The sequence below is a fragment of the Liolophura sinensis genome, chromosome 2, assembly GCF_032854445.1.
Source record: "Liolophura sinensis isolate JHLJ2023 chromosome 2, CUHK_Ljap_v2, whole genome shotgun sequence".
NCBI lineage: Eukaryota > Metazoa > Mollusca > Polyplacophora > Chitonida > Chitonidae > Liolophura > Liolophura sinensis.
This window is the reverse complement of record NC_088296.1, coordinates 8,447,429-8,571,085: the sequence shown is the minus strand read 5'-3', so window position 1 is coordinate 8,571,085 and position 123,657 is coordinate 8,447,429. Positions and strand designations below refer to the sequence as shown.

At 40.1% G+C, this 123,657-nt stretch overlaps 3 protein-coding genes across 8 annotated transcripts; 2 read left to right on the top strand and 1 right to left on the bottom strand.

Annotated features, from left to right (window-relative positions):
* Positions 1 to 2,446: 2,446 nt before the first annotated feature.
* On the bottom strand, positions 2,447 to 11,348 carry LOC135462447 (uncharacterized). The gene is made up of 3 exons (XM_064739675.1): positions 11,312 to 11,348; positions 4,636 to 4,720; positions 2,447 to 3,686 (listed from the first exon to the last, which is right to left on the bottom strand). Exons 1-3 carry the CDS (start codon positions 11,346 to 11,348, stop codon positions 2,936 to 2,938), a joined length of 873 nt encoding a protein of 290 aa, XP_064595745.1. The 3' UTR covers positions 2,447 to 2,935.
* A 5,500-nt stretch (positions 11,349 to 16,848) lies between these two features.
* LOC135462446 (uncharacterized) lies at positions 16,849 to 17,904 on the top strand. Its single transcript, XM_064739674.1, has 2 exons — positions 16,849 to 16,879; positions 17,225 to 17,904. The coding sequence occupies exons 1-2, from the start codon at positions 16,849 to 16,851 to the stop codon at positions 17,902 to 17,904; spliced, it is 711 nt and encodes a 236-aa protein (XP_064595744.1).
* A 6,327-nt stretch (positions 17,905 to 24,231) lies between these two features.
* On the top strand, positions 24,232 to 59,906 carry LOC135462920 (uncharacterized). Of its 6 annotated transcripts, XM_064740228.1 has the most exons (13): positions 24,232 to 24,341; positions 27,199 to 27,305; positions 39,606 to 39,759; positions 40,238 to 40,425; positions 43,472 to 43,622; positions 44,545 to 44,721; positions 45,467 to 45,617; positions 45,987 to 46,154; positions 53,280 to 53,357; positions 55,895 to 55,972; positions 57,431 to 57,499; positions 58,451 to 58,544; positions 59,009 to 59,906. In XM_064740228.1, the coding sequence occupies exons 8-13, from the start codon at positions 46,001 to 46,003 to the stop codon at positions 59,199 to 59,201; spliced, it is 666 nt and encodes a 221-aa protein (XP_064596298.1). In that variant the 5' UTR covers positions 24,232 to 24,341; positions 27,199 to 27,305; positions 39,606 to 39,759; positions 40,238 to 40,425; positions 43,472 to 43,622; positions 44,545 to 44,721; positions 45,467 to 45,617; positions 45,987 to 46,000; the 3' UTR covers positions 59,202 to 59,906. The 6 variants fall into 6 exon arrangements, 4 of the variants coding, with proteins under 4 accessions (XP_064596298.1, XP_064596300.1, XP_064596299.1 ...); XM_064740230.1 differs by lacking the exon at positions 53,280 to 53,357; XM_064740229.1 differs by lacking the exon at positions 27,199 to 27,305 and having other exon boundaries at positions 24,326 to 24,341.
* The last annotated feature ends 63,751 nt before the right edge of the window (positions 59,907 to 123,657 follow it).

Below are 123,657 nucleotides of genomic sequence, written 5' to 3'. Positions count from 1 at the left end.
AAGTGACTATGTATATTTATATATACATATATAGGGGCCTCCGTGGCTCAGTCGGTTAGCGCGCTAGCGCAGTGTAATGACCCAGGAGCCTCTCACCAATGCGGTCGCTGTGAGTTCAAGTCCAACTCATGCTGGCTTCCTCTCCGGGAAGGTGGGATGGTCTGGCAGCAACCTGCGGATGGTCGTGGGTTTCCCCAAGGCTGTGCTCGGATTCCACCCACTATAATTCTGGCCGCCGTCGTATAAGGGAAATATTCTTGAGTACGGCGTAAAACACCAATCAAATAAATAAATAAATATATACATATATAGATACATTTGCATAATTTGATATACAAGTACAACATCTTCTGTTTTGTCAATAACCTAAAGTTTCGTTCATGAGCTAGTCATTTGTGTTTAATTCTAGGAATTCTATTGATCAGGGAAAGTTTGCTTGGAAACTTACTATCCTATTTATAGCCTATTTGAAAAAAAGTTTCAATTTTAAAATAATAGTTTATGTCTTTTTTTTTTTGCCTTTAAGTGTACTTTTTGAGCGATGTTTGTTGCACATACATGTATTGATTCAATGCAAGTGACAAGGACATTTCTTCCGTTTTTCCCAAAGCACTGGAAACTACTGACTGCTTCTCTATACGTTTCTCCGTCGAAATTGGTTTACTTTATAGACCTTTTTGGTTTATTGTGTTAAACGTTGTTTGGAAAATGATCTTGTAATTCTTCAACCAGAACGTCCAATATGGTTACGGTTGAAGTTTCAATGTCTGTTCTGATGCTTCTTTGGTGTCATGTATGTAAAGGATGGAAAGAGATGTTACCCAAGCCAGCGACATCACAGGTGCATGTAGGCAACAGTATACGTCTCTACATATGAAGAGTGTCAGTAGAGTAAAGTTTTATATGTTTCGGTGGGCGTATTATGAGGATAAGGAAACTGTATTGGACTTAGTCTTATCTTACAAAAAGATTATTGATGTGACCCACTTTAAGGGTATATGTTTTATTACTAAGAGGTGTTTTATTACTAATTGATGTGCTGATATGACTTAATTTTTCATTCCGCATTAAAAATGGTTAATCGTGCTGAAGCAAAGCTGTCATGCAAATGGCTGTTTTAAATATAGTTGGCAATCGTAATTCATCTTTCTGAGTAAGTTTTCATGACAATGTTATCACATTTCACAGCCTAAATGATGTCGGCATTAACCAAGCATCATGGTTTTGGATAACGATATTATTCAGGTGTCCTTATGCTTGATAATGATATTATTCAGGTGTCCTTACGTTTTTTAACGATATTATTCAGGTGTCCTTATATTTGATAACGATATTATTCAGCTGTCCTTATGCTCAATAACGGTAGTAGTGTCCATTCCAAAACATGACTTACCGAATTGCGTATACACCTTATGTTACCCAATACAGCTTCTAAATGCAATTAAAAAACAGTTTTACCTTCTCGAAGAGGGGCTTGTCAGCATTTATATTCCTTGCTCTACAGTATTATTTGTTTTTTTTTACATATCCAAATATTGCTTAATCCTTTGTCCGATTGTTTACATGAACATTTAAGCAACACTTCATTATGCACTTTTATAGGCAAATATAACCGAATACTTTGTCATTTCAAGAAGGAAATACATGTATCAAATTCAGTTGTTGAACAGTCTCATGCATACATGTATCTAAGTCTAGCGGGCCCCAATGGTTCAGCTGATAAATCGTCCGCTTCAGGGGTGGTAGATACAGGATCAATGTTGTGTCGTGTCTTATCTAAGACCTCTGAAGAGGAAGTTGTAGCTTCCTCGCTTGGCGTTTAGCGTTAAGGGGATAGTGAAACGACTGGTTGACCCGTATCAGTATAATCACTTGGGCGGAGAGGCTTGCTTGCCTCCGGGAAGTCGTATCAGAGAAGCAGCACTAGGTAAAAGAGCGGTGGAAATCCGCTCTGCAACAAGGAGGTACATTACATGCACTCTAAGGACTCCTTCGTCGCCATATGACTGAAACATTGTTAAACTTCTAACACTCACTCACTCATTCACTGTAACTGTCAAAATTATGTTCAGAAGCACATTATCTTTCAACTCAGCAACAGGAAACAAGAAAAAAGCATCAAACTGACTGGAAATAACATTGGGGCATTTTCAGCTGAATAAAGCATTTAAAAATATCCAAATACTGATGTTTTACTGCAAACATATGTGGTACAAATGTATCACTATCAGAGAAGAAAAACCAACCCAGATCCATATCAAACACTTACTCCTTATAACCTCAAGCCGGAAGAAAACATTTACAATGAATATGTGAGTGTTTTTTTTGTAATTTTGCACAACTCTTTTACATCTCTTATGCACATGTTACATTAATGAACTTTGACAGTTACATTAACTTCAGACCAAAAAATGTGTAATTTCACACGAGCGTTTCAGTTAATTGGTAATACAATAGTACAGGTGCTGCTTGGGATGTTTTTAGATAGGTGTCATTCTATCATTTCACATACTGGTATTTTAAATCTACTTTCAATCCATGGTTAAATATCAAAATACAATATGAGATTGCTAATATTTATTTACATTTTCAAGACTTTCTCAGAGACGAGTAGGTCAGGTATTTACAGGTTCAGTTTTCAAGTGCTACTCTTTCTCCTTTATTATATCAACAGGACTGCTGTGCCATTCTACAAAGGTAAAAGAAAACAGAACGTATTATAGACATAGTCACACCAGTATAAACTAATATAGGTGATACAAACTCAAAGCAACATATCTGTTCGGCTGAGCACCGTTAAGTTGAACAAATATCATATAGTATCGTCGGGAAACAAACACATGATGGTAGAAGCAGATTTTCACCAACATCAAAAATTTCTAGCCAGAAAGACACATATGCCAAGATGTTCGTCTGGGCTGTAGTTTAAGTTGATTTAAAATGTCCCAAGTTTTAGGGTGTCATATTCACAACCACTTTGCTGTTGTTTTGCAATACATCGAAGCTCTGTAATCACACCGATGCTTCCTTCTTGCTTTGTATCGCTCTGGATTGTGCTGTACGTGCCATAGACATAACCGTTATCATCATGATTTCCATTTCCGGTCATCCCGTGCTGAATAACGGATTTGCTTTCATTGGTGGGTTTCCAGTTTACCGCGTACAGCGTATTGTAATCGTCTTGATAATCGTGTGCAGCAGGACAAGGGTTCATATTAGGCTTCGACAGAACATTGTACACGGCTTCATTCTGCGCAGTTTGATCTGTGCTGATTTTCTCACCAGCGGATTGTTTCCCTTTGTTTTCTGCTATCTTGTGGTTCGAATACAACTTGCAGTCTTTAAATTCCTCCGAGGTTTTAGGGTGTTCAAACTTTCCCGCCAAATTATACTGGCCATTTACATCAATGCTAGGTCCAGTAAGGGGAGGTAAGTCAACTTCCTCGTAGGCGTCATGGATTTTCTGTGTATGAGCGGTTATGCAGGGCCGAAGCAGTGGATCCGGTAGTCCCGTTGACACTAGACCGGTTGAATTGTCTTCTTCATGCCGATGGTGTTGTGCAGAAATGCCACTGACGTTCACATAAAGGTCACCATTGCCACTGCCAGAGAGACAGGCACTTCTTTCTGGAGATTGTAATTCCGTGGAGTCACCGTTACCACCGGACTTATGGAGTTTTCTTCTCCTGTGGGAAGAAATGAGTATGTATTATTTTATACCGAAATGCCTTTGTATATTGTCTCAGCACATGAGTTGTAAGTCACCTTCTTTACAGTCCGTAAATCAAAAACTACCCCGATAATAAACCATGTACTGGGATGGCTTAGGCAATCTGTTATATCTTCTATATTTATTTATTTATTTATTAATTTATGTATTTATTTATTTCATTCCATTTGCGATAAAAGTAGTACACAGGGATTTAGATGATTTACAGGGTGGAGATACGTATTATTGTTGGAGGAAACGTTGAGAAGCATGGCTTTTTATTCTTAGCACCAAACCCTCTCTCATATGTTACGGTTTTCTGGCAATGTTTCTCACATGTGATGACGACACAATATTTTGAGTAATGATAATAATAGACCAGTGACGCAAAATAAATTATATTTAATATCACTGCAATTATATCTATAATAATAATTTGGCCATAGTTCTATAGTTTTCAAGTTGCTACTGTTTTTTGGCTATAATATCAGCCGTTAGAGTATAACTCTAAGGAGAGGCTGGATTTCATCGGTTACATGTTTGTAAGACTATTTGCCAACCATCACATTTGCATCGATGCTGTTTTAAATTTATCACGTTTAAGGGTTAAGGAATGCCCCGGATAGTGTTAGTTCTGACAGATAGATAAATTTATTCTGACAGACAAATGTATTTATTAAAATGTGGGACAGACTCATTTAAATCATTATAGCAAAAAAGTAAAATTCGACAAATATATTAAAGACCGCACTAACAGCCAACGTTTCACACTTATTCTTCTGAATTTCATGTCACTCTTATGTTTTCTTTACATTTCAATACAAATACGCGGAGGCAAGTTATCATTTCTTACATCACTACAAATTGTATTTCCAGAGACAAATCTGCATATAATAAGATTCGGGAAGGTTCTGAAGTGTACTTGCCTTACAACAACAACAGCAGAAATGACGACTAAGGCCAGAAGTATCACTCCACCCAATCCTGCCGCCAGACCAATCGTCAATGGGTCTAAAAATGATATTATTACGATTCATTGGTGACAGTGCTTTACGGTAGTGCCCGTCAACAGATGTTGTCGTGTTTGTCTTTGATAGTACCAGTTTTCACGTTACATGGTGTCAGAAATTGTGCTTGATATTGTTCTGCAAACCATTCCCGCCTATCCTGCCATAGTCAATAATCGCTCACCAAACGAAAACGACGTATACCGTCTATCGGTGTAGTGATATAAGCTTACAACAACAACACTATGTTGACTCGCCGCAGTTGGGAAAATGCCACAACACTGACCTTGCCGTAGATCTGTTTGTGAAAGACTGTCTTACTCTGAAAATCACACGTTGTGTTTCCAGAAACTGCACGCTAAAATCTCCATTGACCCGAAATAGTGTTGTTTAGCCATGGCAGAGTCACCCTGTAGCAAGCCCAGTATGAACGGGCAGGCCGACGATATTAGATAAGGAGTTGAAACGCTTCATGCAGCAATGGGGGCTCACATTTATTGAAGAGAAAGACAGAGAAGTGTGTCACGCTTTCACATGGACTCATGCAGCGGCGAGAATCACACTCTGGATGGAGTGTGTAATAAATACGGTGAGTAGGCAGTACCATGCAAAACGTAATGAAATCCGAGAAGCCGTAGACTTTGTAAAACGTCGCCAACAACCCGGAGAAAAGTGAGACAACTTCGTCACTGATCTGAGATTGCTTGTGAAAGACTGTGGCTATAATGATTTGGCGTATGTCACGTGACGCCACCATTACTGGCACATGTAATACTACAATGCGTGAGGGATGTCTGAAAAAAGGTGATGACTTGACATTTAACCTTGCTGTCATCATACTCCTGAGCTATGAAACCGTTCAACTTTACAGAAGAAATACACGGAGGCTCACAAACACCGACCATGCAGATAGATACAGGTGCTGTTCAGTCACCCATACCATACAGTATTGCCACAGACTGGTCAGAAGAAATACACGTAGATTCACAAACACTGACCATGCAGATAGATACAGGTGCTGTTCAGTCACCCATACCATACAGTATTACCACAGACTGGTCAGAAGAAATACACGTAGGCTCACAAACACTGACCATGCAGATAGATACAGGTGCTGTTCAGTCACCCATGCCATACAGTATTACCACAGACTGGTCAGAAGAAATACACGTAGACTCACAAACACTGACCATGCAGATAGATACAGGTGCTGTTCAGTCACTCAGACCATACGGTATTACCACAAACTGGACGGAAGAAATACACGTAGGCTCACAAACGCTGACCATGCAGATAGATACAGGTGCTGTTCAGTCACCCATACCATACAGTATTACCACAAACTGGTCGGAAGAAATACATGTAGGCTCACAAACACTGACCATGCAGATAGATACAGGTGCTGCTCAATCACTCATGCATAGAGTATTACCACAAACTGGTCAGAAGAAATACACGCAGACTCGCAAACACTGACCATGCAGATAGATACAGTTGCTGCTCAGTCACTCGTGCATACAATATTACCACAAACTGGTCAGAAGAAATACATGTAGGCTCACAAACGCGGACCATGCAGATAGATACAGGTGCTGCTCAATCACTCATGCATACAGTATTACCACAAACTGATCAGAAGAAATACATGTAGGCTCACAAACACTGACCATGCAGATAGATACAGGTGCTGCTCAATCACTCATGCATACAGTATTACCACAAACTGGTCAGAAGAAATACATGTAGGCTCATAAACACTGACCACGCAGATAGATACAGGTGCTGATCAATCACTCCTACCATATAGTATTACCACAGACTGGGCAGAAGAAATACTCCCTCCCAACGAGTGCATGGTCTCAGGCGTCAGCCTAAAGCACTGACTGGTTAGAAAATTGAAAAATTGAAAAGCTGAAAGAGGTGGAGAGTTCAGGACATATGAGTCAGGTTGTAGAACCCACAGACTGGGTACGCTCGATGGTACCTTGTTGTCAAAAATGACCAATTCCGGATTTGCATCTATCCGAAGGACCTGAACAAGGCGACACGATGTAAACACTATGCAATTCGAATCGTAGAAGAGATAGTTTCGTCATTTCCAACGCAAATATTTTCTCTTTATCAGATACCAATTCTGGCTTCTCACATATCAAGTTGGCAACTTTTGTTGACAACAATGAATACCCCATAGGCAGATATAGGTGGCTACGACTGCCGTTTGGTATTAAATCGGTTTCATAACTTTTCCAACTTATTATGGATAACATGCCTGAAGGCATCTCGAGTGCAAGAGCACTGATAGTTGACATCCAGGTCGGACGAGTTGTGGTGAACGACAAACCAGCCTTGAAAAACTGAGGAATTTGTGTAGCAGTGCACCAGTTTCGGCCAATTATGACACAAAAAAAAAGACGTCATCATACAGTGTAATATCAGTAGTTATGCAGTAGGTGGAGTCCTGCTTGAAGATGGCCACCCCACCGCATACACATTTGGTGCACTGACATCCACAGAGAGGAAATATACACCGATAGAAAAAGAGACTCTAGCTATTGTCCACTCATGCAAGAAGTTCCGTTATTGCCTATTTGGAAAGCCAGTGATAGTTGATAGTGACCACAGTCGATCTTCTCCAGACCACTCCAGTCTGCTCCGATGAGACTTCAGACAATGATGTTGCGTCTGCAACCGTGCGATTTAACAGTCTGGTACAAGCACGGGGAGGACATTGCCGTTGGCGATGCGTTAAGCTGTAGAAATCTCCCAGATACTGAGCTAGACATTCCACCAGTGTTGATCAATATGTTCCACTACATAGCTGCGACACCATCTAGATACACTCAGTCTCAGAAATGAACTGTAAATGAACTGCATTTTTTGATCTTTAAACGTTGGCCAGACACCGAACCAGAAACCCCACACTCTATTCGACAGTATTAGAACATTAGCAACGAGTTTTCAGTCATCGACGGCATCCTGTTTAATGGCCTTAAACCGTGGTACCTTCCAATACGAGGGCTAATATGATCCTCCCAAAACACGAGCGTAACATGGGTACCACTAAATGTCACCTACGTGTCAAAGAAGTACTTAATTGGCCTGGAAAGGCGCAACAGGTAAAAAAGAATGTTAGTGACAGTCCTGAGTGTAAGAATGTCCAAAACAAACAGCTAAAGGAAACACTCGGTCCGACAACAGCTCTAGATTTCCCCTGGTGTGAAGTTACGTCTGACATTTTCCACTGGGAAGACAACAACTACGTGTTACAGTAGATTTTTTTCCGAATTTATTAGGTTTGACAAACTGACCGATCTCAGTACACCTGCCACTGTGAACGCTGTTAAGTCACAGATGTGCCGTCACGGAATTTCCCAAACTCTAAGGACAGATAATGGTCCCCAATTTTCATCAAAAGTATTTACATTCTTTTGTGTTGAGTACAGTATTCACACAATTTCAACACCAAACTACCCGCAGTCAAATGGTGAGGCTGAGCGAGCTGTACAGTCAAACGCTTATGCTGTATGTGCAAAGACAAGCAACATACCCTGCTTGACCATCGAACAACCCCGCTAGAATGTCGTGGACTTTCCTTGCACAGCTTTCCATCGGCTGTAGGCAGAAAAATAAATTGATGAGAGCAAAGGAATTGTTGTATCCTTTGTAATACGATCTCACTGAAGTCACTGTTTCTGTATAGTTTTGTAGTTCACAAAATCTGCACTATGATGGCACTGACTGGTGTGTTTTTAACACATTTGGAGGAAAGATGTGTAGCCGCGGATATACTTAGCGATCATTTGCATATTACATACTACAAGCGGTGGCTACCTTGCTTAACGTATGTCCGGAAAAACGGGATGTACTCACGCTTAGATGGCTTTTCGGTAGTTGAAAATGTTTTCAGTGATGTAGGTTGACTTGCAGTGGCTGCAGATTGACTCAAAGTGTTTGCAGTTTGACTTAAAGTGGATGCAGGTTGACTTAAAGTGGATGCAGGTTGACTTAAAGTAGATGCATACGTTTCAGCTGAAAATAGAACGTTGATCAGTTGATCTAAACGAGAACGTCAGAAAGAAATGAATAGCAGACATAGATGTGACATGGCATGCCGGTATATCTGGCAAGCACAGTGCCAGAAACATGTAGCTTCAATGAGCCCGTGTAATTAATGTCAAGTTCTCTGTTTCAGAACTCGAGGGGTTTATTTAAGTACACATCCAGAGTTTGAAAACAATAGGTAAGCCCATTACACACTGTACACGAGATTGTCCAAGAGGGAGTGTTTGTTACCTACAGCTGTGTTGACTAAAATTTGTCAAGCAAAATTAGGCGAACTCACGTTTCAAGGGCTTGTCTGTTGATGAAACTATTTCCATTGATGTATGTTGGCTTGAAATACTTGTATACGTCTCTGCTGAAAGTATAAGGTTGGCCATTGCAAGTAAAAGTGGGGAAGAAATTGGCCGAATGAGGATTTATTTTTTATTACGCGTCACGTCACGTTTGAAATGTGTGTTTGAACTTTTCCATCAGAGACATTTTTCTTCCTTACAAATTTGCCTGAGAAGGCATAAACTAAATGTACTGAGGATATAGCAGACACCCTGTGCTTCGTTATACAAATCAGATGTCAGAGATTGGATTTCATCTTGTAAGCCACACTGTACCCACATGTTGTCTTAAACACAACATTATTCGTCGCCTTAAAGATACGTGTGATAAGAAGCGTGGCGGTGATATACTATGTTGGCCAGTGTGTGTATCAAACATAAATATGAGTTACAATCACTGTGCCTGTCATAAATGTAATATACATTATGTCTGGCGAACATGGTGCTCTCAAAAAGAAAGTGCTTACGAATACTACACCATGTTCTGGCAACAGCGCACATCCACCTAATTTGCGTACCAGCAGTATATAAATAATGTAATATTTTATGTTAAAATGTACACAAATTATCACTCTGTAGATGTACCAGTGAACCATGTGCGTAGAATCACTGGGCTTGTCGGGGTGATGGATGTCACATGTAATGCTTTGGAGCTCAAGGAGTCCATTAAAGAGAATAACTACAGCAAAGAGTTTATTCATGGAAATAACTGAAATATACAGCGACCTTGACTAACGTGTGGCGAACACAAGCAGATGTGCTCACGTTTAAATGGCTCGTCGCCAGTTAAAGTTGTTTTCAGTGATGTAGGTTGGCTTGAAGTAGTTGTAAACGTTTCTGTTGTTAGTCGGAAAGAAAACCCCATTTGATTAAAAGAGTAGCGTTATATCTATCGATGTCTCGTTGCTATCAAAAGCGTGTTTGTCATACAAATTTACCTGACAAGGCATAAACTAAGCATGTGTTTGTTTTTGCAACAGCAGAAGCGCTTAGTTGTACAACAGCAGATGTGTTTAGTTTTGCAACACCCGATGTGTTTAGTTTTGCAACATCAGATGTGTTTTGTTTTGCAACAGCACATGTCAAAGACTAAAATGTACCTAATACATAATTACATATTACATAATTTTCACCTCGCAGTGGTTAGATACAATCTTAAGACATGTCGGAATGTCTAACAAGCATGAGTATGGGATGCAAAAACACAAGGCATGCCAGCATGTCAATCAAGGAAAAAAGCTAGATGCAATAACAGGGAATGTCAGCATGTCTATTAAGGAAAAAAGCGTGATTCAATAACAGGGAATGTCAACATTTCTATCAAGGAAAAAAGCGAGATACAATAACAAGGAATGGCAGCATGTCTATCAAGGGAAAAAGCGAGATACAATAACAAAGAATGACAGCATGTCTATCAAGGAAAAAAGCGAGATACAATAACAAGGAATGGCAGCATGTCTACCAAGGAAAACAGCCAGATACAATAGCAGGGATTGTCAGCATGTCTATCAAGGAAAAAAGCGAGATACAGTAACAAGGCATCCCAAGCATAAGAATTTTCCGTTATGTCTAAGGAGCACGAATGTGAGATATAATCACAAGACTTGCCTGTATGTTTTACATTAGACACAATCAAGAGGCTTGTCATTGCGTCTAAGACGAAAACATGTGAAATACAACCAAAAGACATGGCTCCATATCCGACAAGCAAGGTGCATGTAGAGTTATAGGGTTTGTGGGTGAGTACTTATGGTGGGACTTTACAGTGTTACAGTCATATGACGACGAAAGGTCCCTTAGAGTGTGTGTAATGTGTTTGTTGCCGGACGAATTTTAACAGCTCTTTTATTAAGTGCTGCTTCAGTGAGACCATTTACCGAAGGCAAGTAAGCCGCGCCACCCGAGCCATTATACCGATACGGGTCAACCAGTCGTTGCACTATGCCCTTCATGCTGAACGCCAAGCTAGGAAGCTACAACTTCCTCTTTTCAGACCCTACACTTGGATGCGGCCCGACCCAGGATTGACTGTGAATCTACAGCCCCCGAAGCGGACGCTCTACCAAACTGAGCAATTGGGCGGGTCAGAGCGGTTGTCCGTGTGAATTACACACCGTATACGAGATGATCTGTATGGAAATGACCAACACATATACAGCTATGTTGACTAACGTTTGCCACACCAAACCAGCTGTACTCACGTTTGAATGGATCGCCGGTGGTTGAAGCTGTTTTCATTGATGTGTGTTGACCTGAAGTAGTTGTATACGTATCAGCTGAAAGTAAAGCGTTGGTCACCAATTTAGTACAAACAGAGATCAAACCATGTTGAAGAAAGAGATCCATTTGATGTCTTTGGTGTTTATGACCATTTCTCAACGGATTAACAATTTTTTTCATGAACAAATTTGCTTAACCTGATATCAATCTCACGGCCGGGGCTTTGAAGATATATTCTTCAATTTACTTTTATGTGAATGGTATCTCGGTGCTATTTTATGTCAACGCGGAAAGATTTCATTTGAAGCACCAAATCTTCGCTCAACTTTAAACAGAAGGGCTGCCTGTGTAAGTGGGTTGCGGAATGCAGGCAGCGCTGATAGTTGCATTTAATTGTTTCATCTTAATTAGTGTTTTCACGTCGTACTCAAGAATATTTAACTTATACTACAAAGGCCAGCATTATAGTAGGAGGAAACAGGGCAGAGCACGGGGGGAATCCACGACAATCCGCAGGTTGTTAACAGACCTTTCCATATATTCAGCGACCTCATTGGTGAGAGGCTTCTGGGTCATTGTGATTCGTTGGCACGCGAACCGCCTCCACAAACGAGGCCTCGTGTTAGCTTTGTGGTTAACATCTAGGCTGGTTCTTTTGTATTGTTTTCATGTGAAAGCCTATTAAATGGGACGACAACACAACTTTTTTTGTTCTTTTTTAAAGGTGTCGTCTAATAAAATGAGCTTAACATCACTGCGCATTTTTTACCTAAAATTGATTTAACCATCTTGCTAGGGATTGTCTTAGTTGCCACTTTGTTATGATTATATTGAAACAAAAGTATTTACCTAAACATTGTCCTGAGGACAATGATCGCTTGAATCCAGGAGAACAGAAACATCTGCCAGTGTAAAAAAAAGATGAAATCGTTTGCGATGAACACGTGGTGTTGACAGCGCATACAGTGTCTAGATATCCGCATTTCTCTGTAAGATAAAACATTCAGAATATAATATGAAAGAAATAAACTTCGTAGAGTAATTTTAAGGCATTTTGAAGCTTCAAAAATGTACACCACGACTAGGAACAAGAACGACATCATCTACACAATAGATAAAAATGGCGTACTCCCACAATACCAATTACTGAGGTATTTACATGTGTTTCATATCAGTTTATAATACCTTTATTACGATACCTCCGTACTTAGCAGTCTATTTGTGTGACAAGTGAAAGCGTACAAAGCATTTCTCATACATACTAATGTCTAGGTGTTTCGTGAAAACATTTTTAAAAAGAACGTGACTGTTTTATGGTCACTCATACACAAGGAAGTAAAGAATGGTCATTCTCATGCTTGGTCGTTTTTGTGTTTCTTTTTCTTTTTTGTAACATTTGCTTCATACATATGTTCCTTTAACAGTCGACACGTTCCGGAACGTCAACGTGAACTGTATCGTAACGCAGTATAAAGTTATAGATCCTCCACAGAGCAGCTTTAACGGATATCCCTGCCAACGTCACAACACGCCTAACTGCATGCTATTTATGTGGTTGTGTGTTTGATTGGTGTTTAACGTCTAGCTTCAGACTGTTTTACTTGTAAAACGGCGAGTAGATTTACTGGGGAAGGGAAGCGGAGTGTTCAGAGTAAAACCTGCGAAATCCACAATGCATCTGGCATACCTCTTGACTTTAAGTCGGAGCTATAACAGTAAAAATAAGATTGGTACAAATAACCTCCGTGGTCAAAGCTGAACAAATGAAACCAAATTTTAATCACTTTAGACCACCAGGATAATTAATTCCGTTATTGCCTGTTTGGGCCGTAGGAAGAATGCAGATCAATCAACTCTAATTCCCGAAAGAAAATGACTGTAGATACGTGTTAGTACATGCTAGGCTACATATTAAAGGGAAGCAAAATTGACGATAACTGACTGACAGCGGACGTAAGGTTTCCAAAGATTTCGGTTTTATTAACCCTTTAATCATGATTGCCATCGTCAAAGTGGAAATAATAATAATAATTATAATTAGTATATATAATAATATATTATAATAATAATAATGTTATTATTATTATTATTATAATAAATAAATAAACAAATAAATAAATAAATTATAGTTTGTAACTTACGCAAGCAGTAATACAGAGTGTGGTCGGATCCAAGCGTTCGTTGTTCCTCGCCGTCATCCCTCTGACAAAAGCAGTTGTATTCCCAGGAAATGCAATATTCACACAGGCGACATGATGTCCCATACCCGCAAAGTCTCGTCCCACATTTAGTAGCCGGAGAAGCTGCAATGGTAATGCCCCCCCTCCCCCCCACACACAACGGGCAGGGGAATTGAAACAAAAACATGACTATGTCAAAGGGGAAAAGAAGTGAAATAAGGCTAGACCATTTGAAAAATATAGACTAGCCCACAGACACGCACCCTCACAGCTTACAGAACAGTCGGCACAGAATTTGAAAACTACAGACTAGCCAACAGACTGGCATCCTTACAGCGTGCATAGCAGTCGGCACAGAATTTGAAAAATATAAAGTGAAGGAGCGAACAGACGTAAAAAAAATGATTATAAAACACAAAGAAAATCAAGCACGGGATGACAGAGTATCGGTGGTATCTTCAGTAATTGAACATGTTCATCTATATGCACCTATAGCTAACCTGTCATGAGATAAAGATAAATCAAAATAGTGCAGGTAGTGAATTAATTTATCAATTATAAGGGTAGCTATCATAATGCAGGCGCATTTAAAAGTGTATTTTAGCTTAAATTCGTGTTATCGTTTTAACCCTGAGCCCATACCGGATTGATGTGTTTTCATTAACCCGTACTTTGAACGCATATATATCTGCATGGAGCTTACCTAGCTACTTAAAGCTGAGTAAGATGTTGCATGTGATATTGACACAATCCGTGAGTGTTTCATGACTGCTGTTTATTGCCAGAAAAATTCGTGATGTTTTTGGATACATTTACTTAGAATATATTGCTCCCATCACTGAAACCTGAAACTGACAGCTTCTTCTCACATGTTGACAAACATTCATTTACAATTTGCATAATTATTTCTTTGGCGTTTATTTTTGGAAAGTGCATTTCTTGGTTATATACTCCAGTGTATATACTTTTACATTGTTTCCCTATACACACCACGATTCTGCCGCTAGCCTTTAATCACCCCCACTGTCTGATTCGTTCGTATACATATTATGTGAATAATAGTTGTGGTGACATGGCATCGTTATGAGTAATTCTATATAAATGACGTCTATGCATTGCAATGGATATCGTTGCGTTTTACCTAGTCCTAGTATGTATGTATGTTTGTATGCTTGAGGTTATCGCCATACTGTGTCAGTCATACGACGACGAGGTGTCATTAGATGTGTGTACATATATTATGTCTTGTGGCAGTGCGAGCCTATGCAGCCGAAGTGCTGCTGCACCGAAATATAATGCAGGAAGACATCAGACACTACAACCCCAATGAAATAACGTCTATAATAGGTCATGCATGAACAGCAACCGTGTTCGTAAGCTTTTGTCATGAACTTACTACGTTTTGTATGCACAACGGAAGTCAGGTGACATAGCAGCCGAATAGTGCATGAATGCATCTGAGAAAAATTGCGCTCGCACACAACGGATCTAACTTTCAGTTTCTGCATAACCGGAAATTAATTATTTTTATTATTTTAATTTGTATTGTATTATTTTAATCTATTCGGAGATAACGTTAATGTCTTGGCTCTAGTTAAGTACAAAAAACAGGTGGGCTGAACTCTTAAGCTGAATAATATGGACTTCACTCAATATCTCTCGACATTTCGGCGACTCTCAACAGCGTGATATCATGTTTTATTTGGCATTGCGTTGGAAAGAAAATATTTGTGGATGTGACAAGGGATGTATCCTAATTCACGATAGAGCTATTAGTCTATCAGCAGTAAGTATCAAACATTAACTGAGAAAAAGTGACGAGAGGCCGTGATTCACCGGCTATGTGTGACCATTGGTCAGCTTTTATACCGTCTGTGCTGTTTAATTACATTCTGTAGGTTGCATTGTTCTACATTGCCATTGTCGACTTGGAATAGACGAGTGAGACTAAGACTGCGAGTAGGATACGAATATCGCCATTAATGCTCTTTTAATAAAACACTTTCAAATATCTTCAAAGTCAATCAAAGCGAAGCTGTCGGATTACAGGTATTACGGATTACTTATATGTACTATTTATTTATGCTTTGATTCATTTATTCGTTTTGATGTTTTACGCCGTGCTCAAGAATGTTTCATTTATACGACAGTGACCAGCATTATATTGGGAGGAAACTGGGCAGAGACCAGGGAAATATACCAGTATGTTCTTAGCAGTGTGACTTAAGTAAAGCAGGTGAACATAAAATGCAGGAATGTGATTTGCAATTTTTAGAGATAGCTCGTTTAGAATTATTCTAAATTATGTGTTGTCATTACATGGAACACCACCTCATGAATTCAACGCTAGGTCAAACGAAAGCCACAGATATTAAACTACGGCTTTAACACAATTATTTCCTCTGGTATCTTTTTTCACACATGCGCCGCACAGAACTCATGAAAACGAATCTAGAGCAATACTGAGCACTAAAATAACTCCCATACAATAGGCCAGGAATTAGAAAACGGAAATAATAAATGCAAAAATCTTTGATTTCCATCACACAATAGTTAATCAGTGTTATGAACATTTTGCTACGCCTCTTAATATCTTGGCTGTTTGACTGCTAGATGGTAATATACAAAAAAAATTAGATTGGACTGAATGAGAACTATGTAAGAATACTTACCCTTGGACAATGTGGCCATAGAAATCATTACAAACGTCAGCATCTGTATCCAGCAACAACAGCGAGTAGACCGATTCATGTTTGACCTTTATTCGTTTCATCTAATTTAGCCAACATCTGTATATACTGTCCGTCTGAATGAAGCTATGGCGGGCATATGCCTGTGTTAGTATGGGGGAAAACAAGCTCTGTGAACTGAGATTTGTCGTACTTCCTCGTTTCAACGGTTAGGTAACTTACATCCTGTTTTCGTACATTGTCAACTGGTCTAGAAAGTTTGTGGTACTTCTGTGTTTACACGGAACTTGTCAAAGATCTTGTTTATTCCGTTTTATATGCACAACGGAAATCGGGTGACATAGCAGCCGACTAATGCACGAGTGCATTTGTCCCTGCCATTATTCAGCCGGAATGTTAAGTTGGTTGACAGCAGGTGTACAAACGTCTGCCTCGAATCTCAGTTAGGCTTGACCTAGCCATTATTGAGTCAGAATGTTTAGCATGGTTGCCAGCTGGTGTACGAACGTCTGTCTTGAAACTTGTCTCAGTTAAGATTTCCCTAGCCATTATTGAGTGAGAATGTTCACTATGGTTGACAGCTGGTGTACGAACGTTTGTCTTGAATGTTGTCTCCGTTAGGATTGGCCTAGCCATTATTGGGACGGAATGTTCAGTTTGTTTAAGCTGGTGTACGGACGTTTGTCTTGAATCTTGTCTCAGGTAATAATGTCTTAGCCATTTTTGAGCTAGAATGTTTAGTTTGGTTGACGGCTGACTTATGAACGTCTGTCTCGAATCTTGTCTCAGTTAGGATTGGTCTAGCCATTATTGAGTCAGAATATTCACTTTGATTGACGGGTGGTATATAAACGTCTGTCTCAAATCTTGTCTCCGTTAGGATTGGCCTTGCCATTATTGAGTCAGAATGCTTACTTTGGTTGACAGCTGGTATGCAAACGTGTATCTCGAATCTTGTCTCAGTTGGGATTGGCCTAGCCATTACTGAATCGGAATGTTCAGTTTGGTTGACGGCTGGTTATAGGAACGTCCACCTCCCCACCCCTTCCCTGGACAGTCATCCTCTCCACCCCTTTTCCTGAACAGTCCACATCTCCACCTCTATTCTCTGGACAGTCCACCTCCCCACCCTTTCCCTGGACAGTCCGTCTCTCCACCCCTATTCCCTGTACGGTCCACCTCACCACGCCTATTCCTGGACATTCCATCTCTCCACCGCTTCCCTGGACAGTCCACCTCCCCACCGCTTCCCTGGACAGTCCGTCTCTCCACCCCTATTCCCTGGACGGTCCACCTCACCACGCCTATTCCTGGACATTCCGTCTCTCTACCGCTTCCCTGGACAGTCCACCTCCCCACCCGTTCCCTGGACAGTCCATCTCCCCACACCTTCCCTGGACAGTCCACCTCCCTGGACAGTCCATCTCCCCACCCCTTCCCTGGACAATCCACCTCCTCACCCCTTCCCTGGACAGTCCACTTCCCCACCGCCTCCCTGGACAGTCCACCTCTCAAACCCTATTCCCTGGACAGAAAACCACTCTACTCATATTCCTTGACAATCCACCTCCCCACCCCTTCCCTGGACAGACCGCCTCTCCACCCCTTTTCCTGGACAGTCCACCTCTCCACCCCTATTCCCTGGACAGTCCACCTACCCACCCTTTCCCTGGACAGTCCGTCTCTCCAACCCTATTTCCTTGACGGTCCACCTCCCCATCCCTATTCCTGGACATTCCTTCTCTCCACCACTTCCCTGGACAGTCCACCTCCCCACCGCTTCCCTGGACAGTCCACCTCCCCACACTTCCCTGGACAATCCACCTCCCCACCGCTTCCCTGGACAGTCTACCTCTCCAACCTTATTCCCTGGACAGACAACCTCTCTACTCCTATTTCATGACAGTCCACCTCCCCACAACTTCCTTGGACAGTCCACCTCTTAGACCCTATTCCCTGGACAGACAACCTCTCTACTCCTGTTCCTTGACAGTCCACCTCCCCAGCTCTTCCCTGGACAGTCCGTCTCTCAACCCCTAATCCTGGACAGACAACCTCTCTACTACTATTCCTGGACATTTCATCTCTGCAGCCCTCTTCCCGGACAGTCCACGTCTCCACCTCTATACACATAACAGTTAAACTTTTATAGCTTTTTCAGCATATATTGATGTAGCTCTCATACTGACGATTTTTTTTTACCAAGGTGCCTTGACTACTTTCATGATTTTCACCAGGCACAGCGTGAAATCCATGCAAAGTGAAATTACACTTCACAGTGAGATCTGCAAGATATCAGATCTGCTCAAAGAAATTTCACGGGAAATTTCAAAGTTGACGGGAAGTCACATTACATGAACTATATCTGCTTTATACATACAGGCAATCAATATATGTCATCTAGCTCACACGAACTCATAAGTTTGAAATCAACGACAAATTGCAACCGTTCATATTGAGTCTGTTAGTTTGGAATTAAACTTAATTAATAATGTCCCTTGCATCCGGATTTAAGCGACAGGAGACATGGTAATACAAGTTCACAATTTATAGGTTAGCTATCCCGGAGCACATACATACGGCAAAATTTCTGATGACATATCACAGCTCATTTCTAAACAGGATAATGCAAATCTAGGGTTTTATTATAGCCTATGCATCAGCCTGTATGTACAAGGGTGATATAAGAGTTATCTACCTTCAAGCCAGGGGTGTGGGACCAGCTCGATTTTGCTATAGCTCTTACTCCGTGACAATCCGTCCATGAGCTTATCCCTGGGATAGCCACAGTACTGTAATGAATTAGCCTAGAAACGTAGTGATGGAGAAGTGAAAGGGTTAATGTCTGTAATCACCCATGCGTAGAACTCCCTTTTGTTAAGGCTCTTATTTTAAGAAGAAGTCTTTTGTTTGGACTGAACATAGCACAACGACGAATGGTTCGTTGGGGATATACGCAGCATACCGTACATAAGATGATTGTCAATTAAGATTGATTTAATTGACGGCTGAGACACTGACACGATCTAAACGAGCCGATCGTTTTCTATTTCTCATATACCAGTACATACATGTACATACATAATCACGTGCAATCAATTACATATGTCCATAAAGGTCATCCACAACATACCTTTGAGAGTGTCACAGTTTATGCCACTGAACCGCTAAATACATGCAACTGACACAAACAATAAATACTGAATGGCTGATTTGACCCTGAATATATTGAGAAAATACCAGAGATGTCCTAGAGAGATATAAAAGGCTTGTCTTGTGTCTTAGTTTGGTTGGTTATGCGGGAAGTGAGAAAAAAAAAGCTCTGCATATTTCAGCCCATATCCAGACCGTTGTTTTTACATCATAGTAAGATTTAACGAGAAGGAGTTAAGAAGTGTACACTCTTGATACGTTCTCATATTCTTGGTATTCTGAGGGTTATTTTGAAGGGTTAGTTGTTGTGCTGTGTAAAGCTGGTGAGTTGATTAAGGATTTTCCACGGCTGCATGAACCTTCCGTGGGATCAGGGCACACTGGATTCCCACATGAACACCTTTCTGGTTATGCACAGGCGCAGGTAGCAATACATGTATCTCACTGCTAGGTCTATAAATGCCTTGGACTTTGACTTATTTATTTAATTACTTGATTGGTGTTTTACGCCGTACTTAAGGATATTTCTCTCACGACGACAGGGCCAGTGGGAACCGACTAATAATCTGCAGGTTGTCATTCCCATGTTCGGCCAGAGAGGAAGACAGTACGGCGGCTGGCCATTCCCATGTTCGGCCAGAGAGGAAGACAATACGGCGGCTGGCCATTCCCATGTTCGGCCAGAGAGGAAGACAGTACAGCGACCGCATTGGTGAGAGGCTCCAGGATCATTTAGCCGCGCTGAATTGCTGACCCCTTCGGTAAGGAGGCCCGCTTGGGCCCAAAATAAAACTTCATACACATGATGACAAGAGATTGCATAGTGGTGAAATTACAGGTACTGAAAGTAGCAGGAGTTATCAGTCCATTACAACCAGTGGTCTATGCTGACAATCTACAGCTTTTCACTGACAATCTGCGTGATGTCCATCCCACATGTAAGAACCATAACACTTCCAACATCTGGGTTTTCTCGGGGAGTGAAATACCAGTATTAATCATGATAAACTTTTTGATAAGAAACTTTTAGTGTTACCTTCACAATTTAAAAATCTAATTTTTGATTCTGAATACCTTGGTACAGAGTATGATAGTTTAAGTATCTTATTCCAGCCCACTTTTGTACTCAAAGTTCTGCCGTTATACTGTGTCAAATTTTACAGTTTTGTATGATTTTGTAGTGTATGGCCACTTACGGTATTTGAATGACATTTTAAAGTACTTACAATTTCTTACAACTTTGTCGTAATAATGCACGTGCTACAAATCGGATGCAATGAGGCTGATTGATTAGTAATGATAATGCTGTTCATTTTATGAGCACATTCGTTAATCCCTGGGCATTGTTGTTTGCGGCTGTTCAAATCATAAGTTAACTTACAACGAGCATATCTATACATTGAATAGTGTCTGTCAAGGCATTTTTAGTAATCACCTTTAAACTAGTAAACTGTTCTGCCATATGTAACGTCATACACTGAACACAGCATATAGCGTTATACTGGGGGTTATACTGGTCTCAAATATGTAATTTACATGGGGAAATACTATTGTTTTTCGTTGTTGAATTTTGATCACCGCCAAAAAAAATCTTACGAATACTAGTAGTCTTCTTTTGATTTTGTATTGGAATTTTTCGCCATACTCAAGAATATTCAAGCGACCACAATGATGCTTCATTGCGCCGCGCTAGCACGCTAACCAGCTCGGCAATGGATGCCCGCCTTTTCTGTACTGGTGGAGAAAATATGCTTAAACTTTGAATATGTCACACCAAATAACATTGTTAAGAGTGTTAGAGGAAGTAAGGCAGGTACATCTGCTGGACCAAACTGACTGTCTTGGGAGCATTTTAGGTATACATGTACCGAGTTTAAACCCGCTGTGTTGCTCTCGATGCTGACCAATGCTATGCTTGTACTTGGTTATCTGCCGAGTTGTGAAGTGAGAAAAGCTAAATGTCTGTTACACAACTTTGTGAGCTTACATTCAGTGTGGGTTTAAGAAACAGCTCTCCAGTAATATATGTCTCTTTGCCTTCAAATAGATCATCTTTTACAAGAAGGCACATCACATTCCTCTGGTTAATGGTTGTGGAATATACCTTCGTTTATTATAAATGATAACGGATATGATCAGCAACATTACCGTGTACAGTACTGTGGTGTACTATCATTGTTTTATTTTGGTTCTTCCAGTGGTGTTGGTCAGGGAGAAGTTATCTTTCTTGTTTTATTTATTGATTTATTTGATTGGTGTTTTACGCCGCGCTTGAGAATATTACACGTATACGAAGGCAGCTAGAATTATGGTGAGAGGGATCCGGACAGAGTCCGGGGGAAACCCACGACCTTTCGCAGGTTGCGGCCAGACCTTCCTTGTTTGTTTTAATGTGTATGTGAAGATTTTGTCAAGAGTATTATTGCTGACTATTAGTGTGAATTAAATGCACGAGGCTAATATTTCCATGTAACGCTCCAAAAACAGCCTGTTTCTCAGGAATATGCGCATGGAAGAGCGAAATGTTTGTTCTATGTTTTATGGACAATATTCATCCTATGCATGTACCTAATAAAATTTGCGAACTCAGCATATTTTCTCCTCAATACATGTACCCTAGCTGACAATGCCGACATTATGAGACAACACAGAACCCTGTGTATTCGAATTTATATGATGATTTGTAAAGGAGGAAGGTGGGAGGGAGGGGGGGGGGGGGCTCCCTGGCCGAGGTGATTAACCTGCAAATGCGACATAATGAAACAGGAGCCTTTCACCAATGGGGTCAGTGAGCTTAAACTGACACATAGATCCTGCGGATGGCGATGCATTTCCCTTCTGGGGTATTTTTTTCATTATAGTGCTTGTCACCATCGTATAAGTGAAATATTCTTGAATACGGCATATAACACTAGTCTAATAAATAAATAAGTCGGTATAGTGAATCTGGTAATTTTGTAAACAATAGTTTCATTTCATTTTTGGATGATTTGCGCGCAAGTCGACGTTCAGTTTGAAATATAGACTCATGTCGAGGAGAAATAGAGTTGTTAAATTTATACCGATTCTGACCTTGATGTTTCGACTTCAAGACATCTACATCGAAAAATAGTGTTACTTTAATGATGATCTACGGCATTCGGGTCCTACACCAAAAAGTAGTGCAAACTTCTACACCAAAATGTGGTGTTACTTAATGCCCTACACAATTCGGGCCCTACACCAAATAAGGAGTGCGGACATATACACAGAAAAGTAATGTTATATTAATAATGGCCTACGCCATGCGGGTCCTACACCAATAAAGAGTGTACACATCTACACCGGAAAGTAGTGTTACTTAATGACCTACACCATTTCGGCTCTACACCAAAAATGATTGTAGAATTCTGCACCAAAGCGTAGTGTTACCTAATGGCCTCCGCTATTCCGGCTCTGCACCAAAGTGTAATGTAGATTTCTACACCAGAAAGCCGTGTTACTAAGTGGCCTACACCATTCGGGTCCTACACCAAAAGGTAGCGCCGACGTCTACACCGAAAAGTAGTGTTACCTAATGGAATACGCCATTCCGGCTCTAAACCGAAATGTAGTATAGATCTCTACTCCGTTTAGTGCGCCTTAATGGCCTACATCTTTTCGGCTCTAAACCGAAATGTAGTGTAGATCTCAACACCGAAAAGTAGTGCTACTCAATGGCCTTTGCCTGTCCTGCTCTACACCAAATGTAGTGAAGATCTCTGCTTCGAATATTAGCGTTACTGAATGACCTACACCATTCCGACCCTACATCAAAAAGTAGTTGAGAAAAGTAGGTTAGAACAATAGGTACCACATGTTTAGAGTTAGATTACTAATGCAGTAAAAGATTGAGCCACACTTAAAACTTAACTTCGGTTTAGGTTCGAAGCATGGTAAACATGGGTAAATGTTCGAGTTCATATATATACATGTCTTGTCAAATTTAACAAGCTACACGTATGCTCACGTCTACCCTAATCAAGGGTCTACGTGCGAAAACTGCAAGGGGCAGCCAGGCAGTTGTTTATTCTTCAGAATTTCTGGTATTTTTTTACCTGAGTGGGGAAAGGCTACTAAATGTGCATGAGAGTGGAAGAATTACTTCGCCACGCTGAGCATATAAGTAACGTTCTGTTTGTTAAGAAAAAAATGTAAGGGTCACAGACAGGTATACCATCGTGAGACGAAACATTTGAGCAATTATACTGTACGTGTATTATAAGTCAGTGTTTTTGTATCAACAGGGAACGTCGGTGTAAATGTCTACACTGCTGTTTGGTGTAGGACCCTCATGACGTAGGTCATTATTAAAGTAATACTACATTTTGGTGTAGAGATTTGACCGTGCGTCAAGATCGCGTGATCAAATCTTCTAGGCTGTTCCAAGCCTACGAATTCAGTCGACAGCGATAATACTGAGAACCATCGTATAATCCGCCGATCAAACCATGCTAGATATATGCTTACCAGACACATGCGCTAGAATATTACATAATTATAATGTATTACAAATATTTTCCGCCCTGCAATAACCATCTACCTTGTATATATTGTGCGGTTCGTCATGCATAAGTGAACCATGGGGTGATATTACTCAGCGTTCTCGACTACAAGTGTAATGCACTGGGTGCTGTTTTGTACGAGACCTCCAATGTTTAAAAAATTGAGTGCTTTAAAAACATGACTTTGTCAATAAATACGTAAGGATGTAGGTCTATGATTTCTAGAGAGGATTTCTTAGAGACAAAGCTACGTGGATACTCTACCCCCCCCCCCCCCCCATGCCCCCCCCCCCCCCCCCCCACACACACACACACACACCACCACCACCACACACACACACCTTCCTAGTAACGCGGGCTATGTATTTGTGTGTCAGCTTTTTTGTTTGTCCGGACGAGGTCCTGAGAAGTCCCTGGCGCGGAGTTGGGCGTACTCCCTGCGTGCAACCCTCATTAACGCACAAGGTAAGTTATCATTAAAACATTTAGACTAATGCAATGATTTCATATTTTCATTTCATTGTATACGTAGGTCATTTGCTTAATGGATATTGTAAGACTCCTACCAAAATCTACCACATAGAGAATAAAAGCCGCCAATGCATATATCACAGCGCATATGCAGCAATGTTTTTTAAGAGACCGAATCCTGCTGTTAGAGATTAAAATTGGGGCGTGTAGTCTGCCCGTATAAAATTAAATATGACGTTTCAGACATAAACCCATGTAATCTAGCTGTATTTTTGATTTATTTGATTGATGTTGTACGTTGTGTTAGATAATATTTCCCTTACACGACGGTAGTTAATATTATGGTTGCAGGAAACCGGACCGAGCACGGGAAATGAATCTTGCTATGGAGTATCCTGTTAAAATTGAGGGTGTCTTACTTTACTTTACATGCCCCGGAAGACCTACATATGGCAACTATGATGTCTAAACAATTACAATTAAAGGGCAATTTTCTTCAAAATGTTGACGATCACGTCAAATATCTTCATATGGCAAAATACATTCCTAAGAAAACTTTTCTTTCAACACTTACAAAATTCCATGGCTCTGTTATTCCTTCCTGAGTTGTACACCTAGTGTCCGAATGTAACATAACTATGACACGCATGAGTCAACGCTTTAGCTATATCCAGTCTATGGTTGACGCCGATCTGTTTCTTGTTACATCTCTATGCATATCCAAAGTCTATATACATGTACCCTGATAACTGTAGTAAAAACGTTAATTATTGAGGTCATTAATTTTTCATTTTGCGTGCCATTATTTTGAAATTTTTTTTTCATTTTGATTACCATTGAGAAGCATATTATACGCCCTTTCAACGATTGTGTTGCTTACCCCAGAAAACTAATCTGTTAAATGTTAAGACGCGGCATTGCGAAACTTTGGTCCATTGCCGAATCGGCGTGTACAGGATAGAGCACGATCGATATGCCAGTAATAACTGTCAGTTATGATTAAACCGCAAATCGGAAACTGGGCCATCGCCGTATTACTCTGACAGAAAGTCACTAAGTATTGTTTGTTTGTGCTAGTTAAGTATATACAGTGTATCCCGTCCTTCATGCCGACCTGTTGAACCCAGATTATACGTGTTAACGCTGACTGTACGTCGCATGGAGTTATTCACTACTTGTATAACACAGTTTTAAAAGTTTTTTTTTTTTTATTTTGTGGAGATTGTGCAGCTCAGAAAAAGAAAAACATTAATATACACAGAAATGACAATCCGGGAACATAAACAATGGATTCACGAAAAACAAATCGTGAACAAGTGATCATCGCCGCACTATTACCAAGAAACGTCAAGTTGGCATTTTGAATAATTCTAGACCAATGGCATCTATTAGGCCTCAGTTAACATCACTGCATTCCTTCACCCGTCCTTAGCTATGTTAAAGCCATGGTGCTATAGACGGCTTGCAATTTGATACTGTTTAAGTATTTACATGAATAAATGCTCTAAGCGCCGAATAAAGCCCCAATTGAGGTAAACTGACAAAATACCATATTTCACCGGTGCAGTGTTGCCATTTGCCAGCTATCACATTGTCATCGCTGCTCTGGATTTACTCTCCTTGATGTAGGCGTATCCCCTTACGTATCACGGCACAACTGATGTTTTCCAAACAACAAGACCAATTTATTTTTGACCCTGAAGGACATCATGCCAAAGTACAAAAAGCTCTTTAGCACACAGTTTATAATCACTAAGATGCCTGCCTTGTGCAAATTATGTTCCTGGGGCACACCACTCTGCATGTCTAATCTTTCAAAGGGTCCGGAACAGGATCAAATTTACCAAAACGAACACTCGGGCATGTTCATTTGGTCGTAACATATATACAGCTGCTAAAACTGCTACTTGATAACAACCACAGTACTGCATTACTACCACAGGTAGTTCACTACAACCACATGTACTTCATTACTTCATTACAACCACATCTACTTCATTACAACCACATGTACTTCATTACAACCCCGTGTATTTCATTACAACCACATGTACGCCCATATGTTATATATTGCACAATTTTCATATTACATTTTAGAGCTGTTTCGTGTATCAACCATGGGCTAATATCCCGATGGCTGCCTCGTCTCCTTTTAGTGTGAGATTGTATAGCCTCACAGTGATGTAATTCAAAAGCAATAGTATGTTATGAACAGCCCTCACACCAGAAAAGTGTTTTTGCTAGAATTACAGAAAAATATTATACAAAAGCGTAACCGTTGGACACATTAGCACAATTTATTCTGCGATCATCGAAACATGACATCTTGTCCATTTGGCACATACACTCATAGAAATCAAGTACGTGGGAAGGTCTGTCAGCAAACTGCAAAACATCATGCGCTTCCTCCGAACCACACCCTATTGTCCTTGGCGCTGGCTCCCGTTGTATAAGTGAAATATTCTTTAGCAGGGCTTAAAACACCTATCAGATAAACAGATAAATAAATATAGAATCCAGAGCCGCATGTGGGTTTTGCGGAATGTAACAGTAATCACCTATTATTATTATTTCTATAGTTATTTCTATTTCTATCATCATATATTGGTTACAGATATAACATGTGGTTGTGGGTCTATGCTAAGGCACAGTCAAAGAATAGAAATAGCTCGATTTTATATTTTGGATAGATAATTGCACGTAAAAATAAGTATAAATATAACTTCTCCGACCGCACACGGGAAGATCTCCCACCATAATGATTTCTGCCGTATCATAAGTGAAACATACTTGAGTATGGCGTAAAACACCAAGAAAATAAATCAATAAATATAACTATGTTTACTCACAGACTTAGGCTGGTGACACACTGGAGAATGACTGTTGTGTGTGCAAATCTTGTTCGTTGGACGGGCGTTGTAGCGGTGATGGTAACGTTGCTTACTGCACCAGTCAAAGGTGAGTTTTTCTTTTTCAACGCCTGCCTGTCTATCTCTTATACTGTTAGCAACATTTAACCGGCATGACTAGTTTGTTAGCAAGAAGACATCAGTCTGACAATGTAGTATACACGAAGTAAAGAAAAAATGCAACACTAATACGGATAGTAATTTATTCTACCTGCCGTGAGGAAGTGTGGCTTTTTAATTACCGTATATAATAAGCAGAATCAGGCAGCAGTGCCTTTTAAGTAGCCATTAAGATTTCAAACGCTCAAAGTGTCAGTAAGGCACCGACTAAGCAAATCAGGATGTAGAAATAATGGTTTCTTTTGTCGCAGAAGTACGATTGTCAGTCAGTTTGCCAAAAAAGTTTTAGAACGCCACGCACATAGTCATCTCTATGAGTTCATCTCTAACAACAATCTCTTAAACGACAACCAATCTGGCTTTCACTGTTCTTACCAAAATGTCCAAACATTGACGTAAAGCAATAGACGACGACAAAATCGTAGGTTCCGTCATGATCGACATTAAAAAGGCTTTTGATTCTATTCTTGGCACTTTACTATTCATAATATACTTAAACGACTGTCGTTTAAATGTTTCCGGCTGTGGCACTGAGTTTTATGCTGATGGCCCCACAATGTACAACGCTTCCAAATCCTTATCCGAAATTCAATCAGAGTTAAACTCTAATATGGAACTTATTAATCAGTGGTGCTTTGGAAATAAAATTCTTCTTAATGTGTCCAAAACAAAGTCCATCCTTATTGGAACTACCCAGAAATGAAAAAAAAATTGTCGTCAGTATTCCCTCAATGTCACGGTCAATGGCCAGACAAATAAGAATGCACAAAATCTGAAGCTTATTGACCTGCATATAGACCGTACACTTTCAAGGCAGAGTCACGTTGACTCAGTGCGCAGTACTGTGTCTAAGCTATTGTCAATACTGATGAGGCAGAAGCCGTTTCTTCCCTTTAAAACAAGGCTATTTTTTTATAACAGTTATATCCTTCCCCATTTAATATGCGCTATCCCTATTTGGGGCAGCTCTTAAAAAGGCCTACATGATCGAGAATATAAACTTCAAAAAAACTGTTGCAAAACTTATCCTAAGCAAACGTAACAATAAGTCATCAGCTGAAACTTTTGAAATGTTAACGTTAAAGACTATACATGAAATTATCCTGTACCGAAAAATCTCACTGTTTACGAATCCTTAAAAGCCCACTTTTCTGACTTTATGAAGAAGTTGTTCCGAATCAGGGAAGAGCCCCATCATGAGCTAAGATCATGTACAAGCAATCAAGTAAAAATGCCTTTCCCCCACACAGAACAACTTAAGAAAAGCTTGTTATACTCTGCTGCTGTTCAGTGGAACAGTCTGCCTGTTAACTTTGAATTATCCCAGACAAATATACAAATACACTTATGTTCACCTGGAAGCCTTACATTCATAAACACTTCGTTTTAGTATACTGAACAAACCAAAATTACGAGATAAAATGTCTTTGCACAAAGATCTGCCTAGTCAGGAACTCCTTCCAAGGTGGTCATGTGACATGTATAGGTCAGTTTGTTTAATCGTGTTTTAGGACACCCAAAACCTTGCCTTTATAAACAAAACTGTGTGTGCGCGAGTAAGGTCTACGCAAGGTGTTCCTTTATGTGTCCAAGTCAGTAGTCTGTGGAAGCGGGATGCGGCCATGCTGTCTCTTCCGGTTTTGCCCCAAACCGGTAACAGCGACTAAAACTTGCAGTGTCGTTCAAATATCGCTGTCACTGGTTTGGGGCAAAACTGGGAGAGACAGCATGGCCTCAACCAACTTCCATACTATTCAGTGCCTGATAGCTAACTGGGTCAAGTGTCTAATTCAACACTGCTGCTCCCCTAGGACTGTGCTGTGCACGTGCCAACATTCATATAGGTCCGTTTATTACAATTACATGCTGACTGGCTGCATATACTCGCATTATGTAAGTATATACGTGTAGTCACTGACGAAACACTTATATAATGGAACTGGTTACCAGTATGGTCCACCTGCATGTAATTCTATTACCCTTTGATTCCTTTTTATTGCATACAACGCACTGCTTGGCTCTGTGCCAAGTGCACATTATCTCAGTCGTTAGATACCCCCCATCACGAGACAGAAGCGTTTGACTTCTGGACGGGTCTGTTGTAGTTCTATGGGTGGATAGAGGTTGTTGTTTACATTGAATAAAGCAGACGACAAAATGGCGATTTTTTTCTGTCGGAGCGAACGTTTATTTCAAAGGTGAAAAGTATCAAGTTATAGATGTTTTTAAACCCATTGGGACGTTTGAATGCTACACAATAAGAGATATTAATGGTTTCACGAAAACAGCGTTCAAGTATGAATTGACAGCCGTCAGTGACATGGAGGATTTGATGAGAGATAGCGACGACAACGCACTGGCGGCTTGTCTAGAAGTCGAATCATCGGTAGTATCCACAAGGTTTAAAATAAGAACAGAAAAAGAGCTACAAGATCTTGCCATGAAACGAATTGAGGGGACAACCGACAAACAAACCAAATGGGGAGTCAACTTATCCCAAGGTTTGTTTGAACTTCTATCGCTTAGATTTGTCCTAGTTCTCAATAAAAATAAAATAATAAAAACAAATACAACCTCAATTTATTTCCGAGCATTGAATAGGGCCTATATAAAGTAAAATAATTATTAACTAAATTATAAAGGGTACATTAGTGGTGTCAAACTATATTTGAAAATTCTCTAAATAAAATTTGCATAAAGTTAACAAAAATAGAGTCTAAATAAAAATCATGACAAAATGACACAGCAACTTTAATACTATTTATAATAGAAAAAAATTGCCCTACCTGAAAAGATACCTTTACTCCTAAAGTATCACAACTAAAGTATCTGAATTGTTTTCAGATTGGCTCAGAGAATCCCATCTGTGAACAGAATTTCAATTGCTGACAGCTGTTGAGTAGGACAGTTGCCTTCGTCGGTTTTACGCAGGGGCCCGGAAACAGAACGGAGAATCATATTCAAAATCAGCTCTCGTTGAGACTCGAGCCTGCAGAAATCGTTACTTGAATTCACCTCCTTTTGGAAAAGCAATAAATTTGATGAATGATCGATCAAACCATGTTCTTTCCCGGTTGATTAAGGGGCAACGCGGCGATGGCAAAGGTGTGACAACTCATCGTGAGCCCATACCCGATGGAGATCTGCAGAAAATATATTCCTCAGCCACTTTATCCAACACAAATCCTAAATCCCTAGTTAGGGAAGTTTGGTTTGAAATTACACTTCATCTTGGACGGCGAGGTCGTGAAGGACTTCGGAATTTGAAAACAGGTTCAATGATGTTCAACAATGCAACAATAAATAACAACACAGTTCACATCAACTTCACATCTTCTAGAGACTGGACTGGCTGTAGATCGTCCTTTTCAACTCCCAATCCTTGTTGTATGTTTATCCTTGTTAAACTGTATTTTTTTCTCATAACGTTCAGTCCGTTTACTCATGTTTTCTCTTCGCACACGCTATTGTCTGACTGCCGCCAATATATTGTGGCTGGCTTATTGTATATACAACTTTGTAAAGATTGCGTGATTACAAATTTAAATTGCAATAGCCATCGACCTAAAATATAAACTCTTCCACATCGATTTGATGTAAAACAACCGTTAGACTACCCTGACGCGAACATTATTTCTTAAATACTAAACAAAATACTACAGTATGAAGAGGAATACTTGTACCTGAGCATGACGACTTTGTGATGCCTGGCAAATAGCCACACATAACCCCTTGGTTATGTGAAGTTATTGGGATCTCCATTCAGCGGAATGATATGCCTCACAAACAATGCAACGGGGCCTCCGTAGCTAAGTTGGTTAGCGCACGTGCTTTGTAAGATAATGTTTAAAGTTACATATCATATCAGCAGCAGATGGGGTTTATGTCCACTGCAGTACCTGCATCTCTAGCAGCTTTTTTTAGCTAAGAAACCTGCAAGCCCATTATCTTTAATACTAGCACGACTGGGAATCCACTCAAAGCAAACAGAAATTCCTTGACTATTGGTTACACAGAAAAAAATATTCAAGAATAATGATCAGGGTTTTTTGCCAGCTAAACACTAGTAGTGCCTACAGTGAGCTAAACGAATCCGTGAAATTAACAGTTCTATAGGTGTAAACCCTGCTAGAAACTGATAGGGGAACAAAACAGCTGTCAGTTCGACACCGACGAGTAATTTGGCAGCTCATAGTGTCTTGAGTATCTGGCTCAGGTACAAATAAAGCAGCCCCAGCCCTTCCACTCCCCTGAAACCATCAGTAAACAGTTGCAGAAAATTCGCCCATTTTTGATGAATTTGCTCCAGGCAAGATGCTTTCATAGCAAATAGAGATCATTCCCTTTAACACCATCGAAGACAAGCGAAAGGAAACGGGAAATCAGGTGACAGGAAGGAAAAAAAGGGGGGGGGACGGGAGGTGGAGAGGGGAGGGGGGACTCTCCTCTACACAATAAATTTATTTACGTAAGTATTTTTACAAACATGCTGAGAGCGTATAGTTACATGCAACAAGTTATGCCACTGTCATACAAACAATCATACACAGAAGGTTGTAACACACAAGAAGCAGAATTATTATACACTGGGTACATCTTCAGGGTATACCGTAAAACCCTCAGTCTTCTCCGTCCATTTTCTACAGTCACATATACCAATTTTGATTTGGATGAGATGACCAGGTAGAAAGTTTTTCACCCAGCTCAGCATATTACCTGTATTTCCACTACTTTCATCTTGATTAATATCGCATCCATCCACACCATAGCATGTGCCTTCTCTGTATCAAGAAACACTCCCAATACAGATTCTTTATTACGGAGAGCCCTATAAAGTAACAACATGATCAACTCAGGAATCCACTCTGAATAAGGGATAAAATATTACAAAAATATATAAACCAAAGTAGCCTAGGTTAGCTTAATCATTTTATCCATTGTCGTGCATAACGCCAAAGTCAAAGCTATAGGTCTGTATGATCAAGGGAATGACGTAGGTTCCCCAGGCTTAGCAACAAGTATGGCTGTCCTCCAACGGTACGGTAACTGCATCTTAGTCCACGCTGTATTATACAACAGCAATATCACATTCAAACAATGGTCAGGGAGATGTGAAATCGGTGAAATGCCATCAGCTCTTTAGGATGAGTCATTAGTACAGTGCAGAGCCTGTTTCAATTCAGTTAATGTAAAGTCGTCACAAAGGCCATCAAACATGATCTAATCGAATTTCTGCTTTGATTTCACGTCTTCCTTATGGGCTAAACGTTCCGGGTGGTAGTTTTCTGGGCTTGATACAAAAGCAAAGTTATCAGCCAAAACATTACATTTCTCCTCATTACTAGCATACTGACACCCACGTGATATAATAGTAGGCACATGACTGGACTTGCACTTTGAACTGAGAAGGCCAGACTCAAGCCCAGACTTGCTTCATAGGTGGGCTACAGTTCATATTTGAACAAAAACTATGCAAATAATACTTATGTGTTTTCTTCACGATACTTTGTGCTACAGCGTTAGCCCTCTTGCAACACAAAATGTCCTCAGATAATCTAGTTCGCTGTGCTCTGTGCTTAGCTATCTTTGTTTTCCTAGTGACGTGTGTGCACGCATCACTCCATCATGTTACAGGGGTTTTGATGAAGGTTTTACGCGGGATTCTGGGAATGCTTTCATAAGCAGCTGTGTTCATTGCCTCTGTTGTTTTGTCAGAGAAAACAAAATATCTTAAAATAGCTTACCGGTAGCCTGATTGGTTTTTTTTTTCTTTATTTATTTATTTATTTTTTGTTTTGTTTTGTTTTATTTGGGGAGAGTGGGGGGGGGGGAAGTTAACAGTATGATTGATACCAAAAGAAGTCCAGAGGAAATACAGACACGGTAGTGATCACGGCCACAGCGAGAGCAATGGACCATGTAGCCCGAGTGCTTAGATCTGCAGTGCATAGTGATAAGTCAATTGCTGACAATTTACCAGATCTTACATCTAGGCGAGTACCAGGCCCATAATTCAACCCCAAAAGCCGCTGTCACAGATAAAATTGTGTAAGGTGTTAACATTTGTATTGATATAGGTACTACCCCACAGCCTATGATATGATATTAAAGTCTCCACAAATTACATATATGACGAGGACTTGACAAGACCTTAACATCATTAGGATAAGTTCTATCGCACGCATTGTTCAGCACTGACCAGGTTCTATCCTGACATTCACTGGATTTAAATGCTGGTAGTTTTATCTCAGTAACAGAAAGACTTGCCTTGTACAACCCAGCCAACCCACCTTGGGCTTCCTCCCACTATCCACTCCTCTCTATGTACTCTCACTACAGCATACACTGGAAGAGTAAAACTATCATTAGGTTTCAGAAATGTTTCCTGAAGACATACAATGTCAGACTGGAGGATGAAACCAGACACATACTGTTTAAATAGGCAAACAGGAAGTTAATGTTCTGATACAGAACATCAAAACCCATTAGTAATAAAATATGTAACAAAAGCGTAAAGAGGAAAATATAGATTTACTTTAGTCATTATGAACATTTGTTCCTTATTTGCTTAAGAAGAGCAGACAACTCTTGTGATTTAATTTTTGCTTTGCCCAGTTGATGATCACAGCATTTAGCAATACATTCAAACATACTGACTTCTGAAGTCTTAGAGACTATAACACATTGGAACAAAACTTCAGTAAGAAAGACAGTTATATCTACCATTGTTACAGCAGAGTACACATCAGTTTGTACATTTTAGCATCACGATCTGTTTGAGTAGCCACTGATTTGTCCGTGGCCTCACAGAGCGGCTTATGCTGGTGGAAGATGGTCGATTAGTCAGTCTAGCAGGGAACCAAGGTTTTCAATATACAGACTCATCAAAGTTTGGGTCATGGGAGAAATTGACATTTTAATTTGTTTGTTCCCCAACAAGCCTTGGGGTATCTGTGTACGAAACTTTCTCTGTAGTCTTGATGTACTCGGCTTTGTGTGCCTCCTTTACGGCTGTACAGCCACCAAAAGCAGCACTGTGCTGAACAGAGCAACTCACACACTTCCGTGTGTCTTTGCTTGTACAAGAATCTTATATATATATATATATATATACAAGGACTCCCTATATATATATATATATATATATATATATATATATATATATATATATATATATAGGGAGTCCTTGTACTATGCTGTTCACAATGTAAAAGTTGTTAAAGTCATCCGTGGGAGAGAGCTTTTATATATATATATATATATATATATATATATATATATATATATATATATATATATATATATATATATATAGAAGTAGTAAGAGGCACTACTACGAGGCTTCAACATGTTCAATGAACGTTACCTACTCTGCGGGACAGAAGATTAGAGCTGTTTGGCTTGGTCAGGCCTAGACGCAATCGTTCCGGCAAGGCTGTCGAAGGCAAACAGCCAGGGCACGTGTTGCGATAAAGACTTACGACATGCTCGCGGATATTTACCGATAACGCCTGTAAGCTTATGTGCTTCTGTTAGTGGTTTTCGGTTAAAACTGACACAAATAAATATTTTGAACATTGAAGCCTTTGTATTATGGCGAATAAGCAGACCAATAAGATAAAGAAATGACTGACTGCCCTCTTAATCTTGCAATCACACAAAGAAAGCAGAAAATACACGTACATGTATAATTTAAAGCACAATCGAAAAGGAAATAAGGGGTCTATATTATTGCAAATGTTGATCTAGAATTACCGAGTTTAATGGATTTATCAGCTTTTTGTGTAAGATTCGGTAGAGCCTAAATCTTATAACCTACACTGTTTGGTAGTATTTGTTTCATTCCTACCGGTTTATCTTGATCGGTTTGAAACAAACTCGAGGTACTGGTCGTTATTGTAATCATTGTGATCCCTTACAAAGTTTTGTATTCAACACTAAGATAAATGGACATAGATCGCAGATGGAAGTTAGGTGTGCCCTAATAACATCACTCCCAATGTAAAGTTGTAAGAATCGCAGAAAAAAGAACTGAGATAATGCTTCGCGGTTTTCATTTGTGTTTATATTAGGAGGTCTTAGGGCCATTTCTGAAGACGGAGATGAAAGCAAAAGATTTTCTATTGTATATAAATCCATGGGAAATTACGTTTCCGTAGAGGGGATAAACTGTTGGAGTCTATATAAACTAACGGCCAAAAGAAACTTTACAAAGAGTTCAAATCAATTTATTTTGCAAAAGCAAAAAACAGGATGACTGAAGTTTAATATATTGAAAAAACCGATGACTTAGGATACTGAAAGTCTGGAATAAGAACGGACAAAGTAGCCGTCAACTCATTTTACAATTGAACAAAGAGAGTAGGAGAAGAATAATAGCCATTCCTTCTTGGTTAACAATGGGCAGAATATACAAAAAGTTGATTATTTTTAAAATGAGTCAATATCAAAACCAACCAGTATCGCGTTTGGCCACCCCTTGCTTCAATGCATCCAAAAACTCCCCGGCGCATAGAAAAAGTCAGTTGTCTAATGAGATGGGGTTCGTTGCCATTTATCTTGGTGGGTTAACACCAGTTCTTGTCGGTTGTCTGCAAGGTGTGGGCGTTCTCTTACTCGACGACCCATGCTATCCCAAAGGTATTTTGTGGGGGACAGGAAGTTCTGCACAACTCGAGCTACAGGACACCACGTGTCTGCTATTGAAGGAATGGCAGGACAGCAGGACGTAGAATTTCACCCATATAACATTCAGCTGTTAGGTTCCCGTAGATTATGACCAATGGTGTCCGTTCCTCTCCACAAATCCCATCCCACACTATCACTCTGCTGCCACCAAAAAGCACCACCTCCTGGAAGCATTATGCAGCCTTTCGTTTGCCTATTCGACGGTAAACTCGCTGTCTGCCATCGACTTGAAACAGGCAGAAATGATTTTCATCCGTGAAAACAGGACGATGACGTCACTGTCAGGAAAAGGTCCATCAGGTGTAAGGTGCGCAGGTACCCGTCTTCTCTGGGCGTAGTTACCCTAGGCCTGTCTGTTCTTGGCCTGCCCGATGTCTGCCCTATCTGTCTGTAACTTTGCTATACGTTTGACACAGTTACACGAGAGCAGCCGAAGGTCATTGCAATGTGAGAATGGGTGGCTCCCATGGATACCATCCAGGGCCCTCGCGCATTGATCTGGAATCAGCCGAGGCATTGCTTTGGTGGATTTTAGTCCAGTGCAGTAGGCAACTGCAGCACAATGTGTGTAACGTTTTTATACGCTTATTATATGTGCAGTTGCGGCCATCCATGGGTCACATGATTTTTCAACTTGTCACAAAACAAATTTGTGTGGACGTATATGACGCTTGTCGCACATAGAGATATGCTTCGTACAATGTTTTCCAACAATAATTTTTTTTATTAATTTGCATAAAAGACCGGTTAAATTTAACTCACGGAGTCGTAAAGTTTCCTTTGGCCGTCAGTTTATAAATACGTATATGTAGATGTTAAGTTATCCTTAATGTTTTTATTGGGTGTAAGGGAGATCGGCCCGGGTAATTGTGGAAGTGGAGTAAGTGCGGACCGTGGCAAATATTTTGAATTCTGCCTATTATGTAAATATTTAATAAAGTCACCCGACCCACCAATGCAGCCGCAACAGGCCTGAAAATCTACATGAAAAAACCACCCCACCCAAGCATACAACAATTGCGTTCCCTCTAGTATCAACATGTAACCCAGAGTCTGATTTTCTCAGTTTTTCTAATGTTCACGAAATAGGCCTTTTTGCATTTTATAACACTGAATTTCCCCCTAAAATATGCCTCCAACCTCCACTTTACTTAAGAAGTCAATAACTTGATATGTTATCTACGTTCACACGAAATTGTGTTTTTCTCAATTGATCGGAAAGTATTTCAGATAACGACAAATCGTCTTACAGCACGGTCTCTTTCAGATCACTGTAACAACCTAACCAAGCCTCGCGCAGCTGTCATTGAAACATGTCCTCATACATCATTTTATAAGCAATTTCAAATCTTAATGACCACTTTGTACGTACAGGGAAAATGATATACATAGGTCATTTTTTATTTGTTTTTTGGAGAAGGTTCATTTTCTGTGGTGATTGTATCTAATTGCCGGTAACGCACAATGTACATCAAAGCAGGACAAGACTGCATGGAGACCTTTCATGACTCAAAAGACCAGCATGCAGTCGGTGGGTCAGTCATACGTACCCAGGCCGAGTAGTGCCTACTTCTACCTCCATGGCTTACCCTGGCGCTCTGCCATTTATAGCCTCTTCCGTTCGTCTTTGGGAGCTTACAAAGATTCACGAAATGGTATGCATGCGCGTCATACTTGACACAGGTACCAACCCGCTGTTTACGAGCATATTAGAACTTCAAGACAGAAAACACCTTGACAAATATTTATTTATTTAACAGTTCAAAAATGTGGACGTAATTATTTTTAATCCATGCATGGGCACAATTTAAAAGTTAAACTTTACATACACATATCATATTTTAACCGCTTTTCGTGTCTACTTACATGAATTGATGTGCATATAAATTGTTGAAAAAGTCCGAAGACAACAGAACACAGAAGAAATAATGAACTGATTTCATTTCCATCAGGAGCCTCTACTTTGTGGCCAGATGTAGCCACATTAATTACACAATTAATTACCAGCCAGGATTATGTAGATATTTTTATAGTGTCCTATTTCTATCATCTGCACTATCCTAAGACAAATATGTCCAAAATCCTACCAAAACCCCAAAATAATCATTGTTATCAGTCAGAAATGGCCCTGTGGAATCGGCCCGTGTTTAGCTCTCAGTATCATAAAAGCAATTGTTTTAGCTGCTGTGCATGTTATGGCAGCTGACTTTCAACGTTTTTCATACCACCGTTTGCAGTTGAGGTTTTATTCTAACTCATCACATAACTGCTTATGTTTACATTCCCCCTTTACTGAAGAAATCAAATGTGTAAAAATGACGGGGTTCTGTGTTTTTTGAGTGATGATGCTACTCCATTAATTTTGTCCTACGTCCTAATGTTTACGTCCTACCTAGCCCCTATTATCTTACGTCATAATGTTTACGTCCTACCTAACCCTATTGTCCTAGCTCCTAGTGTTTATGTCCTACCTAACCCCTATTGTCCTACGTCCTAGTGTTAACGTCCTACCTAACCCCTATTGTTTACGTCCTACCTAACCCTTATTTTCCTACGTCCTAGTGTTTACGTCCTACTTAATCCTTATTGTCCTACGTCCTAATGTTTACGTCCTACCTAACCCCTATTTTCCTACGTCCTAGTGTTTACGTACTACTTAATCCGTATTGTCCTACGTCCTGATGTTTACGTCCTACTTAACCCCTATTGTCCCGCTTAACAATGTAACGACTAGGAGTCTTTAGGTGTGTTCACATACTGTGTTTGGTGCTAAAATGTTCAAAAACACTTAGGTCCTACAATCTTACACCATCTTTTATATTTAGTCACTCGTTACAAAAAAAGAATGAAAATTCTACGAGAGACTGTTTTTGTACTAGTACATATCACAGCTTACAATATAAAGCCTGTCGAAACCAAAATGTCTTCAGTACGTTCGAATCAGCCTCCAAATATACCAGTATACATACAATTATGTCCAAATGTATCACTCATGTGCAGACCGTCTAAAGTGCTGTTACTTGTCTCCGCCATAAACTGAACATATCACGTCTGGTTAGCCACGTTACGTACAAGAATGAACTGCATTAAAAACGTTCACAGGAATGCATGTGTGGTAAAAATTGATTTAACTTCACTGTGCTTCACACAATCAGTAGTGTCTATAATATAAAAGTCTACGATATGGAAAGTCACGAAAAGTACAAAAATAAAGCAACCTTTATATTTTCTATTAGCGTAGGTTTAACATAATTGGGTCGAAAAAGCTATGTTAATGGAGAATTATTAGATGCCACAGGTCATGAATTTATCAAAATGCAGTGTTTTCATCAGAACTGATAAACATTTTGTTAGAAAACAATGCAGAGAAATCCCACAAATTAAATTTGTGACTGTGACTGTATATTTTTGGGTAATTTTTTCTAGTTAATTTGGTGTTTTATTTTCATTTTCACTTTAGTCTTTGTCGTGCTTGTGATTACTTTATGACAAATATTCTTTTCCTTTGTGCAAAAACCGGAGAAAATTTCTTTTATTTTAGTATCTACTCCACTGAGACTCGCTAGTGGTACCAGAACTGTTCAGCTGTGGACAGGACGTTTGGAAGTCTTCCACAGTGGCAAATGGGGGACAGTATGTGGAGATCAGTTCACTGATCTCAACGCCGGGGTTGCTTGCCGTGCTCTAGGCTACAGGTATTTTATTTCATCAGCAGTGAATTTTTACAGTAACCTGGTGGCATATCAGTCAATGTTTCTATTTGTTTCTGTATTTAAAAGTGGGATAAAGGTCGTCATATTGGAGAAATGCTCAGCGTTGTCGAAATAGGGTCGTCTGTTTTACATGTAGCATTCTCCAGAAGAAAATTTTGTAAGTTTGTACTTCACTAAGTGAAAATATATCTCGTTGTATATTTGTATAAACGGAGGAAATACAAGATACAATGTGAAAATAATAGGTACATTGATCCATAAAAAGGCATTGAAAACTTAAGTTTAAAAGTCATAAACGAGTAAGCCATTTGTCGTTACATAGTGTTTTTTGTTTCATCAATCTCCCACCTTAAACTATGTTACCTTCCTTTCAATTCCGTCTTACTCTATTATATGGGTTTTTATGTTGTTTTTGCTCTTAGCTCCCCTGTTCCATCTTCATTACGCTGTTTTGTTACAGTTTTGGATATGCTGTTACAAATGCTTGGTTTGGAGCTGGCACGGGACAGATTTGGCTGGACAAGGTTGTTTGCTCAGGATTGGAGACTGATATATCCGAGTGTTCACATAATGCTTGGGGAAAAATTCACTGCACCCATAGGGAAGAAGTTGGGCTTGCCTGCTTAAAAAGGCCAGAAAAGTATTCTGGTAAGGCAAAATACTAATGGTTACGTCATCTGGTTTTCATTTCATCCTCATTCTTTCATTCACCTGTTTTTGTCACATAGTATGCATGCACATCTTTATGTAATAATGCAAAAAATATAAAATCAACATCAGCAGGCAAGAAACGCAAATTTGAACTTAAAATTAAAATTGATGGAGACAATGTGCAAATAAACAGCAAGCATTCCCACAAACATTAAATGCAAAATGGTCTCTCATAAAAGGAGAAAGACACAGACTTGTCGTCCAATATACCGACACGTTTTCGTGGATATACGTGGATATACCGCACTGAGGTGGCAGGAATTCGAATATGAAAGAAAGGAATTCGAATAATGAAAACATTCGCATAAAAAATGAAAGTCTTTAATTTTAGTGCATGTCTACATAAACCAGGATTCTGTTGGTGGACTATATGTCTCCGACGCCTAGTCCCTGCTGGTAGACTATATGTCTCCGAGGTCTGGTCCCTGCTGGTAGACTATATGTCCCCATGGCCTGGTCCCTGCTGGTAGACTGTATGTCCCCATGACCTGGTCCCTGCTGGTAGACTATGTGTCCCCGAAGCCTGGTCCTTGCTGGTAGACTATGTGTCCCCGACGCCTGGTCCCTGCTGATGCAGAATGTGTCCCTGAGACCAGTTCCATGCTGGTGGACTATGTAACGCGGGGGCCATTTCCCTGCTAATGGACTATGTGCCCCAGAGGCTTAAATCATGGTAACAAACTATGCTTCACCAAGGCCTTGTCCCTGATAATGGACTATGTGTCCCGAGGCCTGGTCCGTGTCAATGGAATACATGTAAGCACCCCAGCGGTCTGGTCCCTGTCGATGGAATACATGTAGGCATGCCCGATGCATGGTCTCTGCCGATGGAATACATTTAAGCGTTCCTGTGGCATGGTCCCGTCGGTGGAATACATGTAGGCATCCTGGGGGCCTGGTCCCTGCCGATTGAATACGTGTAAACATATCTGAGGCCTGACCCTTCCTGATAGAATACATGTAGGCATCCGCTAGGCCTGATCCCTGTCCATGGAATACATGTAAGCATCCCCGAGGCTTGGTCCCAGCCGATAGAATACATGGACACATCCCTTACGCCAGGGCCTTCCTGGTGGAATACATGTAAGCATCCCCAAGACCTGGACCCTGTCAGTGGAATGCATGTGAGCATCCTGGGGGCCTGGTCCCTGCCCCATGGAATACATGTAAGCATCCCCAAGACCTGGACCCTGTCGATGGAATACATGGGAGCATCCTGGGGGCCTGGTCCCTGCCTCATGAAATACATGTAAGCATTCCCAATGCCTGGTCCCAGCTCATAGAATGCATGTAAGCATCCCGTAGCCAGATCTACAGTGTAAGCATCTTTCTGGCCTGGTCCCTGCCGATGGAATACATATAAGCATCTTTCTGGCTTGGTCCCTGCCGATTGAATACATGTAAATATATCTGAAGCTTGGCCCTTCTAGATGGACTACATGTAGGCATCCCCAAGGCCTGGTCCTTGCAGATGAAGTACATGTAAGCATCCCCAAGGCCCGGTCCATGCCGTTGGAATACATGTGAGCATCCCTGAGGCCTGATCACTGCCGATGGTAGACATGTAAAAGCGTCCCGAGGCCTGGTTTCTCTTGATAGAATACATGTAAACATCCCGATGCCAGGTCAAAGGGGTAAGCATTCCCGAGGCCTGCTCCCTGCCGATAGAATAACTGTGAGCATCCCTAAGGCCTGGCCAATTCAGATAGAATAAATGTAAGCATCCCCGATGCCTGGAGCCTGTCAATAAATTACATAAAAGCATCCCGAAGTCCTGGTCCCTGGCGATGCAATACATGCATTCATCCGCAAGGACTGGTCACTGCTGATGAAATGAATGTAAGCATCCCCGAGGCATGGTCCCTGCCGTTGAAATATATGTAAGTATCACCATGACCTGGACCCTTTAGGTGGAATACATGTAAGCAGCCCTGAGGCCTGGCGAATTGAATACATGTAACCATCGCCGAAGCCTGGTGCCTGACGATAAATTACATAAAAGCATCCCCGAGGCCTAGTCTATGAAGATGGAATACATGTAAGCATCCCCGTGGCTTGGTCCCAGCCGATAGAAGTCAGGGAAACATCCCTTCAGGCCAGGGCCTTCCTGATGGAATACATGTAGGTCTCCGAGGCATGGTCCCTACCAACGGAATGCATGTAAGAATCCACGAGGCCATGTGTATTACACTGTTTTAATGTTATTGTATGATAAATATAATCAAATAAAACGTTTGAGTATTTCTGGACTTGTGACGTGTGCTAAATTGCAGTGAACATTACTCCTTCCATTTACCTAATTCTGCTCTAGCCACGGTAATAGGGGACGTGTAGATTGCTATTATTTAAGCGTGAATACGAACAGTCAGCATATATGCATTTGTTTATTCCATTGGTGTTTTACGCTGTTCTCAAGAACATACAACTTATACCACTTGTGGTCGGAGGAAACCAGGTAGAGCCGTCAGAAAAGATACGACCGGCCGCAAATTGCTGGCAGACTTTCCCTCTTACGACCGTAGAGAAAGTCAGCGTAGGAACCGCATTGGTGATAGGCTTCTGGGTCATTGCGCGGCGCTGGCGAGCTAACCCCTTCGGCCACGGAGGCCTCGGGACAGTCAACATAAGACACTGACTAGCCGAGACTAAAACCAGAGCAGTAAGGACAGTGTGACAGTTGACAAACGGTCACATTTAACCGTTAAAGTAGGGCCCCTGGTCACTTAATCACGCACACAGCTCTAATAGCGATTGTGCACCTGAACACAAATTACAACAGTGATGAAAAATTGTGTCCAAGAGATGAAAAATAACTACGTAACATGGTTTGTAGTGTGGACTGAACCACTTCATTTATTTTATCAAATATGAAATCCTCTGTTTGTCGTTTTTGTGTGCATTTTTTTGAAAATTATAGATAAAGCATAAGTTGACATGAATTAGTCTTATCTGAAAAATGTTCTTTTCCATTTGCAACCCACAGGAGCTCCTTTAAGGCTTGTTGATGGTTTTGGATATAATGATAGTCTAAGTGGCCGTCTGGAAGTGCTCTACAAGAACATATGGGGAACAGTATGTCACGACTTATTCACTCTCAAGACTGTCAGAGTGATTTGCAATCTTCTTGGTTTCAGGTAGAAAACAACAATTTACATGTAACAGTATGTTTATTGTGCAAAATGATATATCGTTACAAGTGTGTTAGCCGGTGTCAGGGCGCGAGATGGCACCCAGATGGGGCGCATCTAAAGTCAGGCTCGTATCCAAATTGCACATCCAAACTCAGGCTCGTATACTAATTGCGCTTCTAGTGTCAAACCAGTATCCAACAGGCGCAACGAATCTTGGCTCCTATCCAAGTGGCGCATCTAAGGTCAGAAACGTGCCCAAAGGTCGCATCCAATGTTATATGTATTCAATCCAATGTCAAACTCGTATTGCAACGAAAGGTGCAACCAAAGTTAAACTCGTATCCACTCGTGTCCTCAACACTGCCAGAGTAATTTGGAATCTTCTTGGTTTCAGGTTGGTAATATCACTATGCACATATCAATATGTTCATATAAAGTCAGACTCATGCCCAAAAGGCGCTTCCAAAGTCAAACTCCTATCCAAAGGGCGCATCCAAAGCCAGGCTCGTATCAAATAGGCAATTCCAGTCGTACCCAAGGGGCAGATTCACAGTCACAACTTTTCGGAACTCTTGGTGGTTTGACCCCGTTTTGGAAAGTTATTTGTTTCGACCTATAGTTTTCTAGCGTTGGCCACTGCATCAAATGGACCCGTGCGATTCATGACAGCTGTATGCGAGTTATATCTGCTCGCTGTCGTCTTACTCACTTCGTGTCTGTGTTTTATGCTAATGAAAGACATGTTTTTTGTCTGTTGGGACTCACAAGGACATACACCTGAGACTGTCACGAAACTAAAATATATGGATGTCATGTAATAGACCGAGTGTGAAGCAGTAGCACGTTTATCTTTGCAATTTGTGTTGTTCTGGTATCTTTCATTCTGACACCATGATGTTAACTCAGCTTTTCTGTTTCGTCACAGCTCTGGTTATAAAGTGGAAAATTCCAATTTCCCAGCCACGAATGGACAGATTTGGCTGGACAGCGTTGTTTGCTCAGGCGGGGAAACTGATATATCTGAGTGCTCACATGATGACTGGGGAGTAACTGACTGCCCAGCATAACGAAGACGTATGGCTTGTCTGCTCGAATACCCCAGGTAAATCTGCTAAAATGCGCGTCAACGAACAAAATATTAAACAGTGCTGTCAAATGAATTCCCATCAAATGTAGTCAAAATGAGAATACACTTTCTTGCTGAGTTTGCCTAAATGTTCGTTCTGCTGCTGCGCGATACTTGACGTAGGAGATGTCATTCTACCGTCCACAATTTACTAGCTCCATTGAAGTATTTTGGAAATATTTTTCGTTATCCGGGAGTTAAGTATTCCATGTTTTCGGAACACATTGCTTACTTCCCTTTTCATTAATTATCCCCACCCTTCTCCCAGGCGGTAGATAGCAGCTGACCTATCCCGCTGTTGACATTTGGAAATATTGGTGTGATGGAATTTAAACAACAACATTGACAAACACTTTATATGCTTGTAAAAGTTCTTGAAATGTGAACCAGTGAATTATTCCAATTTGCTTGTATCTCCGGCAGAACGTGGGAAGGTCTGCCAGGAGCCTGCAGATGGTTGTGGGTTTCCCCCGGGCTCTGACCGGTTTCCTCCCACCATAATTCTTACCCCCGACATACAAGTGAAATATTCTTGAGTACGGCGTAAAACAGCAGTCAAATAAATAAATGAATAAATGATTAAATAAATAAATAAATAAATAAATAAATAAATAAATAAATAAAATTTATTTTTAAAGTTGATAACATATATGCAGCATCTTGCGGCATCGAAACTCACGAAATATGTATTGGCTAGTGTTTGTTTATTTCTTAACCACAGTCACTCCCTTAAGGCTATTTGGTGGATTTGGTGATACGCAAAGCTTGAGTGGCCGACTAGAAGTGTTTTACAATGACAATTGGGTGACATTTTGTCAAGGAACTTTCACTCCTATCACCGCCAGAGTGATTTGCAATCTTTTGGGTTTCGGGTATGGTATGATTTATATTATACAGATAGTGCATGCTGTGAGGTTGGACATCCAGAATCGTCAGTTAGAGAGAAGAATACACCTTCTCGAGAGCTGACAATTCCTGGTTTCCCACACAGCATGCGCAATATGTTTTGTTATGCCGAAAAACAGCACCTCAATGTTCCTCAATATTAAAATGATATAACTAATAAACCATTCACCATGTACATATATATGCCAAATTATATCGTAATCGTATACCTCATTGCGGGCTATGGAATGTTCCGTCTGGATTATTCCATGCTTACTGATCAAACAGAAATGTGCATTATGCATAGAAATGGTTCTAATAGTAACTGTTTTACGTTGGTCTAACTTTGTTTACAGTGAAGGTATATCACATGCGGCGGCCATTACTCGAGGAAATGGTCCTTTCTTCTTCAGTAACGTACAGTGTTCTGGAGAGAGACAGACATACTACAGTGCAAACTGTAACGACACCTGTCTGTTTGAACAGATTGGCGTTGCTACAATGCTTTCTTCCCCGGTCCAGTGGTGAGTACTAGTGTCATTAATGTATGGACACGTCCGTTGACTTCGATTATATGTCTATGTGAAATTACAGGGATAACTGCTAACGGGCATTTTTGTTGATTATTCACATGTGACACTCTATTTAAGAGTAGAGAAAAAATACATACCGCTACGATGAAAAGGTGTGAAAGTCAATTGTTAATGTTGTGTTCAATTTTTTTAAAAACGTTTTCGTTAAAGAAAAAAAGTCACTTAAGAATAATTTTTGTATGGTGGGTATATGGGGCAGCCTCTGGTATATAGTGTCTTCTCGTAATAGTGTTAAAAACGAGGATGTAGCGCATGCTCCGTAAATATATTTGCACTAGAATTTTGTCTTTTCAGCTAACAAATGTGTTCATCCTGAATGTTAATCATATTTATCAATGTAATATACGAATAAACATTATCAAAATCCGGATTGAATGCATGGGCGTTGTAAACAAACACATATTTAAATTAAAATAAACTTATATGGCATGTATATATGTCAGCCTACCAGGGGCTGGTCCTAACTACTGACCATACAAAACATATTTTTAAGTACCCTTTCTTTCGAAAGACCCACCTCCTCCGATAGCACAGTTGATAAAGCGTCAGTCAAGGTCAATCCTGGGTCGAGTCACACCTAAGACCTTAAAAGAGGAAGTTGTAACTTCCATGCTTGGTGTTCAGTATGAAGGGGATAGTGCACCGTCTAGTTGACACGTATCGGTGTAATGGCTCTGGCGGGGCGGCGTACTTGCCATCGGTAAGGCGTCTCAGTGAAGCAGCACTAGATAAAAGAGCGTTGGAAATCCGTCCTTCAACATGGTGGCACATCACATTCACACTAAGGGTTTCTTCGTCGTCATATGATTGAAAAAAATTGTTAAATCCGACGTTAAACCCCAAGTATTCACTCACTTACTCACTCCGAAAGACCATGTTTGCGAATAGATTTTCACACATTTTCATCTCCCATCTTTTCATCTGATTTGGCATTTCATCTGATTTGGCATTTCATCTGATTTGGCATTTCATCTGATTTAGGATTTCTTTCGCTTTAAAGCTCTATGACTGAAGCAACCTATGTGCATATACATCCTGTGACATTTTACAACAGTCTGGCTCTGTGTGCTCAATATATTGAATATTACGGTCCTGTGTGCTCAAAGTAATGCCCATCACGGGTCTGTGCGCTCAAAAAATTGTGCACACAGTTCTGTGTGCTCAAAAAAAAAAATGAACACCACGGCTCTGTGGGCTCAAAAAAATGAACAGCACAGTTCTGTGTGCCCTTAAGAATAAACACCACGGTTCTGTGGGCTCACAAAGTGAATATCACGGTTGCGAGCGCTCGAAATTCTGAACATCACAGTTTATTACAAACGTTACAACGCACAAATACCAGAAACAAGAGAACCCACAAATAAATATTCTGTGTGTAAAAACCCATTTAAAAGACAACTGTTATTCTCAGCAAAAATCACACCTTCTGGCAATTTACTGGAATGAGACCCCTGTACATATTTAACAAGACTGTTTATATTGCATAATCATTACATTACACAGCATTATCCCAAAATCTCTACAATCCTGATTATTGCGGCTACAGTGTTAAAGACGTTACAAAACACAACAAAAGATAATTATGTCTCGAAAAACATTTTGCTCTGCTAGCAACAGAAAGCTGTTCACGGATAATTGTCTTCTTCGTCAACGATACATGATATGTTAATTGATGTGCCTGTCTTTGCATTTTTACATCATAGGCCAGTCTTTTTGGGTGGAGATAAGAGTTTATTCGGCAGTACAACAGTGGGTGATCATTTCTTTGAATATTTATTTAACAACATCAACGGAAACATTGCCTATTACACTGCTCTTTGTACAAACAGAACAGTTTTGCATTAATTTTCTCAGAGGTGGATCTGCCCAGTTTCCTCTTACCTGAACGATTTGCGACTATCAAGTACATTGTTCAAGCTCAATCCGTTTAACAATGGTGATGGCGATTCTACGTGACCGCTAAGTAGTTATGTGTTGATCCAATATAAATGTAAAGAAAGCAGATGCCAGTTAAGGCAGTGTACTGGTAAAAGTACTGTGTTCCCAGTTAGGGCATTGCAGATGTAAAATATACAAAGTTCGAAGTTGAGTGGTAAAAGTACGGAATTACCGGTTGGAACTTCGTAGAGGTGCATACACCGAGTTACCAGTCGAGGCATTGTAGTGGTAAAAGTTCAGAATTGCGATTTAAGACATTTTAATGGCAAATGTACGGAAATACTAACTGAGACATTGTAGTGGTGAAAGTAATGAGTTTGTAGTTGAGACCTTGTATTGTTACAGGCACGGATTTCCCAGCTGGGACACCGTAGTTGTAAAAGTACGAGGTTGCTAATAGTGATATTTATTTATTTTTTTATTTGATTGGTGTTTTACGCCGTACTCAAGAATATTTCACTTATACGAAGGCGGCCAGTATTATGGTTGGAGGAAACCGCGCAGAGCTCGGGGAATACCCACGACCATCCGCAGTTTGCTGACAGATCTTCCCACTTACGACCGGAGAAGAAGCCAGCATGAGCTGGACTTGACCTCACAGCGATCGCATTGGTGAGAGACTCCTGTGTCATTGGGCTGTGCTAGCGCGCTAACCAATTGAGCCACGGAGTCAACCTGCCAATTTTGACATTGTGGTGGTAAAAGTACGGAGTTGTCAGTTTGGACATTGTAGTGTGAAAAGTACAGAGTTGCCAGTTGAGATATTGTGGTGGTCAGAATACGAATTTACCAGTTGGGACATTGTGGTGGTGAAAAACGGAGTTGTCAGTTGAGACACCTTAGTGCTAAAATAACTTAAATGCCAAGTGAGAAATCATGGTGCTAAAATATAGGAAGTTCGAAGTTGAGACACCGTAGTGGTAAAATACAGATTTGACGGTTGGAACGTTGTCGTAGTAAATGTACGGAGTTACCAGTCAAGACATTGTGGTGATAAATGTACCGAGTTCCTTGTCGAGACATTGTAGAGAAAAATGTACTATGTTACCAGTAAGGGCATTGTAGTAGTACAAGTACAGAGTTACCAGTTGCGACAAAGAAGTGGTAAAGGTACGAAATTGCCAGTTGGGACAATGCAGTGATAAAAGTAAGGAGTTGCCAGTTGCGACAATGTGGTGGTAGAAAGTACGGAGGTGCCAGTTTGGACAATGTCGTGGAAAAAGTGTGGAGTTGCCAGTTGTCACATTAGAGAGGTAAAAATACGGAGTTGCCAGTTTGCACATTGTCGTAACAACAGTATGGAAATGCCAGTTGTGACAGTGTAATATTAAAAGTGTACATTTGCTACTGGGGACTTTGTAATCGTTACAGTGCGGAGTTGCCATTTTGGACTTTATATCGGTAGATCAGACGTAGTTCCAAGTTGACACACCGTAGTGGAAAAAGTAAGGATTTGCCAGCTTAGACACCGTAGTAGTAGAATAACTGAAATGCCAGTCGAGACATTGCGGTGGTAAAGTGTTAAAGTTACGGAGTTCTCGGTTTGGACAATGTAGTGGTAGAATTACGGAGTTGCCAAATAGGGCAATGTTGTCGTAAAAGTAAAAAAAAAAAAAAAATGACAGTTGCGACAGTGTAGTGGTAAACGTACAGAGTTGAAAGTTAGGACATTTCAATGGTTGTTGTAAATAATTGAAATCACCCAGGCTTACAGTCTGAAACAATTATTTCTGTTTTTTTGCAGCGGATGTCTCTTCGACTACCATGACTACTCAGCTACTGGACAAAACGCAGACACCAACTGAATTATGGTCAATCTCAGGTAAGAAGAAAATTAATTGGGATGTTTGGACAAAAAAGTCATGTCTCTACTACTTTTTCATTGGGAAGTTCACTGTTCTGATGTATAGAACAGGATCGACATAAATACCGTCTGAAACAATCTTCTTTGTGGAAACAAAAAAGTTTTGTACTAATTTTCTCAATGGCTCTGACCAGTTTCCTCTTATTTGAACGATTTAACCAAGTACCAAGTTCATTGTCCAATCTCAATCCGTTTATTAATGGTGATGGCGATTGTACGTGACGGCTACGTAGTTATGTGTTGGTCCAATATGGTTGTAAAAGGACAGATTTGCCAGTTCAGACATTGTCCTGTACAAAGTACGGAGTTGTCAGTTGAGACATTGCAGTTGTAAAATATACAAGTTCTATGTTGAGAAAACGTAGTGGTAAAATTGCGGACTTGTCGGTTTGTAGTGGTAAGTCTACCTAGTTACCAGTCAAGACATTGTAGTAGTAAATCTGCCCAGTCACCTGTCCAGACATACACGTGTACCGAGTTACCAGTCAGAACATTGTAGCGGTAAATATATCGAGTTACCTGTCCAGACATGCAAATATACTGAGTTACCAGTCAGAATAATGCAGTGGTGAATGTATCGAGTTACCTGTCCAGACATGCACATGTACTGAGTTACCAGTCAGAAAATTGTAGTGGTGAATATATAGAGTTACCTGTCCAGACATGCACATGTACTGAGTTACCAGTCAGAACATTGTAGTGGTGAATATATAGAGTTACCTGTCCAGACATGCACATGTACTGAGTTTCCAGTCAGAACAATGCAGTGGTGAATGTATCGAGTTACCTGTCCAGATATGCACATGTACTGAGTTTCCAGTCAGAACAATGCAGTGGTGAATGTATCGAGTTACCTGTCCAGACATGCACGTACTGAGTTACCAGTCAGAACAATGCAGTGGTGAGAGTATCGAGTTACCTGTGCAGACATGCACATGTACTGAGTTACCAGTCAGAACAATGCAGTGGTGAATGTATCGAGTTACCTGTCCAGACATGCACATGTACTGAGTTGCCAGTCAGAACAATGCAGTGGTGAATGTATCGAGTTACCTGTCCATACATGCACATGTACTGAGTTACCAGTCAGAACATTGTAGTGGTGAATGTATCGAGTTACCTGTCCAGACATGCACATGTACTGAGTTACCAGTCAGAACAATGCAGTGGTGAATATATAGAGTTACCTGTCCAGACATGCACATGTTCTGAGTTACCAGTCAGAACAATGCAGTGGTGAATGTATGGAGTTACCTGTCCAGACATGCACATGTACTGAGTTACCAGACAGAACAATGCAGTGGTGAATATATAGAGTTACCTGTCCAGACATGCACATGTTCTGAGTTACCAGTCAGAACAATGCAGTGGTGAATGTATCGAGTTACCAGTCCAGACATGCACATGTTCTGAGTTACCAGTCAGAACAATGCAGTGGTGAATGTATCGAGTTACCTGTCCAGACATGCACATGTACTGAGTTACCAGTCAGAACATTGCAGTGGTGAATGTATCGAGTTACCTGTCCAGACATGCACATGTACTGAGTTACCAGTCAGAACATTGCAGTGGTGAATGTATCGAGTTACCTGTCCATACATGCACATGTACTGAGTTACCAGTCAGAACATTGCAGTGGTGAATGTATCGAGTTACCTGTCCATACATGCACATGTACTGAGTTACCAGTCAGAACATTGCAGTGGTGAATGTATCAAGTTACCTGTCCATACATGCACATGTACTGAGTTACCAGTCAGAACATTGTAGTGGTGAATGTATGGAGTTACCTGTGGAGACATTGTAATGATAAATGTACTGAGTTACCAGTCAGGACATTGAATAGGGAAAAGTATCCAGTTACTTGTCCCTATATTGTAGTGGTAAAAGTAAAGAGTTCAGAGTTATGGCAATGTAAAGGCAGGAGTACGGAATTACTAATTGAGACCTTGAAGTGGTATGAACTACCGGGTTGCCAGTTGAGACATTGTGGTGTTAAAATATATGAAGTTCCAAGTTGTGACATCGTATTGTTACATGTACAAATCTGCCAGAAGGGACAGTGTAGAGATAAAAGTGTGGAGTTGTCAGTTGAGACATTAGAGTGGTAAAACTACGTTGTTACCAGTTTGAACATTGTGGTAATAACAGTACGGAATTGCCATTTGGAACAGTGTAGTCCTAAAAGTGTGCAGTTGCCAGGTTGGACATTGTTTTGGTAATAGTACTTAATTGCCAGTAGGGGCTTTGCAGTGGTAACAGTGCGGAGTTGTCATTTGGGACATTGTAGTGGTAAAATGTACGAAGTTCCACGTTGAAACGCCATAGTAGTAAAAGTAAACATTTGCCAGCTGAGAAGCCGTTTTGGTAGAATAACTGAAATTAAAGTGTTAAAGTTACGGAATTGCCAGTTTGGACAATGTATTGGTAGAATTATGGAGTTGCCAGTTCGGACAATATAATCTTAAAAGTGTGGAGCTGCCAGTTGGGACATTGGACAAGTAAAACTACGGAGTTGCCAGGTGGGACATTGCAGTGGTAACAGTGCGGAGTTGCCAGTTGGGACATTGTCGTGGTAAAATATACGAAGTTCCATGTTGACACGCCATGGTAGTAAAAGTAAGCTTTTGCAAGCTGAGAAACCGTATTGGTAGAATGACTGAAATGCCAGTCGAGACATTGCGGTGGTAAAGTGTTGAAGTTACGGAGTTGCCATTTGGGACAATGTATTGACAGAATTACGGAGTTGCCAGTAGGGACAATGTAGACTTAAAGGTGTGAAGCTGCCAGTTGCGACATTAGGCAAGTAAAACTACGGAGTTGTCAGTTTGGACATTGTCGCAACAACAGTACGGAATTTCCAGTTGTGACAATGTAGTATTAAAAGTGTAGAGTTGCCAGTTGAGACATTGCAGTGGTCAAATAAACGAAGTCCTATGTTGACACACCGTAGTACTAAAAGTAAGGATTTGCCAGCTGAAACACCGTAGGGGTAGAATAACTGAAATGCCAGTCGAGACATTGCGGTGATAAAGTCTTAAAGTTACGGAGTTGCCGGTTGCGATAATGTAGTGGTAAAATTACGGAATTGCCAAATGGGGCAATGTTGTGGTAAAAGTAAAAAAAAAAATCCCAGTTACGACAAAGTAGTGGTAAAAGTACAGAAATGAAAGTTAGAACATTTTAGTGGTTGGTGTAAATAAGTAAAATCACCCAGGGTTACAGTCTGAAATAATTATTTATGTATTTTGCAGCGGATACCTCTTCGAATAGCGTTACTACCCTGATACCGAACAAAACGCAGACACCAAAAGAATTATCGTCAATCCCAGGTAAGAAGAAAAATAATTCAGACTGTTCGAACAAAAAGATTATGTCTTTACTGCTTTTTAGCGGAAAATTCAGTGTCCTAATGTATAGCACGGGATCGACCGAAATACCGTCTGAAACAATCTTCTTTGTGCAAACAAAAAAGTGTTGCACTTATTTTCTCATATGTTGGTTTCTCAATGGCTCTGATCAGTTTCGTCTTACCTGAACGATTTGCAAGTACCGGGTTCATTGTCTATTCTCAACCCGTTTATTAATGGTGACGGTGATTCTACGTGACAGCTAAGTAGTTACCTGTTGGTCCAATATTGTTGTAAAAGTACAGATTTGCCAGTTCAGAGATTGTCCTGGAAAGAGTACGGGGTTTCCAGTTGAGACATTGCAGAGGTAAAATAGACGAAGGTGTAAGTTGAGACAACGTAGTGGGAAAGGTACGGGCTTGCCGGTTGGTAGGGAGAAATGTACCGTCTTTTACTGAGTTACCAGTCAAAATATTGTTGTGGTGAATGTATCAAGTTACCTATCGAGACATTGTAATGATAAATGTACTGAGTTACCAGTCAGAACATTGGATTGGTAAAAGTACAGACTTGCGAGTTAAGGCACTGTAATGACAGAAGTACGGAAATACTAATTGAGACCTTGTAGTGGTATGAACAACCGAGTTGTCAGCTGAGACATTGTAATGTTGAAATATATGAAGTTCCAAGCGTGACATCGTATTGTTACATGTACGAGTTTGCCAGAAAGGACAATGTAGTGATATAAATGTGGAGGTGCCAGTTGAGACATTAGAGTGGTAAAAATACGGAGTGGCCAGTTTGGACATCGTTGTAATAACAGTACGGAATTGCCATTTGGGACAGTGTAGTCTTAAAAATGTGCAGCTGCCAGGTGGGACATTTTTTTGTAACAGTACGGAGTTGCCAGTTGAGACATTATAGATGTAAAAGTATGGAGTTGCCAGTTAGGACATCGAGGTTGTAAAATATACGCAGCTCCAAGACATTCTATAGGTAAAGGTAGGGAGTTGCCAGTTGTGACACTGTAGTGGTAAAAGTACGAATTTGCCAGTTGAATACTGTAGTGGGAAAATAAAGGAAATGCCAGCTGGGACAGTGGGGTGGTAAAATATGCGAAGTTCAAATGTGAGACACCGTGGTAGTAAAAGTGTAGATTTGCCAGTTGGAACCTTGTAGTTGTAAATGTCTCGAGTTACCAGTCAAGACTTTGTGGTGGTAAATGTACCGCGGTAATTGTCGACACATTGAAGTGGTAAATGTACGGAGTTGCCAGTTAAGACAGTGGGAGTGGTAAAACAACGTAAATGCCAGGTGAGACACAATGGTGGTAAAAGTATGGATTTGCCGGTTGGAACTTTGTAGTGGTAAATGTATAGAGTCACCAGTCGAGACATTGTTGTGCTAAATGTACCGAGTTACTTGTGGAGACCTTGTAGTGTCAGATTCACTGAGTTGCCAGTCGAGACGATTTAGTGGTAAGTTTGTGGAGTTCACTGTCGAGACATTGTAGTTGTGAAAAAATTGAGTTATCAATCAGGGTATTAAAGTTGTGAAGGTATCGAGTTACCTGCTCAGACATTGTATTTGTAGAAATAGGGAGTTGCCAGTTAAGACATTGTGATTGTTAAATTACGGAGTTGCAAGTTGAGATATTGTTATTGTAAAACAACGGAGTTGCCAGGTAAAACATAGTGATTGTAAAAATACAGAGTTATGAATCAGGACAATAAACTGGTTAAAGTATCAAGATACTGTTCAGACGTTGGACTGGTTAAAATACAGAGTTGCCAGTTAACACATTGTAACTGTAAGTACTGAATTACCAGTGGAGAGATTTTAGTGTGTAGGTTGGAACTTTGTAGTGATAGATGTATCGAGTTACCAGTCAAGGCATTGTAGTGGTAAATGTACTGAGTTACCGGTCAGGACGTTGTAGTGGTAAAAGTGTGGAGTTCCCAGTTAAGACAGTTTTGTGGTAAAAAAACGTAAATGCCAGGTAAAACATCATTATGGTAAAATATGCGATGTTCTAAGTTGAGACAGCGTAGTAGTAAAATTAGGGACTTGCCGGCTGGAACTTCGCAGTCTTAAATGTACCAAGTTACCAGTCGAGAAATCGTCGTGGTAAATATACCTAGCTGCTTGTGGAGACATTGTACTGGTAAATGTTCTGAGCTTGCAGTCGAGCCGTTTTAGTGGTAAATTTATGGAGGTAATCGTCGAGACAGTGTAGTGGTAAATGTACTGAGCTACCAGTCAGGACATTACATTGGTAAAAGTATGAAGTTGCCAGCTGAGACAATGATGTGGGAAAAGTACGGAGTTGCCAGTTGCGACATTTCACTGACTGTTCTACTGGAGTTGCGAGCTGAGACAATGCTGTGGGAAGAGTACGAAGCTGCCAGATGTGACAATGTAGTGATGAAAGTTGCCAGTTAGGACTTTTCAGTAGTTGTTGTAAATAACTGAATTCATCCAGGCTTTCGGTCCGAAGTAATTATTTCTGTATTTTGCAGCGGATATCTCTTCGACTACCATGAGTACCCAGATACCGGACAAAATGAAGCCACCAACTGAATTATCGTCAATCTCAGGTAAGAGATTGTGATAGTTGTGACAATTGTGACAAAAATATTATGTCTTTACAACGTTTTAAGCGGAAAAAAATACTATTTTATTGATAAAATGGCTGTAGTTTCTATCCAAAAGCGCGCTGCAATTATGCGTGTGATGGTTTTGGATTTTGCAAAAAGTTTTTCGTATTTTGTAGCAGCAAAGGGGGGTAATTTTGAATTGTGCAACTTGTCTACAAAGCGCTCCATGTGTTGTATGTTTTTCGAGACATTCATTGATGTCTGGAACGGATATCTGCAACGGATATCGGGGACAGAATGAGTTTGGCATTTGCCACTGAAATCAAGAGAGTTGACCTGTGTGATAAATAGGCCATTGTGAAATCTTTAGTCCATGAGAGAGACGTCGAATTAGACGCCTTCTGAAATGATTTCCATACAGAATCCTAAAAAGGTTTGTTAGTGTTTCTAGAGGAATGGATATCAACTGCCTTTCATACATCAAAACGTTGGACTTCCTCGTTCATACATGATGCCAGTCTTAGGGTAATATCTATATGTTGTTTCTGACACATTGCTTAAAAAGCTGGTGTTTTTATTTTTGGTGTTTTAGGCTGTATTCAAGAATATTTCACTGATACGACGACTAAAAACATTATAATACATGTAGGAGGAAAAATCAAACAGACCTTAGGGGAAACCAACGGCCATCCCCAGGTTGCGGGCAGACCTTCCCACGTTCGGCAGGAGAGAAAGCTAGTATAAAGTTGGACTTTAACTCACGGCGACCGCAATGGTGAGCGGCCCCGCGCTTGTGTGCTAATTCCCACGGCTACAAAGGCCTTAACTGATGTCCAAGGTTCCTTTGTTTGGACATGGTCTTGTGATTATCGACTTGCTTAACCCGTGGTATGCATGTACCAATGCCGGACTAGTCTAGGCTGGAATAGACAAACATTTTCGCACGAGTGTGGGCTTTTTACACATTTTTACACCATCAACACAGTCTTGTTTACTCAGATCCGCTCGTACGTGAGAAGGCAGTCCAACAACCTGCGGATGGTCTGCCCAGTTTCTACACACAAATCTAATCACATAAACAAAAAACTGTCGGCGAATCATAAATGATTTTCATTTTCACGTGAGTTTGGGGGATCCTCAAATTTTGATATTTTTGTATAAGCACATCCCTTTAGTACCGTTTGAAATTTTTATTTGGTCAAAGTGGAGTTGACCTTAATGCACTGTTCGTAGTGTTTCATTTTTTAAAATTTTGTGTATTCTGTTTGAATGTTACCGGGCATTAATTTGTTATCGGTATATATTATCCATTGCTAAGTCATCAGTATCTCCCAGGCATTAATATGCCATCAGATACTCACCATACCAAGTAATTACTAAAGGGTGGAATGAAAAGGACATTAGAAAAATGCCTTGTCAAGTCAGAACAGTCTGAAGCCATTGTTTGCTTCTATTTAGACGAACATTCCACAGACATCCCAGTACCATGCAAAATTCAAGCGTCAGATTTAAATGCCGATTCTAAGGGTAAGTCTTGTTAATGGTAAGTCATGAGCATTCATTATTCTATATAACACGTTCACGCTTATGCACTGGACAGTGTGGAGAATGAGCCTTCTGCCGTTTAACTTAAATTTAAAGTTTAAGGGTTTAACACCGCCGTCTCAGTGTTTGTTGTGCAACCCGATACCGTTGAACAGTTACTTTACACCTCTCTAGAAGTCATCAATTTAGACCAAACAACATCAAATTGAACAGTTCTGGAGTCCAGAATAGTTTATGGGTAGCCCAGAACAGTTTATGGGTAGCCCAGAACAGTTTATCGGTAGCCCAGAACAGTCGGTCGGGATTTATACAAGCCCCTGAATTTCGGATAGCCAAGGGCCAAAATAGTCAATACAATCGATGCGATGCTCGTGGCATAACGATTTTTGAGTCAGCGTCCAGCATGGCAGACACTATTTTTGAGAGGGTTTAAATTTTGGGATAGTGGAAATGACGCTGTGTATTTATCCAGTTCATAAGGTCGAATGCTCTGCTACCTGTACGTGCTGAGAAAACCGTAGCTGAGATGCAGTTCAGGTCACGAGGTGGACATGTATGGATATGTAATGATTTTTTCCTAATATTATTTTCAAATCGGTCGTTTGCACACGTTGAAAATGTTGGATTCATCGAGAGACGAGTGGTCAGGTATCTTGGCAATCAGAATCGGTCGGGTTTCGTTGGGTTACCTCCTCACTAGCATCTTCACGTATCCTAAGCACATATTGCAGTGCCTGTTTTGATTTTATACAGACGTCGACGGACCAGTTTTGTGTGATCACGAGCCATTTCTTGGGTTTTGGTTCACATCTATTTGCCGGGACTTACCGGATGAACAGTTTAAGACAAGACCATAGGTAGTCGTGCAATGTAGCTCTTATATGGCTGGGCTATAAAAAACATGATGTTCATTTCTCATATATTTCCTCTCAGGACTGGACAACCGAGCCCTTACCGTTGGTGTGGCTGTAGGAGTTGGTGAAGCTGTCATTGGCATAGTTATCGTTGCAATTATTCTTGTTGTTCAGTGAGTAATAATAATAAACTCAATTCTACGAATTCTGTTCAAATGCACTGCCATGGAATGATTAATAAAAAAAGAATATTTGGCTTCTTTTCGCAACGGGAGCCAAAGTTGACAACAGTTTCTTAAAGCTAGACAAAAAGGAGCATTTACTTACAGCTTGTACTGTTACCACATTCTGAATTTTTTTTTGAAAATGCAAAAGATTGACCACAATTTTTTTTTTAAACCCTCACTCTAGTCAAGATACTTATCTTGACTAGAGTGGGTTTGAAAAAAAAAAAACAAACATTTGTTGGTCAAGCAAAAATGTGTTTCGGAGTAATTTAGAAGACTTCAAATAAGTATGATAACAATAGTATGATGATAGTATAACAATAAGTTAATTGTCTTCACGAAATAAGCTGAAAATGATTGTTAGTCTTTAAAAAGCAGTTAAAAAAACTAATTTTGCATTTCACCTGCAGGCGGTATCGACATTCTCAAAATGGTACCCATAGGGAATCTGGTGCGACAGATGAGTACTGTTACGAAAATGAAGACTTTGTGGTTGAAAACAGACGACGTAACCGCCCGTGCCCGGAAGTTGCCTCAGAAACGGAACGTCCACAGTCCGTATACAGCGTGGACGATACATATGACCAAATATCTTTCAGCTAAAACTATACTCCGGAGACGTGGGCAGGAAAGGTATACATGGCTGCCGGACAAACATGCCTGTTTTGTTTATATTTTACAATACCTGGGGTAACGCCGACTTAAGGCCATGTGCAGTGAAGGACAAAAACATGTGAAAATATTGTTAAATATGTAACAATATTAACACGCTCATTTTCCAAAGTCTTTTTTTCTTTCTTTCGTTGGGTGAGGGGTGGGAAAATGGGGTAATTTCTTCGCTCACTCCTGCATAATAAAATTCATTAAAGGCAAATTGCCTAACGCTGTACACTGAACTAGCCTAGCGCGACGACTGCGCTAGGGAGCATTTGTTTGATGAAATTGTCTTAGACACTTAATTTGTATACATACTAGAAGAGTTAAAACAGTAAACATTCCAGGTGCAAGAGAAACTAAACTGTTTCGCAATGACCTAATTCATTTTCATGCCTGATGAAAGAAATACCACTGTCTGTTGCGTCTGTGGTGGGTGTACATTTTCGATTTCCAAGAATTGGCCCAGTTTATGATACCCGAGGCAAATCTTAATGAGACGAATTAAAAATCATGGCATCCTCTTAAAAAACCGTAAGGTCACATTTAGGCACATTGTCGAAATATGCTCGCATTTGTCCGTGCTCATGTACTCTTGCTGTGCAACCCAGCTTCCTTTCGACGGGAACGTATCATAAACCATAGTGAAGTTCCTGTGGAGCAGATGCCTAACAAAAACTCTTTGTTGAGTTTCTGGTGTTCACGGAAAACATAGACGTTACACTTTCTAATACGCATCGGAATTGTTTCTACCAGTCGGGAAACCTGATAACGGCACACAGTGAGTATAGCTGCAAGTAGCCATGGATGGGTTCCGCCGATAAGTGAGTAGTTAGCATAAATCGCAATTGTAGTATTTGTTTTATCCGTGCTGGAGGTTCCCAAGGTACTGGGAATGCAGCGTTATTATGGCAGTTGAGTAAGACTACAAACGACCTCAGTAGAAAAATGCAGGAGATGAAGAGTAAGTCTGCCAGCAACTTGAAAATGGACGTCAGATTTCCTCGGGCTCACTCTGATTTCTTGCCATCATAAAGCTGGCCCCCGTCGTATAAGTGAAATATTCTTGAGTAGATGACAGACATTTTCATTGCTCAGGCCCGATATTTCCTCACTACTAAATAAACTAATCTAATTTGCTTTATAATAAATTTTTTACAAAGTCTCATCGATGCTCTGAATTTAGTTCTAATGCTATCTTTCATTTTATGTAGCAACGTTTACCTCTTCCATGTTGGAATTCGAAAGACCTGCGATCAAACCTTGGGCGGATTAAGCCAAAAACTTTAAATATGGTACTTGCTATTGCCTCTCCTGGCACTCAGCACAGAGAAGTAAGACCAAGGAAACATGACTGGTGTCAGTATAATGTCGTGGGTGTTATGTCTGGTGTCTTCTGCATGATGCGTCAGTGGCGGCAACAGTACGGCGGCAGCAGTATGGCGGCAGCTGTATGGCTGCAACAGTGCGGCGGCGTGGACTCGCCCTGTCACAAGAAGACACACCATGTGTACGGACACCTAATTACTTTTCGTGGTCAGATGAGGAGAAAATTGTTAAGTGGGACCTTAAACACAAAGTATAAATACACACATACATACATACATACACACACATGCATACATACATACATACATACATACATACATACATACATACATACCATATACTGTCGTTTTTACAGCTTACTCTTATGTTGTCCAACTCATGCTGGCTTCCTCTCCGGCGATACGTGAGAAGGTTTGTCAGCAACCTGCGGATGGTCGTGGGTTTCCCCACGGGTTTCCACCCACCATAATGCTGACCGCCGTCGTATAAGTGAAATATTCTTGAGTACGGCGTAAAACACTAATCAAAAAAAAAAAATACTCTTATGTTGTAGTCAAGAATATTTCATTGCAATAACTGTGATTATTTGTATCGGTGGAGAAAGCCAGTAATTGATTGGACTCCAGCTTTGGCAAAGTCACATACGAATATTTAACATAATGCATACGCTTAGTGTGTACCTCATATTGCGGCCACACAATTAAATGTATACGAACTTCGCGTAAGACATCATGAACCACTGCTTGGCGATTAAGTGTGATTAAGTGTTTGGATAGCATTACTAGTGACTTCAATAACGACCGGTTTGATAATGAATCATCATGTCGTATCGTAAAATACGTTTTACTGTTAAATCGCTTGCAAAATTTGCTTCTCTTTCTAGAGAGCTTGTCAGGTGATTTTTTTATTTGACTGGCAATTTATCGTTTTACTCAACGATATTCTCTTATACGACAGCGGTCAGCATTGTTGTGGGAGAAAACCGGACAGAGCCAGAGGGAAACCCACAATAATCAGTATGCTGCTAGAAAACTTTCCCATGAAAACAAAAACAAAAAACGGCATCAGCTGGACTTGACATCGACGACACCAATCTGTAATGCCGGGAGCCCCAGGATCCAAGATGACGAGCCTCTCTTTGACTTAAACCAGATTTAGCCCTCCCCTATAGAATTCGTTCTGCTGATGTATTTGAACTTAAGCAAAGATTTTCAATTTTGCCAGAATATCAAAGACATCCCTGAGCAGTAAAATGAAACTATTACAGTATCTGGCAATTTAGAGGGGGGTTTCGAGTTCAAACTCTTCCGAATAAATGAATGAATTATTTTGGGGATTAACGTCGTACTTAGAATTTTCCGGGAAACTCTTGTCGCTGAAGGTAAAAACACTCCTCCTGTTTCATGTAACGCGTGAACGACATTAACTTACCGATCACTTATCTCACTGTCTTCAAACGACACCTCGCCCAAGTCCGCTCTTCACTTCTCTCCATCGTTTGTCTCTTTAGACGCGAATGCTATAGTAAATTGGATCTCGCAATAGCTTTAACAGGTCTAACATTTTTGTCAGGTCACATGATATAGTGGGAATAAATTTTGGCATTTATGCGACAAATATAAATATTTCTAAAATAATGTATGTATTTCTAAAATACATCCATGTACTTGAAACAAACTCGTGTATTTGAGAAACCAACACATCTTGAGGATGTTAAACGTCAGCATTTATTACATTGCGTAAAGAGTTACTTCCCTTCTAAGGCGTACACTCTAATAATTTGGCCTATCCGCTGAAATAATTCAAGGCTAAAATATAAAGTAATATGAACAGACTACTGTTTTAACACCACTTTCCGATTCTTATAGCAAAAATTGACTGGAAGCTAAAATATATTATCACGGAATAACACTGATAACGTAGTCCTGATTATTATAGCGAATATTGACTGAAAGCCAAAATATGTTATCACAGGATAACACTGACAATGTAGTTCTGTTTCTTATAGCCAATATTAATTAAAGGCTAAAATATATTAACAAAGGATAACATTGGCAATGTAATTCTCATTCTTATAGGGAATATTGACTGAAAGCTAAAATATGTTATCACAGGATAACACTGACAATGCAGTTCTGTTTCTTATAGCCAATATTAATTAAAGGCTAAAATATATTAACACAGGATAAAACTGACAATGTAATTCTGATTTTTATTTCCAGTATTGACTGAAAGCTAAAATATGTTATCACAGGATAACACTGACAATGTAATTCTGATTTTTATACCCAATATTGACTGAAAGCTAAAATATTTTATCGCAGGATAACATTGGCAATGCAATTCTGACACTTATATCCAATATTGACTGAAAGCTAAAATATGTTATCACAGGATAACACTGACAATGTAATTCTGATTTTTATACCCAATATTGACTGAAAGCTAAACTATTTTATCGCAGGATAACATTGGCAATGCAATTCTGACTCTTGTATCCAATTTTAACTAAAAGCTAAAATATGTTATCACAGGATAACACTGAAAAGTAATATTGAATCATCATGGTGACAGGTAAAACATTAACATTTGCCAGTCTCTTGATACCGAGTCGATGTTCAGCTGTGAAGGTAGTTGCCATTTCCCGGGTACCTGTTCGATATATTCAGCTGTGAAGTCAGATGCTAGTCTACCGACACCGGTCCGATATTCAACTTTAAAGCTAAATGCCAGTTGCCGGTTCGATAATCACTAAAACCATAAGAATAGATAATTGTAAATAGTTACTTCAAATATGACACACGTAGTCTACAATAATTGTCCGATACAGACATTACATTACTTTCATTACACACTTGAAATGCTAATTTTCACTTTTGCCATCAAGGTCTAAGACAACTCTTAGTAATAAAATAAATAATCTGTTTGGAGGTTAAGAATGAGTCTGATACAGTTTCCTTATCCTGATGGTGCGCCTACGGGCATATATAGAGCTCTACTCTGCCGACACTCTTCATTGTTGAACTAGAGATGTATGACTTTTGTTTACATGCACCTGTGGTGTCGTTGGCTTGGAAAACATCTCTTTCCATCCTTTACATACATGACACCAAAGAAGCATCGAAACAGACACTGTGACTTTAACCTTAACCATTTTGGACGTTCTGGTTTAAGAATCGCAAGATCAGTTTACAAACAGCGTTTAACACCATTATATCAACTGTATACCGTCAATAAAGATGGACGACCCAGGTCAATAATCACATGCAAAGCCAATTCCGCAAAAGACTTTTAACACAAAACAAGCAAAAAAAAACCAAGAAGGCATATCAAGTATAAAAAATAGGACAAAATAATGCGAAGAGAAGCAGTCGTTTTCAACTAGAAAGACGCAGGCTATGCACTAGGCGACTGGGTGAAATCAGTATTCAAATCGTGTACAATGTTATAACTATCGAAAATAAACATGAATCCTTGATGATAACCGTTAGATTGGCTTCAAACACATCAACATAATAATTTCTTCTTTTTTTTTTGAATTTCTACCTTCACTGCAGTCAGTCGAAGTAAAACAACAACAACGACTCTGTTACGATTCGGTGTCCCGCGAGTTTAAAAAATACCTCTTTTTGCTGATAGAATTTACTTTCAAAATATTTTTCTCTAATCAGATAGGAGACTTTAAAAACTAGGATTCATGACACAGCTATTCTCATGGGGATAACGCGAAAGTTAAAAGTGTCAATCGTTGTTTAATCGGTCTGACTGCAAACCACATCCAAATGTGATGCATCTGAGGTTTACTTTAAAACCACCGGAGGTAGATGCATATTTCATGGAAAGTAATGACAAATATAGCGTGTGTGTGTGTGTGTTTTTTTTTTGTATTTTGCTGCTTTTGTTGTTGTTGCTGTTGTTGATTTTTGGATTGTTTGTTTGTTTTTTTTAACTCCACATGCCTCTTAAAAAGTCTTTCATCTATGCGAATTGCCTTCATCAAAGTACCCCAAGTCGACCACGTGCGTAGCCCTTTGAGCAAGTCACCTTTTGAGCAAGTCACTTTTTCCACACGTCACCTTTTGAGCACGTCGCTGTTTCAGTACGTCGATCACTGAGCAGGAAACAATACCAAAAGAAAGAAAAACCACATATAGAACTATATGGGGCTTTGTATTACTGACACTGAAGCACTGACAGTGGTGTATAGCCATGCCGATATTGAAAATCTTCATTTGATGACCGATATTACGTATTTACACCATCTAATTATTATTTCGGTCACATTTTTATTTTGACATTGTCACAGGTTTGAACTGGCAGCATATCACACTGGCTGAAAAAAAAAAAGAAATAAAATACGTTTTAGAATTAAACATGCTTCAAATTTTAACCATTTACTTAGAGTTGAAAACCTTACACATATCTATTTTTATCACATTCATACACCTTACAGCGCATGCGCCTTTCTCTACGCTTGTTTCGCATGACCGTGACAACTAGATAATCTTGACGTATGGATTCTCTGCAGCGCATGTGGGCCTGTGTAGACTTAGCCTCACCACTGTCACTCGGGGGGAACTATTTAATTAAAATTCGTTATAAAATGTCTTCAGGTGTTGGTTAGAATCATGTTGCGTCAATGCAACCTCGACATTGTTCGAGATCTCTGTGCATTGTTTATGTAACACGAACGTACTGAGTGGAATATACGCTGTAAGGAGTAGTGCACCAGGTTTTAGAATTTTAACATCGGCACATAACAGGTACACTGTTACATACATGCACAGTACGGTACTTAGGCACAAGTCCTGCATGGCACATTTAAAAAAAAGTAGTTACTCCTATGTGCCAAGCAAACAACGTGGCGTCAGCAATTTCTGAATTAATTTAGATTAAAATATGCCATGTTGATGTATGCACATGTACAGCCCACGGATGCGGAAATTTTTTACACATACAATAATGTTGTTAAAAACTTTCTTTTCTTTTGAAATATACTTTCTCAAGCAGGAAGTGATGATTTAAGCCTGTGGTGTTGCTATTCCCAGCGTGCAGGACAAAACATGCATAAAGTTTACTTATTTCACAGGAATACTACGCCCAAACAATTCCACGAGACAAGGACATTCAAATTCGATAGCCCTCGAGTCATTAATATGCTGTATGCATATATACCGGTACACAGTTATACATTGCGCATATGTTCAAATTCAACGTCAGCAGAAAGGGTTACCACCAATGATTGCGTGTCCCAGACTGAAGTTTTTTTTTTGTCTGTACCACTAACTTGGGATAGAGGACATATGTGTAGTGTCAGTGTGAGAGCGTCAGGTATGTCTTCTGTACTACTAGCTTAGGATACAAAACATCTGTGTAATTCATGTATTTATTGATTTGATTGGTGTTTTTACACCGTAGTAAAGAATTTTTCACTTTCACGACGGCAGCCAGCATTATGGCGGGTGGAAACCGAACAGAGACCGGGGGAAACCCAGGACCATCCGCAGGTTGCTACATAGACTTTCCCACGTAGAGTATACAGTCAACGTAATAGCGTCAGGTATGAGTGAGTGAGTGCTTGGGGTTTGACGTCGTACTCAACAGTTTTTTAATCATATGACGACGAAGGAATCCTTAGGGTGTATGCAATGTGCCTCCTTGTTACAGGACGGATTTCCACAGCTTTTTTATCTAGTGATGCTTCACTGAGACGACTCACCGAAGGTAAAGAAGCCGCCCCGCCCGAGCCATTGTACTGATACGGGTCAGCCAGTTGTTGCACTCTCCGCTTCATGCTGAACGCCAAGCGAGGAAGTTAGAGCTTGCTCTTTTAAAGCATCAAGTATGTCTTGAACGTCTGTACTACAGTCATAGGATAGAAGGCATATGTATACAGTCAGTGTGACAGCGTGAACCATGTATTTTTTGTGTTTACCAGTTTGGTCCAGCTAAGGATAACCTTGTGCAGTCGCAACCAAAGGGTGCAGTATGCCTAGCTCGACGTTCCCCCAGGGATGGGGAAAGCTGAATGTTTTAGGCATCACCGTCTTGATTATTGCTAAAGCAGGTAGGTTGCACCTAACGACCATAAAGTAACAATTCTCTGGCATGTGTAACGTACACATTTATGTACGATGTACACAATTAGACATGGATTAGTATTTCGTATTCCTGCACCCTAGAAGCCATCGGGGTTTGTTTGCACATGCACTATTCACAAATAAATGTAGTCAAGCTGTTTTAAGGAAATGCTGTGAAAGAGTTTCTTCTACATGTGTTTTTGTTTATTTATCCATTGCTTATTTGGCTGGAGTTTTACGCTATATTAAATAACATTTCACTTATACCACAGTGGCTAGTGGAGATGAAACTGACGATCATTGCTATCACACCTTCCTTTTTACAGCTTTGCATGCTGAAGCCCGCGCCGCAAAATGTGGATATGGGACAGAGCTCGATTCTAAAAACATTTGCAAATGTCAGAAAGGGTATATCGACATAGCGGCGGTGCCGGGAACAGATGTACAGTTTTGCTATCGTAAGTAGTCATTCTTAATCTTTGTAGAAAATTTAAAAGCTAATGTAAATATACTTGTTTTATAAAATACATGAGGCTCACATTGGTGATCTGTATGTTTATTTATTTATTTGATTGGTGTTTCACGCCATACTCAAGAATATTATACTTATATGAGGGCGGTCAGTATTATGGTGGGCACAGCCTGGAGGAAACCCACGACCATTTGCAGGTTGCTGTAGACCTTCTCACGTAGGGCGGAGAGGAAGCCAGCATGAGCTGGGCTTTGAGCTCACAGCAACCGCATTGGTGAGATGCTCCTCGGTCATTACGCTGCGCTTGGGCGACCGCTGTATATACTAATTTAAAAAAATACATAGGTTAGACACTGTTACAACATACGCTTTCAGTACACATGTTTGCGTGCAGTTTTGCAGATAAAGTACTGGTCCTTGATGTAGTAATATTCGTGGAAATGAACAGATTATTCATATATTTCTCTGAAGACATTTCTCAGTTAATTTTATTCTGCTGAATCAAATGATGTCATGTCCCTGGTATCTTAGAGAGGCTCTATGAATTAATCATAATCCTTTCATTTTACCAAATTTAGCGCGGCTTAGTCACGTGACTGAGGGCGAAGTTGCAACACTTGTAGCACTTTGTAAGCATACGGTCAAACAGGATTTTATTGTGAGATTGTGAGTCTATAGCTACTTTGTATACATTGTAACATTGCAACAATGACCGAGGAATTCAATGTTGAGGTGTTTTAAGATTCTGAAGATAACTGTAAGTAGATTATCTACTCTCAAAAAGGCTGAACTAAGAACCATTGCTGAAAAGGAGAAATTGAACTGATAGCCTAAAGAAAAGTGAAATGGTGGAGGCAATAGATAAGCATTTATGGTTAATCAGGGACCGACCGGTGCCACTACGGCGTCAACAGGCACAGCTATTGAAGTTTTAAAACTGCAACTGAAGATGAAAAAATTGAAGTTAAAGAAAGGGAAGAGAAGGAAGGAACAGAGAGAGAAAGGAAAGGGAAACAGAGGAGAGAGAAAAGAAAGGGAACAGAGAAAAAGGAAAGGGAAACAGAGTAAAGCAAAAGAAAGAAAAGAGAGGAAATCCGGGGACCGGAACGAAAAGAAAATAATTTGAAATGCGGAAGATGGTAATGGAATTTACGGATAAATGAGATAGAAATCAAAGAGAAAACTGAAGGAGCTAGTTATAATACAAACCCTGTTCACTACGGATTTGATCTAGGCAAAAACATTCATTTGATGTTGAAATTCATGGATCGAGATACAGAGAAGTTTTTTTCTGTCTTTGGAAAAGATCACCATCAGCTTGGGATGGCCTGAAGATTGCTGGACTCTGCTATTACAAAGTACATTTGTCGGCAAAGCATAGCGCTTATATTCATCTTTGTCGATTAAATAGTCGTTGGATTATGAAATTTGTAAAAGCAGCTGTGATGTCGGCCCATGAATTAGTACCGGAGGCGTACAGACAGAAGTTTAGGAATCTAAAGAAACAGACAACTGGCATTTGACAAATGGTACAGGCCTTTAAAAATGAAACACTCATTTCAAAATCTCAAAGAAGCAATTATTATGGATGAATTTAAAAACAGTTGTACCGAGTGAAATAAAAGTTCACCTGGACGAACAAAAGATTAAAGACATTGAATGTGTTGCAAGTATGACTGACGACTATGAACTTAATCACACTTCAACGGATACCCACTTTCCTCCGAAGCGACCGTTCAACAAGTGCACCAATAACATTAATAAGGGGCCCGAGGCGGAAGCCTCGACGCCGTAGAAAAATTAAACTGGACCACCATTTAAAGGAAGGCCGACTCAAGGAAAGGACATGTACAGATCAGTTTCTCCGATATGCTATTACTGAGAGGTCATCTTAGGTCAAAATATTGGCTATTAAAGGAAAGGCGAACAGACAAAAAAGCCAGTAGCGTTCGTCACTCTCAACAAGAGATTGGCGGTGAATGAAGTATTGTTGGAAGATCGGGCGCCCGTTGTGGCGAAAAATAAAGAGAATGTGCACGAAGGATACAGCAGTTTCCTTTCCGAAGGCAAGGTGTGGAGTGGCAGCGTTACATCTCCTGTCAAAGTTCCTCGCAATACCGGTGGATAAAAATCCCTTTTGCTGCAGGAAAATCTGCCCAGGAGCGTCTCAGAATCAAATTGTCAGGCATTAATACAGGGAACAGATGAAATATTTCTACCTATACCGTTACAGAAAGTACATCTGAAATCTGATTTGGTGAGTGAAGTTGTGACAGTGGCTATTGTGAAGGCCTTACCAATTGAGGAAGTTTCATTTCTGCTTGGAAGCGATTTAGCAGGGGAAAAAGTTTGAGCCAATCCACATGTTTCCAGCTTACCAGTTGACATACCTGAAACTACCTTTACAGGACGACCAGTCACGTACTTTCCCCTCATGTGTGATTACCTGTGCCCCGAAACAAAAAACAAAAAACAAATGGACGCCGAGGAACAAGTCTCTGCAGATATTGGAAAGGCGGAGGAGATGATACGGACGGAGACGTTCTTTAAAGAGTTGGATAAGGATCCGGAAAACGGTAGCGGTATACTATGAAGATCTGCCATTATCGCAGAACAGCGGACTGATCCGGAACTCAGTGAAATAGGGAAGACAGCCCTATCCTTGGATGAAATCGAACAGGTTCCTGGAGATATTATCTGGATGGCGATGTATTGATGCGCTAATGGAAGCAATCACCAGCCGATGAAGTGTGGGCAGTTATTCACCAGGTGAGTTCTCCTCCATCACACCAACAAGACATATTGCGAATGGCCCATGAATTTCCCATGGGTAGGCATCAGGGCATCCGGAAAACAGAAGCAAAGATCAGTCGTCATTTTTACTGGCCAAGCATTCATCGTGACATCGTGAAGTTATGCAAAACTTGTCACACCTGCCAAATGATCGGAAATGACCGGAAAGGCCCAGCCGAGCCGGCTCTACTTATACCCATTCCGGCCAATGAAAAGCCATTAAGCCGAGTTTTAGTGGATTACGTTCGGCCGGTACATAGAAACAAATCAGGTTACATATATCTGCTGACCATTATGGATATAACCACCGGATTTCCGGAGGCGATACCGCTCAACCAGATAACAACGCCGCAAGTTCTAGATGCCTTCATCCAGTTCATCACGGGGCATGGCTTCCCCAAGGAACTGCAAACGGACAAGGGGTTTCAAATTTCTTGTCAGGTACATCACGAGATACGGCTTACCCAAAGAACTGCAAATGGGCCAGGGATCAAATTTCATGTCAGGTATCTTCCAAGAAGTCATGCACGACCTGGGTGTGAAACAGCTGAAGTGCACTGCTTACCATCCGCAGTCTCAGGAAGCCTTGGAACGGTACCACCAAACACTCAAGAATGCTCTGGGAGCCTATTGTCTTGAATACCAGGGAGACTAGGACAAAGGAATTCCCTTCGTGCTCTTTGCTACCAGAAACGCTCCAGATGCATCTACGGGTTTTAGGACCTTTCAGCTGGTGTATGGTTACGAAGGGAGAGGTCCCCTCGGTATGATAAAAGAACGAATAATCGGTGCCACAGAGGAAACCAGTGTACTTAATTATGTCTACAAGTTCCGCGAGACGTGAATATCGGCCTGTGAGATAGGCCATGAGCTGCAAAACAGGGGAAGTTGATACTCTTCTGGTACCTTTTACCTCATCCCCAGGGGCCAATGAGGTATATTACGTCATCAGTACCTCTGCTCGGATAGAAGGCAAGGGGCCCTGCCACATTAACATGTTAAAAGAATACCATGAAAGATTGGACCAGCCAATGGTCATAGTTAACTTACGGAAGCTCAACCTGATAACCATGAAGAACAAAACACTTGTGATTTAGGCACCAATCAAGTGGCCCTTTTGAATCCAAAGTTAGAAAACTTCTCGGTTCTGGAGAATCTCGATTGAATTCTGAATCAATTGCCTAAAAGCCAGAGAGAAGATGTTGGCCAGTTGCTGAACCAATATCTGACCCTGTGTTCAGATGTACCAGGATGTACCAAGGCAACAACCTATGACCTGGATGTCAGGTCATCACCATCAAGTAGCAGCCATACCGGCTTAGTCCTACGAAGGTCCAGATGGTAAAACATGAAATTGAATACATGATAGAGAATAGCATCACTGAACCAAGTCAGAGTAAATGGTGTTCTCCGATTGTGCTTTTTCCCAAACCAGGTGGCTCAATCAGGCTGTGCGTTGATTACCGTAACCAAGGATGACTCATACCCCATTTCACGCATAGAGAATTCTATTGACAATATTGGGAAAGCTAAAACTGTCAGCAGAATAGATTTCTTAAAAAAGGTATTGGTAAGTACCACTGACGGACAAAACCAAAGAAAGACAGTTTTTATCAGTTCCGAGTCATGCTTGTTGGGATGAAAAACGCCCCAGTTACTTATCAGCGACTGGCCAATCACGTGACAAATGGGCTAGACTTTGCAACTGCCTACATTGGTGACATCATCGTCTTCAGCCATTCGTGGGAAAACCACCTCCGTCACATGAATCAACTCTTTGCACGATTTTAATAACATCAACTGGTCATCAATTTGAAGAAGAGTGAGTTCGCCTTGGTCACGTGATTGGAGATGGAGAAGTCGTACCTCGGGAGGCAAAAATAAAAGCCAGTGGACCTACCAGTGCCTACAACCAAGAAAGAGATCCTCAGAGCTTTAGGCGTATGTTATGTTTAGCCGTTTTATCAAATGAACATGTCCTTCAAGCGACGGACTTTGACAAGCCCATTAAACTTACTGTGGATTCCAGTGACATTGGGATGAGAGCTGTGCTGTTACAAGAACATGATAATGGAGCAGAAAAGTCTGTTAGTTACTGCCCCAAGAAGTTAAACAAGCATCACAAAAATTACGCTTCCATGGGGAAGGAGGCACTTGGCCTTATACTAGGTGTGCAACATTTTGTAGCGTACATTTTTAATGGTCTTCATAAAGTAAGTGTTAACACAGACAACAACCACCTTGACATTCTCTTGACAATGTACATATTTCAGGAAAGAATTATCTTGCTGCGGGTGAATTTTCAAATTATCCTTTAGGTAAAGTGTTAAAATTGTTATAAAGATAAATGCAATTTGAGCACAATGACTTTCCCTTAAAGGGGGATATGTCATGTAACAGTAAAGTATATGTTTATAGCTGTATATTTCCTAGCAAGGCTTAGTCACGTGATGTTTTCATTTCAGTCGCAGCCGGGTAGTCCAGATAAAGAAAAAAAAATCTTGTAAATTTTTAGCCAATCAGCTTCAACTGAACGATGCTTCTGGAAAATGACCTTGTTTATGTTTTTCTTTGTTTTCTCTCGAAGTTTCGATGACAATATATAAGGCAGCAGATTTGTAGGTTTAGAGAGAGTCAGTGATATTTGTCAGTGATACAACAGTGATATGTAGAGAGTTATACGGTGTTTTTGATGGAGTTACGGGCGATACATCACCTGTATTTAAAAAAATCGTTAATACCTTTATTTAGAAGAAATCATTAATACCTTTGCTGGGGAAAACAGGTGAAATTCGGATTAGCCGGACCAGGACTACCGATGATTGTTGGCAGACATTCTGCTGTTTGTGAACTGTGATTATCGTGTATATATTCATTGCTTCCTGGAGGATTTGTGGTCACGATACCAGAAGAGTATCAACTTCCCTTCAAAAGACGAGTCGGAGGAATCAGCCGTGTTATGGTTGGGGGAGATCAACAAACTGCGCCAGGAAAGAGGAAACGGAGGTCTAGAAACAGGGCTGGAACATTCCAGGGCCGAATGGACAACGACGGAAAGTCAAGTTAAGGACTGTAGTGTAATTCACGTCTGAAGTATTTGTATATACGAGTTAGCTGCAGCCATTTATTGTAACATTTATATATATATATATATATATATATATATATATATATATATATATATATATATAGACCACTAATTTGAAAGTTAAATTGGACCCAAAAAATGTCATCTCAACTTTCTCTCAATTTCTGCCAACAGGAATGTGTGGCCGACGTGTAAGTGATTGCCCTGCAAATACTACTTGTACGGCGAGAGGTAAACCTTCATCAAAAGACAACTACACGGTTTCAACACGATGTGAATGTTTGAGTGGGGCGGAGCGTTCGTCAACAGGACAGTGCCTCGGTAAGTTCTATTGTCACGTCGTCATCTTAATGCGAGACACACTCCAAATCTTTGCTTACTGTATTCGTGAAGTAACAATCTAAGCATTTTGATATCTGTTAACATTTTTTTGATGAAAACTAGTTGATAATGAAATATAGCTTAGAGACAACATTTGTGATTCCATAACTATACGTGGACTTGGTTGACAACATACAAAGTTGCAACAACAAATTATACTCAAAATAATTAGGTATTTATATAAGACATACATCGTAGTGTGCATATTGCATCACACCTATACCTCTTTTTAACGATGAGAAAAATATTTTAGTGATATTACTTAAAGCAAACGATGCTTGAATGACAACCCAAGTGACTTCTGATTGGCTTGTTACTGACGAGTTTAGCCCACTCATATTCCAGTGTGCAATAATGACTGGTATACCAAAGTCTGTATTTTAACAGGGGAGTCTCCAGTTCGAATTTTTTCATCGTTGAAGGTAGAAAAAGTCCGGCCGTGTCATGTGACATATCCAAAATTGTAGGTTTCTATTTTTGTCACAATCATTATAACATGGGCGTTTGAGAGAAGTGTCATAAAAAGATCATTTAGAGTGGAAGAGTAATAGAAAAAATGACAATCTGGTTGGTTTCATGTTCAGCAGTTGTGTAAGTGGTGTGACCTCTGTGATACTAAAGGTCACACAATGAAGTGAGTCTGTTGTATATAGCCATATGATCAAATTCATCAAACAGCCTTAGAGTTAAGTTATCGATGGAAAATGCGTGTTAAAACTCTACCCCAGGACAGAAAAGGACCCAAACTGTGGTTTGCACATTGGTTTGGGGTAAAAAAAATGTAACTGTATCTGTGTTTCCATTACTGATTTAAATCTCATGACGATTGATAGATGTGGGCTATGGTTCCAAAAGAAGGCTAATTATGTGTAGACTGATGCTGGGTGGTAGCCCAATAAAGTTGGTTACTAATCACACCTCTTTCACATGTGACTTCCTGATCCATAGTTTTTTGCCTGAGATTCAAACATTATAAAGATTTTATTTGAATGACGGACGTTTTTCACCCAATGGTCCAAGAATATCGGAATCCCCAGGGTCAACTACAATGCCTTTCAAATAATTTAATTATAACAGATGACGGAAAAATGACTGAAGTATAACTACAGAAAATTGAACAATGTTTTCAAGTTATTGTTTGCTAATTAGGACGATAAAACAACAGTCTGACCTATAATAAATTACAAATAACATCACCGCATTTCTTTTTCCCTGACCTGATTCTGCTTCAGTCATGGTACTATGATGTGGGTGGGTGGGGGTGGGTGGGGGTAGGTGGGTTGGTTTGGGGGGGGGGGGGGTACGATTTGCTACTACTTAAGAAGTTACATGAACAACTGTGATAAATTCCTAACCAAGGTACTTTATACACGGCATGTAAATTGACATGAGGTCAAATTTCATCGGTTACGTGTCACCATTTTCGAGCAACCACACAGACCTTTTCCCTGGTTTTATTTTCTAAGCTGTAGCCTTTAACTATGTCGTAAAAGACTACTTTGAAGCCCTTGAATAGAATAAAGCCTTACACGATTAAAATTTAAAACAAACTGTATGTCTCCTCTCATACTCTCGTCGAAACTTGAGCTTTACTCTGTATACTGTTGTCTTTAGGACACAATTCTGCCCCCCTCATTCCCGTGACTGACGAATCGGAAGAACCCTCTACCCGACCGTCACGTGAGCGTAACAGTTCAGAAGTGGGTGAGTGCATTGACCTAAAACATGCCTGGGGTATTATTTGTTTCAAGAGATGCACACTTAGAAAGAAAATATGTCCACACTTCAGTGACAACCTGTCCCAACCGTGACGCAATGACTTTCTCACCATATTGGTGGAACAGAAGTGATCTTTATCGGGCTCAAGACCATAGGAGAGAAATTACATGATGCTTTCTTCTTTCTAGCTGTAGCCTTAACAAGAAGTAAAGTAGACCTAAATCCCCTCTTGTAGCTTATGTATCAGGTAAAAGAGACGGATAACAAGAGCAGTTCTTTAATCGTTGCAAGTTTACACCAGTGAAGCCAAATATACATACATACTTTACCTGTTTTCTTTATGCCCCAGAATAGGAAACATTTAAACCAACCACCTACACTATGTAATTGTAGCGAAACATATTATGTAATATATCAGGTCTTAGCAAGAACATGAACTGGATCTCTCCTTTAAGAGATAAATACTTGCGCTTTTCACATTACCACTGTCTACGTTTCTTTCAAAGATAGGCCACAGACAACCCAAAAACCAGACGGGAACAAGATGGCGCCGTCCGGGTCAGATAACTCTGGTAGGTGCTGGAGCTAAACCTGGCTTTGGGTGAGCTTGTCAACTTCTCCAGAGAGCACCACACATGCATAACCCGAAGTTTCGGCGTAATATGCATAGCTTACATTTACACATTTATAGCTTTTCTGTTACACATGCCAACTGGGATTTATTGTTATTCTCTCTTCCCAAGAACCTTTTTTCTACGAATTACATTAGGTGAACAAGATTTCTTTAAAAGCGCACGTTGACATATGTAGAGTTTAGACGGTACATGCCGCCTGGGGGCGTATACAAATAACCGGTTATTTCGATGACAGCATATTGCATTGGATAATGTGTTCGCAGAGTGTGATTAAATGCTATGTTGTAAACTCTGTTTGTTACTTTGCCGGTCTTATATATGTAGATGCAGTGTCAGTATATTGTGCCTAGGTGCGCTGTCAACATACTGTCTCATGGTGCAGTGTCAACATACTGCCTCATGGTGCAGTGTCAACATACTGTCTCATGGTGCAGTGTCAACATACTGTCTCATGGTGCAGTGTCAGCATTCTCTGTTGAGGAGTGGTGTCAGTATTCTGTGTCCAAGTACGGCGTCATTACACTGTCTAGATGCGGTATTGGTATACTGAGCCTTTTACGGTCTCAGTATACTGTGTTTAGGCACGGTATTATTGTATTGTGACTGGGCATGGTATTGCTATTACTGTGTCTAGGTACAATGTCAGTATAATGTATCTTAGTACAGTGACGGTAATACTGTGCTTAGGTACGGTGTCAGTGTATTGTGTCTTGGTACACTGACGGCAATGATGTGCCTGAGAACGATGCCTGTATACTGTGCCTCGGTACGCTGAGGGTAATTCTGTGCCTAGGTACTATGTCAGTGTGCTGTGTATTGGTACGGTAACGGTAATGCTGTGCCTAGGCACCATGTTAGTATAATGTGTCTTGATACGGTGACAGTGATGCTGTGGCTAGGTACGATGTCAGTATACTGTGTCTTAGTACAGTGACGGTAACGCTGTGCCTAGGCATTATGTCAGTGTACTGTGTATTGGTACGGTGACGGTAATGCTGTGTCTAGGTACGATGTCAATGTATTATGTTTTGGTATGGGGACGGTAATGCTGTGCCTAGGTATGTTGCCATTATGCTGTGCTTGGTACAGTGATGGTAATGCTGTGCCTAGGGACGATGTCAGAATATTATTCGTACCTGGCACACATGGTGTCTTCGGCGTTTAACAAAACCAGCAATGCCATATGTAGTAATATTGTTTGGTGAGATTTGTTAGACAGTACTGAAGGAACCTCTCAAATCAATCAAACAGTTTGAGTCATTAACGTGCGTAAACTACCCTTCTTTCTCTTTTTAGGTTTAGACTGTAAATCACTGATGATTGGATTGTCGGTGGGATTAGGCCTAGCCCTCTGTCTGGCAGCGATTCTTTCTGTTGCTCTCATTGTTGTCATATGGTAAGTGATTGCAACGGTGAACATAGTGTCGTGTATGCGACCATGGGCAATAGAAATCAGACATATTGAGGGAGGAAAGCGGGCAAAGCCTGGCGGAAATCTACGATCATCCGCAGTTATTGACAAACCTTCAGACGCAGGACTGGACGGAAATCCAGTAGGGACTCAAAGCGATCAGAGTAATTCGTGGTCCTCTGTTGCAGATAATCAAAAGAAAAACAATAATCCTGTCTCACCTATGACAGTAATGTAAACTTGATGAACATATTCGTTCGATGCAGTGCACATGGTATTGTGCAATTGAATGCGGCACGCAACAATGTATTCTACTGTACACGTGAAAAAGGTTTGTAAGCATCTTCCAACACTCCAATCTCGCTTTCTGATAAACTGGAAACCATGGCGCAAGACAAGAAGTCGAGAGTGAACCAAAATGTATATATTCTGGAAACTTAAAGATACACAGAATCGATTTTGATTGGCTGCTGTGAGAGATAGACAAACATGTCCAGATGTGCCTAGACTAAGCTAAATTTAAGGTATGGCAGATATATTCCAGCCCAAGGTTTAACCCAGGAATCTCTCCACTGATAGCCAATGAGCGTCGATTCTGTATTCCTTTAACGTGGGAAATATCAAGTGCATCTCATTTTCACAACTTAAGCACATTTTTGCTGAAAAAAAGTAGAAGAATTCTTTCGTTAGTGAGGCGTATCTAGCCTTATAAAGCTACTTCTACAGATTTTTCAAGATTTACCCGCCTTTTCCAAATTTTGCAAGTGTCTTATGTTTGTTCAGGAAACAACGGCGTTCTAAACTAAGACAAAGCACAGGATCTACCCTGCAAAGTATGGCCTCAAATCTCAACATCCCAACGGTAGAACTGGTTCACAGCGACGAGAATTCCACGAGTCCACCGAAAGTTTGTACGTGTTTTGTTGAGGTGCACTCCAGAGATCGGCCGGAACCGACAGTGCCAACGAAGGATACGGGAGCAGGAAACGTCCATGTTGACTCCAATCCAAACAGCTACTGTGCATTTCCAGCAAGCACTGGAGCTGAAAGCCACTACAGCTCTGTAAACACGTCTGACCTATCGAATACAAATATGGATCTATACACAACTCTGACCACACAGCGTAAATAAGCTAAGGCTATTTCGTCTGACTGAAACTTTTCTATGTAAGTATAGATATATCCAATAGATGTTGAATGTATAATACATTTAAGTCTGTTATGACATTTATTTGCGATGTGTACTAGAAAATTTACGTCAGATTTTAATTTGTGTAATCCAAGGTCATTGTTTTGTTGTTATTGGCTTCCATGGCCATTTGTGTTTCTTCTCATTTCTGTCACGGAAATTTTTGTGTCTTCACGGCCATTTCTGTTATTTCTCACTATATTCAAGGCCATTTGCATTACTTTCTTTTCCTGTCAAGGCCACTTGTGTTTCTTCTCATGACTGTTACTGCCATTTGTGTTTATTCTTATTACTTTCACGGCAATTTTGTTTCTTTCCATTACTGTAATGGACATTTATATTTCCTCTCATTACTGTAACAGTGTTTTGTGTTTCTTCTAGGTACCTTTACAGCCATTTGTATTTCTTCTAATAACTTGTACGACCTTCTGTAAATTAATTTTACCTCCGTTTGCATTTCTTTTACTTACTTCCAAGGACATATCACTTGTCCATGACGCTCATTTTTATTTCTTCTGTCTGGCTTCTAAATACTCTTATGGCCATTTTTATTTCTTCTGAATACCTCCACAGTCAGTTGTCTTTAAATTACTTTTAGGGCTCTTTTCTTTTCTCCGGATTACCATCTGCTACTTTTCATTTTTTCTCGTGATTATTTCAGTCACTTGTTGTCTAATACCTTCCAAGGTCGTTTGTGGTCCTTCACATTTCTGTCACGACCATTTGTCTTTCATCCAAACGTCTGCAGATAATGGTGCTTGGGACTGGACTTAGTGTCGTCTTTTACGATGGGTCCTAAATTCTTGTGTTTGTTAAATAACGACGCCACTAAACTGTAGTTATCTTCCAATCACAGTATGCATTTATCCCAAAACAATATGGTCATTAGCAATTGGGCTCATTTTCAAATAATTAATCGTTTTTGACAAAAATTTACATGCATGTTATGTTTTTTGATGATATCCAGAATTTTAATTCGTGTACATTTTTCTTGTTATTTATCTAACAATTCAAACGGTTTTCAGCATAACTCGGAAAGCGCAATCGGTCGAGCGAGCATAAATGACCGTTTATTGTCACCAAGGTCCTATGATCAGTACGACCGGGAGAATCTACAAATTCACTGCCGAAGGCTGGATTTGAACACCCTCTTGTGGACCGTAGCGATTGAATGACAGGGGCCTTAGACACTAGGCGATGGTTGTATCTTTATGACTTGTGTATGCCTGTTAATCGATGAGCGATTCAGGTGCATACTTTCCATTGCAATGGTGATGTACATGCGTAGACGACAATGACTTGCCCAGTGCGTGTAGATGCATTAACAATGAGTGCAAGTTTGTTTATTGATGATGTGATATCAAGCATTCTGTCTCCATTAGAGAATTAAAGTCAGTAAAATGCGCTGTTTTCTGTGAAAATGAGACTTTCAAGTGTGTTGTATGTATCCCTGCAAGGTGTGTTAATTGCACGGAAGTAGAAACAGCCATTGCGGTGAGGTTTTCTTTCCTCAGGCCGTGCTCATGTAGAATATACTACGGGTAAAATTTTAAAAAAAAATGCAATAAAAGCCCAACATACATGTTTTTTTTTATATATTTTTTTTGTATGCAAGGATAAGGAAGTAGACATGGCGTAACAGCCCACCTTGTCACGGGCTAGGAACGCTCAAAAGATGGGTGCTTATTTCCTTATAAGTGCGTTTTAACCAATTCTGACCATAAAAAATATTGTCACCCATTTATTTATTTCTTTGATTGTTGTGTTACGCCGTACTCAAGAATATTTCACTTATACGACGGCGGCCAGCATTATGGTGGGTGGAAACCGGGCAGAGCCCGGGGGAAACCTACGACCATCCGCATGTTGCTTACAGACCTTCCCACTTACGACCGGAGAGGAAGCCAGCATGAGCTGGACTTGAACTCACATTGACCGCATTGGTAAGAGACTTTTGGGTCATCACACGTTGCTAGCGCGCTAACTCACTTAACTAGGGAGGCCCCTTGTTACCCACTTGACTTTACCCGAGTATGTTCCTTAGCAGACAGTTGAGTTATTCAAAAGCTTTTCATGACGTTTATGTCATTAACGTATTAAAACCCGTTAAGTGCGTCATAGCCAGATAAGTATGAAGTAGATATCTAAATTACATCTTCTCACGTGAACTGTGATGGTCCACATTAACATTTAAAAGAAATCAATTTTCGATATCAATAATTCATTGATCGATATGACTTTCATTTATCGATATCGATAAATAAATTAGCGACATCGATAAATGACGGCGATTTATTCATATCGATAAATGATTTATGGATAACGCCGGGCGATGGATGGCCCTATCCGGCTCTAATGTTGGGAGGCCTTGATCTATAAAACATGACCTACAGAATGTTTAATGATGACGGAAAACTTCCTGGCAAGGTCAAGATGTGATGTGTTATAGACAACACGCATCACATGAATTATAACTTCTGCTTCCGCTGCCCCAATTCTTCAAGCTTAACTCCCTCTTTGACCAATAGTTTGAAACATTCTATGAGAACTATTCGGTGCAGAGAAAAAGTTTTTTTTAGTTTTATGAAGCTTGCATCGTTACTGACTTAAACGAATTATTTTTGGGGTCATTTATCATTATAATTGTATGCATGAATTCCACTTAAAAAGTGCTTTAGTGGTTGAAACCTTTGAAGATTTACAGTAACCAATATTTTTTGGCACTCAGAAAAGTTTGATGCCATAAACTTCCAAGTCCCATTAAAATATACATGTATCAGAAAGGAAAATGGCGTACATCCCGGGTTATTCGCGTAAACAGCCGAAGCCAGACTCCGTGTCGTTGACAAGTCATATAGCTGGACAGTTGTTCTGCGTCAGAAGTACTTTAAGACACAGTTAACATATAACCACACATTTGTGTCTTATTGCCTTTATTACTGGGGCAACAAACAATGATAGGTTCTGTTATTTATATAACATTTTGGGTGAATCTGTCGACGCTGTTGGTGGAAGGTAGGTAGTGTCTTTGAGGTGGTATTTTCCGGGTATTTTTAATATGTTCGCGTTAAGTGGGTAGACATGTTTCATGATCATGTTTTGGCTTGAGGGCAAGGAAACCATTTATGACACGCCCGAAACATGACACATCTATGTCTACATACGCATATGCTTATATCCTAGCTTTTGAGGATATCCTCAGACAGGGTCAAAGAGGTAGAGTGTTCGGATCCAGCTCTCAGTGTTTCGGCCGCGGCGTCAAGTTACGAAGTTGGTGAGACAACGGTTGATGTTTTATTCCAGGCACTTCACCTTGCCAAATAAATATATAAATAAATACGAATTTCCATAAAAAAGGTTAGTTGATATCGAACACAAATACATTATTTTGAGTAATTCTAAATCAGTGACATCTGATAAATAATACCTTTAATATTACTGCATTTTTATCCAGTCCTGCTTAAACCATGGTGCTGGAGGACGTGTAACTTGTTTCTATTTAAGCGTTCACATGAACAGCTGAAATGAAACGCTAATGTAAATTAACAAGAGGCTTTATTTCACGGGTGTCGTGTGATCATTCGTCAACTTTCACACTGTCGTCGGTGCTCTGCTTTGTCCATGCAGTAGTTTTTCTATACTCTCATTCTGTCGTTTTGGATGAGATACATGTAGAAAAGACATTAATACTGACATTTCCGTATTTTTCAAAGGTAATATTTTATGTTTTTATTTACATTATTTAAATTATCGAAACTATCCATAATCGAAAAGAAATAATTTCAAAGGGTTAGATAGACCAGATAAATAACGACATTGACATTATTTCGAGACAACTTCTATGGCTCTTGAAGACTGTATACGACTGTCCATCACTGAAAAAGTGTTGGGCGCGTTTTTGTTTCATTTATCAATGAGCTTAGACTGTTACGCTATTGAGGAAGAAGAATATTTCTGGCTAGTTTTGTACGTCTGCCAATACTCTTTTAGCGCTAGCTCCTGACATGTGCCGTGGAGAGCGTGGGTACTGTCCATCATGCCATCCCAGACGGTGTCGAGGAAGATGTTTTAAATGCAGATGTGACTCGGGCTATGCTAAACGCACACGTGTCAATGGATCCATACCACCCGTGTATTATTGCTGACATAAGTATACATTGGGCCAGTGTTGCTTGTTGGGCTAAAGATTTTAAACCGTGCCATAATGACAGAGATACAAAACCATATAATTCCTTACTACTCAATACAAAAATAAAAAGTTATTTCAAGCGAACATGTTTTTGTCTTGCTGCATATAAGCGTAGAGAACACCACAGCAGTGTGAACGGTTTTTACTTTGTTTTGCTGCAGTATAACGACCTTCACTAGATTGGGCACGGTACATAGTTTGACTCATTTAAACAGGTTAGTCTGAACAGTGTCAACCAAACAAATATTTCAACTCGTACGTTTAGTCACGTGTTGACCTTGAGATCAATGTTCTATGTTCGGGTGATTTCAAGTCTGTGATATACACGTGCAAAGGACACTGCAATTGGTCATAGCAGCTGTTTGTGGTCAAGCACTTCACTGGACACGTGTAACTTGTTATACGGGTTTGACCTGGACCCAACTTAATCACAATACATGTCAGAATAAACCCCGAGGAGACAAAGGGATGACATCTGGTATTGAGACAATGGCTGATGCACACCACAAACAATTTGTTGCTCAAACTTAATTTTTGGTTCCCTTTTCAGCCGACATAAAGAAAAACGATGGTGTCCCTAACAGCATAAGTGTATTTCCTGTGTTCCACGATAAATGACTACATCACCTGATTTTTTGTCTTATGATTTCGCAAGGAAATCATGCGCTGACCTGCCTAAGGAGGTTCAGCAGCAATCTGCAAAGAAAGACAAGTCTTGTACGTCATGGAACAATGGTGCCCTCTACCGCTTTAAATAACAATGTCAGCTATGATTATTCATGATTACTGGTGTTGGTATTGAAATTTGTGGTAGAGGACACTGCTGTTATATTTGTTACAAAATTTGCTTCCCTTTGTAGATGGCTGGAGAAACCCTTTGTTCTCGGGTCCTTCGTGACAATAAGTGGCCAATCTGTAGTCTTAGAAAAAAATTACATAAAACCACTTTTTTCATTCACAAATATAAAAGTGTTCACACAAAGGAGAGATCAATGATAAGTGTGACATGATGGTTTGCCTCAGCCAATCATATTCACTATATCTGTAAATCGAGACGCTAGAGTAAATGTGAAAAAAGCTCTTAAGATGTGATTTCTGTTTAAACGGCAACAAATTAAACCAGTAAATGATTAAATATGTGTAAAAAAGTCTTTATACTTGCATCAGTAAAACATGGTGTGTCGAAAATACTGAAAATTAGAAAGTTATTTTAGTGCCGTCTTCAACGATCCACATTTCCTGATGCATGCATGCACCCCGGTAGAGAATCCCTCCAGGCAGTCACACAAGCGTCCAGCTATACAAGCCATTCCATAGCCACAACGAGTTTTCCCGCACTTTTTCCATTTCAAACCTGCAGGAAGCTAACATAGTGTTACGACCCAAACTGTCTGTATTATAAAGAGATGGCTTGTTCGAAATACACGACAGTTTAGCGACACAAAAAAGTAACCAAAACCAGCAGATTTTGTTTAACAAAGCTTAAACAAAATCAGCTTTATTAAACATTTAATATTGTTTATATCCAAAACATAAACATATTAAATTACTATGTATACACAACATAAAAGGCGATAATTTCTCCTTCAGGCTCATTTTTCACACAGTTTGTTAACAAACGACAATAACTCGCACGGCCAATGGCAGAAGCGAAACAACAGCACATGGGCTTTCTTGGATTATGGGCTTTGAAAACACCTTTGTGTGTTGTACGAAGGGGATTTATTCATATTATTTTTTTAGAATCTATAAGTCAAGTTTAAGAATGGGACACGCAACAGCAAGTCAACTTAGTCACCTCCGGGGCTGGTTGTGGACTTTGGATCAACTTTAAAAATGTAAGACGAAAAGCTTTTGCCCATACCTAAATATTTTCTTTGTGGAACGGGTCAGACAAAATTGTCAGTCGGCTAAGCTTTGATTTGTTCGTGCTGTTACTGTGAAGCATATATTTAGTGACATCGTGACGTAACCTTCATTGTGACGTCAACAGTACTTCCAGGTATTGATCCGTGTGACCTAACGATTCCGACAGTAAACGTAGTGACATTCTATAAATCCAAAGTTGTTCCTCGGGCATTATCGAGTAGAAAATTATCGGATAATTGTCGAATAAGTTTTAATCAGTTTTAATATCTACATTCAGTTTCTGTGGCATAATTTAATATTCATTACGAGTTATGTTTCTTTGCAGGTTTACTAGTGACGTGACCAGATATTTTGTCGACATTTTTGAACTTTTCTCTACAACCCACCAAGAAATCAATCTAGCGTGACCACAATTTTTTGAGCTATGGTTGCTGGAAGTGATGTCAAAGTATTCTGGTAACCTCCAGTGGCGTAGGAAATAACACTGGGGAAAAGTTGTGAGTACAATCACAGATACAATTCTGATACATTTTTAACTAGGTGCAAACTAGTAGAGCAGAAATCTATAGTGCATCAACAACCTAAAATGACTGTATTGTCGTATGACCCAATCAGTGACCCTTCATACTTCACTTCAGTCTTGGACCCAATGACCTGCATGTGTAACCATAACGCCAAAGTATTAACTCATGTATATCATTGTTGCCTGCAGAATATTACATGTGCACTTACCCTGCTAAACATACAAGATGTTAGGCTAAAGAGATGGATTCGATACCAATTCAGTAAACACACGTACGTTAAAATACATTTCCCACATTTACTTTAGTATTATTTCAATAAACTAATATTTATTATATTTTATTTATCAAACAAAAGAACGACATGTAATTATAATTTGTTCGTCCTTGTTCCTTCTAATTTAATTTTTCATTTGATTGGTGTTCTGCGCCATACTCAAGAATATTTCACTTATACGACAGCGGCCAGCATTATGTTGGGAGGAAACCGGGCAGAGCTCTGGGGAAACTCACGACCATCCGAAGTTTGCTGGCAGATCTTCCCACGTACGGCCCGAGTGTTCCTTCTGAGGTGTGGCTCTAAATGCAAGAATCCATGTACTTAAAGGAAACATTGTGGGTCATTTTGACATGTATATGAACAAGGAAACTCCATTTGTTTTCACGTGAAGCTTATACACCTTTCAATTTGTTTTTCACCTCAGGCTTATCCACTTTAATATCATTTTAATTGTATAAACGCAGCTGATGTGATTCTAAAGCTATTTCTTCAAAGATATGGGCCTTTCTTCCTTGTCCCGTCTGAAGTGCCCTTCTGAAAACACAGGACTCATTTACATGTAGTTGAACAAAATGTCACTTGCTCGCTGACCTCTTACCCTAGGGCAATAAATTTTCCTGCGTCAACATTCGTTGGCCTTCAGGTTATTAACTGTATTACATACTATGGATTTATTAAAAGAAAGGGGCTGGAATAAATTTTAAATACTGAGTTGTCAAGTTTGAAAGACGCGTACGGCCACTAATGTTCAAGAGCCACGTATTTTAGTAACGTTGATTCGAAGATACGTCAGACGAGAATAAAAGAAACCGTTTTTTCCCGTAAAGAAATTGCGCGTTACGTTTTTTTCAGCTAATCTCGTCCAGCAGATACCTTAAAAGACATCCCTCGAGAACACCAGTGGCAATATGTGTCATAGAAAGTTTAGCATATTCTATGGTGATTAGTTGTATGAGTGGTGGAAACTGGGATGTGTACGGCGTAAACGACCGACCTTCAGCAAGTCACTGACACACCTTCAATCACCCGACGTAAAGATACGTAAACATTAATGAGAGACTAGTGACCTTTGCAACTGGCCACATGGGCTTCGTAGATTTCTTTTCTCTCCTCCCATAGTGCCGGAAGTTGTACAAAGGAAATATTCTTGCGTGCGTTGTAAAGCACGAATCATATCAATAAAACATACACCTATGCTTTTTGTGTTTGGGTGTAAGCATATGTGTATGTATAATTTTTGTCAAGGTATCCACATATATTTTGTGTAATTCGCATGCATGGGTAAGTTAAGATTTGATGCACATCGTTCAGTACAATGTAGTGGCCATAATACTAAAAGGAGGCTCTCACCAACGTGAGTCCCATTCCCGTTTTTGCTGGCTTCCTTTTCTGTCGCACGTGCGGGACGTTGCAGCAACTTGCGGACGGTCGCGGGTTTCCCACCATAATGTTTGCCGCTGTCATATAAGCGGAATATTCTTGAGTACGGCGTGAAACACCAATCAACTAAATAAATAAACATATTGGACGCACCGACCAAAGTTATCAAGTTAATTTGATTAATCGTCACATTAAGAGAAGGACTGCCTCAAATAAAAGACAGAAGGCTGACGGAGATGAAGTACAAGTGAAAATTTGGTGTGTAATTGCAGTAAAACAACAACAACAAAATATTTCTGAACAACACATGCCTGTGACGAAGGTTGCTACCGGAAGAAGAGGCAGCACCCTCGCCTAAAATCTCCACAGTGTCAGGGCTCTAATTCTTCAGCTGTCAATCATGCTGCATTCCTTAGTGTCTTCCCAGGCAGCGTCAGGTAATTCATCAACCGTTGATCTTGGAGAACAAATCTTACGCAGATGCGGATGGCGTGCATAGAAGTAATTACGTTGCTTGGCTTTTGCGGAAAAATAGGAAATATGATGACATTTGTGAATGTGTTGTGAAAGCGTTTCTCTTTGCATGACGATTTTTTTTGATGCTTGCCTTCCAACTCCATGGACATGTATGTGCCACATGAGTCCATTGTATCCGTGAACAGGGCTTCGTTCTCGTATGCATTTTTGGTGGCAAAAGGCGTTCACTTCGCTTCCACCAAAATGTAGTACATATCCCGATCTTTCAGCTCATCACAATTTATTTTTCACGGTGGAAAGATACATCAGTTACATCCCTAACGACGCTATGTTTTCTTTTGGTTTTGTTTTTGTTTTTATACACATCACTTTATCTGACTAAATATCCTTATGCATTCGACTGTAGCGTAACGCCATACACAAACCACCGACCTTTGGCAAGTTACTGATGAACATCTCCGTACATCTCGGACTCACCGCTATGCACCATACTGACAAGCTACACGGAGCAAACGGCCACACGATCATCATGGACTGGTTATAGTCACCTCCACCCCACAAGCAATGTAGGCCGGGTTTGAATCCATAACTAATGCGTTCTCGTTATTGAATGGCCAACGTCCCTATCACTAGGCAACAGTTCACTCCTTGGCGACTTAAGACTTGTGCCGTTGTAATTTTTTTTATACAGTCCCTTGTTAATCAACACTCTTGCACCAAAACTTCAGTTTGTCAATTTTTTTCTCTGTATTTGGCGACCTGAGAGCATTTCTAGAATGCTTTATAACAATATGTCTAATAGCGCTCGAGTCTACAATTCGTCAGTAAAGACAGTAACTCTATAACCGACTGAAAGAAGTGGTCACGCATGGATGGTTTAACAGTGCATTATGCGATTCAATGCCCATACAATTGTTCGAAATGGTGACTGAAATCTGGGATTTAAAAAAAATGTATTCAAAATGAAATCAACACAGGTCATTTTTTTTAAATTGTAGTTATCACGTGACCTTATAATAGGCATGGAAATGCATAGTATTTAAATCATTTGCGAAGGCGATGGGGGTCATGACCAGCAGCTGTCTGGTTCATTCGGATTTGGACCAGCTGGGGTATACCCACTCACACGTTTGAGACCCTTCGCCTCAGGCAGTCTCCTGCCCATTTTGCTTCCAATTGACGGCTTTCCGATTCTGTCATGAATACAGTTCATTGTATTCATGGGTGTCACATCCGTCTATCGATCCAAATCTTCCCGTTAAGCTATAACTATGTTGTCTGTCGTACATCATTACATCATCAGGTGGCAGGTCGATTTCCTCGTAGGCGGCATAGCTAGTTTCTCTAACAAAATTCCGGACGGGTTGAACATGCGCACTACGTCCTAACAAATCTGGTACTACTGTAGAATCCATTGCCCCGCATTGTTGTTGTTGCTGTTCCATGTTTACGTCAGAATTATGTGCTATCGAGCGACCGCCATTTTCTGCAACGTTGGCGTAGATTCTTCCAGTTTGTGACTCAGCATCGATTCGTTTGGTGTCAGCTTTTGAACCCGTGCGTCTTCTGTAATACATAATTAAGCCATGGCTATGTCACTTCTCAGCATTATTTTGCACATTTATATTTTGCTTGATTGAACATTTTTTTATTTTATTTCTTTATTCTTTTATTTAATTAGGTGAATCGTGTTCTACGCCATACCAAAGAATACTTCACTTATATGACGGCGGCTGGCATTATGTGGGACGAAAGACAGAACCCTAGAGAAAACAAAATTGCTGGCAGACCTTTCCACGTGGGCCTGGAAAGAAAACCAGCATGAGCGGTTAACTCAGTCTCTTACGATGCTGACCAGGTTTATTATACATGCCTGTATAAAAGACTTACTGCATATACGTGGCGGAATCTGAACAGTATCCGAGAGGAATAGACCGTCTGCTATCATCTACCCGACATGGCATCTGTTTCACGTCGAAAACGTTATAATGCGGGTATGTTTTTCCTGATACGGATTTCACAGACTTGTCCCTCACCTCAACACTACAGCTTCCATGCACGCTGATATTACCTTAAATTTGTAAACTATGACTAAGTGTTTCCATTTTGCACAAAAACAGCACCTTTGCTTTGTTACATGTAAAGGTAGCTATGGTATGCAGGTAGCATGTATGCAACATTCTTAAATTTGGTCGGAAGTGGACACAAAATACGTCTAAATGAAAACATTATCATAATATGTGACACATTATTTTTCTGTGCTGGAGGTCAGATATATTTACTATTTTCATGTAACTACAAGAATGAAATGTAAACGATAACAGACTTACAGCACAGAAGGTAAAACCAAAGCGGAGACTAGCAAAGTCAGCCTCTTATCAATTCACTCGAGTTATAGGTTAATCTGACTATTACCATGGTTCGAACAGAAATAGATTTACCACAGTGCAGTGATGTGACTGGCAAAAAAGGTTAGATATTACACATACTGAATTACTTATCCTCTATAAAGACCATCTGACTTCCGTATGTACCATGACAAATATCATGAAGTTTGTCAGGAATGTTGCAAAAGGTCTGTGGTTCTTTTGTGGTATTCTGGCTTCCTCCACCCTTAATAAAAAGCTTACCATTAAGTTAAACAGGAATGAAGTAAGTAACAGACGCTTAATGTGTTATTATAACATGCCATTATGTAAAAACAGGAACTACTTACCTTAGAACAACAACAACCGTAACTAGTGCCACGACACATCCAATCAAAACCACTACAACCGCAACACCGATCGCTACTGCTGGGTCAGTTGTTGATGGTGGAGTGAGTGAGTCCTTAGGGTTTAACGTCGTACTTAAGTTTTCAGTCACATGACGACGAGTTGATAGCGGAGGTTGTGCGGCTGCAATGCAAAGAGCTCTTAAGTGTCGAGGTTGCGAAATGTTGCTTGTCACTCCCCAAGAGCGCAAGTCCCGATGAAAACACCTTATTGGTAGGAGCAAATTTACGCCGATCAGTTCGGTTTGTATGTTAAATGTGACGCCAGTATTGCATTTTGAGTACTTCTAGACCAGTTTGGTCTAATATATTGCAATTAACATTTCGTGCATATTGATTTGACGAATACTGCTTCGGCCACAGTACTATGGAGCCTGTGAATTTTAAGCAAACTAACATTTATTTATTTATTTATTTATTTATTTGTTTCATAGTAACGTCATATTCAAGAATGTTTGACTTATACGATTGCGATCATTGTTTGCTTGAAGGAAATCGGAGTGCACGGATATACACACAAATTTGACTGAAGACAAGTTGTCTTCTGTTGTGTAATATCTTCATCGGATAACCTTGAAATTCAGTCCACATTCTCTCAAAACTGAAGTATGGTTTCAAAGTCATCAGGTTTCTAATCGGTCAATGATCACTTTACCCAGATAAAGGCCTTTCATGTGATTGATGGTTTAATGAGATGACAACACAGCATTTTCAGTAATTCTAGACCTGTGACGTCAAATAAAGTGCAAATAATATGACTGCCTTGTTTTTACATAAATCTGCTTAGGCGATGGTGTAATGGGCGTGTAAATTGCTGCTTTTTGTATCAACATGAACAGTTATAATAAAATCCTGACCGAGGTAAATTAACAAATTTAAAGGCTGAATTTCACCGGTAACGTTTAACCATTTGCCAGCAATCGCACTGTCATCACTGCTCTTTGGTGTCTTTAATTATCCTTTGTTTTCATCTAAGACTCACCCGTACATTGCCCTGTAGGTGAAAGAGAGGCATTCCGGGGACAAACACACAGTTTTTCGGATTTTCTACCTCTTGACCAATCTCCTATATTCCTCATCTGACACTCTGATTTTCCAGGGCAATTCGCACCATTGTGGTCACATTTTTCTGTCCAATAAATCAGAAACATTTGTTATAATACAAATACTATATAGTTTGTTTCCATTCTCATACTTTCCTCGCAATACGATTTCTCGCAAACTTTGTCAGTTTTAAAGCCTTGCGCCTTACCATTGATGCTCGAATTATAAAAAGGTTTGCCCCGATGTTTGAATAACTTTGACTCATATTTGGACAAAACGTATAAAATGACCATAACAAGTTGCTCGCTGGTTTGTGTCATGACGTAGATGCAGAATATCTTTACTCGCTTTACAACATCTGCCGTGCATGCGTCCATAAGGAAACGTGGATCGTTGAAGACGGTACTAAAATAACTTGTGCATTTTCAGTGTTTTAGACACATCCTATTTTAACTGATACAAGTATACAGACTTCTTTACACATATCTAATCATTTATTGGTTTAATTTGTTGCCGTTTATACCTAAGGAACTTCTTAATTCTTTTTTTCATATTTACTATGGCATTTCGATTTACAGACAAAGTGAACAGGATTGGTTGAGGCAAACCACGATGTAACACTTATCATAGATCTCTCCCTTGTTTAAATACTTTTATATTTGTGAAAAGTGGTCTTGAGTAAAGTGCCTATAACACTAGAGACTGGCCACTTATTGTCACGGGAGCCCTAGGAACAATGGGGTTCTCCAGCTCTCTACATACGGAAGCAAGTCTTGTAAAGAATACAACAGCAGTGCTCTCTATCTAGTTAAAAAAATAGAACTGATTTCAATACCAACATCAGTAATCATGAATAATCATAGCTGACATTGTTATTTAAATAGGTTTATTTATTTTATTTATTTGATTGGTGTTTTACGCCGTACTCAAGAGTATTTCACTTATACGATGGCGGTCAGCATTATGGTGGGTGGAAACCCACGACCATCCACAGGTTGCTGCAAGACCTTCCCACATACGGCCGGAGAGGAAGCCAGCAGGAGCTGGACTTGAACTCACAGCGATCGCATTGGTGAGAGGCTCTTGGGTCATTACACTGCGCTAGCGCGCTAACCGACTGAGCCATGGAGGCCCCATTTAAATAGGTAGAAGGCACTTTTAATTCATGAGGTACACGATTTGCTTCTCTTTATAGAGAGCTATCGAACCTCATTGGGTAAGTCAGAGCAGAAAAATCCAGAAAAGTCCGTGCGAAAACATGCGACAGAAAACTGGGTGATGTAACCATTTTTACTCGAACACAAGCAATACACTAATGCTGTTAGGGACACAATTTTTTTCACTTTTTATCGGCTGCCCCCCCCCCCCCCCCAAAAAAAAGAAAAAAAAAAAAAAAAAAAACACGCGACACGCGTCAAATGAAGCGCTGGACGAATAAAAAGCTGTTATGCCCAATCACAGTGTCTGTCGTACGTGTATATTACAGATTTGAAACCACACGAACCCACAACATGGTTTTCGAGGTCAACACACGACTAAACCTATCAGCAGAAAGGTCTAGTTAGTGGACCTTGTTCAGACTACCCTGTATAAATGGGTCGAACTACGTACAGTGTCCAGTCTGGTAAATGGTTTTATACTGCAGCGAAACAAAATGCGAACCGTTCATTTCGCGGTAGTGTTGTCTACGCTTATATGCAGCAAGACAAAGACACGTTCGCTTGAAATAATTGTTTTATATCTTTTTTTCGTGTTGTCTAGTAAGGAATTATGTGGTTTTGTATTACTGTCATTATGGTATGGTTCAAATTCTTTAGCTCAACAAGCAACAATGGCCCATGGTATACTTACTTAAGCAATAATACACAGGTGGTATGGATCCATTGACACGTGTGCGTTGAGCAAAGCCCGAGTCACATCTGCAGTTAAAACATCTGTCTGGACACGGTTCTGGGTGGCATGATGTACCATGCCCACACATTCCACGACACTTGTCAGCAGTTGGGGCTGAAAAAACATACTGACAGACGTATAAAATTCACCAGAATGAACCCCCTTTCCTAAATACAGCAACAGTCTAAGTTCATTAATAAAAAAGACAAAAACGGGCCAAACACTATTTTCAGTTATTGACAGTTGTATTTGGCAAATGCAAAGACAGATTCTAAACGGTCATTAAGAGCGATAGAAATTGCCCGAAATAAGGTCAATGTTATTACTTTTCTGGTCTATCTAACCCTTTGCAATTAGTTCTCTTTGATGATGAATAGTTTCCACAAATTAAATACATGAAATAAAAATTCAAATCATTATCTTTGGAAAATACGGAAATGTCATTATTAATGTCTTTTCTACATGTATCTCATCCAAAACGACGGAAAACATATCAACATATCAGCCCTGGAATCATATCAGCATAAAAAAGTACAGCATGGAAAAGAAAGCACAGCACCGACGACAGTGTGATAGCTGGCAAATGCTCACACGTAACCGCTGAAATATGGCTACAGCATAGAGGGTAAAACCAGAGCAGCGACGACAGTGTGATAGCTGGCAAATGATCACACGTAACCACCGAAATATGGCTACAGCATAGAGAGTAAAACCGGAGCACCGACGACAGTGTGATAGCTGGCAAATACTCACACGTAACCGCTGAAATATGTCTACAGTATAGAGGGTAAAACCAGAGCACCGACGCCAATGTGATAGCTGGCAAATGCTCACACGTAACCGCTGAAATATGGCTACAGCATAGAGGGTAAAACCAGAGCAGCGACGACAGTGTGATAGCTGGCAAATGATCACACGTAACCACCGAAATATGTCTACAGCATAGAGAGTAAAACCGGAGCACCGACGACAGTGTGATAGCTGGCAAATGATCACACGTAACCGCTGAAATATGTCTACAGCATAGAGGGTAAAACCAGAGCACCGACGCCAATGTGATAGCTGGCAAATGCTCACACGTAACCGCTGAAATATGGCTACAGCATAGAGGGTAAAACCAGAGTACCGACGACAGTGTGATAGCTGGCAAATGATCACACGTAGTAGCTGAAATATGGCTACAGCATAGAGGGTAAAACCAGTGTACCGACGACAGTGTGATAGCTGGCAAATGATCACACATAGCAGCTGAAATATGGCTACAGCATAGAGATTAAAACCAGAGCACCGACGCCAATGTGATAGCTGGCAAATGATCACACGTAACCGCTGAAATATGGCTACAGCATAGAGGGTAAAACCAGGGCAGCAACAACAGTGTGATAGCTGGCAAATGCTCACACGTAACCGCTGAAATATGGCTACAGCATAGAGGGTAAAACCAGAGCAGCGACGACAGTGTGATAGCTGGCAAATGATCACACGTAACCGCTGAAATATGGCTACAGCATAGAGGGTAAAACCAGAGCACCGACGGCAGTGTAATAGCTGGCAAATGATCACACGGTACCAGTGAAATAAGGCTTCATGTGAACGCTTAGACAGTAACAACTTACACGTTCTCTAGCAACATGGCCTACGCGGGGCCAAACAAAAACTGCAGTCATGTTAATGGCATTATATATCAGGTATCACTGGTATAGAATTACTCAAAATCTGTATTTTTGTCGAAAATGAAATATGTTCGTAATTAACTCACAGTCTTTATGGAAAATCATTTTTTTTTTGCATATTGACATGGTGATTCTTTAACGCTGCTCTGAAGAGCTCTGAACTTTTATGGTAGCTGTCACGGCCTCATTGATGTTGTCTTATGGTCTCCTCACAAGCTAAGCTATTGTCATATGTGTATGTAGACCCGGATGTTGCGTGTTTCGGGCATGCGATAAGTGCATTCCCTGCCCACAAACCGAAACATGATCACGAAAGAGATATGTCCAGTTAACGCAAACATATAAATAATACCTGGAAATTACCTTACGAAAATTCTGCCTAAAATGCGCTACTCACCCCCCACCAACAGCGTTGACAGAATCACACACAATGTTATAGGAATAACAAAACCCATCATCATCTCTTATTACAGTACTAAGCGCGATAGGACACGATTGTGTGGTTATATGTGAACTGGTTTTAAAGACACTCGTGTAAAAATGTTGTAAGTGAGTACACATATCTGAACAATATTTACATTTTTAAAGACGCTCTAGGCTACGCGACTGTAACATCCTTGTTTAAAAAATCACCCCATTTATTTTCCATTAGTACTGGTGACGCTGAACAGCCATCCAAATATCTAGTATGTCATCGTCACGGAGTCTGACTTCGGCTGTTTCCGTGTAATATCTTGCATATGCGTCATTCCCGTTACTGATAATGTATTTTGCCACGGTACTTGCAAACTTATGGCATCAAACGTTGCCAAATGCAAAAAAAAAAAAACCAAAAAAGCCTTGGTTACTGTAAATTTTCTAACTTTCAACCACTAAGCACTTATTTCAGTGGAATTTTTGCATACAATTATTATGAAAATGCGCCTAAAATAATTTCTTTATGTCATTAAATATGCAAGCTTCAAAAAACTTGCAAATTATTTATCTGCACCCAATTGTTCTCTCAGAATGTTTCAAGCTATTGGTCACAAAGGAAGTTGAAAGGATAGAAGAATTAGAAGCTGAAGAACTTGCGTTTCATGTGATGTGTATTGTCTATAACACATCGCTTCTTAACCTTGCCAGGACGTTTCTCTTCGTATTTGAACGTTCCGTAGGTCATATTTTATGGGTCAAGGCGTCTCATTATGATCGCCTGCCGATATCGATAAATCGCGGCCATTTATCGATGTTGCTAATTTATATATCGATATCAATAATTGAAAGTTATGTCGATCAATGAATTATTGATATCAATAATTAAACGTTTAACTGGAAGACCATAGTTTATGGGAGAAGTTGTTAATCTGATATCTACTTAATACTTATATGGTTATGGCGCACTTAACATGTTTTTACATGCTATCGACATGAAGGTCACGAAAAGCTTTACAATAGCGCAACTGTCCGCTAAGGAACATACTCGGGTAAAACCATACTCACCAAGTTAGTGACAACAATTTACCTGGTCAGAATTCGTTAAAATGCACGAATGAGGAAATAAGCATCTTTTGAGCTTTCCTGTTTCCTCACAGATGGGCTGTTACGCCATGTCTACTTCCTTATCCTTGCCTCCAGGCACCACAAAAACATGTATACGAGACATTTTTTGACAGTTCTTTGAAATTTTACCTGTGATATGATCTATGTAAAATACTGTGTGAGGAAAAAAGACCTCACCGCAATGGCCATTCCTACTTCTGCATAATTCACACACCTTGCGGTGATGCATACAACACATTTGAAAGTCACATTTGGCTGAAAACGGCACATTTTACCGGCTTTTATCTGGTAATGGACATAGAATCCTTAAGAATACATCATCAAGTAACAAACTCTGACTCATTTTAAATGCATCTCCACGCACTGGACATGTCATTGTCGTCTATGCATGTACATCACAAATGCAATGGAAAGTACGCACCTGAATCGCTTATCGATATACAGGCATACACAAGTCCTAAAGTCCGTCGCCTAGTGTCTAAGGCCCATGCCATTCAGTTGCTACGGTCCACAAGTTGGTGTTCAAACCCGGCCTTGGACAGTGAGCTTGTAGATTCTCCCGGTCTTACTGATCATGAGGCCTTGGTGACAATAAACGGTTAACGATTCTCGTACGACCAATTGCGCTTCCTGAATGTCACTGGAAACCATTTATCTTCCACCAAAGATCCTTAGTAACTTGTCAAAGGTACCCAACCTATATCACTGAACACCATCGTATAACTGAAAAGTTCTTCTGTGTGGCTCTAAACAACAATGAACCAATCCATGCATGGGTGTAGAGAACCAAACATAGCAAGAAGCAGAAAAAACCCCCTTCACCAGATATATAACCCTACAAACACAATGTTGCAGCCGAGTCAGCTATACTTCTTACCAGTAAAGCACGGCATATACAAAACCATATAGAACTGATAGATAAATAACAACAAAAAATACATGATATAAAATTCTGCAAATCAATAAAAAAAAACATAAAAAAATGACCACAGTCGCTGATCACCATGCGGTTTGGATTTGGGCTGAATGCATACTACGACTGGAGATGACTACAGTTGAATGGCGTCGTTATTTAGCATACAAAAGAATATAGGACCCGTCGTAAAAGTCGGGTTCAGGTGATTCTCAAGGACGATTGTCTGCAGACGTATATATGAAAAACAAACGGCCGTGACAGTAATGTGAAGGATCGCAAACGCCCTTGGAAGAAATTGGAATAGAAGTGGCCGATAAAATAATGAGAAAAACAGGCAATTGACCTGATGTTAATCTGAAGAGCAGAAAATGGCCGAGAAAGAAATTTGAAAACAACTGACTGTGTGAGAAACAGAAATTGCCAACAGAGTGTTTAGACGAACCACAAGACAGCCAACGTTAGTATTTAGAAGGAACACAAAATAGCCATAAAAGCAATCGATTGCAAATGATATGTCCTTTGAAGTAAGTAAAATACATACAAACAGACGTAAAAATTAACACACAAAAGGTTGTGCAGACGTACAAGTAATGAGAAGAAACACAAATGGCTGTGAAGGTACTTAGGGAGAACACAATACACTTTTACAGTAATGAGAAGTAACACAGTAGGCCGTGATAGTAATGAAAATAAACACAAACGGCCTTGAAGAAACACAAATGGCCGTGCCAGTAATGGAAAGTAATGGAAATGACCTTGAATATAGTGAGAAGTAACACAAATGGTCATGAAACCAACAACAGCAAAATAATTGACCGTGGATCCCAAGGATTAAAATCGGACGCAAATTGCTTAGTGCACATTGCGGGTAAATGTACATGATAAGAGATTTAAATGTATTATACACTCAATGTCCACTGATTTATATGTAAATTTATAAAGAAAAGGACCGGTTAGACGAAATGCCCTTAGCTTATTAACGTTGTGTGGTCAAAGTTGTGTATTGACCCAAGTTTGTATACTATAGGTCAAATGTGTTTGCAGAGTTGCAATAGCTCCCAACTTCACTGGTTGGTACAATATCCACATATGCGCAGTAGTTGTTTGGATTGGAGACGTCATGGACGTTTTCTGCTCCCGTAAGTTGGCCCGTATCGTAAGTATCGTAAGTTGGCCCTTTCATTTCTGGCCGATCACTGGAGTGCGCGTCAACAAAGTGCGTACAAACTTCCGCTCGACTGGAAGAATTCTCGTTATTGTGAACCAATTCCACCGTGGGGGTGTTTTGATTTGAGGCCATACCTTGCAGGGTAGAATCTGTGCTTTGTCCTGGTTTAGAACGCCGTTGTCTCCTGACAAAATATAAAGAACTTTGTAAAATTTGGAAAAGGCGGGTAAATCTTGGAAAATCTGTGGTAGTTGCTTTGTAAGGCTAGATATGCCTTACTAACAAAAGAATTCTCCTCATTTTTTTTTCAGTACAAATGTGCTAAATTTGTGAAAATGACATGTACCGTGTGACTTGATTTCCCCCGCCTTAAAGGAATACAGAATCGACGATTAATGGCTAACCGTGGAGAATTTCCTGGGTTAAACCCTGCAACCTTGGCTTAAGCAAATTTGCCACACCTCAGCTTTAGCTTAGCCAATCTGGACGTGTCCGTCTCTCACAGCAGCCAATCAAAATCTATCCTTTGTGTATTTAGGTTTCCAGAATATATCCATTTTGCTTTACTTGACTGTTATTTGGCACCTTTCTTAAGAATTTTCGACTTGCTAGACGGTTCCGAGTTTTATTAGATAGCAAGATTGCAGTACTTGATGATGGTGACGAAAATTCTCCAACTGTATTGTAGACTATACTTTTGCGTGGCGCATCGTGACGCAGTGGTCCAGAACAATATCATGTGCACTGCATCGAAGGAATAAGTTCGTCAGATTTACACTACTGCCACATGTCATTTTTGGCTTGTTGTTTTTCAGCTGATTATCTGCAATAGAGGACCACGCAGTAGCCTGATCGCTTTGGGTTCATACTGGATTCCCGCCCAGTCATGTGTCTGAGGGTTTGTCAAACACTGCGGATGATCCCTGATTTCCGCCAGGCTCTGTCCGTTTTCCTCCCGCATTAATACCTCGGTTGAGAGAGTGAAAAATTCCTGAACGAGGCGTAAGGCACCAAACACATATATACCCACATACTATTTTTCACTCATTTCTTTTGTCCATGATCGCATACACTGGGATGTGCTCACCGTTCCAAAGACTTACCAAAATGACAACAATGAGAGCAACTGATACAATCGCTGCCAGACAAAGGGCTAGGCCTAATGCCACTGACAATCCAATCGTCAGCGATTAACTGTCTGAACCTACAAAGAGAACGATGGGTATTTTATGCTGTTTAATGCCTCAAACTGTTTGATTGATTTTGGAGGCTGCTTCACCACTATTTGACAAATCCAACTAAATAATGTTACTGCATATGTTGGTGGTGCTTTTGGTAAACGCCATGTGCGACAGGTACGCACAACATACTGACATCGTACCTAGGCACAGCATTACCGTCAACGTACTAAGAAAAAGTATACTGACATCGTACATTGATAGTGTATGCTGACACCGTACCTGGACACATTTTACTGATGCCGTACCCGGACACAGTATAATGACACCGCAGTGTGATATAGCATACTGACACGGTACTTAAGCAAGGCATATTGACACCGATCTTCGACAGAGAATAACGACACCGCGGTGTCTTCCACTTACGACTACGATTCGAAATTAATTCATTCCACTTATGCCTACGCCAGAGATTAGGACATCCCATAGTCTTCTCAGCGGAATACTATAATCCGATTATCGCCTGACTGACATTGGAATCTAGTCACTTGTCAGCAGTCACTCTAGTCTGTAAAATGTTCACTTTTGGCAGGCTCTTGTATATTAACAGAAATAATTCCTGTGATTCCAGCATAACTTAGTTAACACTTACAATGGCCGCTCCTATGACCAAAGTACAATTTGCTACCGGCAAGCGCAGGGGGCGCACACTACATATGAACGGCTTTTTGTATAGAGGAAAGAGGAAACTTGACACCAAATGCTGGTCGAGATGTGATTTTATCGGGTGTCGAGATGGGCTTTGCACTGATAATGATATTGTCATCAGCTTAAATAACCATAACCCCTGACCAAACCCAGCATATCCCTAATGTATACAAGTTTCTTGCAACCTCGAAGAAACGAGCCAGAGAAGAAATCACGCCAATGCCATCTCTGTATACTGAAGAGCTTGGAAGATTGCCTACCGGAGACGACATTGAACTCCACGAAGAAGCAGCAATAGAAATAATAGGATCTCTAATCGGCCGATGATCACTTTATCAAGATCAAGATATAGCCAATTTTGTTTTCCCGGGAATATTATCAGCATAAAAAAGTAAAGCGCAGATAACAAATCAAATCACCGACGTCAGTGTGTGATAGTTGACAAATAAACACTTGGTACTCGTGAAATAAGGCCTCTTGGCAATTTACATCAGCGTTTCATTTCAGCTGTTCATCTGAATGCTTATATAGAAAGAATTTACACGTCCTCTAGCAGCATGGCTTGAGGCGGACTGGACAAAAAATACACTAATGTCAATGACATTATATAGCAGATGTCACTGATTTAGAATTAATCAAAATGCATTTGTGTCGAATATAAAATATATTCGATATTACTTATCGTCTCCGTAAAAAATCATATTCATTTATATGTTTGTTTGGTTACTGTTTAACGCGGATATGCAGAGTTTTCAATTGTTATGGCGGCTGTCATGTTCATCGGTTGAGAAAACAGTCAACCTTTGTCTGGCAAACTTCCTTACTTGACGCCGCAGCCGAAACACCGAGAGCTAGATTCGAACACATTGATCTTGTCTGATGGTTTCCTCAAAAACTAATATATAGTCAAATGTGTATGTATACATAGATGTAGCGTTTTTAGAGCGTACCATAGGTTTATCCCTTGCTGTCAACACGCAACATGATTATGAAACAGGTGTGACCAGTTAACGCGAACACATCCAAAATACGTGCAAAATATCCTAACGAAAATACTTCCTCAAAGGCGCTTCTCACCTCTCACCAACAGCGTTGATAGAATCACTCAGAATGTTATAGAAATAACGAAACCCATCACCGTCTTTTGTTACCGCACTAAGCGCAACAGATTTTATTCATTGATTTCATTGGTGTTTTACGCCGTACTCAAAAATATTGAACTTGAACTGGACTTGAACTTACAGCAACCGCATTGGTGAGAGGCTCCTGAGTCGTTGCGCTGCGCTGAGCCACGAAGTCCCCAAGCGCAATAGAGCATGGATGTGTGGTTATATGTTGACTGTGCCTTAAAGACACTCGTACAAACACTTGTCAGCAAGTGTGGATATTTGAACAATATTCTCAAACACTCTCCAGGCTACGCGACTTTAATTTCCTTATTTAAAAAATCACTGCATTAATTTTGCCTTAGTACTTGTGAGACACACTTGTCCGCCAGATATAAAGCGTGTCATCGTCACGGAGTCTGACTCCGGCTGTTCGGGATAAATGGCTTCTGTTTCTCGATGTTGCTAATCTATATATCGATATCGATAAATGAAAATTATACCGATCACTTGATTATCGATATCGATAAATGAAACTTATATTGATGACTGGTGACAGATATCGATAATTTATTTATTGATGTCGACACTTTTCGCTATAATGTTAACTGAAACGCCGTAGTTTACGCGAGAAGTTGTAATTCAGATATCTACTTCATACTTATCTGGCTATGACGCACTTAACGGGTTTTAATACGTTAATGACATGAAGGTCATGAAAGGCTTTTGAATAACTCAACTGTCTGCTAAGGAACATACTCGGGTAAATCAATACTCATCAAGTTGGTGACAACATTTTATATGGTCAGAATTCGCTAACACGCCCGAATAAGGAAATAAGCACTCATATGTTGAGTGTTCCTGGTTTGTGACAAGGTGGGCTGTTATGTCTCATCTGTTTCCTTATCCTTATAAAGACATGTATGCTAGGCTCTTGTTTTTTTTTTTTTTGTTTTCTTTTTTTGCAGTTCTCTGAAATCTTACCTATGACATATTCTATATGAGTACTGCGTGAGGAGAGAAAACCCCACCGCTATGGCCATTACTACGTCCGTATAATTAAAACACCTTGCCGGGATACACACAGCATAATGCGAACTCATTTTGGGCAGAAAACGGCACATTTTACAGGCTTTTATCTTCTAATGCTTGAGAATACATTATCAAGAAACAAACTTGTACTCATTGTAAATACATCTACACGCACTAGACAAGTCATTACCGTTTGTACATGTACATCCTTATCGACATACAGGCATACACAAGTCATAAAGATACAACCGTCGCCTAATGTCTAAGGCCCCTGCCATTCAATCGCTACGATACACAAGTGGGTGTTCAAATCCAGCCTTTGGCAGTGAATTTGTAGATTCTCACGGTCCGACTGACCATGAGGCCTTGGTGACAATAAACGGTTAACGATGCTCGTTCGAACGATTGCGCTTTTTAAGTGTCGCTGGAAACTTCATATCTTCCACCACAGTTTCTCAGTAAATAAAACACAACATATTCAGACCCATGCAGAACTGATAGATGAATTAAAGAAAGGTAGATGGTTTAAAATCGCGCATACCGTTGAAAAACATAGCATGCATGTATTTTTTTAGCAAAAATGATAAATTATTTAAAATGCCCCAGTTAAAATTAAAAAAAACCATGAGATTATGGAGTTGGGCTGAATGCCTGCTACGGTTGGAAGAAAACTACGGCTGAGTGGCGTTGTTTTTGGCACTGAAAGGAATTAAGAACCCGTCGTGAAATTTGGGCTAAGACGGGCACCTTGACACAATATACTGACACTTCACCTTGACAGAGTATTTTAACCCTGCACCTTGACGCAGTATACTGACACTGCACATTGACAGAGTATACTGTCACTGCACCGTGGCACAGTATATTGACACTGCACCTTGGCACAGTATAGTAACAACGCGCCTAGGCACAGTATACTCACACCGAAACCTGACGCAGTATTTTGACTCCGCAACTAGGCACAGTATACCGACAAAGTCCCCAGGCACAGTACACAGACACGCAACCTCAATACAGAATACTGACACTGCGCAATGACACAGTACACTGACACCGCATCTAGGCACAGTATACTGACACCGCACCTAGACACAGTATACTGACACTGCCCATGGGCACATTATTCTAACACTGCACCTAGGTACAGTACACTTACAGGCCTCCTGGACAGAGAATACTGAAACCCCACCCCAACACAGAATACTGACACGCCTCCCCGACACAGAATACTGACACACCATCTGAACACAGAATACTGACACACCATCTGAACACAGAATACTGATACCGTGCTTTGACACAGTGAAGTGACACTCAATCTAGCCACAGAATACCGACACGGCACCTTTACACAGTGAACTGACACCACGCGTTGACACAGTATTTTGACACCGCATCTTGACACAGTATACTGACACCACGCGTTGACACAGTATTCTGACACCGCACCTTGAAACAGTATACTAACACGCCACCTTAACACAGAATACTGACACGCCACCTTAACACAGAATACTGACACACCATCTTAACACAGAATACTGACACTGCACCTTGACAGTGTATGCTGACACCGCTTTAAGGTAGAGTATAACGACACTGGATTTTAACACAATATACTGACACCGCACCTAGGCAAAGTACACTGACACCGCACCATGACACAGTATCATGCGGTATACTCTCACCGCAAAAAGACAATGTACACAGACACCACTCGATGACACAATATTCTGACACCGCACCTTGACACAGTATTCTGACACCGGATCTTGACACAGTATACTGACACCGCACCTTGGCACAGTATACTGACATTGAACCTTGACACGGTAATCTGGCAACGCACCTTGACACAGTATACTGACACGGCAGAGAAGCACAATACACTGCCGCAGCAAATACATAAATAACACAGGCATTTTAGCAAACTAAGTTTACCAGCACAGCATTTAGACACACCATGCAAACACATTACTCAATGCAATATGCTGTCATCTTAAAAAAACCTGTTATTTGTGTATGTCCCTAGGCGGCATATACCGTCTCAATTCTACATGTGTCAGCGTGTGATTTTCAAACAACGCTGTTCACCTAACGTAACTCTTAGAAACTGGATTCAACAATAAATCTCAGTTGGTATGTTTAACACAATAGTTTTAAATGCATGAGACAACAACGCTGTAAATGTGTAATTGTAAGCTATACATTTTACGCTGAAACTTTGCATTATACATCTGTGGTGCTCTCTGCAGAAGTTGACAAGCTCACCCGAAGCGATGTTTAACTCCAGCACCTACCAGAGTTATCTGCCTCTGACGGCGCCATCTTGCTTCCATCCGATTGTTTGTGTTGTCTTGAATTTGTCTGTGAAGGCAATGTAGACAGCGGTAATGTGAATAGAGCAAGTATTTATTTCTTAAAGGAGAGGTCCAACCCGTGTTCGTACTAAGATATGCTATATTACATAATATGTTTCGCTACAATTACACTGTGTAGATGCTTGGTTTAAATGTTTCCTATTCTAGGGCATAAAGAAAACAGGTAAAGTAGGTATGTATATTTGGCCTCACTGGTGTGAACTTGCAACGAAAGAACTGCTCTTGTTATCCGTCTCTTCTACCTGGTACATAAGCTACAAGAGGGGATTTAGGCCTCCTTTACTTGCCGTACTTTATTTCTTGTAGAGGCTACTACCAGAAGAAAAAAAAGAGAAAGCCTAGTGTAATTTCTGTACTATGGACAGTTCAGTTGTTGAACTACTCTTCTTTTAGCAAAGTAAACATAGATCAAGTAAAGCATATTAACATCTAGTCTTGTAGACAGGATAAATTGAGAACCTCTTACTGGCAGTATCAAATATCAGGAAGTCCACTGGCTTTTGTGTTGCTCATATACCGCTTCATAAATCCCTAAAACTTACCTGTACATTAAGATATTGCAATTAATCTGCAAAGAGCCACCACTGCAGAAGCGCTTTACCAACTGACAATTATGCCATAACAAAGTTTTTCGAGTTATTGATTTGTTTAAATGGTTCTACGCGAAATTATAAATTACTTACATGATGTCGATCAGTTGTGCAAGTTAGGGAAACCGGGCAGAAAAGCGAGGGAAAATCATCTCATTTTTCCCCCTGACGTCAAACGTTAAAGGAACCAGCGAGACTGCCATTTTTTTTAACATTCCTCATCACTTATTATTGAACACCAACTTTTCGATAAAATAAAACATTAGTCCACTTGGGCTTAAAAGGTTTAGCTTTTTATGAACTCAGTCGGAACCAAGCATAACTGTGATTTAAGTGCGAGGAGTGGCGCTTTCTAGCTGTCTTATTTTGAAGTGACTGCTGCCTTTGATATGTTTTTGAAAAATTGTTCTGCTTAAAATCAAAAATTTACTTTCTTAACACACTCAAAATTTATTAAAAAAAATTGCCAGACTGTTCTTTTTTTCATTTTATTTTCTGCCCTAACCTAAGTATTCTCGGAATAAAACAATCGAGTTCCTGTTTAAGCTAAAGAACAATGAACACCTGATGCTGAAAAAATGGGAGATGATCTGTGTTATGAGGAATGAAACCTGGCCAGGTGGGATGTTCTTTTTTTCTTTTTTATCTGAATTATTTTTCACTGATGGTTGGTCGATTATCTCGGGGCCCGACTTGGTTATCTCGAGCTACAATATATACATCCAATGGTAATGTAACATATATAAGTGTTTTAAGAAAAGCGCAAAGCAAAACGTAATCCGATTGGTTTATTATTACGCAGCCCGATATATTTTTCTGGAATTTTTTCTTTTTTTTCCATCTTCTTTTAAAAAAATCTCAAAGCCCATATTTATAACAGGAAATTTTGGGCCGGTCTATAAAAAAGAAAAAAAAGACACAAGCTACAAAAGTGGGAAAGAAAAAAAAAACGCACAGCTGAAAAAAATAAAACCGCCTCGTCTCTTTTACGGCTCTGTAAACAACAGCTCTGTTCGTTCCGCTCTACTTAATGCAAGCTGCTTAAGTGTGATGTTTTTATCAGATGAGATAACATTACCACAATCTTTGGTGTTAAATCTTGTACAAGCTAATATATAATAGGTTAAGTTTTATCTTTCTGAAAACGTACCTGGCTGTAATCCCCGACCTCAAGAGAATCAAACCCTCGATTCGTTGCAGAAAAAAATACTCACATATACACCTAATATCCACATGATATTCTATATTCTATTTATATTATCTATTCTGACGACTGACATGTCAGATGTTACGATAGATAGCTTACATGTGTATTCCCAGGTTACACGCATGTCATTTAGTATCTGTCCATATGTACAGCGTATACACATAGGGTAGGCTACCTGGAGTAATACAGGGATATGTGTAGGCCTACGCTACACGCATGTCATTTAGTATCTGTCCATATGTACAGTGTTTACACATAGAGTAGGCTACCTGGTGCAACACAGGGATATGTGTAGGCCTACGCTGCACTCTTGTCCTTTAGTATCTGTCCATATGTACAGCGTTTACACATAGAGTAGGCTACCTGGTGCAACACAGGGATATGTGTAGGCCTACGCTGCACTCTTGTCCTTTAGTATCTGTCCATATGTATGGCGTATACACATAGAATAGGCTATCTGGCGTAATGCAGGTTACCTATGTTTGTAACCATGGCCTTTCAGTGTTTGACTCGTTATGTGACAATTCATGGATAGTACATTTTATATATCCTCATGCAATTTCTAACGAACGGAATACATATAGAAGTGCACACAGCCAGGTCAAACTCGTCACTTCCTGTACCAGTATAAGGCGATGAAGCAACAAGTGAGGACTTAACTTTGTGTTGTGTAAAATTTAGATTACTCGAAACACAGGAAAAAAAGTGTAATGTTGCTTATATCATTTTTTAATCCCTGGTTAACACCATACTTGGAATTTATATGAATTTCAGGAGATGCGGAATAATAACTGCACCAATAGAACTTGTTAGTTGTGTATACCTGGTTTCGAAACTCATTTTCAGTTGACAGGCTAAATGAAATAAAATATCGTTATTTTTTTCTTTCTCCAATCCCATGAACTATGTACAATTCTAAGCTGATGGTTATATGAATAACAGAAGGAGTGTTCTTATATTAAGCGTAATTGACGGTTGTCATTGGCAGACGGGTTAAAATGTACCTGAGATCCAGGCCACGCCCACTCGGGGATAAACATGTATAATCACATAGTAGGGGGAAGGGGGGCATGAGAAATAATTGATACCCTGCGCAGCTGAATTGCTCCGCAAGAACAAATATGACGACTTCGGATGACGTCATGTTTTTTTAAACGACTTTTCATAGCTCACAATTTACATCGTATATAAGCAAGAAGGGTTTTCTATTTGATACATATTGCAAGGACAAAGCAATATGGGGATTAACAGCCTGGGTGTGAAAATACAATGCGGCTAGGAGTTAAATTTTAATGTGGCCCATTTCACACTGAAAGGTTTCAAACCTCATGCCGGGAAATAAAACAAAACTCGTGTTGTTGTAGCAAAAACTTTTTTTTAAATCTTACTAAGTTCAAAGCTATAATTTAGAACAATAATTTACACACTTGCAAATTTATACACGATGTGTCAATGATGTTTAGAATTGTGCAACTCCATATGGTTATCTGCCTTTTGATTGTGTCTATCTACAAATGGTTTATACACGTAAACACCCATCGAGAGGTCATTACCGGACTACAGTGCGATGACCTTATGGTTAGCAGCGCTTCCTTCCGCCATGTTTGGCGCTTAGCACTGAGGTTAGAGGACGAAAAAATAGCAGGTTGGCCCGCTGTGAAAATAATGTGGGGTGGGGTGTCATGTCTAATGTTTCGGCATGGTACTTTTGTTGCGGAAGTACCTCTGCTACATGTACTCGCCCTGCGACAGGAAGACATAATTCGTGTACCCACACCTATAGTTTTCTCGTCGCCATACATACATACATACGTACATACACACATACACACGTTCATTTATTTTTTCAATCGTCCATTCATTAGTGGACTTGATGAACAAGAAGTTTACTTGCTTATGTACTCTGCTATGTTTTGCTGTGGACAATTGTAAGCCGTTGTTGTTGGTTTCTTTGCCAATTCCCGCAGCTCAGGTTTCTATGACTCTGCAGACTTTCTATGGGTGCCGTCCTCTGCACTAGATCATAAATACAACATGCGTGACCTTCCCTTGGTGTTCTGCTCATGGGTTTGGAGTCCTGTTGTAAATAAGTTCATTCTCCACTATGACACGCAACACGCAAATGTAATTAGGCAACCTGACTATTAGTGGCTTGCGTACATATCGTTTTCTACCCATAATCCCGCTGTGTCTTCCACTGATGTTTCTGCGGCAACCGTGATTTCGTCATTTTCGAAGTAGTTACTCTCAGACACTGTGGGAAGATCGACTTCCTCATATGAAACACAGCCACCACCGGTTGACCTGTTACCACATCTCACGTTCTTCAGTGACGATTCGCATTCGTCTGTCTCTATTGCCTCGTTTTGACACGTCACAGATGAAACGTTGTTACATCTTTTTAGATCGTCTCCCGCAACAAAGAGATATATGCTATGAAAACTACTCTACATTCGGGTTTGCCCGGTTCCCTTCTAGCATAATGTCAACCAGCGTCGTATTAGTGAATGGTGCCTCCGTGCCTCTCACCAATTCGGTCGCTGTGAGTTCAAGTCCAGCTCGTAAGTGGGAAGGTCTGCCTGCAATCTGCGGATGGTCGTGGGTTTCCCTGTGCCCTGCCAAGTTTCCTCCCACCATAATGTTGACCGCCGTCGTATAAGTGAAATATTCTTAAGTATGGCGTACAACACCAATCAAATAAATAAATAAATAAATAAATAAATAAATAAATAAATAAATAAATAAATAAATAAATAAATAAATAAATACGTATTAGTGATATTTTCTGGATTACAGTATGGATTACAAATAAAATTAAAAAAGACCCATCAAATAGAGGCATAAACAGGGAATATTTCTTTTATGCGCCCAGTAAATACCTCATCATTACGTTGTCTGCAATCCACATAACTCTAATCAAATCCATGTAACAACGGATACTCATATTAACTAGCTTACCGGTAGATAACAACAACAACAATATCAAGGATGAGATATCCCCCGATTTCTGCCGCCATCGGTACGACTGGTACCAGCGTACCTGGAAACACACACAAGAACACGGCAGCATGATGGGTGGATTGATTGCATCTTAAAGCCACACTCAGTTTCCACTAATAAGACGGGTTAATCCTTGGCAAGCGTCCTATCCACTGCTAACTACCTATGGTTGTATAGAGGACAAACAAGACTGGAAACAACATATACCGCTTTTCATTGAAGACGTAAATAACACTTAGATTGTTCAATTCGAACTTTTTTCTTCTTCTTCTTCACGTTCTGATTCCTGATTCTTCTTTGTAGACATAATATTCCTCTTTTTAACAAAAATTGTCGCGTACTTTTTCCAAGCCATGGATGCCACGATTTACAATATGTGGGGTCTTTCGATTCCAGTTTAATTTCCGTATATAAACGTAAGATGAATTGCTCACATAAATTTCGTGAGCATTTTATTTATGCTGTTCTACTGACAGCTGAAATAGGGAGTGACACGAACCTAAAATAAAAAAAATATCTGGGTTACGTGATTTTTTTTCTCAGTCTGTCAGTCTTCTATTTTTTCCCTATAGTGGTATAGTCGTTCCATTTAGCAGTACCTGTTCGGCATGCGTTTGTAACCTTTAGTTCATGAGCTCGTAAGTGTGATGAATGATAACTGTATTCCACCATCAATATTGACCTATTACAGAAAACTCCATTCCTGAAACAAATGCATGGTGTTTATAAGCGAACATAATCTTTAAGTTATCAAACCGCTGGTTTCTACCACCAATTATACTTTTCGCCATTGTGTCAATAAAACATTGCTCAGTGTGACAACAGAAAAGTAAATAAGTGAATAAATATGTTTGTCAACCAGCTGAACATCTCTTCAACTAATCAGACAAGGAAGATCAATATAATATCAGCGGACAGCTAAAGGCATAATACTCCACCAGGTTTCTCCCACTACCTGTTTCTGGGAGCGAGACTGTTAATGGAGCAAATGACTTACACACATTTCTGATATTTGGTGTTGATTCTACAGTTCAACTGAGATTTATAACGGATATCGAAATTACAGGGAAAAGTAAGACATTTAAGTGAAGAACTAATTTCCTTTTCGATGATAATCCAGCGGCCATTTTCATAGTCAATGTTAACACAAGCACTGGAGAGCTGTTTTCGTTACATTCCGCCCATACCCACATCCCCAGCCTTACAGTTAAACGCAACGTAATGCATGTTGGGTTACATGTAATGGTTGAATTGTTTACTTTTGCGGCACAGCGGGATTTGGAGCCCGAACTCCACATACATTATTCGTCACTAAACCAAGCTAAAGAAAAATACATACTACATGTTTTCAGAATACATGTGAGCAATAGAAATCGTTTCCCGGTATATATGTGCGAATCAAAACTATGCCTTTTATTTCAGAACTGTTTAGAGTCTGTTAAACTGCGTTTACGTTTCTTCTATGGTCAGCTCAACTTATAGCCCAAACCATAAAACTATATATGCCCAGTGCAGTTTTCAGCAACCAGCCTTTGGTATAACTTACAATACAACTGTGTATATTAACTGCCGTTTTCAGCGACCAAGCTTTAGTATAACTTACAATACAACATTACATGCTCAGTGCAGTTTTCAGCGACCAGTCTTTATTATAACTTACAATACACCTATTTATTTTGGCTCAGTGCAGTTTTATCCAACAATAAAACGACACTTCTGTACATGTATATGGCTGCGGCTACAATTTACACACATCGTCTTGTTTTTTTTTGTTGTAAAACCTGTCAGCTTTGTAAAACCGTCACCAAACATCTTCCGAACACGTCAATACAGCTATATGCATGCAGGCAGACAATCACAACTACGGCCGGAGAGGAAGCTGTCATAAATTGTATTTGAACTCACAGCGATTGCATTGGTGAAAAACTCCTGGGTCATTGAGGCGCGCTAACCACTTTGGCGACGCAGGCTCGCTGAAGAAAATTCACGTTGGATTTATCCAACATGACCCGGCTGCAATAATGTTTCTTGAAATAAATATTCTTCATAAATGCATTTGATACAATTGAGGAATTTGTATATATTGTGTAACAGACAGAACATGGGTTCAAGTCTGAATGGCTTGAATGCCAATAAGTCTTTCGAAACACTGCCGTTTCATGACACTATCTATGGTTTTCTGTAACCAAGATCCAGGTGAGTAAATAACGCCTACACTTGCAGCCTGTATGAAAATCCCTTAGGTCTCTGATCCAGGAAGTAAGCTGCACTGACATCTCAGTGCGTTTTCGTGTCATTTAATTATTTGACACCGAGCAGGGCCGGAGGCATATCGACGACCATCCACGGATTGCTGGAAGACATTTCCGCGACTGGAACATCAGCTGGATTTGAACTCACAGCGACCGAATTGGTGAGAACTTCCTGGTTTATTTCACTGCCCTAGGGCGATAGCCGCTAATCCAGCGCGCTAAGCACTATCCCAGGGACACATTTCGTTTTCATTTGAGCAAAAAGGCAGGAGAAACAAAAGGAAATCATGATGAACATAGCTGTGATAATAACCGATGTTACAACTTCCAGTACCATGAACCACGTAGTGTCAGTCTTCTGGTGTGTCATAACGCAACCACATTAAGCTGATGACGAAGCTCGTGTGGTCGTTTACTGGAGACCAAATATCTACCACCAGAATGGCATGCCGGTCAGTACGTCACACAATGAAAAAGTTGGTCAGTACCTCGCCAAACGTCGTTGGTTTTCGTCCCGGATGTCAAGTCTCCTCCACTCATAAAACTAAGCGGCATGGTATAAATTGTAAATTCTAGAGTATTTGGAAAAATATCAATCAGACAATTAAGTAAACAAATAAGTAAAGGAATACTTCAATTTTAGTTATAAAGGGAACAGATAAAGTTATCTCTGGACAGACGAAAACATGGTGAACTTGCACTTTTGTCCAGCAAAAACCTTTAGGCAATGTATTATGAAACTGATATGTCTTAAAACAAGCCGAATTCATTTAAATGTACTTTTACATATCCATATTATATCTTTGATTTTTGTTCAATTGTCGTTCCGACTGTAAAATGTAAAATACAATTGAATTCTAAACAAATGTTGTACAGGACAGTTTTAAAATATGGAAGCTTTTACACAATATGAAACACAAAGCCAAGGATAAAACTGGTAACATGTTCAGCCAAAAATGACGGTATTATTATTACCATAATATTCTACAACCAGAAGCGAAAAAAATTCCATAGGTATACTTTAGAGTCATACATTGGAGACATCACTTTCTGCCTTCTCACTGTGACCCAAGTGACATTGGCGTTTTTCAAGATTTTTGCAGAAAATTTGCTCCTGGTGTCAGTCATATAAGAGTGAGCGTAGACAGCAGTGCATGTGCTGTGGGGAGTATGGCGTGTCAGCAGTTCAATGTGGTTGCGTTATGACACACCAGAAGACTGACACTACGTGGTTCATGGTACTGGAAGTTGTAACATAGGTTACTATTATAGCTATGTTCATCATGATTTCCTTTTGTTTCTCCTGCCTTGTTGCTCAAATGAAAACGAAGTGTGTCCCTGGGATAGTGCTTAGCGCGCTGGATTAGCGGCTATCGGCCTAAGGCAGTGAAATAAACCAGGAAGTTCTCACCAATGCGGCCGCTGTGAGTTCAAATCCAGCTGATGTTCCAGTCGCGGAAATGTCTTCCAGCAATCCGTGGATGGTCGTCGATATGCCTCCGGCCCTGCTCGGTATCAAATGATTAAATGACACGAAAATGCACTGAGATGTCAGTGCAGCTTACTTCCTGGATCAGAGACCTAAGGGATTTTCATACAGGCTACAAGTGTAGGCGTTATTTACTCATCTGGATCTTGGTTACAGAAAACCATAGATAGTGTCATGAAACGGCAGTGTTTCGAAAGACTTATTGGCATTCAAGCCATTCAGACTTGAACCCGTGTTCTGTCTGTTCGGATTGTGGCCACATGTATTCTCAATGAAACTTTGGAGCGTTTAAAAAAAAAACAACAACAAAAAGACAAACAAAAAAAAAACAACGGCTAATGAGACTATGGAGCTTCAATAGGCCTATGTTTTAATTAAAAACAAGAAGTTGTACCCCTTAATGACTGGAAACTTTTGATTACGTGTTAGATTTTGTGGAACACGAAAACCGGAGGTGTCAGTAAAGAATTTCTCCTTAACAAATGAAGATAGAGACGCAACACTGTAGTGACAAGTGGACACATTTTACGTAACCAGAGAGACATGATAAACAATATCACTTTTTTGCAATTTAAAAAAAAAAAAAAAAAAAAATCTCTTGCAGCTATGGGGACGTAAGTGGTAGGGGACGTGCCTGGTGAGGAATCCAGCTGGGAATGTGTACACTGACCCTATGTACGTCCCCCAGCACCTGCGTCGGGGTGGATGGGGATGGGTGGGAGGGGGTATGCAGGAGAGAGTGTATTTTGTAGAAAATCTATGTGGGAAAGCATGCACTAGGGAAGCAATATATCTATGCGGAGACATATATGAATGGCGTACGTCTCATTTTCCCTCAGCTCATTGATCTTAGATCATTGATCATAAGCTGTGGTTTCAAATCACATAACTGGCAAAGGATGTGGTTCACCACAAGCAATATTGCTCCCCCAAAAGTATACTATACCGACGTTGTATGTCAATGGCAAAGTGCGGCCTCTTATATGAGCCATACAATCCTACCTTTCTCACAGAAACGTCTTGTTCCATGAACATCAAGGTATCCTTCATGACACCGACACGTGTAGTTGCCCACTGTGTTAATGCACGTGGAGTGGTTACCACAGATACCAGGGTTGTCTGAGCATTCGTCAGCGTGTGAAGTATAAACATAACAAGGTGACAACTGCATAATACATTTGGAATTGTTACTGTATCTTCAGTTTTACTCTGTCAAAAGGCACATTATAGAGATTTTGCTCCGAAGTGTTCCCGTTACTGCCTATAGAAATATATGTATGCTATGTTTGCTATTTTTCAGTTGAACAAGCCACAAAAACTGTAAAATGTAGCTTTAGGCTGTATATTCAGTAACTTTTTTAACACCGACGGCTTACTTCGTTGTTTTGTTTTTTCTTTCAATCCTCTAAATACACATGGAGCTTGCCAATATATCCCCGTTCCCTAAATAGAACATTTCAGACTTGATTGTTTTTTTAAGCATCGGCTTTATTCTAAAATACGATGTTTTGGATTCAAGTTTAAAACGGTTAGCCCTTTTAAATCATCCGTTTGAATAATTAGTTTAGAATATCAGTTAAAAGGCTTTTTATGACGAAAAGACATTTCTTTGAACAAAACTGTCAAACTCACCAAAGCATTGACCAAAACGGGTTTTCTTGAATCCGAGGGAACATTGGCACAAAACTTGTTCACGGCTGTTTTCACTCGTACATGTGGTGTTATTAGGGCATTGATAATCACTACCAGTACATTGTTCTGTTATGTGAAAGGTGGTTGATAGGTAATCTTTCTAATAGTACACACATGCTCTGTGGCATGATAAACAGTTCAAATCTGTCCGAAAGATGATTATTTTGCACAGAATATGAGGGATATACAGGAAAGGAAGAATGAAATATGGCTATAATTGGAAAATATTGGGTTTCCAGCTACTAAAGCCCGAAAACAAGAACTATAACACGGTGTAACCTTTCCGTTTGTATATAATTAAGACGTGGCGTGTAAGGCCCTTTACATTCTTTGGTGATGTCACATCCTGCTAGAGGAATACATTTTCTCTCCCTTTCTAGCCATATCAGATTGATATTACTCTAAGACCGTTTGACAAGCGTCTCCGTCGTATAAGTAAAACACTCTTGCCCAAGGCATAAGGCAGAAATCTAATCAATTGAACAGGAGAAACGATCACTTAAGGTTTACCTGATGTAACATACTGTGGTTTTTATATTTGACATATTACAATCATATTTATTCTCCTCATCAAAGAGACAGATTGAAAACAGTCTTGTCCCGCTCAAACATCTTAATTTCTACCTGGGCCTATTTTCTCACATTTTCATCTGCAAATAAAAAACTTAATTAGCATATATGCGATATTTCTTTGTAACATATCTCCTCGGGGTAGTCATTATTAAAAAAAGTATTGTCTACTATAACAGGTTTATGCCAGTGGTTCTGGAAAAAAAATGTAAATAATTTCTACTTTGACGAGTCAATCCTATATGATTGCAAGCAATCAGCACCAGCTAAATTTGCCCCAACCAGATTGATTAAAATCTTACACGTGTGTTACCTAATCCCCAATGATCGTCAAGCGAAGAGATCTAGATTACACTTTTCTGGTCAGCCGTCATATTTTATACATACATATCTACCATATACATGTGCGTCTGGAGTTTCTAACTTCAGCGAGGGGGTTAGCGCGCTAGCTCAGCCTGATGGCCCAGGAGTCTCTCACCAATGCGGTCGCTGTGAGTTCAAATCCAACTCAGGCTGGCTTCCTTTCCGGCCGTACGTGGGAAGGTCTTCCAGCAACCCGCGGATGGTCGTGTGTTTACCCCGGGCTCTGCCCGGTTTCCACCCACCATAATGCTGGCCGACGTCGTATAGGTCAAATATTCTTGAGTGCGGCGTAAAACAACAATCAAATGAATAAATAAAATAAACCTAACCTCAGGCGTATACATTCTGGGAACAGAGAATAACCATTTACAAAGACCATTATAGAAACCCTAGAAGAGAAACTCGTGAATCGCCTTTCATGCATTTACACAGGAAGAAAAATCATATGCTTATTGATCAACATTTTTGTTCGCGTTGTTTAATTTACTTCATTGTTAAACAAAATCAATTATTACAAGAATTAGCAGATGCCAAGAAAAGGTAAAACTGAATGCACTGCAGTATGATCAAAGCGGTCTTACTTGCTATGTACTTGCTACTTACTTTCGCACCACTGTATTCGTGTTGGAAAAGTTGGGTTTATTTTCAACTCTTACAGTGCCCGGCAAACACAAGTCTCGTTGCAAGACACCTCATGTCCACAAATCAATGCCCCACACTTAACAGGGAAATTCCCATATAGACGAACATTACACAAACATAGCTTATACATATTTGGAACGACGATAACGGCCTATTTTTAAACAAGCTGCAAACAACATTAAAAGCGGGAAAAACTACAAATTCCACTTATAAGAAACGACACGACAAATGAGCATTGCCGTCACCAATTGTTATGTGATTTATGTGAACTGATATTGAGCACAATCGTAAATTCTTACACACAAGTATTTAAATTTCGTCGACACCTTGCGTCAAGTTAGACAATCAGTGTTGATCAATAGCAATTTATATTGGCAAGAAAAACTGAAATCCCACAAATACGTATTTCGATGAAACAGAGTAGGTTTTCTTTTAAATGTTCAGATTCGGCATTGAACACAGATTTTGAGATGGTATATGTTTTCTTTGACACGTTGACAATCTTGGCAACAGTTTTTATGTGTTAGGGACATACAAACATGAATGAAGTGGCTTCTCGCCTTCGTTTCTAGGCGCCGTTTACATATGCCTGCAAATGTATAAGAACCTATTAGCATGCGCAAATCGACGGTTTATATCACTTTCTTTAGAACCTTGACCGTACATTTCATAGCCCAGTGCACTAATATTTTCGTCCACATATGGTATTATTATTGTCTGTTTGGAACGGGCGGTGGCACAATTGTTTCGGTGCTTCTCGGGTGCTTTCTCGGATAGGCACAATGTGCAGGCTCAATTCTGATCATACCCATATTAACTGTATTAATCAGAAAATTGTTTTTCACTGAAATATTCACGTCTAAAATTCCCTGAGCTGTCAAGGCTTCGCTTTAGCTAATGTTTGCCATCATATGTAAAACAACAACAACATTCTAATGGGGTCGTCATAGTACGGTATATAAATATATTCCCCCTCCCCCCTTCCCCCGAAAGAAAAAAAAACGGAATCACTGTGGTGAACAGGTAGCACATTGAGAAGGGGTTTAACTCCTTATGGTTCATGATTTTTTTTATTTCTTTATTTATTTGATTGGTGTTTTACGATACTCAAGAATATTTCACTTATACAACGGCGACCAGCACTATAGTGAGAGGAAACTGGGCAGAGGGGGAAACCCATGACCATCCGCAGGTTGATGGCGGGCCTTCCCACTTATGGCGGCAGAGGAAGCCTGCAGGAGCTGGACTTTAACACACAGCAAATGTCAGTCACAGCTACAGACAGGCAGTTTCACTTCTTGAGGTGCATGGTTTTTTGCTCTAGGGCATGAGATGGGGAGATGTTCCAGAAAAGTGCAACGTACCGGTACTGGTACATGTAACAAATTCATTTCTTAAATAAAATTCCCCCTAAATATCTATACCAGGATAGATACATACACCTCATACACGCGGGACATACTATTTCTGTCTTTTTTTAGTATCTGAATATAAAAGCACATGTACCTGCTTCAAACAATGCTGTGACGACGACAGATAAGACAAGTAACTCTCTCCAGTGTTTTCATACGGCATGGGACAGCACTGTTCGTCATGAGAAGGCAGACGCTCATGACAATAATATACGTGTAAGTGTGGACGCGTCTACCCATCAACGCTTAATCTGAACACCGCATACAGAGGCTGTGTGTAATGACACATGGTAAAAGCTCTCTGACACATACGTGCAGCCAGCCCTTAACTTTCGTTTCGGAGAAAACTAGAAGCTGTACTGTGACAAATACAACAGGAAACCGGGTAACGTGTGATGTCCAGATTAGTTCAAACGACCATCCACAGGTTGCTGCAGACCTTCCCACATACGGCCAGGGAGGAAGCCGGCATAAACTGAACTTGAACTCACAGCAACGGTATTGATGACGGGTTTCTTGGTCATTACGCTGCGCTAGCGCACTAACCAACTGAGCCACGGAGGCCCCGATTTCTTATTAGAGGTGAGTTTATAGAGTTACCGAGCATGTCAGAACAAATTCTCACTGCCTGTTCAGATCTCTTATGATCCCTCTGCGTACACCTATCATATTATTTGAGGTGTTCTTTTTTTACATGTGTTTGCTCCTTTTAAAGACTTCCTGAAACACTATTCATCAAAGCTTAACCAAACTGGTGGTGTGTAGTCAAGCACTAAACTACCATGTAACCTTAAACAAACGATATCCAAATGATATGATATTCAAATAATATGGCCTACCTTCTCACCTGCATCGTTACTTGTAGGTGACTAAAATCTTTGTAAATCTTTATCACCAGAACCACAGTATGGATCAGTCTGAAAGGACCTGGTACATTAAGGCGGGGAATCGGCCCCTGTGCAAGAAACTGTGCACCTTAGGAAGCAAAATTGACTATAGCTGTGAGTGACATCTCTTGACACACTCGCCAGGCCACTTTTTCATTTTTGTTTTACTCTTCTTTTCCTGTCATGTGGCAAGCGCGCAACTCATAAAGGTCCATACAAGCACTGAAGCGATGTAAAGGTCATAACATGGAAAAATGGCAGTCTACTCCAAACACACTTAAATATCCTCTTTGAAGTTGACAGTGTAGGATGGGGAAATTACAGCACCAGGAGGTAACTTTCTGAAAACTTTTTGAGCGCTCAGTTATGCACCAATCAATCAAATCGATATATAACAAATTTATCTTCAATACTTATAGTTCCACAAACCTTAACATGTTAACCGTAGACGACCACCTGTGCTCTCAAGCAGGGTCCACATATGATTTCACTACACATGTAGATGCCTCAAGTTACTTATATCATATACCCTAATTATCCGTTTTAATTCACAAAAATACTTATTTAACGCAAGACCGCCCATATCTTTGCCCCTTGAAAGGTATGTTTTCAAAGAAAAAAAGACTTACCATAATTCGAACTCTTGAGGGACATACTCTCCAATGTGATTTCTTTAGTTCATTGTAATATATAGTATGCTTGTTAGACAATGATAGAAATACGGATTTTAAACCTAAAATGTAACAAAACTGATCATATTGTAAGAAAGAAAAACTGACATTTTTAATCAAGAGATCAGTTTTGGCGCGTTGTTACAAGGCAACCATCTACGTGATGACCTTATAACGTTTATGGGTACTTTCACCTACATAGCTTGTTCACTGTTTAATAAAGTGAAACCAATTCATAAATGGGCCGCATGGCTGCTTTTTTATGAACTATATCTAATGCCAAATGCCCGTAAGAATATACAAAAGTAAAACAGAAAATATTCAGTTTTCTTTATTGCTACTTTGGGCTAATAACGGTTACAGTCATATTGCTGTAACGCTTGTCAGTCACAACAGCGCCAAAATATGCTTTAACTAACTCAACTAAACTCCATGAAGCAAATAGCAGGTTTACAGCTTTCTGTCTCAACATGTCACCAGCAGTGGAACAACGTCTGTTAAATTGTTAATATTTTGAAAGAGATCGCCTTCTCAGGCAGAGTTAAATTTGGTCCATGGGACAGGGTATTCTGTCTTACATGTGACCATTTTACCTACGATCGCAGCGTCATCGTTGTTTTGTTTTACTCTTTATGCCTTAGTATTTAATACTGGTTTTCTGCATAATGGTTACATTGGGTCATTTGCTTACCGTCACAATGCAGTCTGTGTACTTAATATATAAAATTTATATTATGTGAGCCTATTGAATAAATGATTGGGGCTTAGCGGTAAACTTACTGCCATGATGTTGAGATGGTCTTATTGATGGTGACTTTATTTATTCTAATGATAGTGGCTAAGACTAGAACGTGTGAAATGTACACACGTACAATAATTTCCCATTTCTTAAAATCCATGAGCGCATTTTTGATAAATCATGTTGACAATTGTAAACATATTAGCAGTTTTTTTTTTTTAGTTTTTTTTTCAAACATCAAAAACTTTACATTCTTTGTCAGTAATTCACTTTATGTTTAATTTGAGTATGAGTAATTTTAAGGAATTTCACTTCCTATATCAGTTGTAATGGTACATTTTTATCCCTCCCATTTAACAAAGTACGGTTTCATTTTCTTCTGATGATCAACTTTTACATGTTCCTCCATCAAACCAGGATAGAAAGTCAGCGTCAGTTCGTATGACACTTATGAACTGGTCTTAGCGTTTGGCCATGTTTGGCCGTAGAACTACCTGTATTGTTAACATCTGCCAAGCACTTCTCCTCAATCACCAATGCTTGCAGCAATGACACGATGATAACTGTCAAATGCTCACTCATATAAAAGGTAAAGTGCGCCCTCGTGTAAATTTCCCTCAGCTAGGGTTTTATTCACACTGTTCACGTAACTGCATAAACAGCAGCAAATTACACGCCTCTTAACATCACGGCTTAAGCAGAATTAGGTTAAGAAGATATACAATCATGTTCATTGCAATGTATTAGACCTCGCTGGTCTGGAATTACTAAAAATGCTGTGTTGTTATCATGTTGCATGTCATTAATGCACGAGATGAAACACAGCCCCTTCATTTTAAGATCCTGTCCCGAAAGGGTTTCACGCCATTATTTTATAACCCTTAACTCATACGAACCCGAGGTTTGTTGTACAAAATATAGGTCAACGGGTGCCAGCCGTTCAACTACGTAATATGAGGGGAAGGTGAGCTATGTATGTATGTGAAGACGGAGGCTCAGCTTGAAAGCTGTCTTATGAGTTAAAAAAAAAACATGATTCCCAACATACAAGTTAATAAGTGATAACCCTTTATTTCTGTTTACGTTTTACTTTGTGTTTAAAGAATGCCCGAGTGAAGAGGATAGGCGGAAATAATGCCTCCTTGGGCGACGTACAGCGACCTTCTATGAACGAGAAGACAAGATATCCCATTGGTAGATGCACTAAATGTTGGGAACAGCCGCTCAAACCTAAAGTCCTCATTAAACACAAGAACATCACTAGACAATGGACCAGATACATAAATCCTGTTGTCCTCGTCAATGGCTATTCTGTTACACTTGTTAAGTTTTTCTCCAAATTGTTTGGGAACAGATACTTTCATAGTTGACAAAAACTCTCCATCTTCCTCAAACACAAAAAGATCATTTTTAAACGAATCTGCGACGATAAACTGGCCACGGGAATTCTGGACGATGCACTCAGGTTTCTTCAACACACTATTCCAAATCTGGTCTCCAGTTTTCTTTTCGAGATTTCTCTTGCTGATGACATCGGGGTTTGAAAACGCCACATACACCAATCCATCTCCACGACCCTCCTGAACCCACAGAATGGGAGATTTTACTGGCAAAAGAACCTCGTGAAACTCACCATTCTCTGGCTCCCATTTTAGAAGGTAATATTTTGATGTTATTGATTGTTCATCGACACATATCAACAAACAGTCCTTGAACTTTGCCAGTGACAAAAATTCCTTGCCTTGGGCATGGATGGTTTGAAAGTGTTTGTTCTCAATCATCCCCGCTAAATTCAGTTTAAATAACGAATGTTTTGTGGTGACAAAAACACCATTCTTCCCCAAAGAAACCATTCCAGTGACTCTTTCTTTAAGTTGCATCTTGAATGTTACAGCTCCACCTTTCTCAGCGCTTGCATGTGTTATTGGCTGCATCAGGTGAGACATTGGGTCCTGTGTATCAGTGGGAGCGATATAACAGGCGGCCGTGGTTTGGTCAGGTGACATTTCATGGGATTCCTGAATGCCGGACCTTCCTAGGCATTTCTTCTTACAAAATGTCTCTGCTGGTAAGCACGACCACGCTGTGATGAGCAACAGAATCAGGATTCCCGGTATTCCAGTTATCAGCGACACTGTCCAGTGATAGCCTGTAATTATATAGCATATATAACATATGAACAGGTGCATGCATATGCTGAACAGTGTATATGTGTGTATGTTTATGCAAAGACATTTGATGGCGTCAGATTAAATTGGTTTGAATATAATTAAAGATGTACACCACGGAGAGTAAAACCAGAGAAGCGACGACAGTGTGACTGCTGCCAAACGTTCACAAGTAGCTGGTGAAACACGGTCTCTTGTCAGTTTACCTCAAGCAGGGTTTTGTTCCAACTGTTCATGTAAATGCATAAGTCGTAGAATTTCATACGTCATGGTTCAAGCAGAACTGAGCCCGCAATCCAGTGCTGTTAATTGCAATTGATTAGATCTCACTAGCATTACTCAACATGCTCTGCTGTAAACGCCCAATAGGTCTACCTATGCGCCACATTGTTATTATTCCATGCGATTTTCTCTTCAGTCCCAGTAACGAAAATGTATGAGTCACCAACCATGCTGAGTTTGAAAATTTAGTAGTTTTTGTATTACAGCTAATATGACAAGGTTACATGAAGATTACGCAAACAGTTCAACTTTTACTCTGAAAATGGCCATGACCACAGTTTATTATGCGCATTCACAATGTTTATCGGCGACCTTTAATAAATCTTCGAATTCTATGGATAAAAGTATGATCAGTACAGTCCGAGTTACTGTGATCTACAAATATACTAAGGCACTTGCGGAGTTATCATCCATATGTCAATACGCTTTAGATTGGCCGAACGGGCTCAATACACATACTCAGGGTTGTATTTGTTCTGTATTCCTACGAAGTCAGTTACGCACATGCCGGCCGATAGCAGCGCCTGTCGACAATGGCAAGGTCGAGAGAGTCATTAACTCTCCTTGCCTTCAGTTCCGAAAGATTTCTAATGATTCGACAACTAATAATAACATGTGGAAAAACCTCATTTAACATCGTTTTGAGGCAACTAAAATGCGCACACTAAAATATCACAGTCGTGTGATACATGTGCTTACTGTTAACTGTAGTGCCCTCCGACTTGCCCATGGATTTAACAGCACAGATCACTCCGGCGAAGATTAGTCCCATGGCGAATACGATCACCAATGAGAACAGGACTAAGGGGAAAGAAGACTCTGGAAAAAAAAAAATTGTCCTGTTCCACTTTTTCCATTAGTAATACAAGTACAAATAGCTTCATAGGTCTGAAATAGTCTTGAGTAAGGTGTAAAATCGATCAGTAAAATACATGATTTAGTGATTAAACAGTACAGCCGAATCCTAACCATCATTCCTATGCCCACTGTGGTCGGATGTCTCCAGTTTTGATTTTTACTTTCTCTGCTGTATTTTTATAATTTATACACTGATTCGTAGTGGAATACTCTGATAATATGTTATACATGTTAAAGCTTGCATGATCTAGGATGAATGTATACATAGACCCAGGACCTACATCGCATGTGTTCACATGTATATGTGATTGCTCTCTTCGTGGTTGCAAACTTATATAAACACGTTTTGTGAATAT

Coding starts and splice junctions, on each gene's coding strand:
- LOC135462446 (XM_064739674.1), top strand. CDS start 16,849: ATGTTCAGTTTGTTTAAGCTGGTGTACGGAC. Junction 16,880..17,224: donor GTTTAAGCTGGTGTACGGAC/GTTTGTCTTGAA, acceptor GGCTGGTTATAG/GAACGTCCACCTCCCCACCC.
- LOC135462447 (XM_064739675.1), bottom strand. CDS start 11,348: ATGAAAACAGCTTCAACCACCGGCGATCCATTCAAAC. Junction 4,721..11,311: donor CACCGGCGATCCATTCAAAC/GTGAGTACAGCT, acceptor TATCATTTTTAG/ACCCATTGACGATTGGTCTG. Junction 3,687..4,635: donor TCTGCTGTTGTTGTTGTAAG/GCAAGTACACTT, acceptor TTCTTCCCACAG/GAGAAGAAAACTCCATAAGT.
- LOC135462920 (XM_064740228.1), top strand. CDS start 46,001: ATGCGGCGGCCATTACTCGAGGAAATGGTCCTTTCTTCTTCAGTAACG. Junction 46,155..53,279: donor CTTTCTTCCCCGGTCCAGTG/GTGAGTACTAGT, acceptor TGTATTTTGCAG/CGGATACCTCTTCGAATAGC. Junction 55,973..57,430: donor TGAATTATCGTCAATCTCAG/GTAAGAGATTGT, acceptor GCTTCTATTTAG/ACGAACATTCCACAGACATC.